Below are 144,179 nucleotides of genomic sequence, written 5' to 3'. Positions count from 1 at the left end.
AGCAGCTTCATTAGAGGCAGTGAAACTTTTCTCTCTCTCTCTTACTCCTGATTTAGTTGCAGTTTTTATTTACACCATTAGTTTTCTTTAGTTTCCGTCATTCATCTTGATTTCTTGCATAAGAACTCGTTTCCTTTGCAGCCCAATCTGGTTTTGACAATTCTACTTTTTATAATATCAGGTCAGTTTAGTAAAGTTTTTTGTCGGTTACAGAAAGTACATAAATAAAATGTAACCTGTTACCTCGGCAACAATTGAAAAGCAGTCAGTTGGATAAACAAAAGATAAGCAATTAATCAATTAATCACATGATAAATGAAATGAGTTCGATTTCCATTCTGATTATTAATATTTTGAAGGCCAATTTTGTTTACAGAGACTTTATAATGCTTTTAATTAACGTATTGTGAATTCTTTTGGGTGTTTTGCTTCATTTTGGATATTTAAGATATCTTCAAGGACCAGTGTTAAGTGTTCTTTACAAAAATTTAAGTTTATTAGTCTTTGAGAGGGCGAACTCACATCACTATTACTTGAAAACGGACTCAGGAAAACAACATTTATCATGCATTAGAGGGACAATTTATCGAAATAGAGCCTCGTGCACAATCAGAAAAACATGCAGTAAATGTTTTCTGGATGGTAATTCAACAATAAAACACTTGTCTTTTCCAGCTGTACAACACATATAGCGGTAAAACCAGCTGACCAAAGGTGCTGGAACTCTTCTGGGATTGCTGGGTAACAGCCTGGGCTTGCTAGGCGTTACCTAGCAACGGTAACGCCGTTACCGTTGCTAGGTAACGGCGGAATGCCTGTGGAACACCAAAAAACATTAACTTATTGTGGGAAAACGGCTGGGTGTTTTATTTCTAAGAGCTTTGGATGATTTTATATGCAGTAGAAACCAAAATGGAGGTACCAAAATGTGCATAAAGTGAATTTTTCAGAATGTGTCTGTAAGTGTGTTGATGTTCTGGGTTGTTTTGTGGTCTGGATCTTATAGTTTACCACTTTAAAATGCGCTTTGCAAGTTTGCTGGGATGTGTACGATCCCTACAACATGATTTCTAGGCTCTCTGGTTGAAGCTTATGAGATACAATTAGTCAGCAGGCCCATTAGTCTGCCATCTGGGACTTGACGAGCTGCTGGGGGTCTTCGGTTGCCTTTCACTGCAGGGCTTAATGACGCTCATCTGAGCTGAAAGAGCGCTCAGCTCACATGGGAAACCTATTTTCTTTTTAAAAGATGCAATAAGGATAGCATGTCATGGGTAACTTTCCCAATTTATTTTACCTTCTTGCTTTTGATTTTCATTACAGGGTATAATTGGAGTCAAATTTAGAGCATGATTTTAGGCAGGGAAGGTAATTTATCCATTTTTAAATACCAGGGATAAGAGCTATTCTGTCTGCTATTCATGTCTTTCCAATTTCACTGCCAAGACACTCAGCAATTAACACGCTTTTCGCCAGCTATCTCAAAAGTGATTTTGTTCCTTTTGTCACCAACGAGTCTTTTTGAGAGAACTTCAATGAAAGGCTTTAATTTACAAGTAAGTCTTTGTGAGTTTAAGATTAGCATACCAGAAGGAGGTCAGTACCAAGTAAGTTGGAAAGGCCCGATTTCTTCTTGGGTTCATCGAAAGTTGGTAAACAGGATGTGAGGTACAATTTCCTGGACCAAACTATTAATGTCCAAGTAAAATATTCTTATGAGAAACTTACAATTAAACTGGTTTTAGCAGGGCACTTCAACGCGTCAAAAACTTCAGTGACAGTTCTGTGGTATGATAGTTAGTATGAATAAATCAGAGCAAGAATTTCCCTCTTGGAAGAAGTAGATTACATACCTGAATATGAAATAATTCATAAATTAGGTTAACGTTGTGTTTCAGACACTGCTGAGACTCGAGGTGTCTCTTTAATTCTGTCCTCTGTATGTTTATTTGCTCATTCATATTCCAGACGAAAGCCTCGGACTGTGTCAAATGGCCGGTAATTACACAGAGCTGATGGACTCGCACTTCTACAAACAACAAAACTAAACCCAGTTAAGCTCTGGTAATGGAAGAAATGTAAGGACGCTGCCACAGAAAATCCAAAAATCCAAGGTTGGCCGTCTAGCAACAGGAGTACAACGATAAACTGCTTTGCAAAAAAAGGGCTGTTTCATATTTTGACCTCAGAATAAACCTGCATTAATCATTTGGTGGGTGAAAGAAGTGAATCATGATAACAAAAAGAGCACCATTTAACATTTCCCTTTACCACTTTTTTTAAGGTTTCACAGATTCATTTATTTATATTAGTGAAAGTTAGAAAATATAGACAACCCCTTATTAATTAGATTTTTACTTAACATATTCGCTGATGTGTTTGTCTGTATTACAGCCCTTTGCATATGTTAATCTCCCAGTAGAACATGAATTAAGATTTAATGATTTAAACAATTCAGAGGAAACAGGGCAGGCAATTGGATAAAAGCTGCTAACAACAAATAAAAAAAAATGTTTGATTGGAGTGTGAAGCGTTTATGTTTGTGATGCTGATTTACGGGGAACCTGCACAGGTGAGTTCAATCATTAGATAAAGAACAGCTGCAAAGAGATCGAGACATTATGGAAAAAAATATTGATTAAACTAGTGAACACATATTGCACATGTTTTGAGTCTTTGTGATTTATTGTGATTGTTGTAAGTTACTTTACGATTGTTTTCTGTTTATTTAAAATGTACTGATTTCTGTACCGCACATTGTTGAGGCTTCAACTGTTGCTGCATATTTTGGTATCAATTCAGTTCCGAGTAAATACAAAACCAGTATCACCAATTCCGATACCAATACCAATACCAATACAATACCGATACTTTTTTTTCAAGTTTGATATATCTTCAACCTTCAGGAGTTTTTGTTGTTTTTCTTTTAAGATGTTTTGTTAAATCTACAACAGAATTAGGACTAAGTTGATCTGTGTTTGCAAAATACCTTAAAAATATATTAACACAAAAAGCAAAACAATAGAAAAGTGAAATATATTTATGAGCATATTGTTTTGCATAAAAAAAGTGAACAAATTTTAATCTGAGAGAGCAAATCAAAACAAAACCTTTGTTGAGGTTGATTTCATAAACTAAAATATCGAAATTAAAGTAAAATCTCAAGAGGGAATCTGAAACTACAGTATCAATGTGATGCTGATATCAACTTGGTATTGATTTTACCGATATTTTCACCTCTTTTGATACGTGTTGTTAACGTCAACAAAAATACTTTTTACTTTTGGAGTTTATGCAAAGCCTGATGGACCTAGTGTGTAAAAATTATTTCATTTACCTTGGAAATACTGAAAATAATATTGTTTATCCATTCATCTTCTTACACCCTTGTCCCTCAGTGGGGTCAGGAGGTGCTGGTGCCCATCTCCAGCTAGCGTACCGGGCGAGAGGCGGGGTCACCTGGACAGGTCGCCAGTCTGTCGCAGGGCAACACAGAGACACACAACCATGCACACACACTCACACCTAGGGGTAATTTGGACAGACCAATTAACCTGACAGTCATGTTTTTGGACTGTGGGAGGAAACCGGAGTACCAGGAGAAAACCCACGCATGCACAGGGAGAACATGCAAACTCCATGTAGAAAGACCGGGGCCGGGAATCAAACCCAGAACCTTCTTGCTGCAAGGCAACAGCTCTACCAACTGCGCCAGTGTGCAGCAATAATTGCTGCAATGTACTGTTTTGTAATGTTTAAGCAATAGTTATTCTAAAACTGGTTTAATCACAACGTTTAAAAAAAAATACAAGTAATTTATCCAGATTAAATAACTGATTCAATTTGCAACTGAGTGCAGTTTATCTTAATTAACTCCACAAATACTTTAATCCCAATTAAATATTATAATTTTAAAATAAATTCAGGGTGATTTCTTTCCTGACTAGTAGAACAAACTACGCAAATTACACTTAATGTGATTTTGGTAAACTTGGTTCCTAATGTTTGTTAAAAGGCTAAAAATGCTCTTAATTACAATACAACAGTCATTCAATCACAATTAAATTCAGGTCTGCTGAATGTCAACATTTGTGGGGTCAGATTTTATTTAAATATTTATCCATTACAAGAAGAAACAGATGATAAAGTGAGCCTTTTCCCCCTTTCAGCTGAGGTCATAGCATTAATTAGCTCAGCTGTGACAGAAAGAGAATATTAAGCAGGTAATTATTCGAGGCAGTACGCAAATGACTGTAATTATGAATAAACGGCTTCTGCATCTCTCTGCCAATGAACACCTTTTGGGAGACTTAAAACTTTGTCATCGTCATGTTGAATCTGCAGATCACCTCATTACATCACTATTTCAGGTCCTAATTTACCTCGGTGACACCAAAGCAGAAATAATCAATTAACCAATTGAACCTGCAGCCACTGAAGGACAAACAGTTTCACTCTGATTCAGTTCAAACTCCATTATTTCCACGTTACGCTCAACAGTTCAAACAATTCAAACAGCCGGTGGGCTAAATAAACAGCTAGAAGGATTATTACAGCGCCGTAATTGAGCTCTTCAGAAATGTTCAGCTCACAATTTAGATATAGCTGTAAAGGTCAAGCATCGGGATTGTGACCGCTGGTGGCATTTTGGTGGCGACTGCTGGGACGGTCGAGGGCTCAGAGGAATGCAGCAGCTCTGCAACAAAAACGCTGAATTGTTCAATGATTGCTTGACCTTTTGTGGTAAAGTGCTGATGGGAGATGAGGTGTTTAACTTATATTCTGTCAAGTATGAGCATTAGTGTCAGCACAGATTGAGTCTGACCTTTGATGGGACGGAGCAGGAATGTGAAGCAAAAAAAAAACAACAACAACTAAACAAACAAAAAAAAAACACACTCATGCTAACAGTCCAGAATTGTAATTTTCCTTTTCTAGTTAACACCAACCGATGGATCGACTAGTTGGCACAATGTTGTAAGTGCTTTTCTTAAACGGGATCTATTTGCATAATAGATGCTTCTGCACTTCCATTTGGATTTCTATTGCTTCTAAAAATAGCCAAAGCTCTTAAAAAAACACTCAGCTGTTTTTTGGCAGTAAACTAAACTATTTTGGTGTCTGGAAAATGAGCCACTTCAAAAACTCTCAGATTGTAGAGCCACATTCAACTGGGGATACGTCGTTACTTAGCAACCCCAGAGAGGCCTGACCTGTCACCTAGCAACCCAAGCAGAGCTCCATCATGTTTGGTCAACCGGTCTTACTGCTGTGTTCACTTTACAATGGCTGCTTGAAAAGACAAGTGTTTTGTTGTTGACTCACCATTTAGAATCCACTTGCTGCTTTCTTGTTGGTTTTGCAGGAGGCTCTACTTCTGCTTTTCAAAGATGTAAGGTTAATTGTGCATCTGTTTGCAGCCATTTTCCCGTGTGAGTGTAAACAGTGAGTTGGAGGGGCGTGGCTATGTTTGCAGAAATTCAAATTTATAAAAATAAATTTGCTTACTGGACACACGGAAATTAAAAAAAAACTCATGTTTTTTGTTAAAAAGTTTGCACGGTAAGATGAGATGGTTTTCAGCTACTTTCAGAACGTTTTTCACATCACGAGTCACATAATCAACAGCCAGATGATACTACTGTCAAAAACTCAGAAGAAGACAGCAGGAAGTGAAAGGAGGATGATGTTTTTGTGTTTTCCACCAGAGCTCTCACAGCATCGCACAGTTCATAAAATGTTTGTGTCATTCCAACATGTTTGAATCCAAAGCTCCTCTGTAAAATCGCAGACAATTTCCCCAAAACGCCACATATGTAGCCGTTCCCAAGTTTAAAAGGCTTGTCGCTCCAATGCCTGAATAAGACACTGACTTCTTCTCTGATGGCTGAATTGTAAATATATCTCACATATGTTTATATCCACTGCTGCTGTGTTTTTTATTGACATATCACCTGAACAAGCTCATTCACATATGTTTTTAATTTAATTTCTTATTTAGTGGAAACACAGCAGTTGCAAAATTATGTTTTTTGACATTAGGAGAATATAGACCAAGTTTTCACATATTTGTGATGGAAACACAGCTACTGTCAGTGTTTTACAATTCTGCTTCATCTTTATCTTCTCCTTTCATTTGCTGCTCACATGAGCAAAATTCCTTCTGCTAAAACCAGCAGAACGCTGAACTTTTGTGGCGGCAGCAGAAGCGTTTGCACCTGTTGGGAAATTGAGGTCAGAGTTTTTTTTTTTTTTTTTTTTTTTACAAGGCTGGTTTTAGTTGAAGACACCTGAAATGTATCAACTGTGCAAGAACACCTTACGTGATTTCACATTCCCCCTCCCTCCCCTCTCTGTTGGTGGTCCGTAATGGATGTTTACAAGTAAGGAAAAATAGCTTGCTCAGATCAGCACTGCTGCTGTCAGCAGGAGATTGGTGGAAGGTAAACAAGTGTCAGTTCTGACAGGAGGGACTGTTCAGAGAAAATGTCAGAGACTGATGGAAATATGGGGAGAGAGGGAAACAGAGAAAGAAGAAAAGGCACCTGCAGGAACACACAGGACGAAGATGGCATGAGCACGTAAAAAAAAGGCAGAGGAGAAAATATGAAGCAGAAACTTAATTTGAATGGAAAACGGAGCCTGAGGCAGTGCTAAATGCATTAGGATTTGGAGAACAGCAGGAAATTATGTTATTAGCAAGGAGTGTGAAACAGGTTATTAGAATAAATGATTGTCCAAGTGTATTTGAAACGAACTGGCTTTTTTTTTGTCAAGGTTACAGCCCAAAGAACAGTGCAGCAGTCTGCTACTGGAATAAACTGACACCAATCAATCAAATCCCTGACAGCGCTAACATCTACTGTCTGTGTTGCCCTACATTTTAATTCCCTTGCCATTTGTTAAAAATGCAATATACTGTATGCAATACGTATACTGCAAAAGGTAGCTATCAAGTTTCTTTTTTCAAACGTTTGCAGTGTGCAAATGATGCAGCTGACTAAAGTTTGCACATATGAACCATCAAATCAGTAGTTTTGTAATTCAGTTCAGTTCCTTTATTGTCTCCCAAGGGGGAAATTTTCTTTGCAACCAGGCATTTCAAACATACAGAACAACATCAAAGTACACAAACAAAGCATACAAAAAACAATGTATAAATGTAACTAAAAAAAGTATAAGTATTATAAATAGCTGCATTTCTATTACAAATATGCACAAATCTTTGTTCATATTCTGCTAATCTAAAAAAAACAACACATTTTTGTAATTGTGGTGCTTTCATTAAGTGAATGTGGATGTAAACAGTTACAAGAGATATATTTATAATTCAGCCACAGCGCTAGGCTCATCATCTATCAGCCAATCAGAGGAGACGTTGACGTCTTTTTTTAGGCGTTGGAGCGACAAGTTTCTTATACTTGGGAGCGGCTAGGCATGGGAAATTGTAATCAGCCATTTTACAGAAGAGCTGTGGCTTGAACACCTTGGAATGACGCAACTTTTTATGAACTGTACGATGCTGTAAGAGCTCTGGTGGAGCCAGCTGCACATGTCCGAAAAAAACCAAAACAAACCACCATCTTCCTATGACTTCCTGTAAACTTCTTTGTCCTGTTTGGTAGTTGATCACATGACTCATGTGCTGCAAAACAGTGTTTTGATATGGCTGATAAACAACCTCACCCTAGTGCAGAAAGTTTCTATCAGAAAACAAGTTTTTTTTCAAAGTTGCAGTGTTTCCATACAACTAATTTATTTTTGTACTTTCAAGTTATTATGACAAACTTAGGGACCTGTTTGCTGTGGATATAAAGGAGTTCTTCCATGTTGCCACAGAAATCTGCATATTGATTGATTGATTGATTTGTCAGGCTCGTGGACTACATAGAGATAAAAAGGAACAAAGACACGATACACAACAATACTTAAAAACGTATGACAGACTTGCATACCAGTGTTTCCACAAGGACAACTGGAAGCATCGTGCACTGGCAGAACGATGTGACGTTACAATAAGACTATTCTTGGAGCTGCACAAATGACACATAAACGTATATTAAATTTCTTGAGTGCCTGCTTATCGTCACTTTTATAAAATAATGGCCTGAGTCATATTTTGCACTACTTGATCTGTTCAGAAACTTGGACAATTCATAATTTGACAAAACCAGCAGTAAGTTAAACTTCTGTTATGCCATCCAGTGATCTGTGACAGTTCAGTGTCGGATTAGCAGCTCTGAATCTCGGTGCAGACCAAACCCATCAGTGTTTTCAAAGCACTCTGTAATGTGTTGACAGACACCCTGTCCTAATAGCGGGTTCAGTCTGCTGTCTGCTTTCCACGCTGCTGATTCAACTTTCTTTCTTTCAGCAGCGTTTTGTTCCAGATGAGAGCAGCTGTCAGACTCTGACGGGTCAGGGAAGCTGAGAGGTTGTTAGGACTCTGAAGCTTCCCGCTGTGAACCTCGGGGTCTAATATCATGCTTCATGGCCCTCCTTAGAGCCTCCCCCGCTGCATTCGAATCTCAAAAATCAGTCAGTCAAACTGGCAGCCACCCGCTCAAACTTTCTTTCAGTCCTGTGGTGAAGCTCGGGGCTCATGTCATGCTCTGCAAGACTCTCAGCACCCTGCAGCCCCTAAAATAGCCACTTAGCTCATCAGTCAGTAAAGAAGTGAAGGTTCAAATGTTCACAGGATTAACATAATCCACTGAAATGCTACGTTTCTTGATTTGAAGACGTTGGCTTTAAAAGCTCAATCAATGTGCTGCAAATGAGTACATTTCAATGAGGATTTTACAAAGCATAGCAATGGGAATCCATACTGCAAAAATGGAAAACCTGAGAATTCTGTTCGTAGACATGATTTTCCTGACAATTCTGATTATTTACATCCAACATTTGTTACATTTTCAGCTGCTGCGGTTCACTTTCACACTGAGCTGTGTGAAATGAACCAAACCCAAAACTTGTTCCCCTCCTCACATATGGGGGCGCTGCACCAAAAACCACTGAAGGAAATGACATGAACACCTCTGAAGAAGACAGTGACTGAGCGCAGCTTCCTCCTTCACAAAATGTGAACAAAAATGGAATGATGTCAGATTTTAGTGATTGTAGGATTTCTTTTTTGTCTAATTCTCCTGCTAGCACTTGACTTACATGTTTTGGTTGTATCTACCCATGATTCCCTGCATTGTAGTCCATTTCCTGCTTTTGGAGCAGTCTGCGGTCCGCTTGGCGTTCACATGTGCATCCAAACCGCTTCAGAGTTCACTTCAACCACACCTAGATCTAGGATTTTAGTCGGACCAAATTTCACTTTTCTGGTCCGCATCAGAATTCAATTATTTATTCACACCTCCCCAAACGAACCAGACTTTAAAAACAAATGAACCAGAGTTCGATTATGCCAGACTAAACAGTGTGAATATGCCCTTAGAAACGGCTCAGTTTCTCCATCAGGAATGCATGGTGAGGCTTGTTCCATAATTGGTGGGTTTATGCAGAACAGATGTCCAATATAGAAACCAGCTAACCACAGCACAGCTGCAAAAGCCTTGAGAAGAAAAGCTAACCCAAAACATCCAGTCAAACCAACACTTAAATAGTTCTGAAAAGTTAGAATGGTCCAATCAAAACACAAATAAATCAAAATGAGTCAGAAAGTTTAGACATTAGATGTTGGAACCTGGTAAAGTAACACCTAGCTAGACTTGTAGTTGTAAACGCAGCAACAGGTAGAACTAGAAAGTATTGATTTGGGCTCGGTGGGGGGGATGAATGCTGATGCAAGCAACACCTTTTTGATTTTTAATGAACCACTGATAGCAACAAGATTGGATGTCTTGCTCAAGGTTGTGTGGATGAGATGAGCTAATGCAATGATTGACCTTCAACACAACTTTTGATCATGGAACATGGATGAGATTTTATACGTACGATTTCTCTTAGTAGCAGCAGCTGGCTAAAAGAAATCCCTCTCCACTGGGATATACATTTAACTTACTTTTCATGAACTCATAGATGCTTCTACAGACCTGCTTACATCACCTGCTTTAATCGTCTGCTGAAAGATGCAGTTGCTGGTTAATGCCTGACCATGGATTTCCATGAGATACGCTGGGTAACTGTTGCAACATCTTGTTTTTTCTGCAGACGGTTCGCAAACGAAGAATTTAAGTTAGCATGGCGTTTTTTTTCACAGGAAACAATATAAACACAAACTAATTCCCCATAAATCACTTATATAAAGTTCTAAGATGGTATTTAGATGTGTTGTAAGATAACAAGAAAATCTTCTGAACTGTCTCTGATCTTAAAAGAAATTGTTTTCACTTTTGAAGCTTATAGTGTTTTGAGAGAGATAAACCAAACACTGCTTCTTACGTGAAAGCAACTAACACCATATTCATGAGTATGTTTATTATATATATTTTTTTCTTATCAGGGAACATGTGTGTAAATTACAAGTAAAGAGAAAAACGATCGAGGTCTGAAGCACAGATTAACTTTTTTTTTTAGCTTTTGTTTATTAATTGAGGATTTATAAAGTCAAGAATTGGAATTTATTTGGGATTTCCTGTAATGTGCGCAGGATCAAAATGATACATGTAGGCAGTAGTTTATCCGCACGTCTTCTACAATCATTTGGTTGAATGTCTCTCATCATTTTGTATGCATCAACAAAGTTTCTTGAATTATTCTGCTTGCATATTTTCATGAATATTAATGACTGTAGTCATAAAGCGTCATTCGCTAAATTATGACACTTTTAATACAAAGTTTTATTATAATATACATTATTGAAAATGTCTTGTTATGACAACTTGACATCAACCAATAAATCATTACTGATATAAATTTGTTATAAAAGTATTACTGATTGCACTTTAAAAATTAGGTAACTTTATGTTATTAAAGGTAAAGTATAAACAGTAATGATTTATTGGTTAATGTCAAGTTGTCATAACAAAGACATTTTGAATAATGTCAACTTTATATTAAAAGTGTCATAATTTACCGATTGACACTTTATGACAACAGTCATTAATATTCATGAAGGCTTATTCATGTTCATACAGGTGTTATGTCATGTTTATGACAGTGTCATTACAGTCTTATTCACCCCCTTCAAATAAAGTGTTACCGTTTTTTTTATACGTTTTTTGTTTCATCTTTGTACCCATCCTGCAAAAAGAAGGATTCAAATAAATCACTATTTTTTTTCCAGCAATGATTTTGTAAACTTGAGTGGAACTCTGAGTAAAAGTGTAAATATTACTCACTTGGACATTTAGTGACGTCCCAGAAACATCTTAACATTGAATTTTTTAATACTTCAGACCTCAAACTATAAACTAACAGACAAAGGAGGGCTTTATAAGGGAAACATGGAGTAACAAGTGTTTTTATGTCTGTAAATCTAATGATTGGTCCCACATCTGATCACAAGGTCATAGTTCTTTGAGACTTCAAGAGCACTTGTTTGTCTGCAGCCATGAAACAAGTTTTTGTTCATAAGAGAAACATTGAATATTGTCCTAGAACTTGTTGGTGCCATAGAAACCACCTTGTGTTGGCAAAGTAAGGACCTGTGTGAATAATTTCTCATTCTGGTCATCCGTGTGTAACTGAGACGTGAATCAAAAACACAAAATCTTACCACGTACATTTGAAATCAGACAAAATTAACTGACAAGTAACTATACAGCAAGATATAAGAGGTTGTTGTCAGTAAATATTTCTTTAATATTGATTAAAAAAGTGCTTGTTTCGCTGGAAGATAATATCACTTATAGTAGGACATTCTTCCCATTTTCTCCAAAAGCAGGAGATGAAAGAAATAAACAGGCAAATAACCATGTTTAAGCACAACTTTTCTGGTTTTAATCAGATTTAAAGACATGATTATGTTCCAAAAAGGAAAACATGAAAATGTTCTTTTTTTTTTTTTTTTGCTATACCTTACAGTGATCATTTGGACACGTCAGAAATCCAAATGACTTGAGCATTGGCGATGTGCTGACTGGCTGAACTCTTTATAGACACTCCATTTCTCTGAGCCACATTTATGCTGACAGACAGCAGACACAATGCAGCTGAAATGCACAAAGACCTTAATGAAACCTGCTGGATCACAAGAAAAACAAACACAAAGACCGCAGGTTGTTCATGTTCCACATGTCTAACAAGATGGAGAAATCATTCACTTCCTCATGCACTGATTCAGCCTGGATGGTAATTATTTTCCACGTGATTGATGTTCTTATCGTAGCTGAGCTGCTGTTCTTTAACTATGGACAATTTGTTCTGGGATGAATTTCCTTTGACAACATTTTTAATCAGGGACGGTGAATTGAAATCCTATTTTCAGGATTAATGTAACTCTTATTTCCCTTTTTAATCAAGGTCATTATTGGATAAAAATAGTCATCATCCGTGGAAAAAAACTGAAGAGCCGTTGTACATTTGGATTAGTCAATATAATCGTATCTAGAAGCTGAATATTATTTTTGATGCAAGGTGAATCAACAATTTTCTGAAGTAGGAAAGTTTAAAATGAATAAAAAATAATGTTTGCTCTCATATTTATTGCATTTTTAACTTAGAGCACCATTTGAAAGCCACACATACAGTATTAGTTTTAATTAAGTTTTGCCTTGCAAAATATGTAGAGACACAAGAATTTTAAGTATTATTTTAAGGCTTTGTCTTTTATTTGCCTTAAACTGTGTTTCCATTACGTGCTCAAAGCTTTGTAGTTATTCCACTAATGTATAAAAAACACAATTTTGCAATTTGGGTGTTTCCATCAAATACAAAACGCAATTAAAATCACACATGAATAAGTCATTAAAAATCATGCCGCTCCATCGTCCTCCAACTACTTCCTGTCGTCTTCTTTTTCGCCAGGAGTAACATCCAATTGTTCATTATGAGACGTTTGTGATTCGAAAAAAGTGTTTATGTTGCAGACAAATTAACACGTTTGAACCCGTCTCATCCCAGAGCAAAAACCTTTTACTAAAAATAAATGATATTTAAAAAATTGCCTGATTTTCTTTAAGCAAGTTTATTTTTGTAATTCCAAGTTGCGCAATTATATGGTCAACAGAAACGTGGATTTTATATGTTTTATGTACCTATTCTTATACACAGGTAAAGTCAAAATGTGTGCTTACACCTGAGAACTCAAACATTTACAGGTTGTTTACAAAATGTTCTGCAACAGAAGAAAGATAATAGATATGGATATAGAAGGACAAACAAAAAAGATCAAAGAATATTAATGTTTATATAAAATAAAATTATAATAATAAGTTACAAAAACTGAAACTTAGTAGGAACAAATGAAGAATCCAGTGAGAATGACTGAAAATTAGTGAAAACAGGTGAAGAAACATAATCATTGTACTGACATCAAACATGCTGGGGTATTTTCACATGTTGTATGCTTTATTTTTTAATTATATAGGTGTTAAATTTATTTACTTTTGTTGAAAATGGAAAAAATGTCACTTTCAGATTGATTATTGCCATGATTCTCCTGGTAAATATCAAAACAACTAACTGCTGTTCCTTCCTTCTTTTTGCTGGTTTTGTGCTTACAAGAAAAAAAAAGAACCAATTTTGCCCATCTGGATGGTTAAAAAGATTTTTGTTTCTGTCTTCGTGACTGTCTGTGATGCTGTGTGTCGCTGCGGTAGGGAGCATCAGTCGCTGCAAATCCAGAACTGTTTTCTACCAGCTGCGTCATTCCTCGGTCACAGCTTAAACCGCATGCAGGCTTCACTTATATTGCCTCAAGTAGGTCTACAGCATCTCATTACCGGTCTCTTTTCAGGGGAGAGTGGCAGCTGTCTGCTGTTCATTTTCTGCCTGGGAAGTTTGAAATGCCGCTGTGCTGTCTGCGACGGCCTTTGAATGTATGACAGCCTGTATTTAGCCCAGCTTTTGCACACGCTGCTTTTAGCATGCACAGATAAATCTCTATTGGTGGGTAAAACTGTGACAGAAGCAGAATGTTGTTCCTAAAAATGCCTGTGATAGTAGTCCTTACTGCAGCTTTTGGTACAGTTAATAAATAACATACAAATCGGTGGATTAATAGTATCTTTTTGTTTAACATCGACATACTTCCCCAGATCTGTGGATTATGCTTTCAATGCCCTTGAAAATCTAAAATGTCCAGAAACTATCTGCTTATGTTCCTATTCTTAAAAAAAGGCACAATTTGGTTTTATTTATTAGTAAAATTGGCGACTTTATTGTTATAAATCTGGGATTCACTTTTCTGTTTTGCTTAAGTCTTTCTGCAACTTTTTAACTTTAATTTCTTTTGTTTCAATACATAATTGTTCTCCTGTAACCCCAGGGAAAACATATTGATGAAATATTATATACAAATACTTTTTACACATTTTGTGTTGCGTTAATAAGTGTTTTGTTCAGTCAATGTTTCAGAGTTTAAACATAGAGTTAATAACTTTTGGCTTGTTTCACATAATTGTAAACAAAGTCATATAAAGGATCTAAAATATGAATAATGGAGTTTCTTTCTGTTAAAATGGAGTTTTTCCTCTCTAGTGTTGCTATGAGGGATTACTGTAATCTGCTGAGATAAAACATTTTAACTAATTTGAATAATGATCTGAGCTAATCACACTGTTTGATAACCTGGATCAATTAAAATGCATGTGTACCTAAAAAGACTTGTTTGTAAAATGTTTTGTTGCAAATTGACACTAAATAAATTGTTGAATTGAATTAAAAACATAAAACATGAAACCTCAAATATACTTTAATATGCTTTAAATCGCACAGTGGGAATGGTCTAATCTCTACAGTAGAAGCTGACATCAGTCCTCCTTATCTTCGTTCTTATGGGCTTTCTACGGAGCCCCTAAGGGGACATGGAGAAAAAAAAAAGGAAAGAAATCCCAACTTATTATCTCGAGATCCCGACTTTTTTTTCTCGAGATCCCGACTTATTATCTCGAAAGTCGGGATCTCGAGATAATAACTCGGGATCTCGAGATAATAAGTCGGGATTTCTTTCCTTTTTTTTTTTTTTCTTTCCATGTCCCCTCAGGGGCTCCGTAGCTTTCAGCCAATCAGCACCAACAAAATTAATGTCAGTCCAGGATTGGCTGCTTTACAAACACTTTGTAAGTTAAATTATGTGAAGATATTTCAGCTTCCAAGCTGCATTTTCTTTTTAATCTTTTGGAAGAAAACTGAAAAAACTAAATTTTGTAGGTAAAGACATTTATTACACATGCTGTCCTGTATTGTTTGCTACTTCTTAAGTATCAGTGGTGCTGATGTTTCAAATTTTCTATAATCTTTATTATGAAAATGTTAACCAGTTTTGTAGTGTAGAAATTTATCTTTGCCTTTATTTTAGTGTGCTAAGTTTTCTGTGGTGCAATTCTCTTTTCTTGTGAAAAGAGATAGAAATGAAACTGAAAAGCAGTCAGTGACAACCATCAGCATTTTACACTTAAAGTCATCTTAATTTCCTAAACTGAGATTAAAACCATCCTACTGCAGTAAATTTATCAGACTGGTGTCCTGAAGTCTCGGTGAAACTGATGTCTGTTCTTCTCGTTGGCCTTGGAGTGTTTGATCTTCGCTCCGCTCTCAAAGAAACTTTGAGTGTCTTTTTAGTTTCAGCCAACTGGGCAGTCTGTCGGGCAGCAGGCCTCCAACAACCTGCTTCTGCAGCTGTGAATATAAAACAGAGTCAGAGAGCATTGATCGCCAGCTTACTCTGTATGCTCTCCAGCGTAATCACATGTGTGGACAAAGCAAGAAGGCAGAGGCTCAACAACACGGTTCAACAACGCTGTGCAGGGCCACTGCAGACAGAGAAAAAGAGGATTCAATTTCAGAAAACTCTGAAATATTCTGTAAAAAAAACCAAGAAACTTTTCTGAGCTTGAAAAGTCAGAAATTTGCTAGAAGAAATTTGAGATTAATTTCAAACATTTGCTAGAAGACAAAAGGAAAAGCTAAACATTTTCTTTTGAGATCAACCTCATACTTTTTTTAAGTTGAAAATTGTTGGTCAACAAAACAAAACAAATAAATTACTGACCTTGCAATGTCAGAAATTTGCTAGAAAACAATAAAAATGTCTGTGTTTGAAAATCAAAACAGTTGGTAAAAAATTTCAAAGTTGGAAAAGTCAATCATTTGTGAGAAAAATAAATCAGAGAAATTTTCTGGAAAAAATATGGAAATTTTGGAGTTTTAAAAGTCATGAATTTGCTTAAAAAAATTTAATTTAGTTTTAATTCATCTAAGAAATTTACTAAAAGAGAATTTTTTTTAAAGTTTAACATTTTTTTTAAACTAAAAAAAAATCTTCTTTCTACATTAATCTCAGAAATTTACTAGAAGAAAAACTTGGAAGTTTCTGAGTTTCAAAAGTTAAATTTCTTTTCTAGAAAATCTCTGAGATTAATCTTAACATTTCAGAGTCTTTTGAAAGCAAATTTTCCAACTTTTCAAACTTAGAATTTTCCTTGATTTTTGCAGAAGATTTGTGGGCTTTTAAGGAAGATATTTACTCCTCCCTTTTCTTTTTTTGCCCTAATGCATCATTGTACCAACAGCCTGCTTCTGCTGCGGTGAATATAAAACAGAGTCAGAGAGCATTGATCGCCAGCTCACTCGGTATGCTCTCCAGCGTAATCACATGTGGACAGATTTACAGAGACAATCAGTACTTTTATTCAGATTCAGCTCATTTAATTGTCTGCTAAAATCTTTTCTCCTGGACGCTCAAATGAACCTCATCTTCAGGTGCTAAAATAGCCCTTTATGCTTGATGAAGTGAGTAAGTCAGAGGTTTAGTCAGAGTCTGAGTCATTTACCTTTGTAGTTTACTTCATTTAGCAAAGTGAGGCTGGAAGCATTTGGACTTCAAGGGGCAGCAATTAACACATAGAGCTGCAATTTCAAGTTAATTTTCTCTTTATCAAAACTCAAGTGGTGTTTGTGACTTCAAACCTGAAATTTTGCTGTAAAAAAGCCTCCAGCTCTTTAGACATTACTGCAATTTCCTCTTTTGATGGGTGAAATCAATTTAAAATTAATTAGAATGACCACTTCAATGAATTTAACCCCTCTTGCAAAGCAAATATTTATTTATTTATCTTTAATTGTTAGGTTAAAGGACATTAGTTCAATTTAAAATGTTTTCAGGCAGATAATTCAGTGAATTATGGTTTCTATATGTGATCACCTGAGTTATTCTTTAGTGAATTTTCTTGAATTAATCTGACAGTTTTCACTTTTCTCCTGCGTCTTAGCCACACAACCTACAGAGTAGGTAGTGACATTCTGGAAATATAGAAATTTAAACAGATTTTATTGAACTTCAATGCTTAGGCATATTCTCTATTCCTGGTGTGAATGGACATTTTAACCCACCACTGCTCTGGCTCTAACTAAAAGAATTTTGCCAATAAAGTGAACAAATTAAAACCTACAGTGCTACTCTCAGTGTATTTAAGCACAGACATCTGTATATCCTGTGTCTGCTATTGAATAGTGTCCCTGCTGTAAAGACATGCACACACCTCCAAATTGCACAGGTTACCTGGAGACTGAAGGAAGTTATTCAGGCTACCAGTAATTCCACTTAGTGATAAGGGTAAGTTTGGTCCTTCATAGCAGTGGAATAGAATTCATTATTTTTGTAATTGTAATTGCTTTATTATATATTCCATTATTATAGATAATAATAATGTTTATATTGGTGGTGCATAAATCTCCCATGAACATTTTTAACCTTTCCATACACAAGTCAAAAACACTCACACTGCTGAAAAGAAGAAAAATAAAATAAAACAAGAGAAACCTAATACAGAAGTAGATGATATTTAAATTCCTGTCAATGGTGAGAACACAAAGCGTAGCCTGAAAAAAGTGTAGGTGGAAAAATAAGCTTATTAAACCGTCACTTTTTCATACACAGCATTATGAAAAAATAAAAACAGCAAAAATCTTTCTTGTACATTTTCATCTGTCAACTTGAAAGATAACTAATATTTATTTATCATATGGTGCAGGAATCCAGTAAAAAACACAATAATCAATGCCACCAAACATGGTTTTGGTAAGAAAAAGATGCTTCCTCCTTGCAGGTCTAACAAAAGCATCGACAGGAATAACATCCAGATATTGATTTCCTTCACCTTGGTTATCGGATGAAGCCTTTGGATGAGAGGCGAAATATTCTCAAGAAACAAGAGAAGAAGTCACTCAGGACTGTCATGTTCAGCAGCGCACACTTTGGTTCTTGGTGAGCAAAGTGGAAATTAAATCAAAAAATTATTACAAGCTAAAATTATGAATTAAAATTTTAAAAGTAAGAAAGAAAATGTTAATTTTCTTGTGGAAAAACAGCATGAGACGGATCAGAAGCTGAAAAACCTCGTAGGAGTTAAGAGATGGTGTCCCTTTATTTACAGTGTTTCTCCAAATGTGCTCACCGCAGCATATTATCTGACTGACTCAAAGCCGACAGAAAATCCCACCGGACCTGGAGGATGCTGGCCTTTTAACCTGTGGCTGTCAGCCTGAAACTAATCAGCTCCCAGGAGCAACCTGCACACTAAAACCCTTTTCATACATGCAGCACGCAACATTGCAGCTCTCTGTCCGATAAACTGATGGAATTCTGTCATTCATCCACGCGGAGCTTTACATTCATGTTTTTTCTGTCCGCGATGGAAAGGCACATGGTGTATCAGAAATATTTGCCCTTTAAAGGCTGTTCATGAAGTAATGAATAGTGCAAAAGGTCACAAATTTATGTTTGCTCATCTTTATTTCAGATGTTTCTACCCACATTCGCCTGAGACTCCAAATTCTGCAGTTTCACACAAAATAGTTAGGGTTAAAGAGAATATTGATTAATATTAGATTAATGGTTTATTGGATTAAAAATTGGTTCCAATCGATTAGACAGTAAAGTCTGTTTAACCTTGTTTTAATGTTGTAGTTTGGCCTCCATCCAGCAGAGGGCGCCGCTGGTCATCCTTAATGCCTGGTTCACACGGCAGAATTTTAAAATGATCGAAAACCTTATGAAACTAATAAAAAATCGTAGGTATTTTGATAGTGCAGAGTGTGGTGCCCACTCATGAATATTCAGATTATAGACAGAAAATCATGTAGAATCCCACGATACCTTACCTGAATCTGGAGTAAACAAACATGAACAACAATTTAGAAGCAACAGTGGTTTGGGGTGTTCTTTAAAGTAAAAACATTATAAAAATAAAAGGAGTGGAAACACTGTGAGCTCTAGTTTCTGCATTGTGATATGAAGGTGAGTTGGTCTGTTTTTTTAATATTGTCCTCTTAGACATTCTTCTTGTGTTGATACAAGACAAAACTCAGGTTTTTAACAAAATGGCTGCTTATCAACTAATCACTATAAGATCGATCAACATTAGATTAACTCATTAATTGATAACTTACATCCCTAATAATAAAACATATGCCTTCTTCTCAGGTTTTGGGTTTGGCGTCCAGGCTCTGACCTCGTCCATCCAGGCCTCATGTTCCTCAGCATGTCATGGAGTGATGAGTATCTCAACCCCCTGAGATCGTCTCCCAGTATATCAGGGAATGAGGAGACAGTTTCTGACCTCAGAGCCAGCGGGTCGATGATGGGTTGAGAAGAAGCAGACATCAGGTAGGCAGCAGCGACGTGACATGGCATGCAGACTGATGCAGAAGGATCGCAGCTTCAATGAAGCGCACATTTCCGCAAGCAATGTTTGATATGCTTGGTGGAGTTTGTGGAAGTGGCAATGCAGCTGGAGTTGGATGGTTTGAAGGAGAAATACATACTTTGTGTTTACTCTGTTTTATGGAATTCGTTATTTAAGCAGGAGTCTTCTGTTTATATTTAGCCTTACAATTTAGTTAATTCCTTCCTGAGTGATGTTGGGAAAACTGCATCTAAACAATGCAAAAAAGAGCAATAGGAATGTTTTTTTTAGGTTTGGTACAATTTAAAAACACAGGTATTGTTTAAAGCTACAATCAACATGCTAACAAAGAGGATTCATAATTTTAAAAATTCAGCACTCTTAAAAGTGTCCATATCAGTCTGTGGAGTGATTTTGGAAATTCTATGCTGGTGCTAATGTTTTTACCCTGTATTTGCTTTGAATAAGTATTGCTATTTTAATTGTTCAAAATCAAATATAAAAAAAACCAAACCTGATACGGAAATTGGAGTAACTCAGTCTCCAAAGTCAACATTCCTGCATATTTCTGTGCATCTAGAGAAGCTGGAAGAGGGGAAGATTTAACTTTTTGTGCTTCTTTAATGTAGAAAGTTCTGCCTTTTTGGGCTCTTTTCAGAATGAGATATTTTAGGGTCTCTTTTATTTTTAAACCCAAGTAAGCTGTTGTTGGGCATGCCACCAAATTCAACATTTACACTGCCACCTAAAAATGGCTGCAAACAGACGTGCAATTATACAACTGTACATCTTTGAAAAGCAGAAGTGTGGCCTCCTGCACAATCAATAAGAATGTAATCAGTGGTTTCTTGATGGATCATTGTGATGTTACATTCCGGAGGTTTTAGAAATGGCTCATTTTCCAGACCCCCTAAAACACTAACTTATTGACATCGCACTTGGGCTTTTTTTTGGAACCAGTAGAAACTCAAATGGAAGTATAAAAACATGTAAAATGTGTAGTATATCACCTTTAACTCACTAACTTCTTTCTCAATATTGCTTTTGGTCCCAGTATTTGGTGCAAATTCCATGAAGTGTTTAAACATAAAAGAAAAAAACACCATATTGTTCTTTTGAATGTGCTGTAAAGAGGCAACGATCAAAGCGTTATTGAGTTCCTGCAGCTAATAGTAACAGGATCAGGTTATTTAGGGACACTTGCTAATCTGCTTTTATTACCAGAGACTTGATCTGCCACTTAACTTTCAACCTTCACCACTTAAATGAGCTTCTACCTTTTCATGATTTAAATGTGCGGTTGAAGTTGTGCATTTGATCCACTGAGGCTTCTGCTTTCTGAATAGAGCTGCCAAACAAGTAAACCTATTCATTTAGAAAGAAGCTCACTGAGGCTGTTTTTGTTCTGCAACAAAACAGAGGCCAAGCTTATGGTAGCCAAGAAAATATCATGGACAAATTAAAGTGAATGAATTCAGAAAGTCATTTCTCTAGGCTGAGCGGTGACAAATAAACTGTTTTGGTCATGATTGCATTTTACACACATATCTGTGAAACTCAGCTCAGTTGGCGAAGAGGTAGAAGACGTTTCTCTTTGAAATAAAATTAATTGCTTTTCTCGCATCTCCCATTGTAGCCCAGTTTGAAGGCCACAGATTGATTTTTGTCAAACATTTGAAACACTTTTTGTTTTGAAGGGAGAAAATCTACCAGAAATGGTTAAATGAATGGATGTTGGAAAAATCCGATCAAAAACTTGCATTTTGTTTTAGTAATTAAACTGCAAGTTGTATCCCTCGGGTTTAAATCAACACGAGGGCTGCAACACATTCACACCTGAACGGTTTCCTCATTTAGCATCAAAATCAAACACCCAGCTGGTTTGCAACATGCATTTTAGATGTGCACATGCATATTTCCCATGTTTCCTGTAGACTTCGCCATCGACGAAATATGATTCTCCAAACTGCGCTCACTCTCTGCTGATTCCCCCTGCCGTCTGTCCCTCGGTGGGTGTTCATTATCCCTTCCTCTCTGCAAAACCTCCTCTCCCCTTTTTGTTTTCTGGCTTTTTATTTCAAGGTAAAAAACCCAACTGAATGCCATCATGATCTCCTCTCCCAGGAGGGGTTCACAGTTGCCCCTTTCGTCCCCTAAAAGGGGCGTGAATCTGAGGTAACACTGAGCTGTTTTATTCTACACAGCCGACTACGTGAGCAGCATGAAAACCGTCCTTTATTTTTCTTTTTTCCTCTCTCTTTAAATGCTCCATTTTACCCAATGTTGGTACCTGCAGTTTTAATTTATTCCAGAGAAAAAAACGTGGAACTCTTTATGATTATTGTTTTCAGATGCAGAGTTTTCATTTAGCATAAAACAGTTAAATTTAGATTTGAGCGCTTAGGTTGCCAGCAAATCTGCATGAAAAAGTGGCCCTATAGGAGCTCAATAATTGTTCAGGAGCTGGAATGTAAAGTAGAGTGGTGTTTTTTTTTCCAAGTGTCAATTAGTTTTATCACAAAAAGCACCAGAGTGCATTTTCATTCTGTTCTAAAACATGCTTTCTGAAATGAAACAATATGGCTTTTGTGGATTTTCTGTTAGTTTTCTAAGTTGTTAAGCCTTTTTTAAAATAAATAATAACCTCATTTTAAGGAAAAATTAATTCAAAAACCGATTCCGCAGACAAAGTCTGAAAAATAGTTGATCTCAGCCTTGAATCTTTTTGTTGATTTTTTTTATTGTGTGCTCAGCAAGTACATCTTAAAAATGTTTTCTGCATTTTTAAGACGTAGAAAATGCTTTTCTGCGTCTTAGAAATGATGCAGAAAACAGTTTTCTGATGTTTTCTGATGGTTTGGTCGTTTTTTTACACATATCAACCAAACCATCATTAAAATCCACTTTTTAGTTTTGAACAAATAAATTATGGGCCACAAATACTAGACACAAGAATTAAATTAGAAAGATCATTTCAAAGAAAAACAAACCTTAAAACATGAGATTTTGGTTATTTCTGTATCGATCAGTCTCACACAAATATCTGATACTTAAATTATTATTTCATATTCACAGAAACATTTTCTTTTTATGCTTTTGTGCCTGTAAAAGTGTGGTATTAAAACAACAATTGCATTTTAAGTCACATTCAGTGTTTCTCCTGCTCCAGAGCTTAGTTTGAATGGTTACAGAGTTCTTCGAAGCTTTTTCTGCATAATGTTCACAAGCTGAACCTGTACATCAGATTTAGATTAAGATTGGCTTTATTTTGGAAAATTTACAACATTATAAGAAGAGAAACTAAATAAAACAATGTTTAACAAACCAACATTTTCTAACAGTTTAACCCAACCCCTTTACTTTTCATAGATTCAGCAGTCTGCTGAAATAAATGCTGTATACATACAGACATACATAAATATGTACATACACATACACTTACTCTCAACTTAAATCATTTCCGAATTCAAGAAGAATGCTTTATACATTATTTTTAAATTTTATAGTATTACTTATTAGTTAGTTCACAATATCTCACTTTATCTACAATCCTAATAGCTTTCTTTGTAATTTAACTAATATGTCAATAGTTGTTTTATTTGCATGTCCCCATATTTCTAAGCAATATGACAAATAGGGCATTTGACACACAAGTATTTACATTTATTAAATCTTTTATTTTAAACAATATTCCAATAGTTTTTGCAATTTTATCTCTAAAATATTCAGAGTTAGGCTTCCAAATGAGTTTGTTGTTCAGAATTACGCCTAAAATTTGTCGTACTTTAGCACCTTGTACAGCAAACGGCTGCAAGGTGTCGCCTTACGATTGATGCTTTTGGTCCCAGCTGTCTTCAGATCATTAATAAGCTGCTAACTTGCAGTTGTGGACTGATTCCTCTGTATAATCATCCCTCACCCCTAATGGAGCTCCAGACTCAGGACAATTAATGGTCATTTCATATTTCTTCCATTTCTGAATAATCATCTCATCAAGCTTCATAATTACAGTCTTGTAACCTATTCTCATACCAGCAGCTCTTCCCACTGAAATTTTTAAACCTTTCTAATCATCTCAAGTTTTTTCCTACTCACAGATCTCTTGTGGACATCCCTGTCAGAACAATGTTGATCATTTTTATTCTACAGGATCAAATATTTTGTGAAAACATGCATTAAGATCTGCCATAAATGGCGCCTGATATTCTTTTAGTGACTGATTCTGGTCAGAAACGAAACATACTTGCTCCATTGGCAGGTAAATGAACTCATAACCTGGGAAAAACGTTCTGTTATAAGTGAAATCAGAACCTTTTCCTCTATATCTTGCAAAAATGTTACTTTTAGGTTAGTTCTGTCTTAGTTAAAGTTTACTAAGATATTTGCACTAGACACCAGACCAAAAATACTTGGTAAGATTTTCTGTTTCTGCAGTGTTTTAAAAGTGTTTTATAAGTAAAACTGTAGTGCATTGTTTTGTGTTGCTGCTCTTGAATTTACACAAAGTTTTGTTTTTACACATCACTCTACATAATATTCTGTCGCTGTTTGTTGGTTGCCAATTGGGGGTGAAGGTTTGTTTTCCCTGGATTTCCTTCTATTAAATATGACATCCTGACTCTCTTGAGTCTCAAGTATTAAAATCTCTCAAGTCTGTTCTGGGTTTCTTTATATCCTGTAAAGCCTGAATACAATCTCCCTGCTATTTATTTGTTTATCGCCTGCCATTCTACAGAACACGCCAAACGTGTCACACTTACCCCGAGGCGATACAGTCATACATTTCCTCTGCAATCTATCTGCTTTAAAACACTGCAGCCTCCTGATTTTTAATGGAATACTGCCACTCATATGTGCCACAAACTAAATCCATGTATTTTATAAACAGACATAAATCCTCAGCCAGTGAGAGGCACGGCAGCTCACCTGTGCATCTCCTTTTCTCCCCCAGTTGAAATTAGGGTTTAAATCCTTCTAGCGTGTTGCGTTTCTTGCTTGATGGACAATCTGCAGTGATTGAAAGAATCTGCATGTCCAACTTGAACCTGCAGAGTAAATTCTACGTTCAGACTGTTTTTATTTCCAACACTGAACCTGTGGTTTGTGGCTGACTTTCCAGTGAGTGGTGTTTTGTAACAGTGGTCAATTAACTAAAGCTTTTCAGTGTATTTACATCAACAAAGAAAGGCTAATTTATGTTCTTCTTCATCTCAGTAGGAGATTGTCTTTGCTCTTTTCCATCTCATTTCCTACCATTATTTGTGCAACATCTGTTGGACATTTTTCACCCATGCATGTAAGACTCAGGAAGTGTTTTAAGGTACGCAACTGCATAAATTGTGATGAAACAAAAGACTGAAAATTGGGCAACACAAAAAGGAGGTGGGAGACAATCAAGCTGGTGAGTCCACATAGTTTCTCATTAATGTGGAAAAACAAGCAACTTATATACAGAATAATAAATGAAGCAAATTGGTAACGCTACTCCTGGTACCTTATTTGGTATAAACAGACTATTTTTTTCAGGAAAAGAATAAACTCTTCATCAAAAGTCTTTACCGTCTTTCATATCTCAGTTAAAATCTTTAAAAGTCATCAGATGTCAAATCCCAGTCCATCTTTGCTCTTTTTTTTAAAGCAAAGTAATTTGAAAATGTATTTTTTTGATACAAAAAGAGCCAGAACAGACATGTTTTCTAGAAATGCAACTACCAGTCATTGCAAAGTTTTATCCTTTAAGAATATCTAAAAAGCAGGGGTGGATCTAGAAAAATATTTATGGGGTGGCAAGAGGGGGGCATGGATTTTTTCAGGGGTGGCAGCATATGCCAGTATATAATGGACTTTTAATGCAACTTTTAGAGCAACTTTGCATTAAAAGTGTCATTATTTATGGAATGACACTTCATGACAAGTGTCATAAACATTCATAAAGACTCCTTTATGTTCATGACAGATGTTATGTCATGTTTATGACGGTGTCATGTCAGTCTTATGCACACCCCTTCAAATAAAGTGTTACCATAAATTCTCCGTGATACAAATCTATAAACAGTTTTATTTCTGTTAGTTCTGTCAAGATGCAAGAAGGGGCACATTTCTCTTATACTGGTCAATTGTTTTATTTTAAATATGCTGTAGGAGCCGTAGTTCAGTTTTTGTCGCTTGTTTAACTTTTAGAAATTGCAGCGGCTGCAGACAGTGCACCACAACAAAGGTACAATAAAGCTGATAAACAGGTGAAGAACCAAACACCACTTCTATTCCGCCTTTTCTCGCTGTGTGTGTGTCGCTTTACGCGGACCCGTTGCCATGGCAACCGACAGACAACAGCTCAACAAGCAGATAGAGCAGAGATTACCGATCAGGGGAATCAACACCAAAAAACAAAAATTTCCCACACAAAAAAGTAGCAAAAACACCAAAACAGAACATTTAGTCTGTTACATTATGGTCAGGCTTGATGTCTATATTGTGATTATTAATAAGTTTTCGCCTGAGCACAGCGGCGGTTGATTAGCTGATTTTTGATTAGCTGATTTAAACAGCTGCTCTACTGATGACTTGGTGGGCGGGTTGACCTGTTTTAGTGCCAACGGAACCAAAACACACCGAACTGCGCAGCACAGGCAGGCTAGTATAACTGACCCACTGCTCATGTGTTCAATCTTTTCTTTAAATCAAAACTTTTTCCTCTCATGTTAAATCTCAAGCTCTTGTTATCTAATTCATAGGGTTGAACGATAAGTCACGTAATGTCCAGTCCAGTCATTTATATCCATCCATATCAATGCTGCTGCCTTGCGCTCTGTCCTTCTCTCGCACTTCCCGCTACTCAGCAGTAGGTGTCAGGTTACATTGTGTTGCATTCAATGTTGTCAGAAAAAAAGAGATTCATGCGCTTAATACCCGATTTCCCATAACTATTTATTGAATTCATAGTCGCCAGCTGGGGTAGCAACAGGGGTGGCAAGGCTCTCATTTGAGGTGGCAACTGCCACCCCATGCCACCCCAGTAGATCCGCCCCTGCTAAAAAGGAAAGTTTTATAGTGTGAATATGACAAGTGATGTGTTGCACCTCCTTGTAACACAGAAAAGGAAAAAGTGAGCACTTTTACTAATGGACTCTTAAAAGAAAAAAACATAAAACTTGTTTAATTAATCAAAAACACTTTGTCTTTTAGATAATGAAACATCCAAAATCTTGACTTAAGGAAAAAGAGGAACAGAAATTCATACAATTAACTGAAAGAGTCATTGGGTTTATTTTATATGCGTTATAATTTTAGTTTAGTCAGTAACAGCTCTGTCCTATGTCATATTTGAAGGTAGAAATAACAAAACTGAAATTAAAGAACTTATGATTGAAAAATAAAGGCACCATCGCAGAAGATCAAGAAAAAAAGCTGCCATAACAGATGGGAGGGTAACAGAAACCAGGAGTGTTTGTGTGGAAACCAGTGAGTGATGACAACTAGAAATGGGACCAAGAATAAGCTGATAAGACTGAGGAGGTAAGCCTGGGGTAAAAGGCAAGAGAGATGGAGATAAAGGAAAGCTGTAAATAAAGTCTAGGAGCAGGAATCCAGATCTGACAGTTTCCAGCCAAAACACAATGCAAAACCCGCTCAACACTAAAAAACCCAAATCTAAACCTCTGCTGAAACTCATCTTAATACCACCAGGTAAAAATATGTATAAGTGATATACTTGGTTCTGGAAACAGAACGAGACTTTTCTGTGGAGCCTTTGTCCTTTGAAATCAAAGCTGCACTTGGATTTCTGTTTTACTTCATTACTATTATTACCAATGACTATTAATCATCCGTGATGTCACATTCAACAGATCCCAGGCATTTCAAAATAAATGAACTAATGCAAAGAGTGCAGTTTATAAAGACATACATGTTTTTTGCTTTCATGCCGCACAATGACGACTATTTCGGTAGAATTCCCTATGAACACTTTTTTCTTTTAAAAACTCTCCAAATGTGATTTTTTTCCCCCAGCCCACTGTGTTCAAAGAATCCAAATTGGGCGGAAACCATGCAGCCCAATTTGAAACGCAGGAATTTCAATGTTTCTTGCAGAAGATTTCTGAGATTAATCTCAAAATTTCAGAGGTTTTCCAAGCAAATTTTCGACTTTTGGCGCTCAGAAATGTCCAAGTTTCAAGTTTTTTGGGCGGAAATTTATTCCTCCTTTTTCTATCAATGACCATCAATGACAGTTTCACTTATAGAAATAAACATTAAATTTTTTGGTTATTGCAAAATCTCCACAGCCTTTTCTCTATTCGCCAAAAACTCCTTTCATTTCTGAGCACATTCCGGTACAACTCGTAAAAGCCGAGCCCTCCACCTTCTCCTCGCTGCCTCTCCATCAGTATTTCCTCTCCTCCCTCCGTCGGGTTGGAGCAGATCCTTTTCGGAGCTGGAGAACAGAGGTCGTGCGTGTTTCTCTCCTCCAGCAGCAGAAAGCAGGCACTGACTCCCTGCAGCCTCCGGGTTTTTCCCCCTCCTACCAAGGATATGGAGTCTAAAAGAGTCGCTGGGATTATTCCTCGGGTTGCCTGGCTTCTTCTCCTTCTTGGCTTGTTCGGGACAACCGCAGAAGGTGAGACAGATGTGCGCTTTTCTTTTTACTACTTTTCTCTTCCCAGATGAGATTGCGCATCCAGGCGTTGAGTGGAGGTTGCTAGTGTCTCCTCGATTTGAATTATGAGCATTTTAAAGTGCAAACAGCCTACAAATAGTTGTTTGAAATGCATGCACTTGAGCTTAATTCTGAAATGTGCAGCAACATTTTGCGCGCCTGTTAATTAGTCGTTAAGAGAAGCGCAGTTTGTTGCACTTTTTGACGCTCTTTGCGTAAAGAATAAAGAAAGATACTGAGCTAGAAGTGTTGTTTTGGTAGCAAAGGTTTCCAGATATGTTTAAGCCTCACTTGCAGAGTGAGGTGGTTGGTTTATTCCCATGCATGCCAACAGTACAGCGCTGAGTTTGGGGGATGTGTTGCTGCAGAGCGCAGCGTTTTTAGCGTTTTAAGCGTCCTGCCCCGCTGCGGGGAAGGAGGCGAGATCGCCTGATGCTGTTAACTTTCTCTGTGTTCAGCATACCATGAAAATGTCGAGGCGTTACTGCTGGAGTCAAGTTTCTCTGTTTTAAAAGAGCAGGGCTCACAGAACGCATATTACGGGATGAACTTAGAGTAAGAAAAGAAAAACGAAAACGGGCGAAATTCTCGGTGTGCATGAAAAGTACAAGAACGCCCTCCAGGTATTCTCTTAGCATTTAGGCAGAGTAATTGTGACATGCAGAGAAAAGGAGAAACAATTTATTTCTCTGTTTACAAAAATAAACCTAAAAGGTGTGTTTTGTGAATATATTCAGCTCTAAGAATCACCATTCTTTGCATCTCCAGGTCTTCCGTGGTATGCTTTCACAAGCTTTGCTCATCTACAGCCTGAATCTTTTATTTCCCCCCCGACTTTGAAGATTTATTTCCAAATCTTGTCACTTGCAGTTTTTCAGTTGGATTTAGGCCAGGATTAAGGACTTTGACTAGGCCATTTTAAGACACGTACTTTAATCTTAACCTCAGTAGCTCTGGCTGTATGTTTAGTTCATTGTCCTGAAAGTCAAATTTCCAACCCAGTGTTTTGCCTCCTTTGTTAGGTTTGCTTTCAGGATTTTGCTGTATTTCATTCTAAAACAGGAGTTTGCAACCTTTACAGTTCAAAAAGCCATTTTTACCCTCTCAGCAACAGAAAAAAAAAAACTCGTTTAGACCTTCACGTTACATGACCTTTTCATTTTAGATGAGTATCCAAAAGATTTGGTGTTATTTTTAAAAAGCCAAGATTTTTCTTCTATTCCAAGGTCTTAAAATAAAAATAGAAACCAACATAAAACCTTTTCAAAAAGAAGATGGATACATAGTTTTCTACAGGATGTTGATATTTGTGGATAATTATGTGAAAAAACATACAAACATATGTTCCAACTCCATGATGATGAAAATATCATGTTTTTTAGCAAATGCAAAACCTGCATTTTGCTGTTATTGTATTCATGCTTTTTTATCATCTCAGCCAGAACCAAAGAGCCACTTGCAGCTCCAGAGCCACAGGTTGAAGACCCCTGTTTTAAAAAATGAGGTAGTGTCATTTATTTAACATTTTTGTTTTCTGACATTCATCTCAAGTAGCCAAAATCTTACTGATTTTATACAAAAATGGCAACACACCTACATTTCATTAGACCATGCCATGAAAAAAGAGGTCAAACCAAACAACAAAATCTAAACAAAGAAACAGGAATATGATTATTAATCTAATTTACAAACTCATCTACATAGATAAACGGTCTGTAAAATAAAATATTATACAGGGCAATGCAAAAGGTTACTTTAAAGGAAACAAACATAATACAGAAAAGAAAATCCTCCATTTGGTTGATGCAATCAGTGACATCATAAACTTAAACAGGAAATGCTGGGGCGACCCCACCCATTCAGGCTGCAGCATCAAAAGGGACAAAAAATGGTGAGTAAAAAATAAACTAATAATTTACTAGAAATGTACATTTATGACAAAAGCATAATGGTTTAGTGTTAACCTAATAAAAATAACAACATATGATCGGATGTGAACACAATGGAACCACAAACAAACTGGTACAATGAGTGAAGCAAAGTTACAAAAGCAATGTTAAATAAAAAAATGACCAACTATAGAAAGATAAAATAAATCAGAAACATGTTTAAAGGATAAGTGGTAAATGAACAAACTTTGTCACAGTTTCCCATACCTGGCTTTGCATGTCTTGGCTTCTTTTCTGGTTGATGTTTTTTTCCTTGGTCAGTTTGCAGTTTTCCCAGACTCTTTCCATTTCTCTTACCTGCCTGCTGTGTTCACTATCTATCCATCCATCCATCCATCCATTTTCTTTCACCCTTGTCCCTCAGTGGGGTCGGGAGGGTTGCTGGTGCCCATCTCCAGCTAACGTTCCGGTTGAGAGGCGGGGTCACCCTGGACAGGTCGCCAGTCTGTCGCAGGGCAACACAGAGACACACAGGACACACAACCATGCACACACACACTCACACCTAGGGGCAATTTAGACAGACCAATTAACCTGACAGTCATGTTTTTGGACTGTGGGAGGAAACCGGAGTACCCGGAGAAAACCCACGCATGCACAGGGAGAACATGCAAACTCCATGCAGAAAGACCGGGGCCGGGAATTGAACCCAGAACCTTGTTGCTGCAAGGCAACAGCTCTACAAACTGCGCCACTGTGCAGTGTTCACTATCTAATGAAAGATATTTTACTTTCTGATTATAATGTGGGCTGTACAGTGGCACAGTTGGTAGAGCTGTTGCCTTGCAGCAAGAAGGTTCTAGGTTCGATTCCCGGCCCCGGTATTTCTGCATGGAGTTTGCATGTCCTCCCTGTGCATGTGTGGGTTTTCTCCGGGTACTCCGGTTTCCTCCCACAGTCCAAAAACATGACTGTCAGGTTAATTGGTCTCTCCAAATTGTCCCTAGATTGTGTGTCTCTGTGTTGACCTGCGACAGACTGGCGACCTGTCCAGGGTGACCCCGCCTCTTGCCCGGAACGTTAGCTGGAGAGGCACCATCAACCCTCCTGACCCCACCAAGGGACCAAGGTGTAAAGAAAATGGATGGATGGATTATAATGTGACAAAACAAGGCTTGCACCACTTCCATATGTGGAGCAAATTTGGATTCGTACCTGATTGTTTTCAAAGAAGTTTGAACCACCATGTTGCATCTTATTTGACTTCTATGTCATTAACGTGAAACAACCAAGGACACATTCATCATTAATAACAATGTAGAGCCAATCAACCTAAGAGTCGTGTTTTCAACTTGGGAGCAAAGCAGGACTTTCTTTCTGCAAGAAAAGAATAGTGGTGACAGAAAATATTTTAAAGGGGACCTATTATGTAAAATTCACATTTTGCACGTTTTTGTTTTTCCAATTGGGTTTCTACTGCTTCTAACAGCCCAAAATGCTTAAAACAAACCACCCAGCCATTGTTTGACAATAAGTTAAAGGTTTTTAGTGTCCACAAGATGAGCCGTTTCAAAAACGTGTGGAATGCAACGTCACAAATCAGCCTACTAGTCCGTTACCTAGCAACCCTAGTGAAACCCAGTCCGTTACCTAGCAACCTAGTGAAGCTCTACTAGTGTTGCTAGTGGAGCTGACAGCATGTTTGGTCAGCTCGTTTTTCTGCTGTAAGACAAGTGTTTTGTTCTTGACTTACCATCCAGAAACCTCTTCCTGCATTCTTATTGGTTTTGCAGGAGGCTCTACTTCTGCTTTTCAAAGATGTGCGGTTGTATAATTGTGTATCTGTTTGCAGCCATTTTCACATGCGAGTGTAAACATTGAGTCTGAGGCGTAGCCAGCAGCAGCTTATTCGGATTTAAAGTGATAAGAGGCCATAAAAAACTTTCAAAATAGTCAAAACTGAACAGACTAAAACCTTATCTACACTGTAAAAAAAAAAAAAAACTGTAAAAAAAAAACTGTAAAAAAACGGGTAAATGTACTGTAGAAATTAGAAGGAATTTTTCCGTTTTTTAGTTTTACAGGCATTTGTACTGTATTTTCCAGGTTTTTTCCATAATTTAACAGTTTTCTATGTTTAAAATTTAACATAAAAAAGCTGTTAAATTACGAGAAAAAATCTGTTAAATTACGAAAAAAAATTCTGCTGGAAATTCCGTAAAAAAACTGAAAATGTACTGACAGAAAATTACCAGGACATTTTCCTGTTTTTTTTTTTACGGATTTTTCTTTTACTGTGTAAAACTTTTTTTTTCTTATCTAAGAATGATTTTGTGAAAAACATGTGAACATATTTTGTATAGACCGCAGAACCATCCTAACCTGTTCAAGCAAACATAGTAGGTCAACTTTAAATAATTAAAAAAATAATTCTCCTCTGCGTAAATCCATTGGAACAGAGACAGAGATGAAGGGAGACATCTTCTGGTTGATGTCATTTCCCACAAGAAGCTGGTTTCCAGATGGATTTGTGAATCTTTTCCTCTCTGTCTCTCTACCTCCTGCTGTTTCTGTGCTTCAGTTGTTTCTCCTCTCCTCCTGCTGCTTCTGACTCAGACGAGACTTTAACTCTCCCTTACCCCCCCTCCTGCCCACAACCAACTCCTCTCTCTGTTCGATGCTGATTTTTCTCTGTCCTGCTGGTCCTGTTGCCAGCTCCCATTCGGTCATCAACACATATCCCTGGGTTTTATCTTCTCCTACCCTGTTCCTCTCTCAAGGTTTGCCATCCGTTTGTCCCTCCGCTCCCCTGCTGCATCTGTATATCAGAGAGAGGAGCTGTCATGTTCCTCTTTTTTCTTTACTACTCTTCATGTTCATCCCTCCCTCCCTACAATCCTTTCTGCTGCTTTTCTTTTGTTGTGTGGTCGTTTTGCTAAAATCAGTTCTCATGTTTTGTTTCTCCCCTTCTGTAAATCTGCAGCAGCATTTAAATCCTGGTAGTTTAGTTGTATCCTTGTGTATTTTGATCCAGCTTTAAATTGTCACAGGGGCATTTTTTATTTAATTTTTTTGCCTCCCTTTTTTTGTGTCGCAGCGGCAGACGCATCCTACAGCGATCATAGATCTCAGCAGTGCAATAAAACAAGGCTGCAAAAGGGAAAGAAGCCCAGCTGCAGATTTCAGAGCTAAGCTCACATCTCTGTCGTCCTGAAAGACAGTTCAGTGTTCATTATTGTTGCTAAATGGCAACACAGTGGAAATCCATATTTTAAGAGCCACAGATGGTGGCGCGATGGAAGGAGAAGACTGAAGTGCTTTTTAAAGCGATAAATTTCAGGAAGGTTGCTCTGTGACACATCCGCCTCCAGGGCTTCAAAGCCACTGTGCATGTAATTACCTTTTGATATTTACAGCCTGATGGAGTCTTTGAGTGTTGAGAAACTTTTTATTTCAATGTACAGATAAAAAAAGAATATTAGACCAGATTTTTGATTAGGCTGATGACGAAAAAGGAGAAACTTAAGCTTCATTAGCGCCTGCTGCAACAACATTTCTTTAATGTACAACTCTAATCAAAAGGTGGATCGCATATCAACACGTCTAACACGATTTAATGGTTTATTTAATCTGCTCCTTTTCATAAGTGGAATGATTGGACAACAAACAACTTGAGATTTATTGAAACAAAAGTCAAGTGTACAGGTTTCAGTGAATCATTTTGTGCAAAATTATTCAGAAAAGCCTAAAATTTCTGACAGATTTAGATTTGAAGAAATCCTTTATTTTGTCTGGAAAATGTTTCTCCTGTCTAGAAAGTATATTAACATTTTGGCCAGAGTCATCTTGAGTCTGACAGAGAATCTGCGTTAGCAGCAAACATTAGGGTGATGGCGGTGAGGCTTTCCAAACTCATGAAGCTCAGCACTAAAGATGAATAGTTAAGATACCAGTGGAGAAAGACAGAAAGCAGGTCAGGAACTTAAAACTGCTGCAATTCAAAATGTTTCTGGTGATAATCAACAAGGGGATGAATAATTAAATACAATATATGTGCAAACAGATTTAGTTTATTTAAAAAACTCAATCCTCCATTTATATTGTTTTATTGAAATACCAGTTAGATATCTGTCACTTTGACCGGCGGAGGCTCTGCTTTGGTAAGGAGGAAGTGAGGCGACAATATGTCTTTGAGGTGTTTTTATTTCGGAGCTCCAAGTTACACCAACATCCTCATCAACAACCACACTTAGTGAAACACAGCAGCTTACACTTATACCTGAGGCAAGTTCCACTTACACCAGGTGAAGGGGTGACCACAAAAAAAAGGACAAACAAACACTATTTACACAAACCTACCAACAATAAATGCTCCAACAAATATTTACATGCATACAAAAAACTAAACTATTCTAAGGTCAATCAAAAAGTAACAATAACAAAATAAATCCTCAGAGTGTTACCCCTCTTAATGGAAGCTGGTATGTTCCAGGAGCATTTGTCTCCCTCTCTGCTCCACCTTGCTGAGACACACCCAGAAAGGCAAGTACTCAATTAACTCAAATTGACTAATCTAAATCAAAACAAACTGACACCCCCCCCCCCCCCATTCTCTGAACAGGAAAGATGGCCAGTCTCCCTACCCAAAAAGAATGTTCACCAAATGTCAAAGTAACTGAAATAAAGAACTGATACAAAATACATTTGAACTGAAAATAACATAATATCAATAATCAACATGGGATGGAACCCCTGGTCTCCATCACAATATCCGATCATAAAACAAATGTTTTGATTGATTAAATCCATTCTATCCTGGTTTAGGTTGTAGGTTTGGGTTGCTTGGTATTTTATATTAATCTAATTATGTGTTATAATCATCTGTCTAAAGAACATTATTCCAGAAAGACAGGAGCAACAGATTAAACGTTTAAATCTCCCTCAAAATGCAGATTAATCATGTTTTCATCATGTACACTTGAAATTATGCAAGTTTGAATGAATGTATGAATGTCCTAATTCATCCCCCACCAGAAACTGCATTTTTATTACGTTTTACTAGAAATTTTATAGCGTTATAATCACACAGGCTGTTTCAGGATGACCATATTTGTTTAAATGGCTACAAGTTGGCTAAATTAAACGTAAATCTAAAACACAAAGTCACCAACTACATTGGTAAAATAATAAATGTAACCTTAGAAAAATCTGTGAACACCTGTAGGTTAATAAATGCATGTCAGGAGAGTTTGAAGACATCTGGTGGCCAGATGGAGAATAAGAAAAGCAAGGATAGAGAGAATAAGAGATATTTTTGTATTTTTCCAGTTATATTATTCATTGGAGGACAGAGATATTAGTTTCAACAGAAACAGCCCTAAGACATGTTTTTGTCAATCATGAAAGCAGTCTAATTTTTGCAGGGAATGAATAGATGATACATAGAAAGAGATGCTGGTTTTAGCAGAAAATGGATCAGAAAGTGAGTTGAGCAGAAATACTCAACATGTGGAGAGTAAAACTGCACAAAAGACCCTAAAGAAACTTTTTAGATTTGGGTTTTGCATTAGGGTATTGTTGGTGTACTTGGATAGTCTGTATAGTTTGTCCAAGCTCAATAAAAGTAGTAAAAAACAATAACATGTTTTCCAAAGAAACAACATTTTTTCAAATGCTTTCATATTTTTTTCTGATTTAACAATAAAGCCAAAAGTTAAACTCTGATGGTACCACAATGGAGAGGAAACTATTTTTATTTCTTAAGAAAAAAACAAACCAGAAACTATATGTGCATTTAAAAGGAAAACTTGGAGAAACAGCAACTTTCTTTTTAAAACACGTCTTGCTGAGCTGCAGCATCTTTGAAGTGGTCATACTTGCTGCCCCTGCATTTGCAGTGCAGAGATCTTACCTTCACAGTAAAAGCGTCAGCTCAAAAACCGGTGATGTGAGACCTAAAATTGGTTAAATAAATCCTGTGCAGATAGTCTGACCTAAAAAGAAAAGTGGTGAAACTGATAAATCTTTTAGAATGGTTAAGTTGTAAAAATGGTTTGCAAGGTTTTGTAGCTATGTAGCAGAAAAGGAATAAAAAACCTTTGTATTTTCATGGATTGTATCATTTTTATTGCCATGAAGTGGTAATTTGCCATACCCTGTTACTTCTGGGTTTGTTAAAAAACAGGACGTGTGGTTTCGCATAATGGTTTTGAAATGTTTGAACCTATTGTTGTGCCAGGATCTTTTAATTATGTTGTTATATCTGGGCTTCATATTTCCTCTTAAAGATAACTTACATAGCTTCCTTGAACAGATTAAAATAGATCTATGGGCTGTACAAAACATGTTCATAGCCTTTTTTGCACAGAATCAATTAGATTTTAGTCTTCTGAGTATTTTGAGTTCCTTTCAGAATGACCTGCTTTAAGGCGTCTGTCACTTTAAATCCAAATGGATTCAAATGCTAGGCCACGCCCCTCAACTCAACATTTACACTCGCACCTGAAATTTTCTGCCAACAAATGTGCAATTATACATCTGTACATCTTTGAAAAGCAGAAGTAGAGCCTACTGCACAATCAACAAGAATGCAGGAAGTGGTTTCTGGATTGTAAGTGAACAACAAGACACTAATCTTTTCCAGCAGCCATTGTACAGCGGTAAAAGCAGCTGACCAAACGTGCTGGAGCTCCGCTTGAGTTGCTAGGTGAGGGCAGTGCCTGCTGATTTCTGACGTTAAATTCAAGAAGGTTTTTCTCATGTACTAGACACCAAAAAACATTAACTGGATTGCTGTTTTAAGCATGTAGGCTGTTTTTAGAAGCAGAAGAGACTCAAATTAAAGTGCAAAAACGTGCAAGATGTGAATTTTGCAATATTTTCCCATTTTAATTGTGTTCCATGTTTTTCTTATTTGGACTTGTTTCAAAATAATCCCAGATTTAATTGTTGTTGTTGTTTCATGTTTGGTGTTAATATGCTTTCTCTAATTGTTGTCCTGAAGGATTTTACTTCAGCTTGTTTTCTGGGATTCCCCTCACATCTTGGTTTGGGTAAATATCTAAAAATCCAGGATGTTTATTGGGATCTGAGAAGCATTGGCAGGGACAACGACTCTACAGGAGATGAAGGTCTGAGGATTGAGATGTCAGTGGAGGAAGGTTAATTTAGTGTCTGGTTAAGTGTCTCTGTGTTGATTGTGTCAAATGTTTATGCTCATTATCATGCTGAAAGACCTAATAATGATCAATTCTTACTTTTCTGGGAGAGTCCATTGTCATCGGAAGAGAAACAGGCCCAGAGCATCACAGAACCTCTACCAAACATGTTAGTTTTACTCCATATCTTCTTATTATAGCATTTAAATAATTAGTTGGCACGTGGATGGCATCAAAATATTGTTGCTTACCTATTCTGCAATTGATGGAGTGTTGCCTAAGTGTTCCTCTTCACTCTGATCAACTAAAAAAACAACAACCTTTATTTTGATACATTTCTTCAAGGCTCAATAGGAATTAGAGGCCATGCCGCTGCTTATTTCAGGGTTATTTTTACACGTCTTTGCCAGGCGTGCCATTAAGTGGGTAAACTAGATGAATGGGTGGATGCGTGAATCTGAAGGATTGGAGGCACTGCTGTGTTATTTTGCTGACTTGTACTTTGTTTCCTCATAACTCAGCTATATAAAGTTTTGCTGTGAAGTCAGGAAGACTGCAGAAAGTAACTGAAAACTTCTTAATCCCATACGTTGAACAAATTAATTTTGGCAGGATTTCAGCTGCTCTCCACCGACTCAATGTAATGTAGAGACTTTTTAACTCATTTGGATTTGTCGTTTTTTTTTTCTTGTAAGCATTTTGTCGAAAACACAACTTTTAATCCAATTACTGGAGATAAACGTAATACTTTTTTACACTGTAAAACAATTAAGCCACGTTTAATTGTGTCTACTGTCTTTTAATAAATTTAGCAAGTTTTACATTTTGAACCTAAATGTGTGAGTTTGTGAGAGATTAACTTACAGTAATGAGTTGTGTTCACCTTTTATTACTTTCAAGAGGGTTTAGGTTAGCACTTAAAATAAAACTGAAAGAAGAAAAGGACAGGAGTGGGAACTATTTCCCAGAATGCTCAGCAGCATGTTTTTGTATCCTGAGATTGAAGTGCATTACATTGATCTGACTCTTGTGTGTTAAGGCAAATGTTTATTTTAATGCAACTGCAAGATTTGCTAATTAAATAGTTAACAAATCTTGAGGATAATGTCCTGATCACACTAAGTATTTTTGAGCAGAATTCATTGTGATGTTTAAAAAAATTCATCATCAGATCAGAAATTTGGTTCATGCAATTTGAAACAAGAATTTAAATAGTACTAAAAGTAAAATAAGTAGCTATTTTAACTTGATATTGTGAGTAAAATAATAGAGAAATGTGTGACGTGTAACTGGGTGAAGGCACCTTTTTCTTGCATATTGTGAAATAATTATTTGGTTTAAATTGCAGCATTCACGATTAATGAGCTATCAGAAGTTACAAAACAATGTTTAGACATTTTGTCTCTTGTTAAATCAACTTCATGAACTTTAATTTCTGAGTTAAAAGCAATACAATTTTCTTGACTTAAGTCGCATTTTCAAAGCAGCACTTGTACTTTAATTTTCAAGTTAAACCACCTTGAAATGTTTTACAGTGTAGGTCATAATTAGCTCCTTTGAAAAGGGGACTCATTCTTTTCGGTTTCCCTGGTATTTTACTGCAGGGTCTTGGAGAAGAGGCTTTAATTTTCACCAAATCATGAGTTGAGTTTCAACTTATGTCATCAGGACGGAGATACAAAGTGACACACTGTAAAACCGACGTACTGAGGAAATCTTTCAATGCCGCTGCTGTCAGACTGATAAATCACAGCACAAGAGGACTTTACTGACTTCCCTCCCTGTGCTGAAAGATTGTTGTTGATGAGGTTGTCGGATGTTTTTTATGTGAGTGATTGCTGACTGTGCAGCAAATTGCCCTTCGGGGACAATAAAGTTTAACTGAACTCAACTATTGGGGCCATTTTTCTCCCCGCCATCATTCCCTCTAAGGAACCAGAGTGAAATCTAGCAGAACAGACGTAAGCACCAGAAAATTCAGTTCAGGTTTAAAAATACTTTATTTATGCCAAAGGGAAATTAACGGCTATAATTCGTATAAATCAAGTGTTTTCACAGAGTTGATGTGGATGGTGAGGCTGGGAGCAGGAAGGATCTCCAGTAGCAGTCAGTGTTGCAGTGAATCTGAAAAGGCTTCTGACTGAAGACTGTTGTTTTATGACAATCTGACTGCCAGGCATGTCACAATAAATTCTCCCAGTAATGATTGTGATAAATGATAATTTACATACTTTAATCTTGTAAAGGACACTTAACACTGGAGCTGGAAAATATTTTAAATATCCAAAATAAAAATATTTAATAAACTAAATCAATAAATAAATTATAATATTTATACTCCCCTGCTGTTCATATTTTATGCTAAATTTAAAAACATAAACAGGAATTCTGAATTTCTGATGCTGCCATGCATCTAAACAAAACCACCTGCAGTTTGCATTCAAATAAATATTGAAATAATCCATCCTTAATTAAAATCTATTTAATTAAATGGAGAATAAACTTCCACATTCAGCTGCTGTGAAGAGAGAGAAAGTAACTTTCTCATCAAGGAGAGATTTGAGAAGGCAAAGTAGAAATATTTAACAGAGTTTATATACTGAGCTGCAGGTATAAAGCAATCACATCTGCCCAGGTTTGGTGATTTAGTGATTTTATGCTTGAATGGAGCAGACGTGCTGCAGCAGCGGCTGCTCCTTCATATGCATGTTTGGTTGCTGTTCATAGAAACCTCGGACTACTAAGATAATTTAAGCCAAGGTTTATTTCGATAGTACATTTTAAACAAGCGTAGTGGATCAAAGTGATGCTCAAGGTAGAAATCATTAGCTGCATAAACGGTAAAAAAAGAGTAAAAGCACAAGCAAAAAGTTGAAAAATATATCAATCAAGTATGAGAATTTCCACACTAAAAGCTAAAACTAGTCTGTACAAACAGAACTAAACACCAAAGTGTAGAAGTGAGATTTTAAAAGAATCTTACCAAGCATTTTTTGGTCTAGTTTCATTTCAAGTGTTAGAACACTTGAAATGAAACAAAACAAACTTACAAAAAACTTTTCAGCAAGATATAAGAGTTTGTTTTAAGTCAATAATCCCTTAATGTTGATGAAACAGTACAAATTATTAGTGACATTATCAATCAAAACATTTCATACACACCTTTTATAGTTTTCATTTATTCTCCGCAGCACTTTGGGGAAAATTTATAAAAATGAATTTGCAGATTATTTATCTTATAACCAATACCTTTTCATCAATATTAAGAAACTATTGACTTAAAACAAGCCCCTATACTTTGCTGAAAAATTACTTGTAGTTAGTTTTGTTTTATTTCAAGTGTACAAAGTTATTTGATCTAGAAACTAAACCAAAAATACTTCATAAGACTTTATGATTTTGCAGTGCAAGGACAGGTTGTTCCACTGCTTTGGCCAGATTGCTACTCTAATTTTCAGTAGCCCTCTGGAAGTCCCTAAAAACTGTTGGTTTGTGGACCCTAAAGGTCTGGATGGAGTATTAAAGAGCAACAATTGAGAGAAATATGAAGATTACGACTCTTATAAAACAAGCAATGAAATATCAACATGTCAGGTTCAGTTAATTTAAAATCCTCTCTAACAATAGTTTTCCAGTCAGTTGGGAGTATCAGTCTGTGGCTTTTTACCCATAATTTCTGGTCAACACTTTTCCCAGATCGCAGTAGCACCACTGCAGCAGGAGGAGCTGCAGGGTCTATGTGAAAACACAAGAAGTAGTGAAGGCAGAGGAAAAGGTTTTGGGAAATTAAAGAAACAATGTTCAGGATGAGCTGCACAGTGGCACAGTTGGTAGAGCTGTTGCCTTGCAGCAAGAAAGTTCTGGGTTCGATTCCCGGCCCCGGTCTTTCTGCATGGAGTTTGCATGTTCTCCCTGTGCATGCGTGGGTTTTCTCCGGGTACTCCGGTTTCCTCCCACAGTGCAAAAACATGACTGTCAGGTTAATTGGCCTCTCCAAATTGCCCCTAGGTGTGAATGTGTGTGTGCATGGTTGTTTGTCTCTGTGTTGCCCTGCGACAGACTGGCGACCTGTCCAAGGTCACCCCGCCTCTCACCCGGAACGTCAGCTGGAGATAGGCACCAGCAACCCTCCTGACCCCACTACGGGACAAGGGTGTAAAGAAAATGGATGGATGGTTGTTCAGGATGGAAAGGAGTTGGCTCTCTGATTGGGATGCGTCCCGTTGCAGGTTGCTGGGGAATCCCAGTGAAAAAACACCCCAGGGCTCACCTCCAACTTGCTTTAGGGATTATTTCCTTTCCAGCCCAGAAATGCTTTGGGATCTGCCTTTACAAGCTGGAAAGTATCACAGAATTAATGTTTTCCTTCCCTTCTGGAACATTTTTCAGTCTTTGCAACATGATCTTGGATGAGGGAGAAGATCATGGATTAATACATGGATTGATTATTGATTGAACTTTCTTCTGTTTGAAATCGTTTCCAATACTCTTAAAATGTAAGAATATGTTGTAGAGCAAAAAAATCTGCATTTATTACTGCATGGGCTCTACTGGCGGCCATTTTAAATTTAGTTTCTGGAAATTTTCAGTTTCTAATCTGACTTCATAATCCTATGTTTGAGAGATTTGTTACTTTTCCAGATGTTTTTGCAAGAATTATGAATCGACAATATTTTGGTTACATAAACAGCTAAAAAGCATCTAAATTCTGGGGTTTTTGTTTCTTTGTTCACCAGCTGCCTTTATTTTTCATCTTTTGCGACTAATTGTGTTTTTCTTCTTCCTGTTGGCCATAATTTGCTGTTATCTTAACTGTAATTAAGGCAAAACATCATTGGCCAAAGATTGATTTTACAAATTGTTTGGTTGTTCAGTTTGTTTCCTTGATTACATTTAAGTTGCAGTTTTTCTGTAAATACATAAGACTTGTTTTCATTATTACAGATATTTTTGTTGTTCTTTTGTGGAGCCTGGAGGGGCAAACAGAGAAACGTGTACCAGTCCAGTAAACACTGTTATTGATCAACATAACCTGATTTCCTCATGGAGTTTGTGCACTATTAATAAAGCTATTGTTATTTAAAGGTGGGATTTGCTGCAGCACAGCGGGAAACAAGTTAGCTGTAAGCAGTGGCGGAGCTAGAGGGGGGGGCCAGGGGGGCCAGTGCCCCCCCTGTCATCTGATTGGGCCCCCTAGTCGCCCCCCCAGATGATTGACATGTAACAGCGCTAGGTTATTCCTGCACATTATTTGGAATCATTCTAAGTCAACCTAATATATAAAGAAGAAAAACAATAATAAGTATATGAAAAGAAAATGTATAAAACTTTATATATAAAGTCCATGTGATGACATAAGTAAATAGAATTTTATCAGGCGTGCTACCAGCCTCCTTTATACTCATAACAAGCTGAATTTGTTCTCCTGGGTGTTTCAGTTGTGCTGTGCTGTGGTGAAACTCAAAGGCTAAAGCACTTCATACCTGGTGGTGATGGTAAAACACCAATAAGTTATTTATTGATCCTCCGCAAAAAAAGAGAGAAAAAACCGAAGAGGGGCCGACAATGTTCGTAGTTTGGAGCAGAGGTGGCGCTGGAGTTTATTCGTTGACCGTCAAAGAAAAAATCATTTTATTTCCAATTTGTAGTCATTAAACGAAACATTTATTATTTCTCTGCGAGAACGTTTTTGAAATCAGGTAACATTTCACGAAATGACGTGATTAGAAGACGGCAGAACTCTGATCGTTTCCTGATCCCGCAGCGGGAGAAAAACCCAGCAGAAGCGGATCAGCTGCGCTGGACGCTCCAAAGTCTCTGGTCCGTTAAAGCGTCCAGATCAGAGATGATCCTCTGACTGATGTTGTTCTTAGTATGATTAATAATGAGCTCCACGATGTTCTCTGTGCGTAAAGTTGAAGCTGTCTGAGCACCAAGTGGTCAGCTGATCACATTCTGGACAGAAACCAGCGAACTGCTCTCTGTTCTCATCAGACGAGGTGAGGAGAGAATCTGACATATTAACTCAGTTAAGTTTTTACTGGTTTTGTTTTTAAAACACCGTTAACGTAAGCAGTGTAACTATATATTGTATATTTGGCATTTGTCGTCTCATGTGTGATTAATTGGAGCGTAACGGTGGAGCATTTATGCGCATTTATTGCCCAGCGCTCTGCGCTTGTTTCTGTCTAACGGATCTGCACATTAATTTCTTTCCTCTCTCAACAGTCAGCTGTTATTCCTCTACTTGAACTACAATAAGTAGATCATAACATTCTCTTTAGGTTTTCTCTGTGTGCTCCAAACTCATTAAATGTAAATTCATTAGAAGCCTGAGCCACCATCAGGCAAATAATTCTGGTCCGACCCGAACTATTGTTACCTGTCAAATTACCTGTCCAAACAGAGCTTCCTAACCAAGGTGTCCATAACTCTTCAACACGCTGTCAGCTCTCGGTCAGAAAGACGCATTTAGTTCAGAGTCCATGAGATGATATTCAGAAAGGATCTTTAATTTGATTGATTTTAGTTTCCTCTGCAATGAAATCTTAGCGTAAGGTCTATCATGTCTCCATGTGCGCCAGTCAAAGGTGTTAATTATAACATGTCAAATGACAGAGGGGCCTAAAAACTAACCAAATATTCAGTTTGATTATTTTTTATATATATACTACTCAAAAAAATAAAGGGAACACTTAAGTGTTCACTTAAGTGTTTAAGTGTTCCCTATATTTTTTTGCACACACACATTTAAAATTTTGCCCCCCCAGAGGTAGTCCTGGCCCCCACTTGGCCCCCCCAACTTTAAAAGTCTAGCTCCGCCACTGGCTGTAAGTTAAATCAATGAATCATTGCTGACAGTTTTAACATGTAAAACAGCTTTTATGTCAGTTGTATTAATATATATATATATATATATATATATATATATATATATATTACTAGTCTACCAAAAGAGAAGATTTTTTTACCTGAAGAATGTTGTAAATCAGACCTGACTTTGCTTTTTGCTTTTAGGAAATAAATGAATTTAAGTGCTTTGCAGCTAACTCCTCTGGGAAGGATTTCAACAAGAGTTACTTTTTAAAATTTTATTTATTTTTGGGGGATTTTTCTAAAACATTCTTCACACGTGTGTGAGGTCAGGACGAGAATGCCTGTTGCAGTCTCCACTTTAGTTCATTCAAAAGTTTCCCTGTTGAGTCAGATCTCTGTGCAGGAACAAAATAAAACACAGACAACAGAGAACTCGATATAAAATAAATACAATATCTAGGGGGAATTAAATTAAAAATTAAATTGGGGCTTGAGTCTTTCAAGAGCAGGTGTACTTTGAATTGAAGTTAGCATTAGCTTGTGCTAAATAATGCCTGGTGTAACGCTTTAATGTTTATGATTTGTGCTTTAGGGTTTACTTTTTAGTTGTCCAAGTCTTCTCCATGTGAAGTCTGTTCTCCTTGTACTCGCTTTGGTTTCCAGGCTTTTTGCACATCATTAAGATATTCATGTTTATTTAACTTAATTTAGTAAAAAATTGATTACATTTGTTGTACCTTTCTGTTAGTCAAGCTGGTGCTTGCATGCTGTACTCTTTCTCTCTGGCCTTTTGAAACCCTGAATATCAAACAATATGAATAAGTAAAAACCCATTTTAGACAATATTGAGCTTTTATTGCTTCCCAGCAGGGACTGAATTGGTCCATCCAAGTTTTCCAGTTTTCCAGTGAGATACATCAGCACATCTTTCTGTTTGTACTCGTAAAAAAATCTTTGGATATTGCATTTCAGACCTGAAAACACACCAATGTCATGATCCAGCTGCCTGAATTAGACTCATCTGACCTGTTAGGAACAATAATGTTTCTCTGAAGATAAGCTGATACTCGGTGTCTGTGCCTCCTGGTGCTGAGGCTGTAAATTATTGAGTGCTCCCAGTCTAAATGCTTGCTTTATTGCTGTAGTGGTCAGAAACAATGGGAAGAAAACCCATTAGAGCTCCTTAATGTGTATTTATGCAAGCAGATAACCAGCAGAGACTTAAGAAAACACAAACCTTGTTTGTAGGAAGTAAATATGTAAAGAATGTGCTGTCCTTGTGGATGGGGACTGTTGGATAAATGTCAAATCAGCAATATTCTAAAGGTTATTTCTGTTTTATTGGTCTTTTGTAATACTATTATAATTTTATACAAAAACAAAATTTTCAGATTCAGTTTGCTATAATCATTAAAATGATTACAAATAAACCCTTATAATATCATTCTGTCTTGAATGTTCCACTTACTGAAATAAAGTAACTTTTCAATTATGTTACATTTCCTTTTTTGCAAGAAACATCATTAATGCACTGGTTTGTCATAAATAATATTAATAATAGCATTAGGAAGAAATCGCCTGTGTTATTATTCCCAGAATGGAAACAACACTGAGAGGGATTTTAAAAAGAATCACAGAGTAAAGGAAGGAAAAATATAACCCACAGTTCACTCAAAATCCATTAAGTTTCCCTTCAGCCATTTATTCCTCAGAGAGCCCACCTATCATTCATCATTCATTTAATAAACCATATGTTGTCTGTCTCAGGGTTCTCCTATTGCCAGAGGCAAGGTCTGGCTGACGCTTTTAAAAAGAGCAAAGTGGCAGGCTACAGTACTGACGGGCTTCTCCTGCCTCTGTGTAATTAGAACTCTTTTTTTCTGTTTTTAATAAATATATAGGCACTTTTAGTTTATTTCTTTATTTATTGCTTGCTTGTTTTTTTTTTTTTTTTTAAAAAGAGATAAAACATGCATGTACAGACATTTTAAAATAAAATCAGTGGAAAAACTAAACAACTTTGCTTTATGGATTTGTTAGATTTTAATAGGACTGGACAATAAATCAATAACAATATCAATAGATAATACGTCTGATAGAATGTTCAATAATTTCACTGAATTCTGATTCAGAACCCCATAGCATTCTGGGAAATGTAGGCAGAGGAAAGACTTTGGCTGCTAGCTAAGCTCGGTTGGTGGCATCAACCAACTCACTCACTCACTCTTTAGTTACCTAGCAACTCACTCATTCTTTGGTTACCTAGCAACAACCTGTTGAGTAACTTGTGCAGCAGGAAAGGACACACGACCAGTATGGCAGATAGTTAAAGTATCTGAAAGTATTATATATTTTCCGGTCACTTGACCTGTTTTATGCTAAACATTTTCACCTTATTATTGCCTTTAGTTAACTGTCAGTTTTGACCACGAAAATGTTATAATTCTATTAGAACTATTAGTTTCTTGAAAATTACGACTGGGCCTTTGCTTTCTGTTTCAAGGTAATTGTGGCACTACTTTTAGTCCGGATAATTAAGAGCATTTTGATCATCTTTTTCTTTTCCTTGTTGAAGATTTGCTTGTAATTTTGTTACGCTTGAACAGCCCAATTAGCCACTCTTTACAACATTTCTCTCGTCTGTTTTAAGTTAGTGGTCAGTAGCTACAGATTTAAGTGTTATGAAATTACTACAAAGTGGGATATTTATTTAAATATAAAAAGTTACATTCATTCAGTCAATAAAGAAGCCTTCAGAGTTTTATTGAGTCACTGGCTGTGTAAAAATATCATCAATGCAGATTTGTGAACATCAGGAAACGATAAGCAGCTTTACTTCAATGTCTGTAGTTCCAGTCGAGAGTTGCTCTTTTAATCTGCTGACTTGCTGTGGGCTAAACGGAGTCAAGTTTCAATCAATAGATGAGCCATCATTTATTCATACAGAGTTGAATCTTCCAACAGCCGCTGCTTAGCAGGAGTGAAATAGTTTTTGAGTATTGCATCAATCACTCTTCTGCTGCTCCTAACTGATTTTTGCGCTCGTTTTTCAGCTGTCAACCTCAGGTTTATTCTCAGTCCGTCTCATTTGTTGTTCCGTTTCATTTCTCGCTCCTGAGCTCCTTGGTGTGTTGCTGTCATCAGGACTGGTTCTGGTCAAATTAAGGTCCCAGGCAATGTTTTTGTTAAGTTGCTTTGGCTCCACCTGCACCAGCCCCCTCCTCTGAGCACGGTGGTTGTTTTAACTTTCACTGATTTCATCAGTGTGTTGTATAATAAATGACAGATCTGAGATTCTTTGTTGCTCCTTTCACTTCAGATTTGACAAGAAACAGCTTATGTAAAAATAAAAAATGGTGGCAGACATCGCCATATAAGACATTTCTTTCTTAATCTTTGCCTAATAACAGATAATTTGTAGTAAAATTAATTGGTTTAATCCAGTGATGGATGCAGCCTTGTGTTTAATGATTTCCAATTTCCTCAGGATGAATTATGTTGGTAATGTTATTTAGATCTCAACACTTTGTTCTGCTCTGAGGTTGCTTAAGTCCTTTGCCAAAGTTCTCCTTCAGTTTCAGAAATCTCTCCCTAAACGGAGGATGAAATGTCCCTTAAATTTTCAATTTCTGCCTGAACTGCAGAGTTATCCAACTATGTGTGTAAATGTCAGCTGCTTTGTGGTTTTCAAGGCTTCTGGCTGATTTTCTTTGTATCTGCAGCTTTGCAGTTCAGATTAGAATCACTGACGTAATTAGTGATGTGCCATTAAGCAAAAATAATTTTCCATTTATTGGTATGATTGGTGAAAATCTGATTTTTTTCCGCCTAATAATTAAATGCATCAGAACAAAAAGAACATTTTGTTCTATGATTTCAGTGAAGGACATCTGAAAAGCCAAAAAATGCCTCAAATTATAATAATAATTCAAATTATGCCAACTTTGCATTAAATGATCATAATTTACAAAATCATGCAAAGTTGGCACTTTTAATGGACTTTTAATGCAACTTTTAGAGCAACTTTGCATTAAAAGTGTCATTATTTACCGAATGACACTTCATGACAACAGTCATAAACATTCATAAAGACTCGTTCATGTTCATGACAGGTGTTATGTCATGTTTATGACAATGTCATGTCAGTATTACGCACACCGCTTCAAATAAAATGTTACCGTAAGACAAATTGGAAATAGATGTCAGTGTACAAGACACAAAGAAATGCGTTTGTACAAATTATTTACTTTTTCTGTACTTTTGTGCTTTTCCTGTGAGATTTTGGTAACCAGGGTCTGTTCGGTCTGGGAAAAACGCTCAGTGAGTGGATGCATGGAGAGGATAACAGCTGGTTAAATTGTCACAAAACTCAGGGATGTTGGCCTGAAACAGACTGGGATCAACAACTTAGAAATACAGCTTTTAGAAAATGTAACAAGCACTTAATCAGGACCTATTATGAAAAATGTACTTCCATTTGTGTTTGTACTTCCATTTGGGTCAATACTGCTTAAAAATAAATTTTCTGGTAATAAGTTCATGTTTTTTGGTGTCTTGAAGATGAAGTGTTTCAAAAATCTTCCACATGTAACATCACGAATCACCAACTTCAGCAAACCCTAGCCCATTACCTAGCAACCCCATTAGAGCGTTGCCTGTTACCTAGCAACCAAAGCTGAGTTCCAACATGTTTGGTCAGCTGGTTTTACGGCTGTATGTGCCGGTTTAGTGTTTTCTGGAAAAAACAAGCATTATGTTGTTGACTTACCATTCAGAAACCACTTGCTGTGTTTACATCTGTTGTGCAGGAGACTCCACTTCTGCTTTTCAAAGTTGTATGGTTGTATAATTGCACATCTGTCTGCAGGCGTTTTCATGCACGAGTATAAACGTTGAGTTTGGGGGTGCAACTTTTTGGATTTAAAGTGACAAGAGGCCCTAAAATATCTCATTCTGAAAAGATCTTTGACCAGAATAATAAAGTCTCATTATATAAGAATTATTTTGTACAAAAACTGTAGCAAACATGTTTTGTATGTTGCATAGACCTATCATAACTTGTTCAAGTAATGGTAGTAAGCAAAGTAAGCAAAATAGGTCACCTTTAAGCAAAAGCTTGCTAAATATATTAACGCTTCCAGTAAATACCGGTTAACCTGGAATAGACTCAAGAATACCAGGAAAGCTCATTAAAAAATTATTCAAAGCACAGAAGCGAAGATACAGTGAACAGCTTTACTTTTTTTTTTGTTTGTTCTTTTTACCTGTAGGCAAATGTTATTATGAATTACGTCAACCTGACGGGCCTCTTTGATTCTGCATATAAAAATCTAAAAATCCTGAAGGCTACATTGTGAATTCAGTACAATCATTTCAAGCTTGCAAAAGACAAAAGAGATCTTATTTAGTCCTTGGAGGCCTTGTTGGGATTATGGGCACGCACTGCAATCTGTTTCAGGGTTGATCTAGTGAAGAAAATTCAGAGGACGGTCTAAATTCAACAGCCCGTTTCGCCTCTCAAGGGCATTTACACTCTTTTGCTGGAAACTTTCAGTGCCAATATTCAACAAAAATGTCTTTTAAGCCTCCCCTGTGATTGTGATTCACGTGCGAGCAACATACGAGTGAACCAAGAAGAGGAAAAGAAAGATTAACTCGGAATAAAATCTTTCCATATTTCTCTTTTAGTGTCAGTTATGGAAATCGGTGCCGGCAGCGTGGAGCTGGAATGGGTCTCATGAGGGCAAGGTTACGAAAAACCAACAGTCATAAAAGTGGATTAGGAATCACAAACATGTTAATGAGGAACTGAGAAAGGACAGCAACTGATTCATGCATTGAACTTATATGTTTCCTTTGTAAAGCTCTGAAAGCAATAAAACTAATCTATCCTGTGGGCACGGCTTTTAGAAATTGGTTAGATAACTCTGATATCTTGTCAAAAATATGCTTGTTCATTAATACTCAATGGAATATTAGGCAACCATGACTGCCTAATGTTAATTTTGTCTTTTTGTGTCTTTTTCAGCATCTGTTATGAAGGCTGTTAATATTATAAATGATTTTAATCCTTTGGGTTCAGACATTAAGGGGAAATAGTTCCACTGCAGAGAGGAGGCCCCAAATTATTTATGTCATAATGAAAAGCACAGTTGCATTGATAGTAATAAAGGCTCCTTTGAAAATGTGCCAAACAATTTGTTCCACACCTGGACTTGATCGGCTCCACTTAGATTTGTTTAGCGAACCAACAGCAAGAGGAGCAAGAAGCAAAGTAAAGTCATCTCTCCCAAAAACGAGAAGGAAGAAAAAGGAGAGAAAGACAGAGACAGAAATAAAGACAGACAGAAAGAGAAGTAAAGATAGGCAGAACGACAAAGAAAAACAGAAAAATAAAGATGGAAAGAGAACAAAAGAAAACAAAGGAAGAAAAACTACAAAAGAGAAAGAAAAGATGGAAACAAAGCAGAAGTTGAAAAGAAAATGGCAAAAATTCTAATTATTCTGAGAAGAGATGTGAAAAACAGCCTACGCAGTTTGAGTGGATATCAGAGCAAATAAAAAAGTTGGTAATTTATTTTGTGAAAGTCTATTATTTTCTAAAAATTATTCAGAATTGAAGTAAATACCTCAATTCTTTTGGTGCTGAGATGTCCAGATATAAAGTGAAGATTGGCCCTCCAAGATGGTTTACAGGCCCAGAATCATGTGCTGCTCTACTGGTTGAGGGATGATGTATTTATATTTTGACTGACCTTGAAGATTTAGCTTCTGTAACATTTGTTAATAGGGAAGCCCAGAAATGCTGCTCCTGTGTGTAAAGCTAAAAGCTGACCTGTCAACAGATTCTGTGTCTGTGAATCTCTGCAGCGGCTCCTTCTCTGATTAATCTTCTGTCAGTTTAGGTTCACTGTCATGTTTTGGTGGGTTTGTGTTTTACTCTTTCTGCGTTTGAGTGATGAACTGGGCTCTGTGAAATGTTCAAAGCTTGAGATATTGTTTTATAACCTGAGCCTGGCCTCAGGTTCTTTGTTTAGAGCTATGTGTTTTTAGAAACAACTGAAAGTGAACTTTTTCCATGAGCAAAGGTTACATGAAAGTTCAACCTTTTTTACAAGTGATATAAAAATATATATAAAATGTTCTAAACCTTTTAAGAAAGAACTGTATTTGTTTATGAAAATGGACAAAAGAAACATTTTCTGATGCATGTTTCTGCCTTTTCTGAGAGCAGAAACTTGGTCCGGCCACCGCAGCATCTTTCCTAATGTACTCATTATTATATTAAGGTCAGTGTGTGTTCCAGTTAGAATACACTTGTCACTTGTTTTATTTATGAACTGCTGATGCATTACTGATTACTTGAACTGACAAGAAACAGCAAGGTAATCTACAGTTAATGAGACGTGCAAGTGAAAAAATTGTAGCTAATGGGTAAGCAATTAGCTACAAATCATCAAGGTAAATGCCCTGCAGAGGGGCAATATATCATCACGCAATAACTGTTGAAGAACTCGTCATATTCGTATACGGGCTAATCATTAAATATGGTTTTACTAACAGGTTATTTAGCAGTATATGTGGTTTTATTTACCCTTCACACAATAAGGAAGCTAATTTTAAAACACTATGTCTCTAACTCCAGGTTTCACAACCGTGTAAGATCATTCATTTTCGGAATAGTTTTTGTCTTTTCTTGTTACTGCATCACTAACAGTACCTGGGCGTTTATTGCATCATTTATTTCTAGCCTAGAAACCTTCATATAAGAGAGAATTGGAATCTATTATGACAATGAAAAATTCCAATAGAAGTTGTTTGAAAATCCCCATGAACCGTTTTAAGAATTAGCAAAAGCGCTAAACAAACAATTAGCTCCACAATTGCTGTAATTAGCAGAAATGTGCCACCACTGTTAACATAGTTAAAAATATAATAAAAAATTATGTAGGATGTCCTGAAAAAGCCTATTTTTAAAAGGTATGTTTAAACATCTGTTAAAATATGAAAAGTTAACAGCTGAATTTGCTCACCAACATTTTCCCTTGTTAAGGAAACAGTTTTACTATCTCAGTAAAATTGTTTCGAAACTGTTTTCCCAACGACTTATTGGACTCCATTATTTTACGTAATATCTCATTCTCTAATACATCACAAAACAGAATTATTCCATCTTATCTTATCTATGATTGAGTGGCAGCTTTGTGCAGGCAGCACCTCTTAACTTTGAGATTAATGCTTGATTTCCCATAAACATAAAATCAAAATTCACCCTTCTCCACTGTTCCTCCTTATTATATATTTGTTGGATGTGATAAACCCTTAGTGGTGTGAAGTGTGAGTCTTCACTGCCATCAGTCTGAGCTATCAAAGTTAATGTTATGGAGCCGTCAGGAACCTTTCAGAGTGTTATGTAGTTGACCTTGAGTAGCATGAGGTGTGGGATGTGGGCGACTATCTCAAGGACCAGTGGTCTCCCCTCTCTGATAAGTCTTCAGGATATTTCCATGCAGTTCTTCGATTGGCTGTTTATTTTATGTTTTTTAAACATTTTAGCAGCTGGTATATGAGAATGTGTTGACATGAATTTATTACATTCCCCAAAGGGCACAAAGCTGAAATCAAAACTCAAAGCTGCATTTTTCTGCTTTTTAAATTTAGTAAATAACAACTAAAAGTACAATGTGATGATTTTGAGAAACTGATGAGTCATTCATACTTTGTTGCATATAAAAACCTGTGAACACATACTAATGTTAGAGCTTCTAACCATGATAAGAATATTAACCTGACTGTTTGGTATTTATTTACAGCCTAGTTTTTAAAAACTAGGCTTTTTATTAACAAGTTTACCTTTTTTCTAAAAGTTCCACAGTGACCCAGTTTTAATGACATACAGCCAAGAGAAAACAAAGTAATTCATACTTCAGTACCTTCTAAAACAACTTTTTTCTGCAAATTCTAATTCAGTTTAAATATTGACAGATTGTGGCCCACTCTTCTTTGCAATCAGTTGACGTTGCATTATGCTCCATGAAGAGAGTCTCTCCATTAAAAGTCAGAGATATTCTAAACAAGACACATTTGCTCTTTTTTTCTAATTGTGTTGACACCAGCTTTAGCTCTTAACATGCTAGCAGAGGCATTTTTAGCATAATCTGTAAACATTGCAGGGTCTGACCTTAAGGCAAATTTGCTGCTGGCAACCTGCTGCATGACAGATTTTAAATTGTTTGGAAATGCCCTTAGAGCCTTTTTCAGACTTTTGGTAAGAAACAATTGCTTTTCTAAGGTCTTTGCTGCGCTATCACAAGTCTACATGCTCTGGAGAACCAAAACATCTGCTTTAATGAGGGTGGCTACTACCTTTAATTATAAGGGGAAGAATGTTACTTAGCTTTCTCATGACAGTGTTGAAAGTCAACAAAACTCTTTATTTCTTCCACAGTTTGAAGATGTTCATCTCAACCATTGGTTTCCAAACAGTTTGCCATGCAGGCCAAAATCATTTGGGTTTGTGTTTTATCCACATTGTTGTTGATTTACATTCTTGCCAAATCAGTTCACTCCTTTGGGTTCAGCTTCTGCATATATTCTTTAAGAATCTGGATGGATTCTTAGAATTCAGTCAGGTCTTTCCCCCCCTGTTTTGTAATCATTTGAGTCCTAGTTCAGCTTCTCTGTATTCATTTTTAGTTTTCCAACTGCCTGCCAGTTTTCTCCTTCCACAGCTGTTTTGTGTCACCTGATTCTCCCTCAGCTGCTCCCATTCCTCTCTGATTAGTCTTTCTGGTTGCTCTGTCATTTCCACTTCTGGTTTAATATATAAGCTCATTGGTTTTCATTGTGGGCTGCACAGTGGCGCAGTTGGTAGAGCTGTTACCTAGCTGCAAGATGGTCCTGGGTTTGATTCCCAGTTTTGCCTGTTGTCGTGTCAGAAAAATGCTACATAATAAGCAGCCTTACATGTTTGCCTTATTAAAAGAAAGTCACAAAATATCTAAAACACTTTATTGGTCGGTTTTTCAATTTTCTCGGTCTGGATATTTTAGTCTAACCCACAGCAACAAGAACAGGATGTGGGCTGCTTTAAAAGCACTTGCTGCAGCAAAGTGAAATGAATGAATGTGTCCAAGCTGTCTGGAGTAAAAGTTGCAATTGAAATGAAAAGAATAAAGCATATTATATAAACGTGGTTGGCAGGCAGTGAGCGAGCTGAAACTGTGGTAAATGCACCGATGATGTCATTTTGAGCAGTTTTCCCAAAATCTCTCAGTATATTTTTGTGTTGAGTTTTGACCTGTTCAGTTGGTGCTGTATGCTAAAAAGGTTTGAACCTCAAGCCTAAGAATGATTGATTTGTTGCTTGATATCTCACCAACTATTATTGGAATCTCTTTGCAGGTTCCAATCAACAAATGCAGTCTTTAGTCCATCAAATCGCTTGTGCACAATTTGGATAGGTGTGGCTAGTATAACCATTTACCATGGAACGAAACCATCCAGGATCTGCAAATGGAGATGAATCTAGTTGGTACTGACTAAAGAAAATAAAATAATAGATCCATGATTGTTTAACCTACTAGTGGCTGGAGTTTGCAAAGCAGGTAATCCAGGAGCGGCAATCATTTTCCTTGGCTGTAACTCCAACAGCGGAGATGAGGAAGACTGTTTATTTTAACCTCTGCGGTACTAAGACAGTTTATTATTAGTGCATATTAATGCATATTAAGGGTTTTGACTATTTAATTGGTGATTTTAGAGGAGGACTCGAGTATTCAAATATTCTAACCCACTCATATCAGTAGCTAATATTTCCACACATCTACAGATACCTAAACTTCCATTTCTTATGGATAGAAAAGCTACATTCAAGACAAATTTGTCCTAAAACTATTGAAGTGCTTTGCATTTGCCTTTGCCAATTATCATGTTAGGTTACAAATCTCTGTAGTCCAGTAAAAATGTTTTTATACCGTGAAGCTGGTGTCTCTGAGAAGCAGCTTTGTGAGTTTTACCCTCACCTTTCCATATGTCTTTTCTGTACTAGAATAACAAGTTTAACCTTGAAGGTCTAGAAGGTGGCCCCGGTATTGTACTCCTGTCTTGAGTAATACTTCAGTACCCCAACATGAGTGTTCGACATGAGTGCATCAAGATTAGCTCACGCTTCACAGTCAGGTTCTAATGTGCCCTCATTACTAAAATAGATGCTGGTCACAGCTTAATTCTGTCACAGTGGTGTATTTTTTATGAGGTCAGAAGTGTGACCACAGCTCTACAGCCTGCTGCCGTAATGCTCTGCAGCATGTGTTGATGAGAAGAAACGGGGCCGCTCAGTTTGTGTTAGAGGGGACGGCAGAGCTGAGTCAGTAGCCATTAAAGGTGGAGAGGTAAGACTGAATTTCAACATGAGAAACCACTGAACAGCACGCAGGGTACATGAGGGGGAGGAAACGGAGTGTGGAACCAGAAAAAGGTACATTTAAAGGGTCAGAGTCCACACATAACCTCTGGTCGTATTCCCAGAGTAATTCACACCACCGCTGCAGGGTTATTTATTTTGGCCAATCTATTTCCACATTGACTCCTCTGTTTTTGTGGGCCAACATGTGCTCACTCTGAGCGCCTCATTTCACACCACTGAGGCGACAGAGAAGACAGAGGAGGAGCTGAATGGCAGCCAGCAAATGAAGGAAGGAAGGAAAGATGGAGGAGAATCTGGATTTCTAGCGGAGTTGGAAAAGAAAAAAAGCTAGATTTGATTTAGAGTAATGAGAAGATGTTTTTCCCAGCACCCCCTCCTATCTGTTTTCTGCTGCGACATTCCTAACTGCCTCCATAATTTCACTCCCCAGTGGCCAAGGCTGCCTGTGTTTTAATGTCCAGCGTTCAGTTTTGCAAGACTGCACAAAATGCCTCTATGAATGATTCAGAAGTGACTCTAATCCTGTTTGACATTGAGTTTGCTTCTGTTCCCTTTCTGCTAATTTAATTTTAATCTGCAGCAACTTTTTAAAAAAGAACAGTTCCACTTTTCCACCACCACCTTCAAGAGTCGAAGCTGAAGAAAGATTGGTCGATAAAAACTCTCTTATTAATCTGCTTATTTTAACTATTGACACAGACTTTTTCTAGTCTAAGGCAAGATTTACCTTCCTGAACCTAATTTACATTTAAATATAAGCTCTATTTGTATGGAGCTTGTTATACTATGCAGTTAAATCAGGAGAGAGGATAGAAATGTTAATTCCATTAGTTTGAATACAATGGATTTGCATACTGTCATCTTCCTAAAATATTGACCTAAGTCATCTTTTACCAAAAATGATTTTTGCAACAAAAACAAATCACCGCCTTCTTTGGGAAAATATGACCTTTGCCATTATTTTACGATATTATTTTATATTTATGATATTTCCACTAGCTGAAGGTGATATCTCTTTGTTGGTGTTGATGTAACCTTACATATTGGGAGAAGTGATTGTGAGATAAGTTTTAGTCCACCAGAGGGCGCTGTTTTGCCCAGCAAGGACGTCAAAGATGGCGGTACTTCGCTCTTTTGACCTGCGCATGTTTTTGTGTTTATTCTGATATTGTTAGTGCAGAAGAATAATTTTCTTAGCAGAGCTTGATAATTTAAAAACGTGTTGAAACACTTAACAATGTTGGAAACAACATAGATACATGGTAGTGTTTAAAGGAGTGGTTTTTGGTATTTTCAAGGACATATAACAAGTGCCTATGTTATTTTCAGTTATAAAAAGGTATATATCAAACTTAACTTAAAAGAACTTTGACTTTGAAATAGGTTTCTGCCTTTTAAAAAATCTCCTGCTCTTCCAACTGTCCACTTTCAGCATCTAATCAAAATTAAACACATGAAAGAAAAAAAACAAATATATGTTTATTAAAAAAAAACACTCTTCTAAAGTTAAACAAAACAAAGAACAACCAAGGCAAAACAATTGACTTAAGACTTATTGTACATGCTTGAAAGCTGTTGTTTTCCAATAAAGTCCAGACCTGAGTTTATTTCCCATCTCACTCACTCTCACTTCTTTTTCATTGCTTTTGTACATTTTCTGATCTAATTCATTAAGGAGAAACTCAGCAGTGCCGAGTCAAATTACTTTGAGTCAAAAAGTATCTGCACTGATCGTGAGCAGAAATAGTGAAGATGAATGATGAAAGTCTGCAGATTTAATCTTGACACCAGTTTTGACCTGACAAAGATGGTTTGCTTTATTTCTTGTTTTTGGTGTAAGTCAGATGAGCCTTTAAATTTGTGTGTGTCTTCATGCGTTTAGATACTTCAAAGACAAAAGAGATGTTGATTGATTTTAAACAAAATCAGACTTTCAGTCTCAAGTCTGACGACTATCAGGATGTCCAATACAGTAATGAGCACAAGTATCTCGGGATAACAGACTGAAGTTGAATTGTTTTAGAAAAAGGGACAGAAAAGGTTTTACTTTTTGAAAAAGCTGGTTTTATTTGATATTAATGTGCTAAAGATGTTTTAACTAAGTTGCATTACATGCTGTTTGGGTGGCATAAAGGAAGAACATAGGAACACACTGAGGAGAATAGTGATTACAGCCAGTAAGGTGCAGGGTATTAGGTTGGATATCTATAAACAAAAATCTCTTAACAAGCGAAAAAGTGTTCTTGCTGATCAGAAGCATCCGTTCTTTAAGGTACGGCTCCCCAGACCTTTCAGAAAACTGGACAAAACAGTCCTTTGTGCCGAAAGCAATTAGTTTCTTCAACACATGGTGAAGCTACAGGTTTTTATTTTTGTCTTCCAAGGTCAGCAGGTATAAATGGATACAATTTTTATCCATCCATCCATTGTTTAAACCCACTTATTGGGAGGATTGGTGCCAATCTTCAGCTGCCACTGGGCGAGTGGCGGAGTGCATCTTGGACTGGTTGCCAGTTTATTACTGGGACAGATATTCACAGCTGGGGGCAATTTGGAGAGACCAATTAACCTGACAGTCAGGTTTCTGGACTGTGGGAGGAAGTTGGACCAGAAAAAAACCTCTACATGGACCTTCCTGCTGGAAGTGAACATTGCTATTTATTACTGTACAGCACATTTATTAATCAATTATGTATCAGTCTTTTCTTGTCAGAAAATGGATACTCTGGTACATAAAATATATTTTTTTACATATTTGTTGAATCTGACACAATGTTGTGATAGTATGAGACAGAAAATCTGTGAAAAATACCTGTTCCCAGTGCTAACTAGACACAACCAATCAGAGCCAGGATGCAGTGCTGTCAATCATGGTAGTGTGCACGCCGCTCACAACCCTACCTGCTACCCTGTGCTTGCTCTTTGCTGCTGTGAATGCTAAAGCTAGTTAGCCTCTTTAACGATGTTTTGTTTGTGTTCTCTTTGGTATTGGAATTTCTTGTTCATTGTGCCTTAAAAATTCACCATCAACTCTCCGCCTGTGCCAGCTCTTCATTTACGTTGAACCATCACCGCCCAACATGACACTTTTAGCCTGTTGTTGGCAGTTTAAACCCTGTAAGTACTTTCAAATGAGTTCAGACGCTCTCTTTTTTAAAAAGTAAAAGTTGTAGCTCACTGGAGTAAATAAAAAGCTTTTCAGTGTTAAAGTGAGAGCCTCTTGGGTCCAATTCAATTTAACATCTCTGTTTTTATATAAATGAATTTGTCTGAGAGCTCTGGATGATTTGAATATTTGTTCACTTTTTGCCAGACTGACTCAAGTTGTTTTTCTTTTTTTTTTTTTTTTTTGCATAAATATGTTGATGTCTTCAATTAAGAGGTAAATATATTCAAATCATTAACTTACTGCTGCCGGCAGATTAGTCGTATTTTACTATGCACATCTCCCGCTGGAGCCATTAGTACAGAGGATGTTGCCAGCAGCATTCCTTCAAAATCAAGCTGAATTCTGCCGCTATGATTCACTGCCATGTTTTGGCTTTCAGCAGTGGTGTTTGAACTGAACCCTGTAAAAAAGTCATGTAGCTCAGCGGCTTCGTTCACCACTCCGTGGGCTTGTAAACAAGTTAGACCTGGCAGTTTGAAGATGAAGAGATTTAAAATGTTGCCTTGGTGCCGTTTTGATCATTTTTGTCTCCCACGCTGCCACCTACATGTCTTTTCGCTGTGACACCCTCAGATAGGACGAGGATTGGGTTCTGCTGTTAAAGCCAGCAGTAGATTAGGGTAATGTGAGCGATTGGTTTGTGTGGGCTTCTGCTTCATGGAAACCCTGTGGTGCTAACAGATATTTTGACATAAAGGGGGAAAAGCTATTATGGCACTTTGCCTTCTCTGGAGTACTTAGTCTCCAACAAAAACTGTCCTGTTTTGTGATTTGACGTCTTGTTATTAATTTTATGTTGGATAGTTTTATTCATGTGTGAGAAGAATCATATCAGCTGATGTGCATGTTTAATTCATCCATTCACAGACATGCAGGCTTGTCTGATTTACCGCACTGAAAATGTAGCTTTTCTTACTGCAGGAAATTGTGAAGAGAAACATTTTCTGAGAGCCAGAAGTCTGGAGACCTAAAAGACCAGCACCCTTCAAATTAAAAGCTCTCTATGGCAAATGAATCAATCAAGTTTGTTTGTAAAGCAGATTTAATCAACAAGGCAGTTCAAACTGCTTTACAACATGAAAACAAATACATCTTAAAGTCAACTATTGTGAAAACCAGTAACAGACATAACGTTTTGCAATGTCAAATTGTTAAAATGAAAAATTAATACACATCAAATATGTTGGTCAGTGTTCTATTAGTTATGGTTAAAAGCAACAGGTTTGTTCCCATTGAGCAAATTTCTTTTAGAAATGTTAAATCTTGCAATTACATGGCTAATGGAAACACGACCTTGAATAAATCCAGGTTCACCGTTTTCAGGCATTTATTTATTGTTGTCATGAAGACCCGATAACCTTAATTAATTAAACCAAATCTACATCCAGTTCTAAAATATCTTCACCTTGAAGTTATAAAATGTGATTAAAAATTTTCTTTTTAACAGTTCTTTGACTCTGGAACTATTACATATATTTTGTGTAACATGAATATATACAGTAATGATTGGTTTTGATCACTCTGAAAAAAAAAAGCTTATTAAACCAGTATTGTGAAAACTGTCTTCTTTTCTCTCTTTTTGGGTTTGAATTAGTCAGTCAGAGTCGTCTGTACTGAGTAAACTAACTGAAACGACTCAGGTATTTGCAGCTTTAGTTATTCAGCTCAGTAGGTGGTGCAGTCGGTGCCGTATGCTGGTCTGAAGTCTGATCAGATTCTCTCATCTTGTACTATTAATTGCATGTCAAAGCTATGCTAATTAAACTATGATAGGGGCGCTCCTGCCATGTCCTTACCTTCAGGGTATTAGTTAGCTCACTACACTCCTCTGAATTTCAATTAATCAATTAACAACTCGGGCCGCAGGCAGCTTGGAACAGACATTGACTCTTGTTGAATAATTCAGCAGTTTTAATCAGCTTTCTCTATCTATCAAGGCCAGAATATAAATTTAAAACTGTGTAACGCAAATTAAAAATAAAAGGTAGACTTTCACATCCTTTAAGCCAGCAAATCCAATAGTAGTGAAGCGTTGTATTTCATTTAGTTTGGGGGAACTTCTTTTTTTTAAACAAAGCCTGAATTTACTGAAGGAAGGAGGATTATTGAAGGTGCATTGAAAACAATTAGCTTTCCTGCTGCTTGGCTCTGAAACATGTACAATTCAGCAGGTAAAAATGTACAATCATGTAAAGATTTCTTTACATGATTAATCTAAACTGAGACTCTAAAAAGCAGACCTTAAAACATAATGTGTAGAAAAACTATTTACAGAATTGCTGAGGTAAACTGACTGTTAGACACAGGTGAGCAGAGAAACCAAAACTTTTACTCAAGTAAGAGTAAAAAGTATCCGTCTAAGAAATTACTCAAGAGTAAAAAAGTATTTGGTAAAAAGTCTACTCAAGTACTGAGTAAATGATTAAATTATCAGTACTTCAGTATTTAAAAAATACTTAATCAGATGGACCACAATATAAAGATAAGTGGATATTTTGTTATTTTAAAGATAAAGGTAATAATAATTCAACTGCACAGTGGCGCAGTTGGTAGAGCTGTTGCCAGGTTCTGAGTTCGATCCCCGGCCCCGGTCTTTCTGCATGGAGTTTGCATGTTCTCCCTGTGCATGTGTGGGTTTTCTCCGGGTACTCCGGTTTCCTCCCACAGTCCAAAAACATGACTGTCAGGTTAATTGGTCTGTCTAAATTGCCCCTAGGTGTGAGTGTGTGTGTGCATGGTTGTGTGTCCTGTGTGTCTCTGTGTTGCCCTGTGACAGACTGGCGACCTGTCCAGGGTGACCCCGCCTCTCGCCTGGTACGCCAGCTGGAGAGAGGCACCAGCACCTCCTGACCCCACTGAGGGACAAGGGTGTAAGAAAATGGATGAATGGTAATAATAATTAATCAAATTAATTTAAAAAAATCATTCCAAAGAATTTTTTTCCCAAATCAGTTCCTTTCAATAAAAACCTTAAGAAACTTTAACAAAAATTGCAGATGTGCATCTGTGTCTGAATGTTTGACTAAAACATCCCTGTTTTAATTAATAAAAAATTAAACCCTAAATAGAAGTAGCTTGAACATGTTCTGCTGTGGATAGAAATTTGATAACAAATAAAATAAGGAAAGGATCCTGAAAGTTTAATATTTGCCCTCCACCCAATGTTTTAATGTTTTGCATAAACCCATGTTGTGATTTACCTAAGTTTTCACTTTAGCTTCGCTCTGAACTTGAAAAAGTGCGCTGCTCACCAAGGTTCAACCCCTTTGGGTGAAACTTTAGGTAGAGCGGTGCGTATTAGTAAAATGAACTTTGACGTTTTATGCTGGAGGATGATTGTTAGTTGTGAGCCGCAAAAACAAGCTCTGCTGGAGCCTCATTATCCTGTTCTCTGCTCCATGCCCTGAATGGCTAAGTAAGCCGGCTCGTCTCAAACAGCGGACTGCTGAACTCTGGGCTTGTGGATGGATGGAGGGGGGCAGAGGGTTTGCATAGCTCAGAAGAGCAAAAACCTTCACTTCATTGCAGTTTCTGGGGTGATGGATGGAGCTCATTGGTATTCAGGGTCTCAGCCTCTGTCACGGACTCTGTGGCTAGTTTTTTTAATTCAGTGAAATAGCATAAAAGTGGAAAAGTGCACGTGAATGAGGGTATTTTCCTCCGAACTGGGTATTAGCGAGCCTGTCGTGTTTGAGGAGATGAATCAACCTTGACAGCGCCAAGGCTTCTGCTCTCCAGAGTAAAAAAAATAAAAAATCTTTTGGAAGTTTCTGTGCTGTCAGAATCGCACTTTCTTTACTCCGACTAATCAAAGGGACAGTTTGGATGGGTTGATTTGTTTCAAGAAAGACCTCATTACCCCTAAATCCTCCTGTGGCAGCAGATGTGATCAAATATTTATGTGATGGGGGGGATAACTTATTATTTTTTTTAGATATCGCTCAATATGTCAAAGATACTTGTTCTTTTCTTTAAAGAGTAAACTTTTGGAAAAAACAAGTTTTTCTCCTATAGCTTTGTATCAGAGAACAAATAAAAATTTTCACTACAGTAAAGTTCAAGTGGATTTCCTTTTTTGTAAGGTCCCCAGCTCTAAAGTGCCCTCATCTCGACTCATAACAGTGTTTTAGGTCTCTATTGTCATTCTGAGCTTTTATGACATTGCCTGCTTTTTTCCATTTTGGAAATAGGTTTAGGTGGTTTTGTTATGTGCAGTGTGGATTTAAAGGCTTATTTGTGTGATCTTTTCTTGGTAGATTCTGTATATTTAATTGACAACAAAGTGATTTTCCTTTGTCAATTATTATGTTAAATTACAGACCTCTGTCTGCTAAAAGTGAAACAGTGATGATCTTTCACTGTGAAACTGTCGTAAAGAACAGCTACGGTCACAGAGGAAACTTTGGGACATTAAGGGTGTTTTCACACCAAATGGTGTCAAATGAACCAAAGCCTGTTCCCCTCCTCGCCTGTGGGGGCGCTGCACAAAGAACCATAGAAGAAAACAACACAAAAATATCAGAACAAAACACTGAGCACAACTTATTTCTTCATGAACTGTAAACAAAAATGAAGTTGCGCCAGATTATTGCAGGATTTCTCTTTTTTCTTTGGTATAAAATCTCTGGTCATTTCTCGCACTAGTGCTAGACTCTCGTTTTTGTTTTGGTCGTATTTACCCAGAATGCCCTGCACTGTAGACTGCTTCCTGCTTTTGGAGCAGTTTATGGTCTGCTTGATGTTTACGCATTCAAACCGGTCCAGGGTTTACTTCAACCGAACCGAGAGGTAGGTTTTTAGGCGGACCAAAGTTTAAAGTTTTTGGTCCGCATCAGAGTTTGATTACACATTCACATCTCCCCAAGCGAGCCAAACTTTTTAGACAAACAAACTGGAGATCCACACGGAACTATATCATTTAGGTATTCATTTGTTTCCCAGAAAATTTGAAAATTGTGTGAACAAGAATAGAAACTGTTGGTTAGAGAGTTAAACCCTCCACAAAGCTGGTGAATCCTCTGAGCTGCCTGTTTTTGTGCTCCACCGGTCACTCCATTTAAGAGCCAGACGTTGGCTCTTAAATGCCAACGCTCCGCTGAGGAAAGCCCACAGTGTGTTTTTAACTCCGCTGCCCTCTCTTTGAACGCTACCTCAGCGAGGCTGTGCTCTCATCGCACATTATCTCCTCGGGGATTATAGCACTCCACGCTGGAGAGCCATCCCTCTTATTTTACCTCTTCAGACTGCTGTAATTCACCTGCTTTCTACACTCTGTTCTCCCCACCACCCACTGTAACAAGTGTGTGTCAGGGCAAAGCCTGCAGGGATTAAAACCCCACATCTATTCAGAGGAACCCGGTGGAATTAAATATGCATGAGCGTTTGTACATTTTATAAAGTTCAAGAAAAAGTTTAATTTGGCAGGATTTATGTTTAAATTTAAAGTTGGGAAAATATTACAAGTCTAAACTTGAGAGAATTCATTTGAAAAAAAATTTTTTTTTGAAAGGTTTGGAAATCTTTCTTCCCAAAATACGTTTGTAAAAAGTAAAAACTATTATTTCTGATATTGTTAGAAAACAATATTAGATTTTAGCATCTGAATACAGTTTTGACTCCAGTATCTACAGTCAGACATATTAAGTACTGATGGTATTTATCAGAAATGACTGCAACAAAACAAACCAACACCAAAAAAAAAAAATTTTTCTAATCATCTGCAAGATTATGACGGAAAATGTGCTGTGATACCCAGGTGCTCTGTATTCAGTTCATTTCTGTTTTCATTATTGCTAAAATGGTGTTGCCATACTAGCTCATTGCTTTGTGATTTGTTTCTCTGTTTATGATTTAGATCTAAAATGAGTGTTTTGTTGTTTGTGCATTTGGATTTATTTCTCTTAGATCAGTTTTAGTATGTTCCCATTTGGTTTATGTTTACCTGTGTTTCCATGTTAAATGTGCCCAAGACTTTGTCGATATTCGTTGTAATGTTAAAAAAACACAATTTGACATTTTTTTTAACATTTTTTTTATTTCCTTTATTAAACCAAGTAAACCCCATTGAGATCCAGATCTCATTTGAAGGGGGACCTGGGCAGAAGTCTGCAGTGCACAGCAACCTGGTTACAAAAAAAATTTATTAATACATATACACAAGTATATAACATTATAAAACAATTTAAAAACAGTGACTCTGTTTAAAAGAATCTCTTTGCCTGTTTTTAAGAATCACTCGAAACGAGTCCAGTGAAACCAGTTCTGACATCTTGAGTTCAGACTGGAGCTGATTCCAGGCTGAAGGAGCGTCACACTGAAAGCTTGCTTTCCTTTTTCAGTTTGGCAACGTGGAACATGCAAAAGAAAAATGTTGTTGGAGCGTAAAGACTGGGAATTAACAGATCTATGTAAAAGAGTTTAAATATGCTGGAGCCAAACCGAATAGAGATTTATAAATAAGGATCATCAAGTGATTGTTTCTCCGTACTCTTAAAGGAGGCCATTCAGCTTTTGCATACAACTCACAATGATGCGTGAGACGTCTGCTACCGGTTCAAACCTTAAAGCACAAAGATACACAGTATTTAGTGATTGAAGGCATTTGGTCGAAGCATTCATATATAACACATCTCCATAATCCAGGAGTGGCAGGAATGTTGCAGCTACCAATTTACTTCTAGCTTTAAGAGAGAAACAAGATCCATTTCTGTAATAAAACCCAATCTTCATTTTCAGTGTTCGTAGCAAATTTGCTATGTGATTTTTAAAAGAAAGCTCTTTATCTAAAATAAAGCCAAGATATTTATAATTACTGACAAACTCAATTTGTGTCCCTACAGCAGTGGTAAGCAATGGAGGGATCTCTGATAGTTTCCTAGAGTGTGAAAAAACCATCGCTTTCATCTTATCCACATTCAAAACCAACTTCAGATTTTGTAAACGAGCTTGAACTATAGTAAAAGCAGACTGCAAGTACTGAATTGCCTGTACAAGTGATGAAGAATAGCAGTAAATCACTAAATCATCTGCATAAAAATGATAAGAAGCATTTGACAGATTTTCACACAAGCTGTTTAAATAAATGGAAAATAAAAGTGGGCCAAGAACTGAGCCCTGTGGGACACCATTTAAATTGCAGTGTCTCCATTAAAAAAGAAACGTAATTAAAATCACACATGAATAAATTTGTTCACGCGATAAGTCATTAAAAACCCCCCTGTTGTCCTCATACCGCTTCCCGTCGTCTTCTTTGTCTTTTCTGCCAATTCCACCCAGTTAGAATCCAACAACAATACTTGGGAAAATTTCCTTGTTTCTCAGTTTGAGAAATATATTAAAATTCCCTTAATCTGTTCTGCAAGTGTCAAACTAAACATAGGAAAAAATTTTGTGTGTCTTTACTGAACAGCAAGCTGAACTTTGCGTTTTGTCAATTATGTAGATTTTTATGCTGCTCTGGCTTTTAATGACTTCTGCAAAAAATTTGGCAGTTCTGTGTTTTGGCAGCTGTGCTCAAGCTCTGTGGGATAACTCAAGCTGTGTGAGTCAAATTGGATAAAATGGAGCAAAAATGAAAGATGTAAGAACTTTGTCTGATACGGTTTACTTTGCTTATCTCATCATTTGAGCTGCACAGTATTTTAAATACCGTCATCTTCACAGTATCCGCAGCATCGCAATCACAAAGAACTGCTCAAATGAAATATTTGGTAGGCTGTATCATTTCAGGTGTCATGCATTAAAGTTTGTGAGGAAGCGAGTTTGGAACATTGTGGTAGAAATAGAAAGAAAAGTAAAATTATGTTAACATTAACGCCTGGTTCAGCGTCATAACCTTAAAGCTTATTAAACAGTTTTCTTCTCACAATCCCCTTATTCTTTACATACAAGCAGTTCAGCATAAATTGTGAACAAATAAAATCCTTGATATTTATTTTAAGCTGCTTAGGACTTTTTCAGAATATGTTGAAATGTATAGTTTTTATAATTAAGCAAGCTTACTACGGTAGCTCAAATGTAAAAATCGGTATTTCTAAACTCATATTTTTAAAACACTGATTGTTTGAACATATAGAAATTACAATGCCACTAGGGTCTGGTTTATTCCTGGATGCAACATGAAGTGAAATTAAAAGGAATAAATCGACAGTATTTAACTTTTTTTGGGTCAACTTGTTCAAAATGTTACTTTTTAATCTTTTTGTTCTTTCAAAATATATTATTTTATTAGCTTACAGACAGGATATCTCCTAGTATATTATAATTTCATTTAAAAAGCTAGTGTCCGATGCTCAAAGAACAGAAAACAATAACAAACTAATAAACAAAAATCAAAAGAATGAACTAATATGGTAACACCTTCCAGAGGAAAATGCACACGGAGAGATGAACAGCATATGGCAAAACCTAATTGCCGTTACGACTGGAGCATTTCTTTCACAAATAAAAATATATAATTTTTGTGTTTCTGCACAATTAAGCTAATCAAACATTTTCTGGTTATGAGGAGTCAAATAAAGAGACCTGTGCTACAGGGACGACGTGATCGCTGAGGCTGACACAGAAATCGAAGCCAAAGCCTCGTTGTCAGAGTTGTAGGCCTGGATCTCTCTGCTGCATGAATCATAGTAATTGGCTCTTGTCTCAGTGGAGGAGTACAACATCTATTAGCTTGGAGGTGTTAGATGGAGGCATGTTTGGGTTTTGCTTAGACAACTGGATATAAATGCTGTTGAAAGTTTTCACTCTGTTTGTTAGAGAGGAAAGTCTGGATCCAATCCAAAGCGAACGGGAAACAAGAAGCAGAGTAAGTCAAGGACAAGCTGCCAGTCAACTTTAGGGTCAACCCAGAGATAAACAATGTTTCTCACATGCGTCCACACCTACAGTTAGAGATTATCTTTGTGGAAGTCTTTCTGAATCACAGTTTGAAGGGGGCTGGAGATTTTATTGGGTATTAAAGAATGAATCCACACCCAGCATGATTAAGAAGAGAAAACCAGAATATTCATAATTCTCATGGTCAGATTTTGTGTACTCTGGTAAATGACTTTCAAAGAAATGCCATAAGTGGATAAAAATAGAGTTGAAGCAACTTTTAGCTGTTTAACCACTGAAATCAAGACTTGATCCATTTTAAACCATTAGTTTTAACCATGTTCTTTTTTGTTTTGTTTTGTAGAAGAGTGTGACAGTCCTTTGGTGTCCAACCTGCTGCCTTCATCCTTCAGGAGCTCCTCCCAGCTGTCCAGCAGCCACGCGCCGGGATTCACCAAACTCAACCGGAGAGACGGTGAGGAAAAGCTCAGTCCTTATTACCTCATCTGATAATACCGTGTTTCCCCGATAGTAAGACACCCCCGATTGTAAGACATATCAGGGGTTTCAGGGGGGTCGGCTAATATAAGTCGTACCCCAAAAGTAAGACAAACACGGGTGGTATTGCCGCCTCCCTCTCATCTAGCTGCGCGCCGCCTCCTGCTCACGTCCGCACCGTCCCCCTCTCCATACGTCACCGCGCCGTCTCCTGCACTTCCTTTTATAAAACTGTTTTGTGGTGAATACAATACTGTTCAGGTTGTTAATAAATGTTAATTTTATGGTTAAAACAAAAAATTCGACAATTTTTTTCCAATATAAGACATACCCCGAAAGGCTTTTGGGGCTTTTGGGGATAAAAAGAAAGTAAGACACTGTCTTACTTTCGGGGAAACACGGTAAGTGGTAATCATTCACTGATTGGCCTTAAATATTGTTCTTTCTTCAAGAGAAGATGAGTAATTCATAAAATTAGACAAACCATGGATAACTTTGACGGTCACATGTGAGAAATACTTTACAGTTTTTCCTCATGTTTATGAAAAAGAAACTCTGACTTTTTGGACTTTCTAACTGCTTGCAAGTCTGTAGTGAGTGTTTTGTATTAGGCTTAAATAATCTTTTCCAGCATCCCGATAGATTTTGAGTCAAAAATTAACTCCTAAAACTTCATTTTTTCAAGATCCTTGTGTAAAAGTGATTAAAAAAAAACTTATAGATTTGATTGTTTTGACAGTTAACATTATAATTATTTGGTAATAAAGTCTAAATAGCATATTTGTCAGCAGATTGGATGACTTTTCCTGTAGATTTTGTCTTCTAACTAAAACTTGTTACAAGTTTTAGTTACAAGCTTGCAAGTTTTTCCCACCAATTTCTGAATGACAGGATTTATTTTTTCATTGGTTTTTCTTCTCTTTGTATCAGTTTCAGACACAGAGCCAGTTGCATCTTAACTTTAGATCTTAACTTTAGTTCATCACCATAATTGGATTGAAATTACAGAGTTCCGTTTTCAAAACACAAACTCATTCTCTGCAAAACAGACAAAAACAGGAAAACTCTTTTAGATATAGATTGTCCTGTTCAACTATTTTATGGTCATTTGAAAGCTTTACTTTTAGCTTTCAGCCTGAAGGCAACATCGAAAATAAACTGCACAAACAAGATTTATTTAAAGTAAACACACTTAGGCACAAAATCCATGCCACAATGGCTGAATAAGTCTTTAAACCCTGCAGCACGAAAGCCAAAATATCAAAATCTAAATCTGTTTTTATAACCTCTCAGATAAACAATCACAGCAGCAGTGAGATGTTGAAATATATAGAGGATCAGAATGTATTTTGAGAGACAAGACAACACAAGATTAAGCTTTCTTTGTCTTTATTCTCTGCTGTAGCCGATGCTTTGTTTTGTTGTTTTGCACCAGAGGCTTGTATCAGGAATGTGAATGGTGTTTGTTCCACCAGCTGGAAGTCTCGTGCAGAAATCTGATTTGAGGCTTTGACAAAAATTGAGATTTTGGGATCGCTGCTTTATCACGACATCAAAGCCCAGAATCAGCCGGGAGTGCAAGGCGGGTTTAATCTGGTTCTGACTGATTCTCACCACCTGGGAAGGCAAAGGAAGCTGAGCATGAAGAAATTCAGCAGCAGCCCATCTGCTGCCTTTGTTTGTTCACATGTGAACAAGCAGGACTTGAAAAGCTGTTCAAATAGTGAACATATTTGTAAAACACATTTGCTCGACACAACTGGTTAAAATGAATATTTTTTTATACTGACAGTAATTTAGCATGTTGTATTTAAAAAGCCAAACTGATACATGTGTAATTTAAAAAAATGTGCTGATAGATTGGAATCATGATTGCTGATTGGAAATATCTGCACATGAACGAAACTCTCTTCATATTATCTGTTCTTTTACTGCTGCAGACATTTCAGTTTCTCATCTGCTCTGTAGTGATACATCTGATCTCAATTAGATCTACAGCTGGATTAATGCAATACTTTTTTACAGTAACTAATTTCCCATGTACCTTTTCAGAGGCATTTAATTTAAGGCTTTTAAGAGTAAAGTAGAGATGTATTTACAGTGTAATCCCCATAAATGTAATATAAATGGTTAGTCATTTAGTTTCTCAAGAAAAAGTGATCAACTTAGGGGTTGTGTAAGTTCAGCTTTCATTCATAAAGCTGCTGCATAACTCAACGTTTAAACTTGCTTTGAAAAGCAGAAGTGGAGCCTCCTGCACAGCCAACAACAATGCAGCAAGTGGTTTCTGGATGGTTAGTCATCAACAGAACACTTGTCTTTTACAGCAGCTATTGAACAGCACATACAGCTCGGGTTGCTAGGTAACGGGCTGAGCTCCACGGGGGTTGCTAAGTAACAGACTGGGTTTTGCTGGAGATTCTGATTTGTGACTTTACATACAGAAGGTTTTTGAAATGGCTCATTTTCCAGACACCAAAAAAAACAAAAAACAAACAAACAAACAAAAAAACACATCTTATTATTTTTAAGTGCTTGGTTTGTTTTTAGGAACAGTAGAGATTCAATTCAAACTACAAAAATGAGAAAAATTGATGGATAGGTTATTGGAAACTTGCCTAAAATTCCACACAATGAAACCTGGTTAACTTCTACACAAAACGTTTTTTTTAGTTGGGATATTATGACTAACCAGCAATTACCAGCTAATATGAAGTGATACATTTAGGTTTGAAAAGTAAATGATAATTGATTAATGGAAACCCACAGCAGACTCGTAAATCGGGTGGATGTGTCACTTCAGAACTGTATGTCTTGGCAGGTCAGAAGAGTGTCACTGTTCCTTCCCTCCTGATTTATTGGTGCCATGCTCAAAGGATCCCATCTGTTTGCTGAGGAAATCAATGAATAAATGAAAGCCTGCGTCTCATTTCCCATTGCTGCTGCCGCTGCTAATGCTGTTAGTTACCCGAGGAGCAGCTTTGCTTTCAGTTCACTTATTTCCTCAATGAATGGAAATGATTAACTTCCTACAATAGCAAGAACAAAACACATGCATTTGTATTTACTTTACACATGTGCAGGTTTTTTCCATAACTCTTGTTGATATGGTGGAATAGGATCAAGGTGATAGAAGAAGTGAAAATCTGCTGACTGGAAAATAACTATATTGCAAAAATAGCAAGTTTGTCAAGTGATTTCTACCCAATTTCAGCTAGTTGAGGTTTTACAGTTAGTTAGTAACCTCAGAGAAGAATGCTAAACTGAGTCAGTCTGTTTCTTTTGAAGACTTTGAGCTGAGGCTGTCATGTACAACAGGTCAGTGGCGCAAAAAGTGGGTATGCAGGGTATGCAACGCATAGGGGCGCAGCACCAGAGGGGGCGCCAAAACCCCGTCTGGAGGGGGCGGCGCGCCGATGATGTTTTCCCATACACTTCAGTTTTACCTGAAGTGCGAGTTTTACCCTTCACTTATCGTCGCCTTGGGGGGGGGGGGGGGCAGGGAGTGAGTGAGCGTCGCTCCTTCACCCTGACGTTCCTTCCCTCGGGGGGGCGCCGATCTATGTTTTCGCATCCACCTGAATAATGTGTAGTTGCGCCACTGCAACAGGTCTCCATAATCCAAAATGGAAAACAATACAACTGAGATCAAAACTAATACTGAAGCATAACTTCACAAGTTGCTCAACATTTCTCAATTTACAGCAGTTGGCTGACTGATTTTTTTATGTTGGAGTTCTTACAATAATACAACATTTTCCTTGTGACTTAATTCTCATACTATTAGGACTTTATTTTTGTATAATTTTAGCATTATTCTTACAATATTATCACTTTATTTCAGTATTATTTTGACTTTAATATTATATTGACTTTGTAATATCATAGCTGTATTCGTAATTTTATTCATTTAGTTCATTTAGGCTTTTTCCTTTTGACATTTTGATTGCTGTTATTTTACTGTTCTCCTATGGCCTCCACAGTCTCCAGAACTCAAATCAGTAGAAAACGTTCAGGATGTGATGAACTGGAAGAGTTGCATCATGCATTTGCAGCCCAGACATTTGCAGCATTTGCAGGCTGGCGTTTTGATTTAACACTTTATTTCTAGTGAATATTGAACTGGTTTGCAGAATTCCCATGTTTTTTTTTTTTTGTTTAACTTTCATCCATGGCTTAAGTGCTTAGCCAATGAGCCTGCAAGATTATTTTAATATTCAGCAGCTGCTGGATGAACCAGTTTAGGCTTTATGTCTGTCTGGTGAGATTTTGATTTCCAGTTCTCAATGCTTGTGTTTAATTTCTGCTCCATTCTTTCTTTATCTTGTTACTAAAATGTTCCATCTCCAGACTCTGTTCCATAGATTATCGTTTTAATTTTCTCCTTTCTGTGCAATCATTTTCACATTTTAATCAGTAGCTTTCGCTCCATCTATCAGTGAAAATGAACGGAGTGAACTTGCCAAAAGCTCATCGTGTTCTCTGTGTTCAAATATTTTCTTTTTTGTATTTTGGTGGTGGGGAGGTTATCAGCTATTCTGGTTCAATTATTGTGGAACAGCCTTTAAAAAAAAGAAATGAATGTGTTTCTTTTAATCAATTTCCAAATTAATTTGATGTAAAATGGAGGCTGTACCTTAAATTGGAGCATGTTTGGTGTGTGAGGGATGGCCAACTAATTAGGTGCTTATTCACATCACTGTGTGTGTTGAGTGTTCAAAGTTCCAATGCTGCACTTGATGCTTGAATGGAAATGTCATGTCTGCAGGAAACATTCAGTGTTGGCCAGTATCGAGCCTATTAGTCTCTCCGTCCGGATGACATGTTATCAGGCTGCTGAAATTACCATCCAGTCCTGCTATTCTAATGCAAATGATGAGCTCTCACTCCAGCGCTCTTTCCTTTTCGGCTGCCTGGCTGTCTGCGGCGCTGCCGGTCTCCTCTCACCTGTCTCACACTGTAAACTAGCTCTTCATTTAACTCGTGTCTCTTTGAATTTTACAGCCTCTCATATTTTCTTGTCAGGTGGAATATCATGGCGGTATTAATGATTCAGCAGTCTTTTGTTTACTTGCCTGCTTCGTACAGTGATGCATCTGACCACAGCAACTTTGTCAGGCTTGATCTCTTCTCAAAAGGTGGAGCAGAAAAATCCCACTGCACCTTGACTGGCTTTCTTCCTTATCTGTTGCATACACAGCCTGCACTGCTCAAAAGACAAAAGTCCACTTGGTTTCAGGTTAAAGTAGTACAATGTGTTTTCATGTTGTTTTAAAAATGCTGTATATATCAAGTAAGACTTAAAATAAATTTTATTTGCTAATTTAACACCCTTTAAAATCTTCTGCTCTTTTTGAAACTCTGCTCCTATAATGAGCTCAGCAAATGTGCAGTTCTACCAGGTTTTTGCTAATTGCTGCTGGTTAGTCTGAAGGAGCTGAGTGGGGGAACTGCTTGGAAACTGCAGCTCCAAGGGGAAGCTTTACATCATGTGTCTCTTAGGTGGATCTAGGTCCACCCAGTCATTTTGCACAGCTAAATGGTTGCCATAGAGATCTACGTTTTTCACAAACATTCATGAAAGAATCAAAGCAACACTTTGGGTTTGTTTTTGACAAGAGAAAAACATTGTAATATGATGTAAAGCTAAAAAACTGCCTCTTGAAATCCTTTGAGGGTAACTGCATCGGGAATTGGGGAGTTTTGTTGTTGTTGGCTCAAATCTCCGTTTAATCCTGCAACATGTTTTAACACCAGTGTTCGCTAAATGTCATCAGGCATTGGAGGATAAAATAAGGTTAAATTAACTGCGTTTTACAAATCCAAAGGGAAGTTTCCAGGAAACCAGTTTTCCTTGTAAATGGGTACCAACTGGAGAAAATAGCACAGTGGTCAATTAGAATAATTCCAGCTAATCAAGTCCAATTATTGGAAGCAGGACCTCAGGGGTCTTTTTTTGTATTTTTTTTGCAAACATTACATTAATAAGACAAGGAAAATAGTTAGGTTTTTAAAATTGCTTTGTACCTAGAATTGGGTTGCATGAGGTCATTTTGTGCCACTTCATCCACATAAATCATCTCCTGTAGAAGCTAATGGTGCATCGGATAACAAAATGTATTCCAAGGTATCAATTACTTGACAAAACAAAACAAAAATGTACAAAACTCTTTAATCAATGCATTTTTAAACCCGATTTTGCTTTGTAAGTGTAACTAGTGTAAGTCAAACGTTCACTTCTAAATCCAACCATGTAAAACATATTATGTTACTATAACTTGTTTCTGTCATTGAGCAGCAGAATCCATGGCGTTGTGTTTGATATGAAGGAGCCGCCATGACAGGAAATATTCAGCCATCACTTTGTCTCTGTTTCAATTACATCTGACAGGGAGGACCCAGTAAATCTTTGCAACGCCTCTTAGTCACCGACACATTTGTCTCAGATCCCGCTCTCTGTTTCTCTGCCGTCTAATTGTCACAAGTAAAGGTCAGGATGTCTGCGCTTTTCTGTTCTGCTGTCGTTGGACACATCTGGTAGTGAAGCGCTTATTAGCTCTGGCCTTTAGCTCCGGAAAGATCAGCCTGAACCTCCACCCGACCGACACTGATTCATTTTTACGCAGTGTTTTTATGTTCAGACGTTCCACATGATTCTGAACCCCTAAAACAAAAAGAAAATACTCAAACTTTAAATTATTTTGCAAGGATATTGAGGAAAATGCAGCCACTAAAGAGGAACAAGTGTTTGGATTAGAAATTTTAATTTGTGGTCATTTAGGTGCTGTTAGTAAGGCAAGTCATGGTCTTTTTTTCCAGTTTTTCTCAAAGTTCTGACAATAATCTCAGAATTCAGATTTCTTTTATTTTTATTTTTTTTTACAGAGTTCAGATTTTTAAAAAAATCAGAATTCTGACTTTTTTCTCAGAATTCCGACTTTAATCCTAGAATTCTGAATTTTTTTTCAGAATTCTGGATTTAATCTCAGGATTTGGGCTTTTTTCTCAGAATTCTGACATTTTTCATGAAATTTTCACTTTTTTGTTTCTCAGAATTATCTTTCCTTACTATAACCTTCTGAGATCAAAATTAACATTTTTGAGATTAAAGTCAGTTTTTTTCCAGTGGCCTTAACTCCTCTTCTGTATTTGTTTCATGTTTTTTTTTTTTACAAATTGGGGAAGAATAAACATTCAAATTAAACAGTAATTGTTTTCTCTTGATTATTTCTCCACTAAAGTCATATGTAAAATGGAATATTCTTTTGCCAGAAACAAATAAAATAAATCGAGCAAATGACAAACTGACTGATTTATCCAACAACACTTACCAAAAAACAAGACAAAACATTAACATCCCAATGCAGAAAATAAAGCTTTTCTTATTAGTAGTGTTCAGTTGAAGAAACAAACCTTTATATTGGCTGTGAAACTGCTCAAAGCTTGACATTAAAACCCTTTATTGATGATATTTTAAATAGATAAGGAACCAATCTGACAGAGAAGTTGCAGCACTAATCAATGTACCGCTATGCAGCTTTTCAGCACAGCTGTATCAGGGGAGGCATGCTAACAGTTTGACATTCATTACAACTGTTCAATATGTTACTATTTAAACTTTTACAGGTAATGCTTTGTTTGGGGAATTCCTCTTAACCTTCAGAGAGGTGCAAATTCAGCATTAAATGTTAGCAAATGATACAGGTGACTTTGGTGTTATTATTTTAATCTATTTCTAGATTTTAATTTCCTTTAAATTAACTTATTTGGATTTTACATTGCAAATAAACTTGCCTTACTTTAAGCGAAATCGAATTTTTGAACAACCTGAAGGAATGTTGTAAAGAAGATGGGATCGAAGTTCCTTCACAACAACATGAATGATTTAATTATACAGAAACCAAATATTGAGTCATTGCTGCTAAATGTGGTCTTAAAAAATCTTCTGAATCATGGAGTGTAAATAGTTTGTCACATGACTGCACGATATCTGAAGTAAACCTATAAAACCCTTTTCACAATAGCTGCAAAATGTTTAAAATTCAGTATAATTAACAGTTTTACAGGCATTTTCATTACCAATAAACACAAAGTAGACTTTCAGTATGATAGAAATCGACGCCTTTACTACAGTAGAAATCTGCATGGGTGCTAAATGAACTAAGTGAAATATGCAATAAGTAATAAATATACTGTAAAGCTTTGAGTTATGCAGTCTTAAAGCTGCAGTATGTAACTTTCATAGGAAATATTTTTTGTATTTGTTGAAATTATCATTAAGTTGTGACAAAATAAGACAGATAATGTGTGTTCCTCTGCCTTCTCCCAGTGCTAACTAGAAGTAACCAATCAGAGCCAGGAGGTGGGTCTCTGCGCTGTCAATCATCCCTGTGTGTGCACCGCTCTGATTTGCTGTTTTTGTTATTTTTTCAGATGAAATCAGCAGCACAGGGAGGAGGAGATTTCACAAGTGATCATGAAATGATATGTTTAACAAATATGTAAAAAAACATATTTTTAAATAAAAGTGACATACTTATGCTGTAAAGTACTGTTTATTTTTTGTCTGAAATGAATCAGTTTTATCAACAAGTAAATAAGCAAAATAGACCACAGAAGTCCAGATTCTAGAAAAAATTAGGATAGACTTTTAATATGGACTATAAATTTATTCCCCACATCTACATAATTTACTTTAATTATTTCATTTATTCCTTAAAGTCTGAAATCTATCAAACATTTTTTCTTCTGCAGGAGCTGGAGGCTGGTCCCCCCTCACCTCAGACCGGTATCAGTGGCTGGAGGTGAACCTGGGCGAGCGGACCAAGATCACAGCTGTCGCCACACAGGGCCGCTACGGCAGCTCTGATTGGCTGACGTCTTACCAGCTGATGTTCAGCGACACGGGACACAACTGGAAGCAGTACAGACAGGAGGACAGCATAGGGGTGAGTCCATAAAGTCAAAAATTTGCTGAAGCTTCAGTTCAATTTAACTCTCTTAGTATTTATGTAGTACTTAGTGTTTAACAATGCTAGCCTGCAGGGATCAGCCCTTCCTGAGTAAATTATCACAGTCATCAGGAGCCTTTGACTCTTCATTAATAATGGATGAACCAATGAAAGAGCTCAGCTGACGGTCCTGACCTGCTGCCAAAACACTTGAAGCTGCTGTTGACGGCTGCAGAGGGAGCTGAGACCAGCCTGAAGCGTTGGCTCGCTCACTCTGCGTGTTTTGTTGTGTGTTTGGAAGAAACTCCATAGCTGAACTTCTTCATGTTCAGTCTGTCAGAAGTACAAATGAAGTCGGTTGAAAATATAACAGAGGTGAGGAGATGGGAGACAAACAATGCCTCTATGTGGTTGGGCATTTATGCTGTGATGTTGCCTTTAATTTGTACAAAACTACATTAAATTTGTGTTTAATACAAAACATTTCTATATGGAAGAGAATTGGGGCCACCAAAAGAAATAATAAGTAAAAAAAAAAGCCAGAAATATTCTTCACAATGAGCCGTTTTAGGGCCTCTTGTCACTTTAAATCCATATAAATTGCTACCGGCAGCGCCTACCCCCCCCAACTCAACATTTACACTTGCACATGTAAATGGCTGCAAACAGATGCACAACTCTACAACCTCTACAATCTTTGAAAAGCAGAAGTAGCGCCTCCTGCACAACCAACAAGAATGCAGCACGTGGCTTCCGTTTGGTAAGTGAACAAAACACTTGTCTTTTCCAGCAGCCATTGTGCAGCAGTAAAACCAGCTGACCACACATGCTGGAGCTCTACTTGGGTTGCTAGGTGACGGACTGGGGTTGCTAAGTAACGGCACAGATTGTGACTCGACAGTTTGGAGGTTTTTTGAAATGGATGGTTTTCAAGACACCAAAAAACATTAACTTACTTCCAAAAACAGCTTTCGATGTTTTAAGCATTTTGGCTGTTTATGACCTTTTGTGAAAAATGTGAATTTTTTTTTAATAACGTGCCCGATCAGTCTGACTGGGACAATATCTTCTGTTTAAAATATATTTCCAGTACATCAACAGCTAGCAGGTAGGAACCATGCTGTATTGTACATTTAGGAGGACATTTATCCGGAGTCAAAACGCTGCAGGCTTCAGGGCTAAGGAGAGGGGATTTTGATTAGAGTTTGAGTCGAGGAACTTTGCTCATGCGGAGAGAATCCAGCTAAGCTAAGTACTAAGGATCTTCTCAGGCGGACCAGAGAAGGGCTTCTTACGGATTAAAAGCATTTTGACCTGACACTCTGCATAAACTCTCACAATCTCCCTGACATTTCAGAGTGTTTTGGAACTCCTGTGAACTCAGAGCTTAGAGAGAGTGAAAATAGGAAGCACTGGAGCGCATTTTTCTGTAAAGCTGATTGCTTCATTTTTCTTAACTGTACAACAGGAGTGGCTTCAGTTACCACTGGTTTGTCTGAATTTTAATAATTTGTATATTTAGTGTAAATAAACACTCGCGAGTGGTAGATAATGTAGACATGTTATGTTGTACAGATAAAATATATAGAACTATGTGACTTTGCATGACAGAGTCAGTAAAATTTTGAAAAATCCATTAAAAATCATTTATGAAGGGTTTCATTTTTACCATTGAGTAAACTTGACTAAATATAGTAATACATGCAGATATTTAAGTTAGCGACCAAACTAAAGTTGCCTTCATGTATTCATCCTAAATATGAAACATTTCTCTAATTACCCCAGGCTCCTGATTGCTGAGATATGCACTAGTGGGTGAGAGGGTAAGAAGATATTTCTGAGTAACTGTAGTTTGTTTATCATGTCCCCTTTGTGTGTTTTCAGTCTTTTCCAGGTAACTGTAATGCAGACAGCGTGGTTCAGTACAAACTGCAGCAGCCGGTCGTGGCCCGCTTCCTGCGCCTCATTCCTCTGGACTGGAATCCCAACGGGCGGATCGGACTGCGCCTGGAGACCTACGGATGTCCGTACAGTGAGTGCTCCATCCTTCACTGCTCTCATTAGAGTCTCTGGGGTTTAACAAAGAAAAGAATCACACAGTTTCTCATGCTTGTAGAATTACTCATTAGTCTAACGTATAGTGGATCCTAATGAGCGTTATAAGTGGTTTTAATTGATTTGATGGTCAGAGCTGCAGGTGATAATAAACAATTAAGGGATCTTTAAATGCACTGAGTGATTCTAAACTTTATGGTGAAACAAATAATGGCTTAACTAATGAACTTGTTGATTATTGTTTGTGTGTTTATATTTCAGGTGCTTCAAACCTCCAAACAACCAAACAAAAGTTTATTTCACTTCTTAATCAATGCCATAAGAGGAAATCATACACAACAGCCAAAACAAATACAAATGTGATGCGAACGTATGAACAAGTTGGTAGAGGAGAAACGGAGAAAATGTTTTCCGAGAGAAAAGTGATTTCTGTTGGAGATTTTTTTTTGCAAAATGCACTTGTTCAAGTCATAAAGAAACCACTCCACACTTTAAATAGAAGTTTTGGAGGGTTTTTAAATGGTACACTGCAAAAACATAAAATCTTACCAAGTATTTTTGTTCTAGTTTCTAGTGCAAATACATTAGATCTTGAAATAAGACAAAAATGGCTTACAAGTAGCTATCCAGCAAAAAATAGGAGCTTGTTTTAAGTTAATAATTCCTTAAATAATTAAATAAATACTAGTACCACTGCAATTTATTTCACCAGTTGAATTAGCACTTTTCTTTAAAATCAGTTTAAGGAATTGACTTAAAACAAGCTCCTATTTATTGCTGAATATTTGGTAAGATTTGGTTTTGTAGTCTGAAATTTGTGTTTGAATTCAGTTTGTTTACAAGTTTGAACAAATTTTACTTAATAAAGATGAGTTTACTTTTATTTTGATTATCAAAAACAGCATTAGGGATAACATTTCCTTTTGTTAGAAAAATATAAATGTTTAAAAATTGGTCTTTTTAGCAGTTTTTTAAGATGAAATTATCCTGAAGGTTTGGTTCCCATCAAAAACTTTGGGAGAAACTATCAGAGCTGATTCCTCTGAAATCTCATTTTCTTTTGCCGTGACCAAAAAGTTTGGATAAATGGCTTCTACACACACAAACATGCTGATATCTCTGCTTTGTTTCACTTTTCAGCCTCTGATGTGGTGGGTTTGGACGGCAGCAGCAGTTTGGTGTACAGACTAAGTCCCGGGTCAAGGCGGGCTCAGAGAGATGTCATCACATTGAAGCTCAAAACCCTGAGAAACTCCGGGACGCTGCTGCAGGCGGAGGGAAGGGAAGGAGTCGGACTTCGTCTGGAGTTAGAGAGAGGAAAACTACTGCTGCTGTTCAGACAAGGTGCTAATGTCTATTGACAGACACAGAGATCATGACCCTGCAGAACATTTAATCTGCAGAGAGTTGGTGATGGCATTTCTTCTGATGAGGAGCATTTCCATTTTAGTCATTTGGCACATCTTCCAGATCTTTGATTACCTTTTAAATGGTTGATGAGGAAAACACACACCTTACTTCCTGATTAAATCTTTGTGCCCACTTTTCTGCTGCATCCCAGTCTGTTTAAAGCCTTGATTGATGGCACCCATTTGCTGCAGCATGTGTTAGGGCTGGACTCTTCTGGTCTCGATGCATGCCAGGTGTGTCGCTGTGTGTGTGTGTGTGTGTGTGTGTGTGTGTGTGTGTGTGTGTGTGTGTGTGTGTGTGTTTGAATAGGATTACACCAGCGGTTGTCATGTTGCCCATGCTGAATCATCACCATCTGGCACCTCTCTCACCAGAAACCCCGCTGACCACAGAAATACTTCACCCTCACATCCAGCTTCTCCTCCTGCCTTCTTCTCTTTGAGCCCTTTTCCCATTTTTTCCAGATCTTTTCCTGGATTTTCTCCTGATTTCAACAAACTTCAGAATTAGCAATAAAGATTGCATGATAGTTTCAGTTCTCTTTATGTGCCAACCCTAATTTCAGCCCAGTTTTTGTAAACATTGCAATTACAATCAAACAAAATATTTTTCTACAATCAAGAATTTTAACTGTTTTCACAGCACAATATGAAATTAAACAATGCTGCCTCACAAACGGCCACCAGATACTGAGCTGTCTCTTTCACCACCAGCTGTGTTTTCATTTGCCTTAAAATTGCACAAATTTGAATTTTGCAAAAAAAAAAAAAAATTGTTTAATGTTTATTTTGGTACATTGTAAAAACAGAAAATTTTACTAAGTGTTCGTCTAGTTTCTAGTGCAAATATCTGCACACTTGAAGTAACTTTCAGCAAGATGTAGGAGCTTATCGTAAGTAAATGTTTACTTAATATTGATGAAAAAGTAATTGTTTCATTGGCAGATTATTTCACTTATAACATTGGAAAAAAGTCTTATTATAACTGAAATGATCTGCCAATGGAACTAAAACGTTTTCATTAATTTTAAGAAATTCTTGACTTAAAATAAGAAGACATTTCTTACTGAAAAGAAACTTGTAAGTTAGTTTTATCTTATTTCAAGTGTATTAAAATATTTGCTCTAGAATCTAGACAAAAACACTCTATGGTTTTCTGTTTTTGCAGTGCACAACTCTACTGTGTGTTTATTTTTTTAGGAGTTTTCAGCCAAAAGAATCCTCTTAAAATCCCACGTCATTAAAGAGACACTGGCTTAGTGAGTGGGAATTAAATCGATCCATTAAAATGATGGTACAAAGGCAGAGGACGGTTCTGAAGATACTTTCTTCTAACTACTCCCTCTCTGCCTTCTCGTTTCTCTTTTAGTTTCCTGTTTTCTTTTGATTGTTATTTGTCTTTGTTGTCTCCATGATAACAAGCGGTAATTTGTCTTTTTAATCTCCAGATATAGCATCTTTCGATCTGCTTTTCATCTATTATCCTGTCTCCCTCTTACATTACTTTCTATTTGGGTCTCTTGGTTGAATGATCTTTATATTTCTGATCCTCATTATTTCAGTCTCTGCCTTTCTCTTTGTTTTACTTCGGAAACTCTTCATCCACGGATCAGAAATTTTGGTTGCAGACTTTGTAATTTCATTCATCTGATTTGTACATTGGCCTGGAGCTCAGTCATGCTCCACTTTGCTGAACTAACACGACGACTCAATCTAAATTTAGAGAAGATATATTGTACTTTAAAAAACAACAGCACTGCCTAATATAACGTTTATTTTAAAACATACAGTAATCTGTAATTTATTGTTAATTGAAAGAATGGAGGTCATCCATTTATATTTGGTTTTTGCACAGTGACTAAGCTGACATTCAAGACACTGGTCATAAAAGTCACTGTTACCGTCTGCATGAGTTGTTAAGTTTTCTGAAATAGTAAAATAGGTTACAAATAAATTAACAATTATGATAATCTTATCTTAGGGATGATTTTTGTATTTTTTGTTATGGTAGTTCATTGACATATCAGCTTGGTGCTTTAGGTTTCCCCATAAATACCAACTCACAATCCACATCAATTTTATTCATTTTACTTTAATCAAGTTAGAAAAACAAATTAATGCTGATATGCATCTGAAATTTATGTTTGCCAAATAATATTTACGCACTCTGCTGTGGCCAGTAATTATGATGCACATAAGTAACAGAAACAGATGGAGGCAAGAACGTCTTATTTATCTATTTATTTATTTACTTCATGATAAGTGATGTAATAAAATCCCAAATTGGTTACCATTCTAATTGCACACACAACATTTTCCTTTCCAGTGTTTGATAATTAAGGTTGGAGGTGATTAAAATGGCTATATCAGTGCATGAGGGATAATGCTGCAGCGTAATCAGACCTCCTGCTCGGCCTAATGAAATTTATGGTGGGTTGTGATTTACAGTTACTCCACTGAAAGTATTTAGGGGAGCTTTCAGGAATCAATTAAACAGCCAATCCGACCCCCTACAACTTTAATAAAACATCCCATGGTTATTAGCATCTATTCATTTATAAATATGCTTTTTAGTGAAAGTTATGCTGAGTAAGTTGGGACAGTTTTACAACCAGGAAGTAATTAATCTTATTTAGTTCCTTCCCACATTGAGACACAGTGGACAAAACTGATGATGATATAAAACAGACACCAATGTTTCATCTTTTCATGTCTGCTTGCAAACTCTTTCTCAATAGTCAATATTTACAATCCCATCAGAAGGAGCTTATTGATTACAGATGACATCTATTACAATTCAGATCACAATCTGGTGCAAGGACTCATTTGCTTGGAGCAATATTTGGCTTTTATGTTCTGCACCTCAATTTTTCAGAGCAAAAATTCAAAGCGCTCCATTTTACGACGGAGTATAAGGACGACTGTAGATGCAAAAAAGGAGTAGTACACTTCCGCTAAAAACAATCAGAAGTTTTCAGATTAATCTCAGAAATTTTCCAGAAAAAAATCTGAATTTTTTTCAAAAGTCAACATTTCTTTACAAAATTTTTGAAAACTTTCCCGGTGTTTTTCTGGTACATTTTTGGCTTTTCAAACTCAGACATTTCAAAGTTGTTTTTTTTCCTCTAGAACATTTCTGAGATTGATCTCAATTTTTTTTCTTGGCAAATTTTTGATTTTTGGAACTCAGAAATCTCCTTGTTTTTTTTTAAAAGAAAATCTGAAATCACAATTTCCGATTTGTTTTGGTGGAAATTTTCCACTCTTTTTTCTACCTACAGTAGCCCTGATATGCTTGTCATGACATGATGTGTCTACATAATCCTTGAATGCTTTTTTGCCACTGTTACGGCCCGCCTGTGGGTCACAACATAAAGAAGTCCAGACCAAGGCATATAATACAAAAGGCTTTATTCAAGCTCTGGCTGGACATGAAGGTACTGGAGAATCGTGGCAAAGAAACAAAAGGGTGGGAGCATTCACGAACCAGCCAGCAGTTGGCCGTCGGATTCGGGCCGCTCCCCTCGCCCTGCCTCACCAGATCATTCGCCCTACAACCAAGAACCGGAAAACCTCGGCTTGGCCAACGATCCCCAGTCCCAGCAACACAAAGAAAGTTAACAAACAGAAAAACACATTGAAGGAGCGTGAGCGAGGCTTGGAAAACACCCCAGCAGCCAGGAGCTCTTCCCAACTTCCTCGCTCCCCTGGTGGGTGGGGCTTGATCCCTTTAAACTCTCGCCAGCCAATCAACTGCAAGAAAAGAATAGCAATTAAACAGGGATTCATTCACAATGGTGACAGGTGCCCGTCACAGCCACTATACCACAAAATATATTCAATACATTTTATTTAGATTTTCTGTAATGGACCAATGCAATTGTGTGTATAAAAGTGGAAGGAAAGTGATTTTCAAATTGTTTTCAAACATAAATCGGAAAAACCATCCGCCTATTGGTAAATGGAGTCCATTTTTGTGTAAATCAATATTTGTATAAATAAATACAATTGTTCTCTTATTATTCAATCCGTCGTCTGAAACATTACTGTCAATCATTGTGAAGGCAGCATTGAAAAACATTCATATCCACAATCCCCAAAAAGCTGATTCAGGGGCTAAAATATGGACAGATCTCACTTCAGAAGAAAACTTGTGACATAGTTTAAGTGCAAAGCTTCCCAATTTTACATGTTAATAATGTATTTAGCTAATTGGACCGACTTTTACTGCCGTCAATCATCACATTAATGCATATTTTCAGCTGCAGAATCTCACAAAGTTTGTTAGTGACATTTTGATGAAGAAAATTCTTCAAAATGCATGTTAATCATAATCAATATTGTAATCACACATATCATTTTCCTTCTATTTCACGGTTATCCTCTACTCCAGGGGTGTCAAACTGCAGTCCTGAAGGGCTGCTGTCCTGCAGTTTTTAGATGTGCCACAGGTACAAAACACCTGAATCAAATGGCTTAATTACCTCCTCAGTTCTCCAGAGCCTTGCTAATTACTTAATTATTCTATTCAGGTGTGGTGCAGCAGAGGCACTTCTAAAAGTTGCAGGACACCGGCCCTCGAGGACTGGAGTTTGACACCCCTGCTCTACTCTATTGCAACTGTGATATATGCACATATAAAGGCTACTGAAATTGAAATAGTGAGAGGGTTATGTTTTTTTTTGCAAACTGTACATTTATTGATGCCTAAAATGAATGGCCCTTTGTTTCAACCTGCAAAACGTTCAGTAATGGGTGGGTGGAGCTGCAGACTGTGATGTGGAAGAGCAAAGACAGAAACTACTTCATAAATGAATATCAATTCATTCTCCTTGTTTGCACTCTCATATTGATTCCCGTTTTTGCTTTTTCTTTTCAATTATTCAAGTTGTAATGAAATCTGCCCTCTGGAGAGATTCTATCTTGCAGTCTTCTTCCTGGTCTCACTACTTCATACGAACTAATAACTGTTCCATTAATCAATGCAAGTCAAGAAATCTAATTTACTTTCATGTTGTGCCGTCGTCTTTTATTGACTGCTGCTTCTTTTTTTTTGTTTTTAATATACTAAAAGTTTCACAGCATTTTTCTCCATGTAAGTGAAGTTGCAGTTTTTACTTTAAACCTTTAGTGAAATATGTTACACTGCAAACAACACAAAATCGTACAAAGCATTTTAGTCCATTTTCTAACTTTAATAACTTACTATAATTGAAATAATATAAAATTAATTTACAAGGAACTTTTCAGCAAGATTTATGATCTTGTTTTATGTCAGTTATTTCTTAATATTGATGTAAATGCACTTGCTAGATTGGCAGATTCTTTACTTATAACAAGACACTTTTTCCATGTTATAAGTAGTGTAAATAATACTCTTTTAATCTATATCTCTTAATCTAATCTTTTAATCTAAGGATTTATTTACTTGAACAAAGTAACCAAGTGAATTTTTTCTTATTTCAAAAAGCACTTGGTAAGATTTTGTGTTTTTGCAGTGTAAACTCACAAAATATTAAAACATGTTTGTCTTTTACCAAACTTTACATTTTCTCTCTGAAGTTAAAACTGATGTTGCCTTGTTAATATCTTATGCATTTTTAATGCTATATTGTATTCAGTTCTTTCTACTCTTCCGTCTTACAGCAGAAACAAGTTTTTTTCTCTCAGTTCTTTGGGGATTCTGGAATGCATCCACTAATTCGGGTCTGCTGGTGCTCATTTATGATTAATGATGCATTCCCTCTGTAGTCTTTCAAATTAGGCTTCATAACATATTTGGCTTGTTTTTCGCTGCTGGTATATAGATGTTGACAGGAGTCTCCAGCGAATTTGGAGAAGGTGACCTCGCCCTGATCCCCCCTGTAGTCTGAACTGAATGAAAACATTCAGAGCAGAAAAGAAACTTTTACACTTTTGAAAACTTGATAACTTAATTTTTTTTGTCTACTTAATTTTAGGTAGGACTTCATCTGCTGAACCTCGACGTCTTGCAGCTCTTGGAAGCCTTTTGGATGATCAGCATTGGCACCATGTGGCAGTGGAGCTACACGGCCTTCACCTCAACCTCACAGTGGATAAACACACGCTGCGGGTTAAAATCCCGCCACAGTTCCACCACCTCGACATACAAGAGGTCTGATGAACCGAAAAGCTGCTTCAGCTAACAGCATAAATCCACGGTTCTGAGTTGCTAATAACCTGTGTGTTTGGGATCACAGCTGAGCGTGGGGGCAGGTCAGGCTCTCGGGTCTCACAAGCCATTTCACTCCAAGACGAACTTCCACGGCTGCCTGGAAAACCTGCTGTTCAACGGTCTCAACCTGATCGGACTCGCCAAAGTCAAGGACCACAAAGTTTCTCTCGTGGTAAGTTTAATCCACCACCAGGACTCACTCCTCTGCTAGGAGTATCTGCTCAGACTGGCTTGAAAAAAAAGATCCGTGGCTACGTTCACACAGCAGGTCTTGATGCTGAATTACATTTTTTTTTCTGAAGTCTTATGTTGTTGTTTGCAGGTCGTTCAAGCTGCCAAACAAACCCGACTGTAATGAGACTTGTGTGTGAACAGTTTATGTCCCCAAAGTGACCTGCATGCGCAGACGAAAACGTTGATGTCGCTTACTGAAGTAACGATAAATGGATTATGGATCGATTTAAAAGTTTATTCACCAATAAGAGCCGACAGGATTATCTAAGCTTTTCTAAGAAAGCTTAGAAAACGAAAGCACAATTAAGTGCAAATATCTTAGAACATTTCAATTAAGACAAAACTAACTTATAAGTAAGTTTTCAGCACAACATAGGAGTTTGTTTTAAGTCTATAATTCCTTAATATTGATGAGAAAGTATTAGATATAAGTGAAATAATCTGCCAGTACTTTTTCATCAATATTAAGGAATTGATGTGAAACAAACTCATATGTTGTTTTGAAAAGTTACTTATAAGTTAATTTTGTCTTATTTCAAGTGTACCAAGATATTTGAACTTGGAACTGGTAAGATTGTGTTTTTGCAGTGTAATTATTTCTTTGTATGTTTTTATTGTTGTAAATGATTAGAAATAATTTACCAGGTTCCAGTTAGAATCGTTTATTATTTTTTTGTGGCTGGGGCTAAGTTTGGTTACCTGCTTGCCTTTTTTAGTTTCATCTTGAGATGAAGATGCTTCTTTATAAATAAGAAGGTGAAGAAACAAAAACATTAAAGACAGCAGAAAGAGAAACTTGACATTTAAAGTGTCCTAATAGTGTTTTTCCCTTTTCCCGACATTAAAGGAGCCATCGCTCCTTTAATGTCGCTCCTCACAAAAGTGTGAGGAACTCCTGCTGGGGATATTAAAAGCAAATTCAAACTGTGGACGAACATGTTCAGACTCTTGAAGTCATGTGTTGTAATGAGGCTCTAACTCTGAAAGGGACTGTCAGCAAACTTACGGCCACTTCCACTGCAGAAAACTACAAAGTGCTTTTTAACGTTCTGCGGAGGACGCTTAACAAGAAAAGAGGTGGATGAGATATCTTGTCAGTTCCCAGGGTTTTTAAGGTAACGTTTTCATGAGGCAATGAAGCCTTTTGAGACTTGAATCATTGCACGGCATTTTAAGTGCACCGCAAAGAGTTTTTACATGTCGTCTGTGCTTCCATTGCATGGTAAAAGCAACTGGGGATAAAACTCCCCACATATCTGCTGGCGCTGTTATAGTTTACTGCTGCAGCCGGAGCAACGGACAGTTTCATCATCACTACTGAGAACAACAATCTGATGATGCAGGGCGCTCTCTTCTTTCTGTTTCTGATTCTTTATCTGTTTTACCTTTGCGTGAGGTGACTTTGGTATTTTAAGTATTCGTTTCTAATCTTATCCCAAGCTTTGCTGTTATCAATATGGAAATACAGTTGTCCTCCTTAAGGAGACTCGCTGATGAGATCACCGTGACAGAGGCCACATCAACGCGCCCTCTGCAGCTGATTAATATTCATGTTTTCTGATGCTTTATCTCTCCAGCAGTCATTTAGTTCACTCTAAGTTTTCTTTTTTGTTTTTCAAGGGCAATGTGACCTTTTCCTGTGCCGAGCCAGTTGCTGTTGCCGTAACGTTTCCCGGCCTCCAGAGCTTCCTCCAGTTGCCGTGGACAACGCCATCATCTTCGGGGAGCGTGTCGATTGGGTTTCGGTTTCGGACCTGGAACAAGGCGGGGCTTTTGCTCACCTTTGAACTCCCTCAACAAGGAGGCGTGGCCTGGTTGTTTCTGAGCGAGGCGAAACTCCGCCTCCAGATCCAGAAAGGAGGACGGGTTCTGCTGGAGCTCAGCGCAGGTCAGCTGAACGTCACTTCTAGACTACAATTTAATCAGTACTCCAATGTCATAGGAAACCATGAACAAGCAGCAAAGTTTAGTCACAGTTATATATCTGCATATGTTTCAGGATGTTGTGCATCCCTTAAAACACATATGTCAAAGTCAAGGCCCGCGGGCCACATCCGGCCCGCAAATCAATTATCTATGGCCCCCTGAATGATATTTAATTACTATGAGAACCGGCCCGCAAGCCAGAGCCGCCCGCTCGTGTTTTGCCTGCAAACACTACATTTCCCATAATGCAACGGTAGCCCGCGAAGTGACTACAGCGCGCCCAAACGGCTTCATTATTCATCAGCTCAGAGCCTCACCCCGAACATTGATGAACTTGTACAAAAGATGAGACACCTCCAAGTATCAGGCTCAGCCTCAGACAAGTGAGCATCACAGAGCAGTAACGTATTTTCAGTTTATAAGTTTCAGTTAAATTTTTACATTTGTTTCTACAAGACGTGATTTTTCTTTGAATGAAGTATTGTTTTGTCTGTGTGCCATATATTTTTGTATTTTATTTTATTTTTTTGTATTTATTTTTCAGTTGAATGGATTCAGGTAAAATTGCAGATAAGAGCCATGAGAAAGAATACAACTGATTTGATTTATTTTTTTACTTTACTATTTGAAAGCAGTGATCGGTAGGATCATAGAGCAGCACAGTAATGCATTTTCAGTTTATAATGCATGCACTTTGATTTATGCATTTATCTTGATATTAAGAAACATATTTTGTTTTTAAAAACAATTAAATTTGTTGCTGTTTGCCTCTTGAAAAATGTTTTCCCTTGAAGTTACTGACAGAGCCATAACAAAATATTGCTTTATTCATTTAATCGTTAAATAATACACTCTGTTAGGTCTTGGTTCAATAGGCTATGTGCAATCATTTCAATATGTTTTAATAAACATTAAACCAGTCCGGCCCTCGGCTTGTAGCAAATTTGTTTTTTTGGCCCTCTGTGTATTTGACTTTGACATCCCTGCCTTAAAACAATCGGAACGAGTGTAAACATTATAGAGCCATTATAAAGCCACTCCAGTAACACTTTATTTGAAGGGGTGTGCATAAGACGGACATAATACCTGCCATAAACATGAAGGAGTCCTCATGAATGTCTTCTTGAAGTGTTATTTGGTAAATAATTACACTTTTAATGTAAAGTTGCACTAAAAGTTGCATTAAAAGTCCATTAAATGTGTCAGTTTTGCATTATTCAGTAATTACACTTTAAATGCAAATTTTAATTAAAACTAGCATTAAAAGTGTCAATTTTGTATTAAAAGTGTCATTATTTACCGAAAAAACATTCATAAAGACTCCATTCATGAATTCATTAATCCACCCAAGCATGGCCATCTTGTTTGACAAGCATGTTTTACAGAATCAATTTTTTTTTTCAACTTTGATGTCAGGTCAATATATTTAGTTTAAGTCCTCATGTTAAACAAACAGAAATAAATTAATTTTGACAAACTTAATTTGACTATAAATTAACTCAATATTTTCTAACTTGGAAATCCATTCTTTTTGTATATTTTTTCTTCACCGTTAGCGCACGGAACAGTTCATACACGAGCTTGATTAACAGCGTGAAGACCCTCCTCCTGGATCTGATTGGTTGTTTTTGACCAGGATTTCTGCAAACTGCAATAGTAGCACTGGGAAGAGTTTTTGTTTTCTTCCATTTCATATGACACAGTCTGAATAAATATGTAAAAAACATTTTTTTGTAAAAGTTATATACTGCAACTTTAAAGGGGAATTTAAAAAGATGCAGCGCACCAACATATATGCATATTGACAATGTTGCTGTTGCATTATAATCTGAACTATGTTTTTTACTGATATCTGATCACATGAAGACTCTGAAGTATGAAGTTTGTCTGAGTAGCACTGATTTTCGTCTTCCTCTCTTCATCTTGTCCCTAAACTCGGCGCCAGCGCTTCTCTTTGACTGCATGACAAATGGGTTTTGTCCCTCAGAAACCTGCATATGCCCAATTTGCAAGGGTGCATACTTTCCCCCGTTGGGAGCTTCGGGGGTGACTGACCTCTCTGCCAGGGGCCTTATCACAGCATTTATCTACTTTTGCTTGGAGAGTGGGATTGTTTAGCTGCTTTGTGAGATCCCATGTGTTGCAGCCAGAACAATGGAAAAAAGCCAAGTGCACAGCAGCCGTGTTGTAAAGTGTTGCTTTAATGTGCTACTTTATTTAGTCTGCTGTAAATGTGATTAGGCTGGAACCTTTCATTACTATCCAGTGTGAAGGAGCCCTACCTGGGGTGGACATTTATCATACAGTTTATCATTTATCATGATTTTTTTTTTATCATGATAAGAATTTTGATTTCTTGTTGCCATAATAGATTTCAGTTACTGATGGTACATTAAAATTCAATTCAATCCCTTTTATCCATATCAAATGTTATTAAAGCAATTTAAGAGCGGCGACGTAGGAAACAACTTTCCAAATACAAACACATTTCACCCACCTGTTATACAAAAAAATAAACTTCTGAGAGCCACTGCTATTTAGTTACTCCATGGAAATTTGTATGGACTTGCAAAGTTGTTCTATTATTTACTGTTTGTTATACAAAATCTATATACAATTTTACCTTATTAGCAATGACAATAGCTTTATGAATAAATATTAGATTACACATGTTGTTTGGTCCCTGGAAGAGGACGCTGTGCACAATATCCCAAGATGTTGAAATTATGTTGTTGAGCAAATCGTTGTCACAGGAAAAAAAATTGGCAAAGGACATAATGAGATATTGATGCACTTCAACAACAAACAGATACGGAGGGCTGACAAAGCTCTGCGTGGGTTTGGAACAAGTCAATCACAGAAAGAGTGCAACTAACCTGCTGCTGCTGTTTCTGCTGTCAATATGCATGAATGTGCCTTAAAATGCTGTTTTAATTATGAGACATGATTTCTAAAAAGCTGGCGACAGGCTTGCACTGTTAAAGCTCCAAATCTGTTTTTGACAAGTGTCTAGTGTACATACATTTGAAATAAGACAAAATAAACTCACAAGTATTTTTTTCAGCAAGATATAGGACCTTATTTTAAGTAAATTACTTTAAGAATGATTATAACTACATTTTCCCCATGTTTGAAATAATCTACCAGTGGAACTGACACTTTTAAAATCAATATTAAGGATTTACTGACTTAAAAAAGGTCATATTTTTTGCTGAAAAGTTAATTTTGTCTTATTTCAAATGAACTAAGATATTTTCACTAGAAACTAGGCAAAAATACTTTGTAAGATTTTGTGTCTTTGCAGTACGGATTCGAGTTCCTACACTGCAAAAATACTAAATCTTACCAAGTATTTTTATCTAGTTTCTAGTGCAAATGTTTTATCACACTTCAAATAAGACAAAACTAATGCATAAATAACTTTTTAACAAGATATAAGACCTTGTTTTACGTAAAGAAATTTCTTAAAATTGATGAAAAGATTTTTGTTCCACTGGCAGATTATTTCACTTGTAACATGATAAAAATGTCTTGTTATAAAGTGAAATAATCTGTTAATGGAACTAATTTTTTCATCAATATTAAGGAATTAAAAGTTCCCGTATCTTGCTGAAAAGTTACTTGTAGTTTAATTTTGTCTTATTTTGAGATATTCGTCCTAGAAGCCAGACCAACAAAACTTGTTAGATTTTATGTTTTTGCAGTGTAAGGAAGGTTTTTAAATAGGAATCTATCTTTAAGGTTCTGCACTCAGTGACGGCCAGTGGCATTCAGTGGCACTGACCTCCAGGCGAAGTCATCTGACTGTCTCTGTGGATAAAGATGAAGGCGGCAGTGCTCAGGCCAGCCCCTCATTTCCTGTCGCAGTAGAAAGTCACATCTTCTTCGGTGGTAAGAGCAGAAACAGATCCTAACTGAGCAGTTCAGACTAAAGAATTAAACTTCAGCATCATAACTGTCTTGTCTTCTCAGGATGTCCTGCTGGAGACGCTCCAGGATGCAGAAACCACTTCAGTTCCTTCCAGGGCTGCATGCGTTTACTCAGTCTGGACGGCAGGATTATGGACCTGATCGCGGTGCAACAGAAGCAGCTGGGAAATTACAGCAACCTGCAGATTGACATGTGTGGAATAATCGACAGGTTTGTATTTTAGACTATCTTGATTACTCTTTCTTATCCGTGGTGCAGACAGTTCTGGAAATTTGGCTCTTCATACGCACAAAGACAAAGTTTTAATTGACGTGACACAGAAAGTGTGACACTTACAAAAAAGCTTTATTTGAACCTTTAAGACGCAGTTTTGTATAGTTAAGACAGAAAACAAATCTAATCTTCCAGTTCTTCCTTTGCTTCTTTCTTTCTCTTTCCCCCTTCCTTCTTTTCATCCATCCATCCATCCATCCATCCATCCATCCATCCATCCATCCATCCATCCATCCATCCATCCATCCATCCATTTTCTCCTTTGTCCCTTCCTTAGCTCTTTCCTTCCTTCCTCAAATTCTGCATTTTAAATTTTTAAGGTGTTTTATTGTTGGATCTTTAAGTGAAATCTCATCAGAGATATGTAGCTCCCACAGGCAGCGACTTTTCTCTGATCATTTATAATCCACGGTGTTCAGGCGACTGTGGTCACATGTTTGTAGTCAACAAATAATTAGGTTATGCAACTTCTACTTTCTGAATTTTTTTTATTTACCTCAGGATAATGTTTTGCATTTACAGTAATTACCATGTGACAAAATGAAAGTATCACACTCTATGACTGCTCAGAATCTGCTCGAATCTCAGAGGTTAGAAGACGCGGAAATGCGAAGGAAAAGATGTGGAGGAAAGCTAATCGTTTTTCTGTTTTGGCTTTACACCAAACAGCGGCACGATTAATGAGACAATTGCAGCAATTATAAACCCGATTTTAGAGCCTGAGAGGAAACAAGACAGTCACTAAAAAACCTAAACACACACACAGCGGCTCTCCACATAAACAACCACAGGATGTGAACATGGACTCAGACACTAGTATCCACAAATCCTCGGCAGATAGGGTAAGAGACTGCTTGAATGATTTTAATTAAATGTCTCTCAGCTTTTGCATCACAATTCATCAGACTACAGCTCCTCCACAGATCTGACTTTTCAGTTGGAACAAAGAGGGGGAAAAAAAAATCCGTTTTCCTGTAAAAACAGAAAAATATACAGTGTGTTCCCTCTGTGTTATCCTTCTGATTTGACATGAGCCACCTGGGACAATTTCTGCAGGAATGTCAGGTGGAAAATGAACTCAGCAACACTGTTTCAGCATGGTACCTTATATTCCTCAGCAGGTTATTACTGTATTTTCTACAGGGGGAGGGGTGAGGCAGGTTAGTGTTGCTGCAACCAGCAAAGAGTATTATTAGACAAACAGTCCATTAACAGCACAAATTGAATGCAATCCGGAGGGAGCTCTGCATTACCTCTGTACCCCACAACTCCACATATTTTGCTTTTTCTACCTTGACAAACAGGTCTGTTCAAAACAACAGAACAAAAAGGAGCATTTCTTCAGAAGCCTAACATAAAAGGATTCAACACTACACACAAAGCGGATTTTTAAAAAAAACTGAACTGTACATTTTATCAACTATTTTTATGCCAACTTAACTATTTTATGGTCACAGGAAAGACTTAGTCTTTCTGTTAAATCATTAAGATCAATAAGTGATCAAAACAAAAGCCTGGTGCTGCTAATCAACGTACCTGACTGATCATTATCAGTAGCTGCGCTTCCATTACAAATGTGCGCAAAATTTTGGCCGCATTCTGCAAATTATGAAAAAAAATAAATAAATAGCGGCGTTTTCTTTAAAATCACGTGACTGTTTCTTCTTTAGATTTTAACAGCAGCTTGCATCCATTAATGTTGCACTACTGCCATCTCTTGGATTTTATTATTCATTGCCTTTCGTCGATTTCTCCTAATGAGACCAGTATTTTTCAAAAAGCGAAATATATTTCCTTTTCCTTCATTACTATGAAGCAACCACATTTTCAAATTTCAGTTCCTTATTAAAACATATTTCCATTTTCAATAATCGAATACATTTATTCACGCAATATGTCATTAAAGAAAACAACATCCTCCAATTACTTCCTGTCATCTTCTTCTTCGTGGTTTTTACCGGCGTCAACATCCGGTTGTTGATCATGTGACTCATGTGAGGCAAAAAAAAAAAAAAAGTGTTCCATCGCGGTTTTGCGAAATAAATCAATTTGAGTGGGCAAACATCTGATAAATCCCACACTCAGACTAATCACAGGCATCAGCAGACTAAAGAAATGTTAAAATCTTTCCGCATTTGTGTTTTAGGTGTTCTCCGAGTCGCTGTGAACATGGCGGCCTCTGCAGTCAGACCTGGACCGTCTTCCACTGTAACTGCTCCGACAGCGGCTACAGCGGCGCCACCTGCCACAGCTGTGAGTCAGAGATACGAGCATTATTCCTACGAATAAATAGTAAAAGTTTACATGTTGTGTTTTTAGGCTGAGATAAATTTTTTTTTATCTCGGTTCTTTTTTAATTATTCGCTTTCTGTTTTTACAAATCTGTTTTGCTTGTTTGTATCATTTCTAAAATATTGTACTCGAAGTTTCAATGAGTTTAACTGTATAAATATTGCACCACAAAAACAAAAATCTTAGTTTCTAATGCAATTATCTTAGTACACTTGAAATAAGACAAACTTAAGTTACAAGTAACCTTTCAGCAAAATGTAGGAGCTTAAAATAAATTAATATTTACAAAACAGTTCTAGTTAAATTGGCAGATTATTTCACTTATAAGAACAAATATTTGAAATAATCTGCCAATGGAATGAGTACTTTTTCATTAATATTAATGAATTATTGACCTAAAACAAGCTCCTAAATCTTGCTGAAAAGCCATAAGTTAGTTTTTTTTTTTCAAGTGTACTATGACGTTTACTAAAACTTCTTGGTAGGATTTTGAGTTTTTGCAGTGCAACATAAGTTTAAATGATCGCCGATCATTTATGATTTTTTCTGGTCACATATCTTCCTCGCTCTCCTTCCAGTTTTTAATAACGCATTGCACAACTTTTAATCAAGTTTTAGTAGCTTCTGCAATTTCTTTAGATATTTTCTCAATGATTTGATCCATTTTAAATAAACATCTGTGTCTGTCTGCATGTTTTTTAAAGAAGTCAGTTGGAGTTAAACAACTTGTTGCCTGCTGAAAGTTAATCTTCGATGTAGCAATTATCTGAAAGGAGGTTATTTGCAAACTCTAGTCAGAGAAATTTTTTTGTCCAGTGTGTTTCCATGTGAAGCAGCAATCATGATCTTTTCCAGCAGTGTTTGGTCTTCATCCCTGTCTCTGCTCCTGTAGGCGACTTCCTGACGATGTTCTCATTATTTTTCCTCCCAGCTGTGTATGAGCAGTCCTGTGAAGCGTACAAACACAGCGGCAACACGTCGGGATATTTTTACATCGACGTGGACGGCAGCGGACCCATCAAGCCACAGCTGGTCTACTGCAACATGACAGGTATCACACACACACACACACACACACACACACACACACACACACACACACACACACACACACACACACACACACACACACACACACACACACACACACACACACACACGCACACACACTGCAACTCTCTATTAAGTCATAACTTTGTTTTGAATGCTTGGAATTTGCATAATTGCAAATGATGACTCTTTACTCATCTCAGTCTGATTCACTTTATTTTCTACCTACCTGCCTGAAATGCTTCCTCTCGCCTGGTTACACAATCATCTTTATTATGATAGCATTGATGATTCTTATGCTTTTTAAAAAAAATCTCCATTATAACATCATTCAGTCATCCATCCTACCAGCCTCTTACCTGCTTACATTATGGTATTAACAGTGATAGGACAGTTGTTTCATAACATACAGCAGTTTTGGTGAAACTCAAATTGTTGTAGCTTATATGTCTGCAGGGAATTGATCACAATCATGTATATTAACCTGACTGAGGGGAAAGACTCTTATGTTGGAGATAAAATCTGTCTCGTCTTTAAGAGGTTTTATGCTTCGAAAAAACAAAAAAAAAAACGGAACATCTGGATTTATTTTACTCTTAAAAAGAAAGAGAAACATACAAAAAATATGTGATTCTGTTCCAAACAAGCAAAAGAAAAGAAGAACCACCCAGCCAGCGTACATAAATAAGTGGGTTTATCCATATTTTCTTTTTTGGGCCCACATGGAAAGAGTTTTGTGTTTTTCTGTTGTATTCCACAGACTATAATTTACATCTATAGGTCAGTTCAGTTAGGTTTAATAATATGTTTGGTTTGCACAACGACTCACAATCTTAAAGCACTTTGCAAGTTATACAATAATCTAGAACCTAATTTAGTCCAGTACATTTCAGATCAAAGAGAAAGTTCAGCATGCATGACCTTTCTTCTGCTAGATTCATTTCTGACAGCAGCAAGTGTTTCCACTCAACTCTTATCTGCTTGTTTGGTTAATTTTAACAAGCTTACATAATGATTTGCTGATTCAGAAACACAAAATCTTACCAAGTGTTTTGGTCATGTTTCTAGTGAAATGAGACTAAACTAACTTACAAGTAACTTTTCAGCTTTTGTTTTAGGTCAGTAATTCCTTAATATTATTTAAAAGTATTTATTACAAGTGAAACAAATTCCCAGTAGAAAATGATATTTTCTCATTTCTCAAAATACGGTTGAAGCTGGATTTAAAGACGAATCATACTGGATTATTTACACTCATTGCTTTCTTAGGATGTAATAATTAAATCAGCACATTTCTATATTTACAGAAAGCGACACATGGATGATTATCCAGCACAACAACACTGAGCTGACCAGACTGCGACCGGTTTCTGGTGTGGACCAACAATCGATCCACTTCAGCTACTCATCTGAAGAGGAGCAGCTTTTGGGCTCCATCAGCCAATCAGAGCACTGTGAACAGGAACTCTCCTACCACTGCAGGAAGTCCCGCCTTCTCAACACCCCAGGTAGAGATGCTCTTGTGTTTCTGTATTATTATTTCAAGGCAGAATGTGTAAAAGTGGTATTATGAACCATGAAGATGCATGAAACTGATTAATGTAGCTGAAATATCTCCCTATTGTTCACTTCAAGTAGGAAGATATGAACTTACAGATGGAAAAAACTAAGAATTTTCATCTGGAGTATTAAAATTTTAGGCTTAATTAGATTGCGGTTATTTTGCTCAAGAAGCAACCTTTTTGTTTTGTGCAGTTAAGAAAAATATGTTATTCTGGAGGAAGTCCTTGGTCTACATTCTTTCAATATGCTGTTCTTTTAATTGAATCAGTATCTTAATTTTCTGTCCTGTTTGGTGTGATACAGCTTTAAACAAGTTTAAATTTCTGTTAAGACTTGATATTAAAATCACATTATTAGTGGGGAGTTTTAAGGTAAGTCTAGGGCAGTGGTTCTTAACCTGGTTCGATCGAACCCCAGGGGTTCGGTGAGTCGGTCTCAGGGGTTCGGCGGAGCCTCTGCCGCAAAGGTAAAGACACACTTGTATAAAGTCATGATGACGCGCCGCTTTGCCATCACTTGCTCCAGAGGATCACGTTACATTGCTTAGCCAATCAGAGGATCACGTTACATTGCTTAGCCAATCAGAGCTGTGGAGGAGCACTGATTGAAGGAGATCCACTCTCAGCATGGATTTGAACGTGTGTCTTTAATTACTCAGCAAAGCTCACAGTTTTTACCAAATTCTATAGTCTAAATCTGCTCCTTAGTCGCATCTTTTCGGGGTTGGTACTGCCTCTAGTGGTGTGGGGGTGGTAACACAACTAATATAATTACATTACTAAATCAAAGTCTTTTGTGTGTCGGGATGGGGGGTGGGGAGAGGTGGATTAAGAAGGGTTCGGTGAATGCGCATATGCAATACCTCAAAAAAGGTTAAGAACCACTGGTCTAGGTTATTCCAACAAGTCGATTTTCTTTAATGATGTGAGTTATAATTAGTCAATATAATTATATAATTTACATCTAAACTAAGAACTAGTTTCACCAGGTGTTTGATATTTGATTTCTATGTTGATTAATTATAATTATGTGTAAAGTAACCTGAAGTCCACGTGGACATTTGGAGTAAACTCGTCCAAAAAAACATCGATAAAGAGATGATTTTTGTTAAAGTTTTCATGTAGCCATTCTGTGTGTGTGTGTGTTTCAGAGGGGTCTCCGTTCAGCTGGTGGCTCGGCGGCCGCGCCCCCGGCCGTGAGCAGACGTACTGGGGAGGAGCTCATCCAGGCAGCCAGCAGTGTGGCTGTGGCCTGCAGGGCGACTGCCTGGATCCACAACACTACTGCAACTGTGACGCAGACAGATTGGAGTGGTACTGACTATTATAGACATGTACAGTCGTCTGTCATGTGGTTTTCCAATCATATTTGGACATCCATCCATCCAGACATCTATCTACACCCGCTTATCCTTGCAAGGTTGTAGGGGAGTTAATAGTGCCTATCTCCAGCAGCCATCATTCGAGAGGTGGGGAACATCCTGGACAGATCGCCAGTCCATCACAGAGCAACACAAAGACACACAGGACAAAAACACCCCCCCCCCCCCACACACACACACACACTTATGTAAAGATAATTTATTATAGTCTTTTAACTTGAGAACTCATGCAAGCAGAGGGAGAAAAATAATCTGCAAGTGAAACTAGTTTCCTTTTTTAAATCGGTATTACAAAATTACTGACATAAAACAAGCTCTGTCTTAGCAGTTTTGAAATACTTCTATGGAATAATAATGTTACATTTCCAAAAGAAAATGTCAATAAGTGTCAGTAATATTTTTTATATATTCTTTTCTTGTCATTAGGTTTGAGACCATCTACAGGATACACTGCAAAAACACAAAATCTTACCAAGTAGTTTGTTCAGTGCTAGTATCTTAGTACACTTGAAATAAGTCAAAACTAACTTACAAGTAACTTTTCAGCAAGAAATAGGAGCTAGTTTTAATTAAAAAATTAATTAATATTAATGAAAATGTATCTGTTCTATTGGAAGATTATTTAATTTATAACAAGACATTGTTCCAATGTCATAAGTGAAATAATCTGCCATTGGAACTAGTACTTTTCCATTTAAACTAAGGAATTATTGACCTAAAACAAGCTTCTGTGTCTTGCTGAAAAGTTACTTATTAGTTAGTTTAGTCTTAATTTAAGTTTTCTAAGGTATTTGCATTATAAACTAGACAGAAACTACTTGGTAAGATTTTGTTTTTGTAGTGCAAAGACTTATTGATAAATATAAACTTGCAAAACGAGGTCAAAGGCCAGATCCTGAGATACTGTGGAGTGACTTGAAATGCTCTGCTGTATCAGCGTCACTGATCTTTCGACTAGTAATAAACAATATGGATGCTATTTTGTTATATTCTTCACCTAACTGCTGATACAGACTAAAAACAGCAGTTCTTTCTGACCCCATCTGCCTTGCAGTGCAGCTTGCCACACAGAAATGATTAACGATCAGCGAAGAAAACATGTCAAAATCAGAATGAAGTTATACGAACGCTCAGCCGAAATCTACACGCAGAAAATAAACGAGCCTCTCGCCACGTCTGAACCTTTCACCTCGCTCCGCTTCACACGAGTGACTGGCAACGCACCATTTGCAACTTCAGTAGTTTAGCAAACACCAAATCATCTGGAATAACCTGACAAGGCAAAAACAAAAAAAAACTACTTTAACCTTTGATCATGTAAGCACAGAGCAACACCCACCTGCAAATCCTGACTTCCATTATAATGTTTTTTCACAGAAAAGAGCTACTACTGCTGCGCCTCCATATTTTATCAGGCTTAAAACATTCTGTGCATCTCTGCTTTAAATCCTGGTCGTTGATTTTTGTTATCCTGAATTTTTACTCTGCAAAAATGATAGCAATTATAAAGATGAAGATGGTAGTAAAAGTTTAATTTTCAAACAACACTGCAAAAATACAAAATCTTACCAAGTATTTTTGTTTCTAGTGCAAATATCTTGGTTCATATGAAACTAACGTAAAAGTAACTTTTCAACAAGAAATAGGAGCTTGTAAGTCAATAATTCTTGATAAAGAAAAGTTCTAGTTCCATTAGCATACTTTATTTCTGACAAAAATACAATTTTCCTGTTTTAAGTGAATAAAATCTACAACTGGAATTAGTATTGTTTTTAACCATATTCAAAAATTGTTGACTTAAACAAGTCCTTTATCTTTTTGAAAACTTACTTTTAAATTATGTCTTATTCAAAGAGTACTAAAACATTTTCACTAGAAACTAGACAAAAATTCATGATACAACTTTGTCTTTTTGCAGTGAAGTGATGCATCTAGATTCTGTCTCATAAGATGTAGCTAAATGTGTTGCACATCCATGTGAATGTTCAAGCTATCAATGCAGGAGCAGTTTTGCCATTTTTTTTCCTGCTTATTTTTCCTCTTTTTTATGTTTTTTTTCCAGGACTGAGGACTCAGGCCTGGTCACCCATAAGGAAAGCCTTCCAGTCAGATCTCTGGTAGTGGGTGACCTCCAGAGGCCGGGGTCAGAGGCAGCGTACATGGTGGGACCACTCCGTTGCTATGGAGACAGTAAGTTTATCTAAATCAGTGCTTCCTAAACCTTTTAACTGTAACTAAACCTCTCTAACTTATTTATCTTAAACATAGTTTTTTAGCAAGAGTCCTAAAAATCTGATTTCTATAAAAGGTTTCAATATAATCCTGGACAGCCAGTTAAATGCTTTTGCTGATCCTCAGCATGTATAAATCTAAAACTTTTAGGTTTTAGATTTAAAACTTTTCATTACCATTTTGGCTGGGTTTTTTCTTTAGACATATTTGTGGAAGATTTATTGCATGGCGAATGAATTCCTGTTATGTATAAAGTGTTTAAGCAAGAGGCAACTGGACTTATTGGGCTGTTTACGATGTTTCACCTCATGCAAAAAGGCTTCTTCAGTTCTTTTTGCATGAGAAGTGAAACCTCCTCAAGAAATAAGAAAAAAAGTGAAAATTCCAGTTTTTTTATTTATTTTGCTGGGTTTGGTTTCTATTTGGGTCTCAACTGCTTCTAAAAAAAACACCCAGTTATTTTTTGGTGTCTGGAAAACGAGCCGATTCAAAAACTTACTGGTTGTTGAGTCAGACTGCATCGTTACCTAGCAACCCCAGCAAAGCCTAGCTGGTTTTACCACTGTACAATGGCTGCTGGAAAAGGCAAATATTTTGTTGTTGACTTATCATCCAGAAACCACTTGCTGCATTCTTTTTTGTTGTACAGGAGGCTCTACTTCTGCTTTTCAAAGATGTACAATTGTATGACTGCACATATCTTTGCAGCTATTTTCATGTGAAAGTGTAAACGTTGATTTGGAGAGTGTGGCCGGCAGCAGCTTATTTGGATTTGAAGTGAACTGCTAAAACTGCTCATTCTAAAAAAGAATAAAAAGCTCAAAATAGGAAGGATAGACCAGACTAAAATCTGATTAAAAATGATTTTGTGCAATAAATATAACAAACATGTTTTGTATAGACCATAGTCCTATCCTAACCTTTTAAAGGAAGCATAATATATATCTTTTAAGCACTTATGTTACTATAAGAAATGAGAAAATTCTAAAATTAAATCGGTTTAAGGAAACAAACAATTATAGGCATAAATGCCTTTGCTTTTGGCTACAAGTTGTGAATAAAAAAAAAAATAAAAAAATTTTACAAAAAAACAATTTACATTTAAGCCACATTTTCCCTAAACAATCAGAATTATAAAACGCTCTCAGCCCTGTTTGCTTTCCTGGTTTGGTTATTTTGGTTTTATTCTGAAGATCTTGACAGTGAATTTATTTGTTTTTCCCACTTTCTTGCAGAGAACTTCTGGAACGCTGCATTTTTTGACAAGGAGACGTCATACCTCCACTTCCCCACCTTCCACGGTGAGCTGAGCGCAGACATCTCCTTCCTTTTTAAGACCACTGCTTCCTCTGGAGTATTCCTGGAAAACCTTGGCATTAAGGACTTCATCCGGATCGAACTAAGCAGTGAGTAGAAGCTGGAATATAACACTGAGTATCAGACGAGTGCAGAAGGGAACTAGTTACATTTCTTCGTGTTTATAATGAGTCTGAACTTTGATGTTTGTACTTTTAAATTGTCAGGAAAATGTAGTTTTTTTATTCTTCAGAGAAGAATAAAATGTTTTGTTTGCCTGTTTAATGTTTGTTGTCATCCAAAATGTATTCTGACAGCCCAAGCAGAAAATTGGGGATTATTAAAACCATTAAAACAAAGCTAATAATTACCGTAGCCCATGGTTTTAATTTTAGAGATGTTCCATCATGTCCCCCCTCTGACCCTCCATTAATTATTTTCCCTTGAGTAATGCGCAACAGATCATTCACATCACGACTGTGGTAAACTTGTGTATTTTTTGGGTGATTGCACCTGATGTCAGATGTTTTATCTAATTTAGATAAGTTTTTTGTTTTGTTTTTAGAAGCCATTATGCACAGTGATTCATTTAGATCGACTGAAAACTGGTCCAAATCAATCAATTATGTAATTTAGCTTCGTTAAATCAAATTAATTACAGATTCCAGACTTTCTAACCCAGTATGATTGTGTTATGTAATTCTAATTTGGACAAATTAGTCAAGCAGAATGAAATTAAAGGATTAGCTTGAATCTTTACCAGAATGAAGTCCCTTATGAACAAATTCAGGATGATGGGCAACACTGGAAAGAGGGATGGCAAAAAAAGAAAAGAAGAAACTAGCCCCCAAATCAACTTTTTTTGCTGACAAACTGTCTAAATAGGTTATTTAGGGTTCTATCTTTAAGTTTTTGTGCAAATGTTGATGTTTTTGTGTAAATTTGTCCCACGTTGTTTTGCCTGAAACCATCTCAGTGTTTTTCTCTCATGTCAAATATTGCTTAAGCAGTTTAATTCAATTCGCCTGTTTGTTTAAGACTGTACAGCTTTTCAGCTTTGCACCTGATGTCAGATGTTTTAGCTAATTTAGATACGTTTTTTTATTTTCTTTTTGGAAGCCATTATGCACAGTGATTCATTTAGATCGACTGAAAACTGGTCGATCTAAATGACCAGTTTAGATCGACCGCGGCACATTATGCACAGCCTTATTTTTCTGAGATTAACTTCTAAAACTGGGTTTAAAGCTTTTCCACTCATTTAAAGCCAGGCACCTTAGCGAAACAACGGCCAATCAGTGAGCAATTTCTGCATGAAATGCTACAACTATAGGCTGAACCTTGGAGTCAAAACTCCGAATATGTACATTACAGTCTTTTTAATCTTAGATGACAGTTGTGTATCATTTAGCACCATGTTGGAATTGGTAAGTAAAAGCATTTAAGAGTCACACTTAGGGTTAGATTTCCAATTCATTTAAAATTTCTGGGATTGAGTCAGTTTTGGTGTCTTATCCACTAAAGAAACATTATTTTATGAATGTAAATTACAGTATACTAAAGATATAAAGCATATTTAATAAATTACAATATGAATTCAGATGAGTTTTGTTTGTAGGCATTAGACCTGCTTTTAATTAAGTGCAAAATTCTGTATTAAAATGTGTTTTATTTTAATGTGTTTATTTATTTTTAGGGCTGCACAGTGGCGCAGTTGGTAGAGCTGTTGCCTTGCAGCAAGAAGGTTCTGGGTTCGATTCCCGGCCCCGGTCTTTCTGCATGGAGTTTGCGTGTTCTCCCTGTGCATGCGTGGGTTTTCTCCGGGTTCTCCGGTTTCCTCCCACAGTTCAAAAACATGACTGTCAGGTTAATTGGCCTCTCCAAATTGCCCCTAGGTGTGAGTGTGTGTGTGCATGGTTGTTTGTCCTGTGTTGCCCTGCGACAGACTGGCGACCTGTCCAGGGTGACCCCGCCTCTCGCCCGGTACGCTAGCTGGAGATAGGCACCAGCAACCCTCCCGATCCCATTAAGGGACAAGGGTGTAAGAAGATGGATGGATATTTATTTTTAATTTTAAATGTTTTTATTAGCTGTAAGCAGAAAATTATCATAATTAACCGAAGTAAAGGCTTGAAAACATCAATCTGTTAATTAATCTGTATAATATGCTTCACTTAGTGAACTGAGTTGGTGAATTGAATGAACTTTTCAGTAAGTATTTATATTTTGAATATGTCTGTAAAATATGTCCCTCGGCCAGGAGCTGCATGTTGTTTCATAAAAACTGAACTGTGACGTCATAATTTTCAAATACTTGATTCTTATTTAATCCTAAAATGTTTTTATAACTCAAATGAGTTGACAAGATTGAGCCTATGAGTTTTATATGATGTACAATGTTTGCAAAATGTGCATTTATTAAAAATTAAAAGAAAGAAAGAAAAATCTTCAAAAAATGTTTTACACTCCGAAAAACAGTAACTAGTCTGCTTTAAGAGGAGATGCAGGAAGATACAAAACATAATTTAGTAAATCAAACTTTTCTTTTTTGTAGCTGTAAACTCACCCAGCTCACCTAAACTCATAAACAGATTTTTTTTGTGTTTCTTATAATTAAATTGTCACATTGCATCACAGCACACTTGTACTCATTTAAAACGAGGAGCGAGAGGCAGTGCATCTGTCTGTTTGCTTTCTGTCCTTTTGCTGCTGATATACAGAAATGTCCTCACTGAGGGACAAATAAATAAAGGATTATTATATTTTCTGTCAATACTACACAGGATGGTGATTAATCATGATGGGAACACACCATTATTTCAATAATAATGGAAGCTTAATATCCAGAAAGAGACAAAAATCCATAAATAATTAGATGAACTGAAACAAATCAAAAACCAGTTGCTGGAGCAGAACAATAAAACAACAACAGGAATTAAGAATAAATGACTGGACTAGAGAAATAAATACTTCAGAAAGGTGAGACTGTGGACCTGACCTTGGCTCTATATGTCATGTTTCAGGTTTAGACAGGAAGTCTAATTAAACATAAAACATACAGAGCTGGAAAAGGTTGAACAGGACATGGAGTAACTGGATCAACCAGCAAAGAAGAATGAAAACCAGTGAGCTTCTTTACTGAGGGGAGAGTGGAGAGTAGCTGCATTTCCACTAAAAATGTGTCAAGTTTCCGCATCACACAAAAGCCAAAAAAATATCCAACATCTGTTTTTGTTCAGATGGCAACAAATTGTTCTCCTTATATAGGAACGAACTAATATAAAAACTTAAACATGTTAACACATCGCTTATGTAAGCTGTAGCTTTGCAGATATTTTCCATATCTGGCCTTCGTTAGCCTGTAGCGTTGACTCTCTTCAAGAGGTTCAGGGATTCTTCACCTTTTTTGCTCACTTTCAGAGTCTGGCTCTGGCGTAGAAATATTCTCCTGAGGCCTTGAGATCTAATGAGATCCAATGCGCTCTCGGACACTACAATGTGTGGCCCCTCTGCTGGAGATAAGCAGCAGCCCCCCACGACCCTGCAAGGATGAGTGGGCATGACAATGGATGGCTGGATCAGACGATGCTATGAAGCTGTTTATCAACTCAGTAAATCAATCCAGGATTACTGACTCACAAAGAGAGAAACGAAAAGCTCGTCAAAAAAAGAGAAATAATTTAAAAAAGAAAAAGCAAATGAATGTGCAAATCAATCCTCTTAACACCAATGACAAATTATTTAATCAATCGAACATTTTGTCATTATTAATGCTGCCATCTGTGCATGGTCTTGCATCATTGTTGGTCCACAAAGATAAAAATGATCCAGTCTAATAGGCGGAGCTCTCATAAAATATCCAGATTGAAATATGTTCTGTTCAATTTGTGACGTTCGGCAGCATTTTCTTAGAGTTACACAAGCGATCTGAGAATAAGAGGTAAATGTACAGTAGTTTCAGTTTTGGTTATGCAAGGATCAATATTGCTAAGATTTCTCTCACAAAGGTTTTCTGAAGACATAAAATGTAACGATGTGACTCAGAGAGACGGAAAAAAAAGAGCGGAGGATGGAGCACGGTTGTGCACCGAAGCATTTTTCATTTTTCTTTACGTTTTTCATTGATTGGTTGAAAAATGAAAATAGACAGTGCTTTCTTTGTTTTTATCTCTTATCTGGAAGCCTAACCTGCTCCGTAGCAACATGAGTTACCATGGTGACAGATTCAGGTACGAAGTCCATCCTGCCGTTACAGTTTAGGGGTAAGAGTAATCGTAGTTTAGGTGAGAGTAGAGACTGACGACAGCTGGGAGAGAAACCAGAAGGCTGAGACAACTGAGTAAAACTCTCATGAAGTTCTTATTGAAGATGCCCAAACTACTCTTAAATCATTTGTTTGGGAGCATTTTGTGTTTCCAGTAGGAACAATAACTTTCGATTGATTTATTTGTTTTTATAAAGGGGACAATGCATATTAATCAACATGAATACGTTGTGAAAAATATGCCAGAGCCAAATTTAATCTCTAATCACCTGGCAGGTTGATGGAGGAGACTAAAAAGATTTTAATTAAAATGCAAAACAAAATACATGACCTTTGATTTATGACAGACTTCAATGTAAAGCTAAAAGTACCGTAGTGCAATTTACAGTAAACCTTTCTAATTAAAACTTTAAAAAGAAGAATAAAATAAAAATTATTCAAAACACAAGTACCATTTTAATTATTTACTAACTGTAATCGTTTAGAGTATTTGAGCAGTGGTGGAAACGAACTGTGAAGAAATGTATTTAAAAGTTTAACATCTGAATAAATAATCATGTTTTGCTCAACTGAAAAAGTCAAATTCATGTAATATTTCATAAATTAGATTTTATTTTAATCCAAAGTCTGTGACACGCAAGACATGAGCAGCATTGCAAGTTGTTCAGGTGTTGGAGGAGGCAGAAAGCGTCGCTATGACGACCGATGGCTGCAGGTATGCTATCGATGGCAGCTGTGAAATGGTAAATGTTGTATTGCAGACCATGCTTAGTCAAAACAATGTGCAAAGGTGTGAAGAGATACAAGGAATTTGGAAAAAGAAAGATTTCAGTTTGAGTTTATGTCAGAAATAAGTAAAAAATGCAGAATGAAGAACTTTTGGCAGCCTAAATTTGATCTTTGAAGGTTTTTTTTTTTTTAAGTAATTTTAAAATTTCATCCCATCTTGTTCTTGTGAGTTTTTGTCAAACCCTGATTAGCTAAAAAGCTACAAAAATACCAACCTTCTAAGAGTTGCTCCACTAATAGTGACAATAATTAGTATTTTTAATTACTGATTACCCCACTGATACACCAAAGATAAAAGGAAAAGCTGCAAAGGAGATAACAACCGTTTTAAGTGTAGCTTTAGACATATTAATATGAGATAAAACGAAATGTTAAACTGCCAGAAAAGTAGACAAAGATGAATTACACGGAGAGGACAAAGTGGGAAAAGTAGCAAGCAGGGAATAAAAAGTATATCCAACTGTAAATGTCAGCATATAAGAAAATGTACAGTGTTACCTGACACAGCCTGTTGTATGTGTGTTAGTGCATCATGACTCAGGTTTATGGTAAAGGTGCGTCACTACGACAGGCTTGTGTGGCGGATTCTTTTTTTCAATTATGGTTTGGCTGTTGTTGTTTTTTTTGCTGCTTGGGTTAGATTTTGCAGTTGTTTTTGTTCCACTTTGGAGGAAGTCGTTGACTTTAAAGGACAAACAGAAGAAGAAGAAAAATCCAGCTGAGGGAAACCAACCCCCTAACATCCCTCTCAGGGGAAATCATTGTCTGTCTGGCTGTTCCACCTCTGTATACCAACCCCTCCCTCTCCATCACCAGCAGATTGCTCCGTAACAGTGTAGCTGGGGCCGGGGAACAAATTCCTAAATGAAGTTACCGCTGGATGCCGGGGTATTTTTTTCATCTTGTTCTGCGCTCCCAAAGCAATACATCCCCAACTTCCAGCAGCAAAACATGAGGGATGGCGCTCCGCTTTCTCTGCACTCTCTTAAATCTTCTCCCTTTTGATAGGGGAAACAAATAGAGTGCAGCAGACACCCTGGAGGAAGTAAATAAAGACTTGAAGCCGAGCAGAGCTGCTGGAACTGGGCAGGATGGCTGGGGAGCTGCAGAGGAAAACTCAGCAGCACAGATTGGATTCAGCTTTAAGTCTAATGGATGGAAAATGCTATTTTTCACATTACAAACGTTTAAATTATTCTTTAAGTATTCAAATAAGATTAGATTGAGATTTAGACAGCATAATCTTTCTTCTGCACTTTTTTAAAATCATTATTGCCAGTCCACTTTCCTATTCTCACTTCTATTTAACTGAGTTTCTTCGTCTTATTTTAATGGACAGACAACGGGTTAAATTAGTCTTGAATACGTCACAATTTCTCATAGTAAACTTTTATCTAAGATACACAGTACAAAAAAACAGCATTAATTTGGTTTAATTATTGCTGTAATAATTACTGTCATGAAGAATAAATGCAGCTGTTCATTTTTTCAGTCATATTTTCACCGTATTTTTCATATTTTCATAAATGTCTGAGTTCCAAACTAAATATTTAATTCACAAGCTAAATATTTATTTTACAAACTAAAGATTTAACTTTAAAATTTAACGTTTAGTTAGGAAGCTAAAAATTTACTTTGAAAAATCAACATTTATTTCCCAAATACATATTTAATTTGGAAGTCAATATTTAGTTTTACAACTATTTAGCTCAGACTTAAACGTTTAGTTTGAAACTAAATATTTAGCTTCAAAACTAAATATTTTTAGAATAAATATTTATTTATATTGAAGTAGTTTTAGTTTAAACTACTTCAAATTATATATTTGTATGTATAAAATATGTAGTTTGTAAAAACTAAATATTTACAAACTACAAAATAATTATTGAGTCTTCTAATCTTTTATTTGGAAGTAAATATTTAGTTTTCAAAATAAATAAATTTAGTTCCAACTTAAATATTTAGTTTGAAAGCTAAATATTGTGCTCTGAACTAAATGTCTGACTTTTTAATTAAATATTTAGTTTTAATTAATAAATATAGGAATAACAAGGTGAAAATATGACTTTGAGAAATTAACACTCGGACTAATAAACCAATTTATTACAGTTTTACTACTTTACAAATGGCTGCCATACTAAAGATGCTGCTGATGTGAAATTTTCACCAGGTGTTGGTAACAACCCAATTAATCAACGCATGTAAAGAAACCAAAACAAATAAGTTCAGAAATTAAGTCGTGTATATTAATGTGAAATGCCACAGGGAAAAAGTTTAAAAGCTGGTTTTGTTTTCACTACCTGCTCATTTTTCTTCCTTTATCCCAACAGATCTGCTAAACTTGGCAGGATATGGCAAATACTACAGCAGGCTGGAATAAATGAGACGTGTTTTTTTATTTATTTATTTTTTATGTAATCAGCTCATGGCCCCAAATTGGTCTTCTTTTGTTTGCTATCCTTCGAGGACTGTTCCCACTCTGCTTAGTTAGAAGCCATGTTGGCTTTATTGTTGTTTTGTTGTGATGGAGTAATTAAATTTCATTCCAGAGAGGCCAACGCTGTCCCTGTCTGCTTGTTTGTCTTTCTACACTGGATGTTGTCAATTCCCCGTTCATTGCATTGGCTCGTTTCAGGCCTGCACAGGGAACCATATGGAAACATGAGTGAGGCTTGATTCCAGCTGTATTTGGAAAGAACCATCTGCCTCTTTTAACAGAATCATAGAGATTTAACCCAGAAGTCCAATTGTCATTAACTGAGATTAATGTTTGCCGTTTGAATAAATGAAATGCTGATTGTTCTTTAGAGTAAGACATGAAGCTGACATGTCAAATGTTTGACTTCTCATCATGATTGCTTTGATTATGTTCAGCTTCTTCAAGCAGCAAGACGTTCTGCAGAACCAAATAACAGATTCTGTCTGATATTTCTGTCTGTTTTTTTCTTTATCAAGCGTCTGCTCGGGTGGTTTTCTCCTTCGATGTTGGCAACGGCCCACTGGAAGTTCAAGTCGAGTCGACGGTCCCGTTGAATGACAACCGATGGCATCGAGTCCGAGCCGAGCGAAACATCAAGGAGGCGTCGCTTCGACTGGACAACCTGCCTGTGGCGACGCAGGAGGCGCCGGCTGACGGACACGTCCACCTGCAGCTCAACAGCCAGCTGTTCATCGGTCAGGAGCGTTGATTCTATTAATTTATAGGCAAATGTCTTTTAGGTTTGTCCTCTCAGGCTTCCTGCATACTGAGATGTTTTCCTATTCAGTTTGATTTAAGTTTATTATAGGTAACAGGATTTTTAGTTACGGGAAAAACTCAATGGTTTTCTCTAGTCATTACTTTTGAAATTATCTTTAATTTGGCCTTTATGCTTTAATGTAATCATAGATCAGGGTTGTTCAAAGCGCAGCCCTGGGGCCATTCCTGACCCTCTGAAGGATTTAGTTTGACCCCTGACCTCATAGGTGCTTGATGCAAATGGACACTTTTCCATCTTATAGAGCAAGATGTTTTACAGGCAAATAAAAAAATATGAGGTTAGACTCACATTTAATAATAACTTTTTTCCGTTCATCTTAGGCTTGGAGTAACTAGAAACACAAACATCGACCTACTTTCACTCAAACGTAACGCATTCAGCCCAAAAGTCAGGAACTGTGGGTCTGTCTTATGATAACGTAATTTTTTATGTTTTGTATCTACAGTGATTTAAAATTTTACATTATTAGTGAGTGCATGATCTTTTTTTTTTATTAGAGACAAAGGAAGGCAAAAAAGTATACAATACACATCTTACTGTGCACACATACTAATCAATACACTCAATGCAATACTGACGAAACATTGCACAAAAAGAAAACTTACAAAATTACAATGCAGCAGTTTCAGCCCTTTTTTTTCAACAGAAAGGAAAAATTGAACAATAAAGCAAAAAAACAAAAAAAATCAAACCCAACCCCCTTTCTCATAATACATGATAACATTTTAAGGAAAATAAAGAAAAAAGCACATTTATCATGACAGGCTTACTTTCTTCCCTGTTTTTATATTCCCTTTTAAAATTGTCTTCTGTTAAACCTTTTGTGTGGCGTCTGTGTGCCTTTATTAGTGGACAAAGATTACTGTAAAAAACAGATGTTAGACTTTACTAGATGAAGAAACGGTAGATAAGTAATTTTAAAAGTTTGTTTTAAAAAATTGCTCTGCATAAAGATTTCAATTCCATCAGAAAAGAATTATAATTTTTATTGCTCCTTTACTAGTTTGGTCCTCATATTTTTGGTCAAAAACTACGAGGAGAACAATTTACCACTTTGTCATGCAGCTGCAACATCACTCACTATTGTTGATTTTTTTTTTTTTACCAAAGCCTATAAGTTTTTAAACTTATTTTTAAAGGTTTCTCAACGTAAGACATTACGATGAAAAATCTGAATTTCTTTTATTTCTATTGAGCCAACAACGTCAAGCCAAAAAGAGAAGCTTCTGAAAGGATTATAAATGTTTCTTGGGGAGTTGAATCATTTTGTTTGACGGTGATGTTTAAGCCTGTTAATAGTACAGAGCTTTTCTGTGGTTTGGCTTGCAGCAGAAGCTGTTTGCGGTGAATAGGAAAGTGCTGAGGTGAAGCTTTCTGATTGCTAAATGACATCCAGATTCATTAGCTGTGCAAGCAGATCAGCAGTAAAACCTACCGCCTGGAAACCGCATCAGGATGTAAACAAATCGGAGCCTGCGTGTTGTTTACAGTATTTTTATGGTTATGTAAATTCCGTACAAAGACGCTGAGATGCTGCATGGTTTACGAGGACTGCAGGTTACATCTCAGTTCATTTCACATTCTGCATGAGCTCTCCAATCCTGCTGATAGATTTGGAGCGAAAAGTAATGAAAATCCATCATTCATTATCAGTTTTAATCAATCAGTAAATATTTTGGGCATCACTTCTTATCAGTGAATCCAAACTTGAAGCAAAAGGACCAAACAGTGAAATTGGACAAGCGAGCAGCAGTGAAATTGTGGAGGAATATTAATGTATTTATAGGACATTCAGCAGGTTGCCATCAGCAGCCTGAAAAACGACAATTTAACGACTTCATCAGATCTGCTTTGAGAGAAAATGTGTCTAGACATCAAGTTGAGTGAGATGTTTTTTGGGGTTTTATTGCAGCATTTAGAGCTCAGTGTCTACATATTTATAGCCCATATTAATGCTCAACCAGGCGTCCATTGTATGCATTCACATTCATGAGCCATAATTCTACCTTTAACGGGTTTAGAGCAGCTTGTATTTCTGCAGAACATTTTAATGGACACAGAGACGTTTAGGCCTGCATGGTGAAATGTTAACTTCTGTTTTCAACCTCTAGTAAACCTTTCTAATAAATATTTAGTGCTGCACGTTTTCCTCAGACTAGAAATAAAAGAGCTAAATCTGGATCTGCAACATTACTCCGACTTTGGTTTGATTGTTGAACCTTGTTTTGATTAAAACACTATCATTTTTGGTTTAAAATATCAAAAATACAGATTTAAAATTTGACAGGTTTGCTATTATTGCACACTACTACATGCTATTATAGGTAAGCTATGTGAATGTCAGCTTTCATATTTAATTTTTTTTTAAACTTTCCTTTTGTAACAAATGAAAAACAAAAATGTATATAAATGAGTTTTTATGTGATATGTTTCATTATTTGATTTTGTTTTTCTGTACTCCTGTAAAGCGTACAAAGTACTTAGAAAAGCTTTATACAACAAAATTTATATTTTTATTAGTAGTAGTAAAAGACTTGACATCCTTAATGGTACATTTCTAATCTAATCTTTAAATGTCATTTTATCTCATCTTTGTTTTAGCAGGAAGAAAACATCCAAATAATTTGTTTTATTCACACATTTAAACAAACTTTTAGTCAAACTTGTGCTGATTAAAACGTACGCTCTCGTGTGATAATTTGTTAAATGTGTTGCTTCTTCTTATCTCATGCAGCTGTAATTATGTGTGGCTGCATGTATGAGGTAAAAATGTATCTTCTGCTTTTCTCTTCAGCCTGTTTTTTGGTAAAGCCTGTTTGTTTTTCAGCACCTGCTGTTTTTGGCTAAAATTAGTTTCAACTTTACTAAGCTGCTTCTTTTTCTGACTGAAACTCTGATGTTTATGTTTTTTATCTGCCAAGTCTCAGTACAGGCCTCAGTAACTCTGAGCTAATCTAAAAAAATAATAATAATTAAAATTCTTGTGGAAACAATCAAGCAGCTTTCCAGAAAATACAGTACAAGAAGTTTCTTTGCTGTAGCGCTGATAAAGACTTTTCTGTTAAATAATTTTCAGATAAAAACTCAGGGTTTGATGATAATCATCATAAATTCAGGTTCATGTGGGGTATGAATAGTTTAGGTCTTAACCTTTTGCTACTTGATTATTTTTGTCATTATCTGAAGTTGGCAACATTTCAAACATTTTAAGCAGCATTTACATTTCAAACTAAAAGCAAGTTTTATGAAACTTTTTTTCTAAAACTGTGCTTAATGTTTTTGTTTAACGAAACAAGTTACACCATGAAACCCACACCATGTAGATTTGGCTCAATAATCTGTTTGCTGTTGTGGATATTTTGTCGCTTTAGTGACTCAAAACATGAGGGTTTTTTTTTCCCTCCATTGATTTCCACTCAGTTCATTCCTCAGATTTTATACTTTCTAAATCTGCAGGTGGAGGTTGTTTGCTTTTGAAGGGTAACTGTTGATACTTTGGCCTTCGTTTTGTTTACCGTTTCTTTTTTCTTTTCTGTTTCACTCCAGTTTTGTGCTCCAGAGCAGGGTGCACTTTCCCATCATAAACTCATGGACAGTAACTGAGCTTCTCTTGTTGGATCATAAATTGTTCACCTGTGAAATTCTCACACATCCTTCTTTCATCAGAGTTGGACTTATCTGCATGTTACTGTGATTTTTATACCTGTTTTTATTCATGTCTATTTATCATAACGTCCCCCTTTCCAGATAAAGTTGATCTTATTTTTGGTCTTTTTTTTAGTATACTTGAAATACAATTAATGTACAAATAATGAAATGTAAGGTAATGAAAAAGTTCTAGATCACAGGCAGATTATTTCACTTTTAACAAGACACAATGTTATAAATGAAATAATCTGCAGGTATACATAGTACTTTTTCATCAATATTAAAGACTTATAGATTTAGAACAAGCTCTTTTATCTTGCAGAAAAGTTAATTGTAAGTTAGTTTTGTGTTTTGGACTAGAAACGAGACAAAAATACTTAAATATTTTGTGATTTTGCAGTGAAAGACAAAACTATCCACTAATTGAAAGCATTATTATCCTATTTTCTTATCATAAGTCTATTTTTCATTAAGTTCTGCAAAGTGGAACATTTTCATTATTGTTAGGACCATTAATCTGTTATTTCCCACTTAAAAATTTGAGCCTTTAGGTGCATTCAGTGCCAGCCTGAAGTTTGTCAAGTTTGAAAATGTGCTTAATGATTTGTGTCAGTTCTGAAACAAATGTAAACAATTATTAGAGGGAAACAGAAATGTTGTAGAAAATGTGTCGAACTGGTAAAAAAGCATGAATTCTTAGTGGTTTCCATTCTCCTGATGAGCCCGTCTGCAGCTGAAAAGATGCGATAGACAGACGTAAGGAAAGCAGATTAGTGTTGTCTTTGAATGCGCCTTTCCACCTACAGCCTGCTGCTATTTCTGTGTTTATATTTGACAATTTGATGCTTCTGGAGGAGCTGATGTGACATGTGGGTTTGTTGTAAATGTCAGGTGGAATAAATAGAAAACCACAGGGAAAGAAAAATGCAGGCTTTTCAGCTCAGGTAGCAATAATTGAGACTCTTGAGCAAAGATGACAGACGGGAAAAGTAGCTCTAACGTGCTTTTGTCCTTATTTTCCAATTTCACACGGCTGAGCCACTTACACCGGCTTCTCTCCTCCGGTGTTTGCAGGAGGCACGGCGTCCAGGCAGAGGGGCTTCAGAGGCTGCATCCGCGCTCTGCAGCTGAACGGTGTTACTCTGGACCTGGAGGAGAGGGCAGAGATGACGCCCGGCGTCCGGCCCGGCTGCCCGGGTCACTGCAGCAGCTACGGCTCGCTGTGCCAGAACCAGGGCCGCTGCGTGGAGAGAGCCGCTGGCTTCTTCTGCGACTGCAGCCTGTCGGCTTACGTTGGAGTCTTCTGCCAGACAGGCGAGAGCATGTTAAATAAAACTGGGAATAAATGTCTAAAACATGATGCTATAAACACATATTGATCTGCTTTCTAACTGGAACCAAAACATATAAAACACTAGTTAGTTGCCGTGAGCCTCCACAATTCAGTTTTAATTTAAATTAGTTTTAAATCTTGTCCTGATGTTATTGTATTTGAGTCAGCATCTTTTTATTTGTTTTGTTATTTTCATTTATGAATTTACTGTTTTTATGGGTTTTTTTTATATTTTAAAGTATTTTGCACCAGGACATTTTGGCTACGTTCACACTGCAGCCTGAAGCGACCCAAATCAGAAAAACTCAACCATTTTATTAAATTCTTTAGAAAACTAAAGCCATCAAAGGGGCTCAAAGACATTCTTTTTAAATCTGTTTATTTAGTTAACTGGATAAATCTTATCTATTGGATAATTATTAAAATCTTATGCAGAGATCTGAACTCTCCTCGATGCCCTGAGCTGCTCTTATTACACCTGCAGGTTTTTAACTTTTTGTTGATCAATAAGGAACATTGAGAGTTTGAAAACAACTCAGATACTCATATTGGAGGAAATACTTCAACAACACTAACTCTCACAAGACTCTGGTTAAAATATAAACTCTTAATCACATTAAAACATTTCCAAGTGTCTTCTGATATTCATTGTGTACAATTCAACAGAAAATCAGAAGAAAATGCGTGAAAAAGATGCAACAACCTAATCGGAACAGAGTCCACACACTTAAACTAAGAAATTCTTTATTAAATTGCGTTTTGAGCACCTGATATTCATTAGAAACTAACCTGTAAATCTACATTTAGATTAATTGTGTAAATATTTGTAGCTTGTTGCGTTCCTGTAAAACGTCTCCAGCACAGAAGGCATCTTTCATTTTTTTCCACTTGCTGTGGATAAGAAAGTTTCATGTTAGCATATTTTTTGAAACTACATGTGTTTGTTTTTGTTAAAATTAAATGTGAAGAAATATTTGAGTTTCCTGGAAGTTGGAACCGGGGATAAAACTGACTGGTTTTGTTATTTTGGCAGATTTTTCCATGACAAGGAAACACTGCATTTGACATGTTTCCTTAAAACTGACCCACAGCTTTCTCTATTTACATCAAATAACCTAATTAGAAGTTTGAAGTCAACTTCTGGGCTCTCCCACGTTGTTTGAAAGGATAGTAAACGTTGTGTGTTATAAATCATGAGGAAAACTTGAGCAGAGTTTCATGTTTTTAAACCATGACAGGTTTTGTTCTCAGCTTCAGCGTGTGGGTGTTTTAAAGGTTAAGCGTCTATATATTTCCACAAGACCTTTTTCTGTGTTTGCAACACTTAACACTCATTTGAAAGCATTTGGATACCACATGAAATCAAAGGTTCAGTGAATCATAATCCTGTTTCAGAAGAAAAGTGCCGCCACAGTGAACTCTGTTTGGGTTCAGCGGGTTCAGCCGCTGCCAGAGTTTCAAGACAACTTTCTTCTCACCAACAGTGATGGATTATAATCTGACTGTTTCCTTTGTAGAGCTGTCAGCCAGTTTCAAACCTGGAACGTCAGTCAGATACACCTTCAAGGAGCCGTACGAGTTGACCAGAAACAGCAGCGCTCTGCCGTCCTCCATCTACTCCGACACGACGCTGAGAGGAGAAAACGTCTCCATGAGTTTCAGGACGGCACAGAGCCCGGCTCTGCTGCTTTATGTCGGCTCTTACTACAGAGAGTACATGGCCGTTCTCATCAACAAGCATGGTGAGAAAGCTTCCTCTGCAAAAACACTAAATATTACCAAGGAGTTTTGGTCTAGTTTCCTCTGAAAATATGTTTGCAGAAGGGGTGTGTGACGGCCCTGGGCCTTGTAGGCTGGTCTTGTTGTCCCTCTTTGTGCTCCTCCCATTTGCAGGTGTGCCTGATCGGGTGATTGGAGTGCAGGATACTTAAAGCTGGCTGTCTCCGTCTTTCAGCGGCGCTGGGTGGCTCGTAGCTGGTCGTTGGTCACTGGTCGTTGGTGGTTTGTCGCCTGTGGCCCTCAGCGTCCATTCTGCAGAGGCAATGGTAGTTGCCAGGCCCCAGCTCCCCGTCTTTTGCACTTTTGAGTTTCTTTTGTTTTGATAGTTGTTTTTGTTAATAAACATTTACTTTATTTCACTTTAACCATGGTATGGTTTCATGTTTTTGTTACGACCCTGAGCCAGTCGTAACAAATGGGGGCTCGTCCAAAGCAAGAATTCCTACAGTTTGTAAACTTGATGGTTTGAATGCTTGATGTTCTGTCATTCATCTTTTTTCGTGTTTGTAGGAGTGAGCACTGACGTCACCATTTGGGTGTGACACGTTTTTTTTTGGCCGGCTTGTTTTTGGCAGCTGTGGCGTATTTGGTAGGTTGGTTCAATATGCAGGTGAGTGAAATGTTTTTTGAGCTTGTGCATCAGTGTTGGTTCTATTTTAGTGACTGTGTCTCCTGCTAGGCTAAGAGGTGCTGTCGCTTTAGACTTCACCTGTTTATTTTGATAGTGTCGTGGGGGTTTGCGGTTAGCGTTCACTGTGCGAGCAGTGATCTCGGGGGCAGTCCGTAAGATTAATTTCTTACTGGTTTGGTGCTTAATAAACCCGCCGCCGATCCACGTGAAGAGCCAGGAATCAGTTTATCAGGTGAGTCTTGGCAGGCAGGTAAAGTATAGTGGGGACATGGTTACTTTGGACCAATTGTGCCCTTGTTTCAATTTGTTTTCACTTCACGCTGTAGTTGGCGCTTAGCTGGCGTTTTTTCTTTCTGTGACGTGATTAATTTTCGTCCTGAAAATGGAGTTTGACCTGGAAAGTTTTGTAGCTGATCCCTCTTTGGAGAAGTTTAATAGTACTACTAAAAACGATCTCATAGCCATTGCTGCTCATTTTAACATACCTGTGGTTAAACAAGAGAAAAAGGGGGTTATTAAAGGACGTTTATACGCCGCATTGGTTGAGCAAGAGGTTTTGCCACCTCCCGCACCAAACACACAGGGTGAAGTTGGGCCGTTTTACCCTGAAGTGCGTAAAATGGAATTGGAATTGGAGATGCGTCGTTTGGAGCTGCAACATCAAGTTGAAATGCGCAAACTGGAATTGGAGGCAGTTGCGAAACGCGACTCAGCGCGCGGTTCTGCTGATCAGGACAGTGGTCTTGCAGGGGCCCAGTTTGACATTAATAAATGCATTCGTTTGATTCCACCGTTTTCAGAGTCGGATGTGGACAAGTATTTTGTCTTGTTTGAGCGTGTGGCTAAGACACTCAAGTGGCCTAGGGATGTTTGGCCGTTGCTTTTGCAGTGCGTATTTACGGGTAAAGCACAGGAAGCCTATGCCTCGATGTCACCTGGTGACAGTTTAAATTATGATAAAGTGAAGAGTGCAGTGGAAAAGGCTTACGAACTTGTACCCGAGGCATATAGACAAAAATTTCGCCGCTTTAAAAAATCCGACAATCAGAGTTACACGGAATTTGGGCGTGTAAAAACCGCTTTGTTTGATCGGTGGTGCGCTGCACAGGAGGTAAAAAACTTTGATCAGCTCCGCGATCTACTTTTGCTGGAGGAGTTTAAAAACGGGTTGCCGGGAAACATGGCAACTTACATCAATGAGCAGAAAGCTAAGACCGTGTCTGAAGCTGCAGTGTTGGCAGACGAATACGTTCTGATGCATAAGGATTTTTCAGATCAGGTTGGTTTCAGACAATCTTTTGGGCGAAGCGAGTACCGCATTGATCGGGTTGATGTCGCTGAGCTAAATGAGGCCAGACGATTTAAAAGTCCGGTTGTTCGGGATGATCGGGTTTGTCATTATTGTCACAAACGCGGACACATTAAGGCGGATTGTTATCAGCTTAAAGCTGAAATGCAAAGGTTTGAGACTGCTCCTAAAGGTGTTGGTTTGGCTGCACCGGTGCAGAATCATCTAAAGGACGCGAAGAACGTTCAGCGTTCTGAAGTAGGCGTCTCCTATCTGCCGTTTATTCGTGATGGGTATGTGTCACTGCCAAACAGCACGGAGAAGGTTCCAGTTAAGATCCTTAGGGATACTGGCGCGTTTGACTCTTTCATTAGAGCTGATGTTTTGCCGTTCTCGGTTGAATCTGAGACAGGTGCCTGTGTTCCGATGCGAGGAATGGGATTAAACGTCTTGTTTGTTCCACTACATAAAGTATATCTCGACTGTGAACTATTTACGGGTGACGCACAGTTGGCTGTGCGCCCTGCTTTGCCGATTGACGGAGTCTCTGTGATTTTAGGTAACGGTTTAGCTGGGACACATTTGTGGGCGGAGATTGTGCAGTTGGATGGACTTGTTAAGTCGGAGCCGATTAAACGAGTCATTTCTCAGACTGACGAGAATAACAGGGAATTCCCGGATGTTTTTACCGCATGCGCAGTTACTCGAGCCATGATGCGTGCTCAGAGTGGGAAAGAGGAAAAATGTGTGAAAAAAATGACTCTTCCATTGTCCAGTTTTCCCATGTCTCTGTCTCGCAGCGAGTTCGTGGCGGAGCAGCAAGCTGATGCTTCTCTTAAGAATCTCTTCGATCAGGTGCGCCCGCTGAGTGAAATCACGGATGGTGCATGTGGCTACTTTCTGCAGGACTCGTTGTTGGTGAGGAAATGGTTACCCCATGCTGACATTGTCGGTGAGCCAGTATTTCAAATAGTGGTTCCCACTAAACTCCGCTCCGCAGTGTTCAAAGTTGCTCATGACGAGTCGGGCCATTCTGGTGTACGTAAAACGTATGACCGGGTGCTCAGACATTTTTACTGGCCGCGTCTTAAAAAGGACGTATCGTCTTACATTAAGATGTGTCATGTCTGTCAGCTCATTGCTAAACCCAATCAGACTTTGAAACCGTTCCCATTACGCCCAATTGTTGCCGCATCTGAGCCGTTTGAGCACTTAATAATTGATTGCGTTGGCCCGTTACCTCGCTCAAAGGCTGGGTCATTATATCTGCTCACTGTCATATGTCAAACTACACGTTATCCAGCAGCCTATCCATTACGGTCAATAACTGCTAGGTCAGTTGTACGTGCGCTCACTCAGTTTTTTCGGTGTTTGGCATTCCTAAAGTCATACAATCTTACCAAGGAACGAATTTTTCATCACATTTGTTCAGTCAGGTTTTGAAGCAGTTACGGATCCGACACAGTAAAGCAACAGCGTATCATCCAGAGAGTCAGGGGGCGTTAGAGCGCTTCCACCAGTCTCTGAAGTCTCTCCTGCGAGCTTACTGTACAGAACTGGCGGGCGACTGGGAAGAAGGTTTGCCGTGGCTGATGCTGGCCGCCAGGGAGGTAACCCAGGAAAGCACCGGGTTTAGCCCAAACGAACTGGTTTTTACGCACAACGTTAAGGGTCCGTTGGCTGTGGTAGCGCACGGGCTTAAAGAATCCGTTCCACCGACAAACTTGTTGGATTATGTAAATGGTTTCAGAAGACGCTTGTATCTGGCGCGGGATCTTGCTAAAGAGAGGCTGACTGAAGCGCAGAGGAAAATGAAAAGTCTGTTTGATCGCCGTGCTGAGGTTCGCTCATTTCTGCCTGGTGATCAAGTGTTAGCTTTGTGTCCAGTCATGACTTCTCCTTTTCAGGCTAAATTTTCTGGTCCATATACGGTCCTGGAGAGGGTTTCCGACCAGAACTATTTAATATCAATGCCAGAGCGGAGAAAGAAAAACCAGTTGTGTCATGTTAACACGTTAAAAGCATATTATGCTCATGACGTTTTATTTCAGCCTCATGGTGTTACCCCGGTGTGTACCGTAAACAGCCTTGATGGAGGCAGCGAGACCTTCAGCACCACGGATAGCGCAGTATCACCTGTGAGGAATGACGGCGGTACAGATGAGTTGGACAGCGTTCTGATTCATGGGCGTCTTAACATGGATATTCAATACATTAAAGGGAAAAACAATGTAAAAGCCGATGCGTTATCTCGCGCTCTAGTTTAGTAGTTTGTTTTGTGCTCTTTTCTCTTTATTTCCTTTTCTTGTCCTTAAAAGAGCTTCTGCGTGCACCAGTTGCTGGTTTGGAAAGTGGAGTAGGGAGAAGAGAACCTGGGCATTACATATCTACTTTGCTAAGTACGACTGGTGAAAATGGTGGCTGTGTTTGTTTACGCACGGTGAGTTAGGCAGGAGCAGGGTTCCTTATAGGAACCTGCTTTTTATGGGTGGGGGTGTGACGGCCCTGGGCCTTGTAGGCTGGTCTTGTTGTCCCTCTTTGTGCTCCTCCCATTTGCAGGTGTGCCTGATCGGGTGATTGGAGTGCAGGATACTTAAAGCTGGCTGTCTCCGTCTTTCAGCGGCGCTGGGTGGCTCGTAGCTGGTCGTTGGTCACTGGTCGTTGGTGGTTTGTCGCCTGTGGCCCTCAGCGTCCATTCTGCAGAGGCAATGGTAGTTGCCAGGCCCCAGCTCCCCGTCTTTTGCACTTTTGAGTTTCTTTTGTTTTGATAGTTGTTTTTTGTTAATAAACATTTACTTTATTTCACTTTAACCATGGTATGGTTTCATGTTTTTGTTACGACCCTGAGCCAGTCGTAACAGGTGCAACAATTTCTTTAATTTTGGGAGAACAATGATCGGCCGATATTTGCATGTGAAGCCGATCTTGTGTACCTCAGCAAAGGTTGAAAAATGGTCCACTGTCCTCTTTTGCTCTGCAGTGAGAGGTTTGGCTGACCGACCGGCTCACCAGGCCATGTCTGCATGTTTGCAGTTGACAATAAGCAACTGTTGTCAACTCAGTGGCTTTCTTGCTATATTGAGCAACATTTAAGAGAAAAATGCTTGATATAGGCCAAAATCAGAATCGGCAGATCAGGCTTTTTGAAAATCGGTAATCTGCGATCAGCCAGAAAACTGCAATCAGTGCACTCTTACTTGGTACACTTGAAAAAAGACTAAACTAACTTAATAGCGACTTTTCAGCAGAATATAGGAGCTTGTTTAAGTCAGTAATTCCTTGATATTGATGAAAACTTGATGACGCTCTGGCAGATTACCGTATTTCACTCCTAACAGGACATTTTCCTCATGTTATAAGTGAATAATCTGCCAATTGAACTAGTATTTATGTCGTTTTTGTCTTATTTCAAGTGTACTAATAGACTCAAATACATTGTACTAAAAACTAGACCAAAAATACTTGGTAGGAATTAGTTTTTGTGGTGTTGCATTTATGTCTGAATAAAATCTGATTATAGTGGGTAAATCTTTGGATCCTTTTCATCATAAGATGCTCGTCGTCCAACAGCTGATTTTCCGAATTTCCCAGCTTCCTCTCCTTTTCTCCCACTCAAGTTTCCTCATCTCCTCCTTTAATGTCTTACCCTCTTTCTGCACCCTTGTTATTTCCTCAGGAATCTTTCAGACCTTCCCCCCCATCTGGGTTTACCTCATTAACCCCTGCTGGTTTTCATCAGTACAGCTTCGCCAGCTGTTATGTTGTGCTTTTATCAGAGACGCCGTAAATAGTGCTGCAGAAATGGGACTTTGTTCTGCTGCTAATAGGTGATAGATCAGGGAAATGTTGAATAAAACAGCCACAAACTTTGTTGGATAATTAAGTTGTGCCTTTTAAGAGTTGAAGTAGTAAAACTTTGAACTTAGAATTACATTTTCAGCATCCAGGAGTCTTGGAAAATTGGCACTTTGCACCTAGATTAGCTTTAAATAGATTCTTTCCCTGGTCCTAATGGCTCAGAAAGCTAATAGGAAGCAAGGCATTAAGGTTCTGCGCCTGCCGCGGATTCACCAGGTAAAGGCTTTTAATAAAAAGTGTCCATGTAAATCCCTAGGCGCTTTCTTTCACTTCCTCTGCACCGTTTTTAACCATTTTTTATCCAGGACAAAAAAATGTCCTCCATTTTTTTCCCTTCTCTGAGACAAACTGTGATTTCTTTTCTCTAAACTGTGAAGAAAAACTTGAGTAAATCTTAATCCTGAACTGTTTGTAATGGGATTAAACATAATAAAAATTGTAATAAAGTAAACGTGCGCATTACAAGGACAAGGTGCAATTCATCCTTTCTAATCTTAAAGCCTCCAGAAAGGATTCTTCCATTGAGTTCACTCCTACTGCTCTCAATATTATAAAAAATTAATTAGATTTAGAGTTATTTCATAAATAGGGACTTACAACTAATCCTCTTAGCACGAAAAGCGTTATCACCTCAGATGCTCATCGTTCTGATTCATTGCTGAGGTGAAAAGGGCATCTGCAGGCAGCGGTGAAGAGATTAAAGAACAAAGACGAGGCTATTTTCACCAACAAGTTTAAATTGAGGAGGAAAAAAATAAACTTTTTTCGTGTGTTTAGATAAGCTGGAGGTGAGATACAAGCTGGAGGCCAACCGAGACGCTGAAGTGTTGAGGAGCAGCAGCGCGAGGAACCTGGCCAATGGGCAGCTGCACAGCGTTGCCATCAGGAGATTGACACACACGGTGTCTGTGCAGGTAGCTGTGCACTCAGGAGAGGCTTAAACTGCAAAAACACAACATCCTGTCGAGGAGTTTTGGTCTGGTTTCTTACGCAAATATCCTATGATACTTAAAATAAGACGAAACTGACTTACAAGTAACTTTTCAGCAAAACATAGTAGTTTGTTTTAAGTCAATAATTCCTTAAATGTTCATGAAAAAAATGCCGCTTCCATTAGGAGATTGTGTCACTTATAACCAGACATGTTTCCCAATTAAAGGTGAAATAAGCTGCCAGTAGCACTGGTTCTACTGGCAGCTGTGCCCCGTAGCTCTGATCTGTTTAATAATCTGCACACGTCGATGAACTATTGTCATTTAGTGGTGAATAACCCTCCACTGAAAGGTTGTCTTAAAATGTCACGTTTGATTAAAAATAAAAATGTGGAGCATGATTACATTTTGCATCTGTTTTTAATATACAGAACAAAACCAGCCGGTGCGTTTCTGTCTCAGCCAGCAAACTGAACCACAGGCTTAATTGTTGCTATCAGCTTCATCGTTAGTGTGGAGTTGGAGTGCTATAAGGCATTCAGACGAGATGAGACAAGAAAATATATGATGTGGTCTCCATGGCAACGAGACAAGAGTTTCGCTTTATTGTTGGGGGAAAAAAATGAAAATCCACATTTTGCCCTTTCACAAATACGACTAGAGGAAAACACACCATTTAATATACCTGCAGCATTAGAGATTGTTAAATTAAAACTTTTGTAAAGAATTCTTTAAATCGTAAGACATTAAAATATGTTTATATACATGAAGTCTATGCATGTGTGAGAGAGGAGGTAGTTTATCATTAATGCATGTTTCTGAACTTTATATTATGCAAAATAAGATGTTCACCTCTCAAAGATATTAGTGATGTGTGTTTTTTTTTTAAGTGGAGAATAATAAAATACTCTTAGCTGAAATTATATATTGTGTGGGTGGTTTGGTGGGAGGCACAGAGGATTTTTTTCCATTCTCCAAGACGCAAATGACATTTCTTTAAAGAAAATGGCGATCTAAATTTATGTTGGTGTTTATTTTTCATAGTAAACAAGAAATACTGTTTAGATTTCTATGGATTTCTTTCTTTTCCATATGACTTTTTGTATCTCTGGTGCTTAATGCAGACATCTGGTCGCTGTACAATCACTACCAAATATTTATTTTCTTGAACAAGTACGTTTTGATCAACATAAAAGAATTATTTACTTAAATCAAGAGCCTAAATCTTGCTGAAACACAAAATCTTACAAAGTATTTTTGTCTAGTTTGTTGTGCAAATATCTTGATACATTTGAAATGAGACAAAACTAACTTGTAAGTAAATTTTCAGCAAGATACAGGATCCTGTTTATGGTCAATAAATCCTTGATATTGATATTTACTTGTTTAATTGGCAAATTATTTCACTTACAAGATGGGAAAATGTTTTGTTGTGAAACTACAAGTTTTTATCAATATTAATAAAATCTATTTTTCTGAACAGTTATTTGCTAGTTAGCTTTATCTTAATTCAAGTGTATTCAGATATTTTCTCTAGAAACTAGACAGAAATACTTGGTGATATTTAGTATTTTTGCAGCGTAGTGACATGATGTTACTGCCTGAGCTGGTAAAAAGCAGCAACCTGCCGTCCTGGACTGAAGTCCTTCTTAGCAATCCCTAAAACCAGCATAGGATCGTTTTATGTCATGACTGCAGGCCTTAAGGGAACAAAATACATCAACCAACTAATTAAATTACACTTCAAATGAAATATGAAGCACGGTAATCTTATCTGGATCCAACAACTCTCCCAGCTTGTTCACAGCAGCCGGGTTTGATGTATGAGGACGGCACTAACAACCAGGAGTCAGTAGCCTGAATGTCTCTTTAATTATAAACAATGTGAGATAAAATACAAGGTGACCTCAAACTGATTCGCCGCGTGTGAGGCTGCAGTGAAATATGAAGTGCGCTGCGTTGTGTCTGCTTCCATCATCATGAATCATTGCTTTGTTATCAACGCGCTCTGAGGAAGCAGGGCGGGTTTTAGTGAGGGTTTCATGCAGCCATTTCCTGATGGCCAGCAGTCTCTCAAGTGGACATAATCATCTCCGCCGCCCTGACCTCATGAAAAACGACCCAGAAAAGGCGAAATCGCTCCAGCAGAATGTCGGATCGCCGGGTTCTGGCTCTTATCGGGGCTCCCTTTGTTCGCAATTCTTTTGGGTTTTACAGAAGGTGTTTTATTACGGCTGGAAAGCAGTACATCAGACTGACAGGGAGCGGAAAATAAAGTCCTGCCCTCAACGTAAGGAGCGCTTCATGTTCAGGCTGCCAAGTGTAAACGTACCAGGAAACATGGAGGTGGTCAAATAAATCCGGTAACAGTACAGTAAAACCAGATTTATTCAACTGGCTATAGGTGGCATTGCTTGTAATAATCTAGTTAAACTTTAAACAGGATTTAACACATTTACTGCATGAGTTAATCAATCAGTCACGTTTATTTGTATCGCACATTCAAAGTGCTTTACATGATAAAAACACAAACATACAAAGTCATAGAAGACAGTCAACAGTTGAGATATTACATTTTGTCAAGTGACATCATTTCACATCAAGATGTTGGTCAGTGTTTCATTTATTATTATGAAGAAATAGTTTTATTTATATTGCACTTTTTCAGCAACAAGCAATTCAAAGAAGAAAAGCAAAGACAACAAAATAAAAGAAAAAACAAGCACATCAAAAGAAAAACTGCGCTTTAAAATGTTCCATTTAATTGTTAATATGAACCACCATGAAAAAGTAAAAAAGCATTTCAGCGACAAATCAGAAGTGAGTTTCAGGACTTACTGTCTGGTGATTTGATATTAAAGGATTTAGCACATAATTTTATCTACAAAGACGAAGCCATTTCACATGAGAAGCTATGGCAGATAGCGTAGTGTGCGAAAAAAACAGTAGATCCAGAAGAAACAGGCCCACAGCATCACGCCTCCATCACCATACTCAACCTTTGTTTTAGTCCAGACCAATCTGCCTTTTTGTTAACAAAAAGTTCAAGTAGAGTATAGAAAAGTTCCTATTTTAAAGTTTGTGCTGGTAGAAAAAACCAGGCTTTGTCCCGACACTAAACATGTCATGTTGGTATTTAGATGTTTGTTTTAATGGTTGTTAAAAGTCTCATGGGTCATTTTGATGACCACAGATCAAAAAGTGTCACTAGCCTCGACAGTAATGGCTTCACCTGAAATACACTTTTCATTTTCTGACAGCTCTTACAATGCAGGTATGGCTGGGAATTTGTAAAAACAAAGGAAAATGCTTTCTGTGCTTCACATCACATTTTTAAAACTTGTTATGGATTTTTTTACAGCTGAGAATCTTTAGATTTCAAGCCAAGTTAAAGAAACCAAAAAAAAAGAAATGTCAGTAGAATTTCTTTGCATTCTCAGAATAAGCAAATGTTCAGTTAAAGACCTTTCAAACTTTGATAACCTAAATAAATGTTAATTTACACGTCATGCTGGTTAGTTAAAAAGGGAAATATAAAATTATCCTTCATTTTTTAACTTTTCATGAAACTCTTAAGAAGCATTTTCTCCAGATAATTTTCCCAGGAAACCTCTGGAATGATTATTTAGTTTATAAATTTAGTTTTGTTGAGTTGGGGCTATTAAACTGCACCGCAAAAACACAAAGTCTTACTAAGTTTTTTTTTTTTTTTTTTTTAGTTTCCAGTGGAAATATCTTGGTAAATTTGAAATAAGCAGAGTTGGGTAGCACCAAAACAAGATCAAAAACCAGATTTTGTGTTTTTGCAGTGTGCACAAACAGAAAGGTTTATGCAAAATACACATAAAAACTAAATTCAAATCTCTCCTTTTTTTTTTTTTTTTCATTAGGTTGATCAAAATGCCAGAGAAGACTTCAACCTCACGTCTGACGGAGAGTTTAATGCCATCAAGTCGCTGGTGTTGGGCAAAGTGCATGGTAAGTGAGGAGGCAGTGAGAGCAGAAAATAGATATTTTTGGCTTTAAAGCACTCAGACTTGTTCGCTCTCCTCCAACACTCAGCAGGTCCACTTTCACTAGAATAAAAGGAAAAAGCTGGACTAAATGCATTGTTACAGCACACATGAAATGCTAAAAGTCTACTTTAGAGCAGCTGGTGCTGATTTCTTTTATATTATATTTTCTCTAATGATTAAAAATCAACAGTATTGAATAATTTCTTGCACTTTGATTAAAAAAAAAAAACATAGTTCAGAAATTTCTTTTTGTTCTGAAGAAACTTCTGTTGTGAATCAACTTCCATCCTTATCGCGACAACCAGCCCCTAATAATGAGTCTTTGAAGAAACTGCCTGGTGCCATGGAAATGAAAACGGTCAAATTTGTTTTGCTTTTCCAAAAGTTACAGCAGAGTTAGAGCTCAGGACTTTTAGAGTCTTTAAAAAAGCAAAGTACATTTCTGCTCCATGTTATTAGATAACTCTCAGGTGTGGGATGATAAGGAGGTTGTTGCCTTCAGAGCAAAATGTCTCACATCTGCTGCATTATGGGGTTCAGAGCAGGTGGGGAGCAGACCAGGACATATGTGAAGTACTAATGTACAGGAAGGACTATAAAGTGGTTTGAGTCAAGATTATAATACTATAATAAAAAAAAGGAACCTGTTTCCTGACCTGATTACCGAGCAGACATGCCTGATTAAAGTCCTACAATGCAAAAACAAAATATTATGAAGTATTTTTGCTTAGTTTTTAGTGCAAATATCTTATCAGACTTAAAATATATAAAAATAGCCTGTAAGTAATGTTTCAGCAAGATATAGAAGATTTAAGTCGATAATTCTTAAATATTGATGAAAAAGTTCAACTTCCACTGGCAGAACGTGGGAAAAATGTTTCAAGTGCAACTTTATTTATCAATATTAATGAATTATTGACTTAAAACAAGCATCCAGATCTTCCTGAAAGCAACTTGAAAGTTAGTTTTGTCTTATTTCAAGTGAACAAAGATATTTGCACTAGATGTTAGACTGAAGATACTTGGTAATATTTTTGCAGTGCAGATTGTGCAGATAATTTAACTTCTGCTGCACAACCAGATTTCCTGAAGTCCTAGACTTTGTGTGCAATCCTGGACCAAACAAATACATACAAGTTGATACAAAACACAGGATTTTTTCATTTATTAAAAACGAAAAACACAACATATACATTACAAGACAGGGTCACATGAAGCTCCTCTCTCACCTGGTGGCCGGTCCTTAGAACCGTTTAACACTCTGGTCACGAAGCAACAAGCTTATCTACCCGGCAACAGTGTGTCATAAACTCCATGCTGGAGTCACTGGAGAGTGTGAGGAGGGAGTGTGTTAAGTTATTCTGTGGCAGAAAAACCCTCTAAACATGATTTATAGAGAACATTTCTCTCTTCTTGACTCAGTTCTTCCTTCTTTCTTCAGATGTTTTACAACAGTGAACAAAAATGCAGTAAGAATGAAAGAAAGCAACATTTTTGCTGATTCTTTGTCGTTTTTTAATATTTTTTTTTAGAGCTTGCCATGTTAGTTGATTATTTTGTTAGTTTATTTATTAGTTACTTCTGTGTAGGATTTAGTTTTCTTTGAGTAGTTTGTTAGTTTTCACCTAGTTTGTAATTTCTCTGAGTCCCAGTTCATCTCCGTGTTTCCTTTGACCTTAAAATAGCACAAACTGGAATTACGATGATAAATTTGCTTAATGGAAACACGGCAATTTTAAAATATGTATATATATTTTCCATTGCAAGTTTTTGCACTATAAGAGATTTGTGGATTTTGCAAAACTGCAATGGAAAAACTTTTTTTTTGCACCACTCCAGTTTGTAAATGGGGATGGAGTATTAGGACCACACTCATAAAATAAAATAAACTCTGAGAATAAAGTGATAAAACTATAGAATAAAGTCAAAATTAGAAGAATAAAGACATAATATGAGCATATATGTAACATTACGACTTTATTCTGTTAATTTGATCACTTTTTTGGTATTGTTGCAACTTTACTCTGATATTATTTTGATTTTGTTCTCATATTTTTATGTCTTTATTCTGTTTTTAGTATGGCCCTATTTCTCCATTGTAGTTTACAGCAGCTCATTTGGACAATGTACCTTCTGCACTTGGGTCTTTTTCATGACCGACACTTTTTGACGATTTTCCAATACTCTAAAACCCTCAAAAACTTTTCTGCGTTTGTTCAATCAAACTGAAAACTGCTTTAATAGATGGAAATTAGATCAAAAGAAGAATGATGCTGAAAGAAAATAAACATGTTTAACAGAGATGGATGAATTTTAAATAATTAATCTTCAGTGAAGGCCGACTCATTCTACGAAGGAACAAGAAAACGTTCCCAGACGTCTGGAGAGACAAAAGGACGCCTTTCTGTTCTGGCAGCTCTGCTCTGCTCTGTGCAAAACTTTTCTTTTTGTGTCATGTCTATAAAATATTTGATGACTTGTCATAATTTAAAATGGACCTGGTTACTGCGCTGGGAGGGACCGATGAGGACTTTCTGGGAGTTCTTCACGATGCATTGTTACACGTCTCAGCATATGATGGACAGTTGTAACAAATGATGTTTTATTTATTTTTTTGTTTTTCCTTTTCTTCTTGCGGTGAATTTCTGCTTCCCCTTTGATCCTGAAGGAGAGCCTGTAAAGACGAACAGCGTCCGTGATAGAACAAAAGGACAACCGCCGTCTTCTTCCCCAAACTCTGTCTCTTTATTACAAATTACTGAAATCATGAAATTATTAACACTTCCTAGAACAATCACATTCCTGTATCCCTCTGCTGCTACCAAACGAACCACACAGCCTTCACCTGAGTAAAAAGTATCAACTCCCACCAATCAATCCACAGCGCAGAGATGTACATTAAAAAAAACATTTCTCAAATAAGAGGATTAATTATGTTAAATGATGCAAGATGGAGATGTTATAATGAACAAAACATTAAGCTCTAATGTGTTTTGAATAACTACTGACCGACTGAATAACTACAGTTTAATTGATTACATAGAAAGGGAGAAAAAGTAACGTCTATAATAATAATAATAATAATAATAATAATAATGAGGACTTTCTGGGAGTTCTTCACGATGCATTGTCTTGGCCAGAAAGATTTTTAGTCTTGGAGTAAAAGATCAATTCTCTTTGTTCTTGCAAACTATTTCCAGACCTCAACTCCCCACGCTGCAGAAGGATGCACATGGCTAAAAGAGAGACTGTATGTTGGTAGCAAAAAGTCTGAGCCAGTGGAATTTATCCAATATAAGAGAAAAACCAGAATTTATGTCTGACGTTAAATAAAGAAACAATTTAAAATGCAAATAATACAGGAATACTTGGATCCCTGCAGCTTAGGGTGAAAATTGATGCATTCCAGATTAATAAAAGATTTCAGTCATTGTGAAACTGGCACCAGATGAGTCTGATTTTTACCCCCATTTTTACCACTTACATGCTATGTTGCAGAAACATGGCGCTTCTATCCACTGAAAAAACACAAAATCTTACCAAGTATTTGTTCTTAATTTCTAGTGCAAATATCTTAGTATGTTTAAAATGAGACAAAAATAACTTACAAGTAACTTTTCAGCAAGAAATTAGTTTATTTTAAGTCAAAAATTCCGTAATATTGCTGAAACATACCATAAGTTAAACATTTTTCATTTTTTAATTTATATGTTGTTCCACTAGCAGATTATCTTACTTATAACTAACACTTTTTTTTATCAATGTTGACTTAAAACAACATCATATCTTCCTGAAAAGTTACTTATAAGTTAGTTTAGTCTTTTTTCAGATGGACTCAAACACCAAATATTTGGTGAGATTTTGTATTTCTGCAGTTTGTTGCAGCATATCGGTGCCAAGCTGAATGAAAATCGTGACGCAGGAAGTGAAAATGTGAGGTTGTCGCCCATTTCCACATGCTGGAAATGCATCGGCTCTGTTGGATCACTGAGTAAACAAGTTTTTGATGAGTGCTGTTTAAATGCTTTTTAAAAGCAACAATCCATGTGTTAGCTTCAGCTGAAACATCGCCACACCTTCCAGGTTTAGGAAAATGCTGTAATGTATTTTATAATGGACTTTTAAAAGCTTGGGCATCGTTTTAGATGCTGGTGAAATCTTTATGCCACTCTGTTTTGCACTTCTTGCCCTCCCAAAATAAAAAAAATAAAAAGCCTCTGGCTGATGTATTTAGAGAATTTGGATTTTTGTACTTCTCACATGTGCATAAGTGTTTATTTCTTTGCATTATTGGAAAGAGTCGGGAATGTGTGGTGTCTCATTGCTATGATTTATCCACCTAAATGTGCATTTGTAGACAGGGAATTGTAAAAGGCTCAGGGTGACACGAGTAATAGGGAGCACGTCATGATTTATTCATGTTTCCTTTAAGCGGCTCCTTCAAAGAGCGTCTGAAATATAAGTTGCAAATAACATGAGGGGCTGAGAGGCCGCAGCTTTCAGCCAGACTGTCGCTTTAAAGGGTATCGCCCATTTATTTTAGCTTTATCTGAAGAGGCTGTCATTATAGTTGGAGAATTATACATTTCACTAGTTTGTCTGAGTTGAATGTGAAATTAGGATTGTTTTTTCTTGCAGAACAGATTGAGAAAAGACCGAGTAGGCTGCCTGGTTGGGTCGTTCTTGGCACTGTTGCCTTGTAGCAAGAAAGTTGTGGGTTTGATTCCCTGCCTTGGGTTTTTTTATGCATGAAATTTGCTTTTAGTCCCCATGAATATGTGGGTTTTCTCCGAGTACTCTGACTTCCTTCCACAGTCCAAAAACAAAACGGTTAGGTTAATTGCTTTTAGGTCTGAGTGTATGTACGGTTGTTTTTACAGAGTTGGGTAGTAATAACTACTTGCATTTTATATAGTTAGATTTTGGTGTAATTTCTAGTACAAACATCTTAGTACAGTTGAAATAAGACAAAACTAACTAACAACTTTGTTTTCAGCAAGAACTTGTTGTAAGAAAAATAATTCCTTAATATTGATTAAAACGCACTAATTCTACTGGCAGATTGTTTCACTTCTAACATGGAAAAAATGTCTCGCTTTAAATTAAACAATCTGCCAGAGGATCTAGTATTTTTTCTTAATTAAAATTAAGGAATTATCGACTTAAAAGAAGCTACTACATCATTACTTTTAAATTAGTTTTGTCTTAATTTAGGTGTACTAAGATATATGCACCAGAAACTAGACAAATACACACAAGTCAGATTTTGTGTTTTCAACAGGATTTTCTTGCCACATCGTTGAAATAATTTGGCCTTTAAAACACCCTAAGACGTACATTTTTAATTAAATTTACAACGGCTCTATTTCAGGTCACTTAATAAATCCTGATTTTATTGCAGTCTGGTGTAAAGCTCAGGTTTGTTGTCACACAGCTGAACGAGCGCGGCGCGTTTCAACCCTGTCATGTCGACGCACAACCTGCTGCCCACTCTGTCAAACCGACAGAGGCAGAGACTCTGATCAGAATCAGAAAAAGCAGCGGCGACGTGGATTTCCCGTCGCTTCCCCCCAGCCTCGTCATCCATCAGGCTAACTAATGGAGCCAGAAGGAACACAGGGAGGCTGGAGGAGACGTGATGTAGCGAGCAGAGCAACAGCTGAAAGACGGCTGTAATGTTTCCTCATCAACATGCAGATGTGTTCAGGTAACAGTCAGCTCTCAGTCATCTGATGCAGCTGTTTGTGTCGACTTTAGCAGCTGCTGTTTACGCTGCAGTGAGGAGTTCAGGTGAGTGATGGAGAGGATGGAGTCGGTGAAATTAACAGATAAAGGCAGAGAGGGGATATTTGTCCCATGAAGTGATGGATGCAGGTGGAAACTGGAAGAATTGAAGGCCAATGATGAATTAAAAGTCTGTCAGCATTTGGTGATTGTCTCGTTTATGCTTCCAGGAGCAGAGTTGGTACCAGCTAGTTACATTTACTTGAGTAACTTTTTTTTATTTAATTTTTTTTATTACTTCCGGGGTAGTAACATCGCCACACCTTCCAGGTTTAGCAAAATGCTGTAATGTATTTTATAATGGACTTTTAAAAGCTTGGGCATCGTTTTAGATGCTGGTAAAATCTTTATAATTTTATTATAAAGTATTTCTACTCTTGAGTAAAATTTCTGGATTTTCTACCCACTGAATGAAAATCAAACATGTTTTAACCAAAACTCCACCAGACACAGACACACACCTGCAGTTTTTGTTAGTTTCATAAGTTTTATATTGAAAGAAACTGATTTGGAAATATTTTCTTTAGTCTGATTTTATTTTTTTGTTACTTACATGAATTATTGTCATGTTTGTTCTCATAAAACCAAAAGTTCCACTTATTTTGGTCCATCTGATTATGTAATTTTTAAATATTAAATGATTTATTTGATCATTTACTCAGTATTTGAGTATACTTTTTACTAAATATTGTTTTACTCTTACTTGAGTAATTTATTGGATGGCTGCTTTTTACTTTTACTTGAGTACAATTTTTGCAAACTCTGTCCAGGAGCAGCTAAATAATCTGCCGCTGCTCTTCCAGTTTTCAGTTAAGATAACATCCATTTTTTCCACAATGCAGAGGAACAGGAGAAACTAAACACCAGGAATATTTTGTGCATTTCAAAAGCATTCGTACCACTTTTAACTTTTTTAAAAATGTCATGTTGCAACCATGTAAAACTGCAGCATGCAACTTTAATAAAAAAATGTTTTCTACAAATTTACTAAAACTGTCACCATATTGGGAGACAGATAATATGTGGAAAAATGGATCTCCTCCACCTCCTTCCTCCCTGTGCTGAAGAAATGTACTGCCGCCAGTCAAAAACAACCAATCAGAGCCAGGAGGAGGGTCTTAGCGCTGTCAATCAAGCCTCTGAATGCGCTGCTAAATGTGTAAAGGTGGAGAAACAGCTCACAGTCATCGATGGCTAACTACCCTTTGTATTCACAACAGGCTCTGCTGAATAATTTGCCAGTGGAACAATACATTTTAACTTGTATTGTTTCACTGACAGATTATTTCACTAGAACTTCTTTCGTCAATATTAAGAAATTTATATAAGTAAAGACATAATAGACAGAAATGTGCATGCTAATTTAGATATCGCTGACTTTGCACCATTTGCTACCTGTTTTGCACAGATGTTCAGAATAATGTATATTTTTTCCTTTCTTTTGCAGAGTCTGGTGATTTGGACCCTCATCTGGCACGGCTGGCCTCTCTGGGTTTCACCGGCTGCCTGTCAGTAGTTCAGTTCAACTCCATCAATCCTCTGAAAGCTGCTCTGCTCCACCCAGACACCAGCCCCGTCATCATCACCGGACCTTTGGTTCGGTCCAACTGTGGCTCTGCAGCCTCAGCCAATCCCTACGCAGCTGAAAACATTCACCATATATCAGGTAAAACATGGAGTTACGGATCAAACTTTGAGTAGAAGTTTGATTTGTGTTACTTGTGCTGCTTTATTTAGTTTGTCTGTCATTGTGTGTCTGGTCCTACCAATTAAACTTAAGAAATTAATAAAGTATTTTATTCAGGGTCAAAAACAGAACATCTACAAGAACTATGAAACGAGATTTTCATTTATTTCTCCAGAGAAACATTTTAGCCGTAATTATGTTCTGGTTCATTTTTTCTTCTTTTTCTGTTTTTCCATATTTCCTCTGTACTTGTTTTGTTGATTGGATTTTCTTTCTACTCTTCTCACATTCTGCAAAAACACAAAACCTTACCAAGTATTTTTGGTCTAGTTTCTAGAGCAAATATCTTAATACAAGTTATAAGTACCTTTTGACAAAGATAGGTGGAGTAGTGGTACTATTGGCAGATTATTTCACGTATAACAAAGAAAAATGTCTTGTTAGAAGTGAAATAATCTGTACCAGTACTTTTTCATCAAAATTAAGGATTTATTGACTCTAAACAAGCTCCTAAAGTTACTTGTAAATTAGTTTTTATCTAATTTCAAGTGTACTAAGATATTTTGCACTAGAAACTAGACCAAAAATACTTGGTAAGATTTAGTGTTTTTTGCAGTGTAGGAGAACAAAAACTCTTATCGTACTTTTATTAAACTTTAAACAATAAGAATTAAAACTATTTTCAGTTGTGATGCATTTTAAAGGGGAACATGAGGGTTCTCTGTTTAAAGGATGCTTCAGTATTTCTCTTGTTTTGCTGTGTGTTCATAACTTCTGCTTCTCTCATTTTCCTCCTCAATTCGGTGATGACTTCTGGCTTTTTATTTTGGTCTTTCTAACTTCTCTCTTGCTCTGATTTGTTCCTCCTGACTCTTTGCTGTAGACCGGTCCGGCTCAGTGGGCTCAGGTCAACCTTTAGTCAATGCCATCAGGACCGACTCGGCTCTGATTGGAGGTACTAAACCATTTCTGTCTCTCCCTGCACTGGAATCCGTGTCCCATTTGCTCACCCTATCAGTTTCAAATCAGGCAAAGCATCTTTTATAAAACGTGGCTTTAATGTGTTTGTTCAGGCGACATTTAAAACGTTTGGAGCGAGAGATGGGCAAGACATGACTCGATTTAAAACCAATTTAAACGTTGGTTCTCTGCCAGCATTAATTGATTCAAAGTGGAGATTATACGAGGTGGGAACTGTGGAAGTCATTTAAAACTGTCCATTCAATCCTGTTGTACACAAAGGGCAGAAAACCTAATCGAACTACAGAAATCTGCTGATTATCACAATACATGGTCATTTTTTTAATGCATTATTAAACTGATTTTAAATTCTGCTTCGACCTATTAAGCTCTGCTTAGTTTTCCCTTAAGTGCTCAGGTTTGATCTTAACTGATGGAAAACTTTTTAAAGTGTTTTTTTAGATTAGCAATTCAATCAGCTGTGCATGAAAGAAATGTGCTGCGGTTCTGTTATGCCAGACTTTCTGCATATAAATTAAAATAGAGGAACAATTCAGTAAGTTAAACCTGTATAGATTCAACCCACAGACTCATTTATTTCAAGTGTTTCTTTTTCTTTTGATGATTAGAGCTTACAGCTAATAAAAAACAAGTTTCAGTTTCTCAGAAAATATTAGACTAATAAAAACGGTTTTAATGTTATGGCTCATACAGGAAGACGGCTGGTTTTACAGTCCGGGTCACTGCTGAAGACGATAGACTTTCAGAGGGCTGTATGTTAATGGGAAGTTGAGTGGAAGGAAAAACTGTATTCAGTATTTTGTCTTTTTTTTTATTTGCTCCCACAATCAGTCAGATTACCATAAAAGAAACACTGTTTATTGAATTAATGATATTCTAATTCCAGGTGTCATAGCCGTCGTCATCTTCGTGGTTCTGACCGGCTTGGCCGTCGCCGCGCGGTACCTCTACCGGAGGAAGGACACTTATCGAAACCAGGAGGGGAACGCGGTCAAACAGGAAGACAGTCCAGACTTCCCTTTCAACAACCAGACTGACTCCCAGAACCTGTCCTCTGAAAACCCAAAGGAGTATTTTATCTAACAGGAGTTCTGCCGACCCGCCGCGCTGCCGCTGTTTCACAGGGTCGGAGGTGAAGAAGACGACTTGAAGACCCTCTGGACTCGTCGCTCGGCTCAAGAGCCTCCTGGACTCTTTGTTACCAAAAGTGGCTCAACTTCAAGGCGAAGGCAAAAGCAAACAGTTTGGTGTTGTGTTTCTGTTGCTTTACTGTATAATTGTGGATATTCTGATACAAACAGGCAACAGTGTTTGACTTCAAGGTGGTAATATGCATTTTTACAGAAACTGGAATGTGGGATTTGTGTCTTGGCAACAAGTTTTTGCTGCTTTCACTTTGTTACTTTTTCAATGTTGAAGTTGTCAATCTTACTAGGGAGAAAATGTGAAGTGCTGCCCCCTTGTGGCAACATGTAAAGATGGTTTCCAGATTCATGTGTTTGGGTTTAAAGGGATTTCGCAAAACATTCATTAATGTGTTACTTTTCTCCAATTTCCAGGGTCATATTTTAATTCCCTTCATGCATATTTTGGTTTCTTACACCAGCCGCCAAATTTAATCCACAACTTAAGCCAGGGGTGTCCAAACTTTTTGTCACATGGACCAAGTAAAAAGAATTAGCAGAACAAAAAACTATAGTTTTTATCGCTTTATCTTATGTTTTTTACTGCTCAAGAATAAACTAAGTATACAATAATTTTTATTAAATAACAAAGTCAATTTTTTTGTTGGAAATATGTTTAAATCTATGTAAATCCAAAATTTAAAAAGGGTTTTACATTTTAAGGCATTAAAATGTAAAGGCATCTTTTAGGCCTGGATCAAAAAATAAATAAATAAATAAATATAAATATATATATATATATATATATAAGAACAGGGTTTTATTTTAAAATGTTTTCTATATTAAGCCAAGTTTAATCAATTAATTAAAAGCAGATCTGGGTTGTAAATCTGGTTTTATTAACTGAGTCAAAGAGAAACCAAAAAGTGTTTTTATTAAAATACATACTTTGTGTTTTATGTAAGATTTTCCATTGAAAGATTTTAATTTGTTAGAAATTAAAGACAAAACCGTCTCCATCTGCACCAACCACGTTTGCTGGCCGGGCCACACAGAATCAATCCAAGGCTCACAAATGGCCCCCGAGCCGCACTTTGGACACCCCTGACTTAAGCACACATTATGTAGAATATAAAGGTGCATTTAGTATCGTTTTAAAAATCATTGTACCAAAACACAATGTGAAATGTTACTATGGACTTTGTGAAGCGTTTAGGCTTATCTTAGTTGCCTTAGCAACTCCATTCCTTTATACATTTTTGGACAAACTGAGACAAAACTGCTTCTGTGCTTTGAGATGTTGTCCTCAAGAGACTGTGGAGACGAAAAAACAACTGAGTAAAACATTTTGATGTGTAATTAACATTTGTAACCACAGATCTGGTTCAGTTGATGCAGCAAGCATCTGTTAAATTGTTTAGTAAAAAAAAAGAAAACAGTGTTTTGCAAGAGGTTGAATATTGATCGCCGTGTGTCACATGAAGTAAAACTGGGTTGAGAATTTCAAATGATGCAAGAGTATAAATAACCGACATCTTTACGGTTGTTTTCACAAAGGCGAAGTGAATTTCTGCATTTTGTGCTGGGATCCGTTTTGCATCTTGTTAAAGCTCACAAGGGATGACGGTTTCAGAAGTTATATGGGGAAAAAGTTTCATTAAAAGTGACCAAATTCGCTATTATGTACATTGCATCTAATGGTCAGTCATGACTAAGTAGGTCATTTCCAGGCTCAGACATTTTAGGATTTAGCTCGAAGCTAATGAGGAAAAGTCTCATCAGCCTGGAGCTAATGATCCTAAAACGCTTTGCTAAAAGTTAGATTGAAACTCTGTGCATGGAGCAGCAAAACTAATCTGGTGAGTGTGAAGGACGCCTGTTTTTGCACTGACGAAGGGGAAAAAATCTCTTAATACATTCCAATGTTTGAAAATCTTTTTGTAAGACTGAGCAGTTTCCCCCGAGCCTGGATGTCTGAAGCATGAGGTATCTTTTCAAAACTATGGACCAAAGGGTGTAGTCAAAGGCTTTGATTGTTTTTCTGGTCAAGTTTGTAGTGAAAAAAAAGAAAAATATTGAGAAGCATAAAAGATAATAGGTGAGAATGATGTTATGTTTAGAAACCGAAAGGTTAATTTATGCAACGAGGAAGAGAAAGGATACATTTTCTTCAAGATCAGCAGTTTGGAGACTTAGCAAACCTACACCCTTTGAAGGGACTTAAGAGAGTGCATTGCTGAGCCAAGTCATCTTTTAAATCACCACTTTGATAAATGACTGCATGACGAGGCTGATTTGAAGGTCTGAAAGTCTGGCAGCATTCAAACCAACACAGTTTCTGCTCCTGACCAGCATTTTCTTTATTATTTGACCTCTATTCATACAAGTTGTCTCTGAGATCCAAGATCACATTTACAACAGAGACTTGTTTTGACTAAACACACAAACACAGCAACATAACAAGCAATTTAGAGATTTGCTTGTAACGTTGACGACAGCGTTTATTTCTCTGCTGTCATTTCTCCCAGCAACTAAAGAACAAACACTTTTCAAAACGTAAGAGACCACACACAGAGATAAAAATATTAGGAATCAGAAAGATGTTTGGTGTGTGGTGTTGAGCAACACACCACACAACAGATTTCACTCACCAACATTCAGAGTTCGATGGGAAATCTTACGAGATCAAACGTGAATTCAGAGAACAAACATGGCTGACAAGGAAGAAGCAACGGTGATCATTTGTGGAGTAACAGAGAAAATACGTCTCTGATGTCCATCAAGCTTTCTGGAGCTCCATGGAAGTCGTTTTCTGAATTCTCCACCGTCTTTCTCTCTCCTCGCTTTCAGATTGGCTCACATTCAACGAGCTGCGTTCTCGTTTGTCCACATAATATCAGCACCATGTTGGGTTAAGACAATCCAACATGTAGAATATCCTGGATTTTAGATTGGAGCGATTCTAAAGTCCTTCCAAACAGACTGAACTCACCACACACAGCAGGACTGACTTAAAAGATTTTACTGATTATCAGAAAGTTCTTAAAATTGTTGCAAAGAAAAGATCTTGTTGTGAGTCTCACTTTCTTCCACATAACTATCAAAATATTAAACTTATGTAGTTTAACGGTGTAGCGTTAATCTGAAAAAACTTCAAACTGATGCTACATTTGTTATGGATGGAATGGAGGTTAAACTACTTCATTTGGAGTTCGCCGTCAATTATCTCCTTTTTGCTCCCACACTGTCCTAATTATTGAAATAAATAATGGAAAAGTCAGTTGAAGTTAATTTTGGTTTAATAGTCTCAAAATCTTTAGGTTTTTTTTTGTTTAAATAACTAAAGGTGGGCATTTATTGTGAAAAATTTCTTATAAAATTCGGATTTATTGTGATAAATTTCAATTATAGATAATAAATGAAAAATATTAAATGTTTTCTCCAGTTTTTTTTTTCCACAAAAGCCTCAATAAATGTCAGTAAATTCAGAAATATGATTAAATGCAGTTGTGTACAATTTAGTGATAAAAATCACATTTTTATCTTAAATGAGAATTTTTTTAAGAACAATATTTTGTGGTGCTATGAATGCTATCCAATAAAGTCACAGCCATGCAGCTACCTAAAAAATACATAATACATTTATTTTTTTATCATGATCTTTATCGTTATCGCAATAGTACCACAAAATGTTGCGATAAAATTCTGAGTCCATCTCGCCCACCTCTTCTCTGAAGTGTGAGGTTGTTCACTTCTCTAAAACTGCTTGCAGGGAACTTTCCTTCCTCCATTTCTTAATGCGTTTCAGCTGCGAGGTCTCCGAGCAGCAGCAGCAGCAGCAGCCACTCTTAACGCCGTCGCCTCATTTGCTTCACACAGAGATCATTCTTAGACACTAATCTGCTTTGATGTGCAGGTAGATGTGGACAAAGCGCCAAACTGTGAGAGGAGGCGAGTCAGACAGGAACAGAATCAGACAGGAACAGAATCAGACAGGAACAGAATCAGACATCTTCCAGGCAGACATCCTTCTAATCAAAATGAATTTTCTCAAGTGCAGCTCATGTGCAAACAACGCAAAGGACGAAAAGTGTGTCAATTATCGAAGTTTGTGACAAACGGCACCATCTCCATCCTAAACTCTGAAGTTCAGATGTGAGTTTAATGACGAGTTGTTAAAGTTGGGGGTGGTTCAGTGTCCGTCTTTCTTTGGGTCAGCTTTGTAGATAAGTCTGAGTGAAACTGGACAAACGTTTCTGTCAGTGCAGCTGAGAAGCAAATGTTTACACACTGATGGTCATAATGAAGTGAAGCAAGTTAACTTTTGTTTTTGTGCCTCCTGATTAAAAAATGGCCTCAAAGTAAAACATTTTTTGAAGAGCATGTGTGGGTTTGATTTTTCTTTCAACGATAAAGTTGTTTACTGAATTTGTTTTTTTGTTTTTTTTTTTTTACAAAAGGATGAATCTTGTCTAAGAATGTTTCAAAACGAGTTTGTTTCCCACATCATTTTTAAACTTCTGACTTTAGAGACCAATATGGCATAACATTATGACCACCTGCCAACAGTCTTGATTAATCAATAATTTATTTCCATACACATCCACAATATTGATAACCAAAAATCAGAACAGTGGCCATTAAAAGCATTCAGAGAGATATCTAATCAATGCCACTACTTTGTTTTCCAGGGGAAATTAATCAAATAAAATCAGCTCTGTTGGTCAAAACTCCGAAAATCCTGTTTTCAACTCAGCTTTGTTTATTTTTTTTTATTCAAAAATGAATTGGGTATGCGACATTCTTTTGATATTTTTATATATTTCTCAGATTTAGTTGAATAGTCAAAAAGGAGAAAAATAAATGTAAATTGTTACAATTGTTTTTGTTCTTTTTTGGTTTTGTATTATATATATATATATATATATATATATATATGAGTAAAAATTCAAAAATGTCCCTTTGATCCAGAACTGCTAAAAGGTAAAGTTTTGCTCTCTAAATTTCTACAGACATCACTGCGTTTCCTTTGCCTTCTCTTTCTGCCCTCTTTCCTGCTGTTAGTTAGATTCCTTCCGTTCCACTTGAACAAGTTGCTTTGCATAAAAACATCGATTAGACTCATTGAGGTAAATGTAGAAGTGGCGTCTGCAGAAGAGAGGAGTCGGTTTGACAGAGTCGGGCGCAGATGGAGATCGGCGAACAGCCGCCACAGAGGAGCTGGAGGCCGGCTGACTGTGTTCCTCCCTGCATGGCTGATTTAATGACAGGCAGCAAACTCATTCAGCAGCACAAACAAAAACACTCTGAACCTGCTGGAGGTTTATGACCGCTGAGACGGGGAGGCGTCAATATGAACCCAACAGAACTTCTGGTAAAGATGGGTCCTAATGAAATGTGGATTTTATTGAAAATGCATGTTATTTATCCTTTAAAATGTCAACTTTGAAACTTGTTTTCAACACTAGTAATGATGCCACAGCTGGAGATTGATGGGTATTTTTCTCAAACCTTCAATAAAAGAACCACAGACAACATATATGAATCTTATGACTAAGCTTTTGCAAAAGGAGAAGACTCAGCAAACTGCTCCTCCAAGCCGTTCACTGAGCGTCTGAAGACCTTTGGTTACAGCTTGTCTTTTATTATCAAGCAGAAACAGAAGACAGCAGAGATAAATTATTACTGCACAGACAGTTTCTAAGGTAGGGAGTATTCCGGTTGATAAGAAGGCACCTGTGGAAACGTAGTTTAAGATCTGGGAAACACACAGTTAACTGTTTCACATGAAAACAAACAGGCAGATGGGGCCTCCAGGTCACACAGAAGAAAGAGAACATTTTAAAC

At 37.1% G+C, this 144,179-nt stretch overlaps 1 protein-coding gene across 2 annotated transcripts; it reads left to right on the top strand.

Moving 5' to 3' along the window:
• Positions 1 to 28,083: 28,083 nt before the first annotated feature.
• On the top strand, positions 28,084 to 142,712 carry cntnap3 (contactin associated protein family member 3). Of its 2 annotated transcripts, XM_008433924.3 has the most exons (24): positions 28,086 to 28,356; positions 68,036 to 68,146; positions 76,924 to 77,117; positions 79,005 to 79,152; positions 80,316 to 80,519; positions 86,545 to 86,720; positions 86,806 to 86,952; positions 88,635 to 88,902; positions 92,682 to 92,831; positions 92,913 to 93,081; positions 95,291 to 95,397; positions 96,368 to 96,487; positions 97,794 to 97,994; positions 99,200 to 99,362; positions 101,493 to 101,620; positions 102,898 to 103,068; positions 110,967 to 111,185; positions 115,994 to 116,233; positions 117,770 to 117,994; positions 124,586 to 124,722; positions 128,631 to 128,718; positions 135,988 to 136,206; positions 137,111 to 137,182; positions 138,095 to 142,712. In XM_008433924.3, the coding sequence occupies exons 1-24, from the start codon at positions 28,272 to 28,274 to the stop codon at positions 138,289 to 138,291; spliced, it is 3,939 nt and encodes a 1,312-aa protein (XP_008432146.2). In that variant the 5' UTR covers positions 28,086 to 28,271; the 3' UTR covers positions 138,292 to 142,712. The 2 variants fall into 2 exon arrangements, with proteins under 2 accessions (XP_008432148.2, XP_008432146.2); XM_008433926.3 differs by lacking the exon at positions 137,111 to 137,182 and having other exon boundaries at positions 28,084 to 28,356.
• Positions 142,713 to 144,179: the final 1,467 nt, after the last annotated feature.

Source organism: Poecilia reticulata, chromosome 17, assembly GCF_904066995.2.
Source record: "Poecilia reticulata chromosome 17, P_reticulata-male-v2, whole genome shotgun sequence".
In the NCBI taxonomy this organism is placed as follows: domain Eukaryota; kingdom Metazoa; phylum Chordata; class Actinopteri; order Cyprinodontiformes; family Poeciliidae; genus Poecilia; species Poecilia reticulata.
The sequence above is the reverse complement of the archived record's forward strand: the minus strand, read 5'-3'. Positions and strand labels throughout refer to the sequence as shown.

Excerpts from the sequence above, each read along its gene's own strand:
- cntnap3 (XM_008433924.3), top strand. The coding sequence starts at position 28,272 with ATGGAGTCTAAAAGAGTCGCTGGGATTATTCCTCGGGTTGCCTGGCTT. Across the intron at positions 86,721-86,805 it reads ACCACCTCGACATACAAGAG|CTGAGCGTGGGGGCAGGTCA; the intron begins GTCTGATGAACC and ends TTGGGATCACAG. Across the intron at positions 88,903-92,681 it reads TCTGCTGGAGCTCAGCGCAG|GTTCTGCACTCAGTGACGGC; the intron begins GTCAGCTGAACG and ends TCTATCTTTAAG.